The sequence below is a fragment of the Emydura macquarii genome, unplaced genomic scaffold (genome assembly GCF_026122565.2).
Source record: "Emydura macquarii macquarii isolate MOO-44397 ecotype Brisbane River unplaced genomic scaffold, CSIRO-AGI_Emac_v2 contig_1781, whole genome shotgun sequence".
In the NCBI taxonomy this organism is placed as follows: domain Eukaryota; kingdom Metazoa; phylum Chordata; order Testudines; family Chelidae; genus Emydura; species Emydura macquarii.
In genome coordinates, this window is record NW_027131918.1 from 199,452 (window position 1) to 307,169 (window position 107,718).

General features: G+C 57.8%; 5 protein-coding genes, 1 non-coding gene and 1 pseudogene across 12 annotated transcripts; all 7 read right to left on the bottom strand.

Moving 5' to 3' along the window:
* Window positions 1-80: 80 nt before the first annotated feature.
* Window positions 81-3,916, bottom strand: LOC137158657 (transcription factor HES-1-like). The gene is made up of 4 exons (XM_067556467.1): window positions 3,878-3,916; window positions 3,594-3,689; window positions 3,347-3,425; window positions 81-541 (listed from the first exon to the last, which is right to left on the bottom strand). The coding sequence occupies exons 1-4, from the start codon at window positions 3,914-3,916 to the stop codon at window positions 81-83; spliced, it is 675 nt and encodes a 224-aa protein (XP_067412568.1).
* Window positions 3,917-16,797: 12,881 nt separating this feature from the next.
* Window positions 16,798-26,089, bottom strand: PER1 (period circadian regulator 1). Of its 3 annotated transcripts, XM_067556452.1 has the most exons (22): window positions 25,832-26,088; window positions 25,337-25,435; window positions 24,784-24,938; window positions 24,561-24,682; window positions 24,197-24,398; window positions 23,801-23,852; window positions 23,345-23,487; window positions 23,139-23,217; window positions 22,755-22,861; window positions 22,215-22,368; window positions 21,996-22,098; window positions 21,794-21,892; window positions 21,492-21,600; window positions 21,159-21,315; window positions 20,830-20,957; window positions 20,170-20,355; window positions 19,138-19,317; window positions 18,602-19,053; window positions 18,141-18,303; window positions 17,801-17,984; window positions 17,328-17,478; window positions 16,798-17,227 (listed from the first exon to the last, which is right to left on the bottom strand). In XM_067556452.1, the coding sequence occupies exons 1-22, from the start codon at window positions 26,017-26,019 to the stop codon at window positions 17,033-17,035; spliced, it is 3,408 nt and encodes a 1,135-aa protein (XP_067412553.1). In that variant the 5' UTR covers window positions 26,020-26,088; the 3' UTR covers window positions 16,798-17,032. The 3 variants fall into 3 exon arrangements, with proteins under 3 accessions (XP_067412553.1, XP_067412552.1, XP_067412554.1); XM_067556451.1 differs by having other exon boundaries at window positions 18,602-19,317; window positions 25,832-26,089; XM_067556453.1 differs by lacking the exon at window positions 20,170-20,355 and having other exon boundaries at window positions 25,832-26,087.
* A 13,832-nt stretch (window positions 26,090-39,921) lies between these two features.
* Window positions 39,922-45,959, bottom strand: VAMP2 (vesicle associated membrane protein 2). Its single transcript, XM_067556454.1, has 5 exons — window positions 45,787-45,959; window positions 42,396-42,513; window positions 42,098-42,256; window positions 41,709-41,760; window positions 39,922-40,323 (listed from the first exon to the last, which is right to left on the bottom strand). Coding segments are annotated over exons 1-5 (348 nt in total). The 5' UTR covers window positions 45,789-45,959; the 3' UTR covers window positions 39,922-40,306.
* A 663-nt stretch (window positions 45,960-46,622) lies between these two features.
* Window positions 46,623-57,266, bottom strand: LOC137158653 (aurora kinase C-like). 3 transcript variants are annotated; one of them, XM_067556462.1, is made up of 9 exons: window positions 56,941-57,266; window positions 52,866-52,917; window positions 51,543-51,693; window positions 49,914-49,977; window positions 49,328-49,519; window positions 48,760-48,898; window positions 47,806-47,954; window positions 47,547-47,721; window positions 46,623-47,049 (listed from the first exon to the last, which is right to left on the bottom strand). In XM_067556462.1, exons 1-9 carry the CDS (start codon window positions 57,249-57,251, stop codon window positions 46,873-46,875), a joined length of 1,410 nt encoding a protein of 469 aa, XP_067412563.1. In that variant the 5' UTR covers window positions 57,252-57,266; the 3' UTR covers window positions 46,623-46,872. The 3 variants fall into 3 exon arrangements, with proteins under 3 accessions (XP_067412563.1, XP_067412562.1, XP_067412564.1); XM_067556461.1 differs by having other exon boundaries at window positions 51,534-51,693; XM_067556463.1 differs by lacking the exon at window positions 56,941-57,266 and adding an exon at window positions 54,241-54,281 and having other exon boundaries at window positions 51,534-51,693.
* Window positions 57,267-59,697: 2,431 nt separating this feature from the next.
* LOC137158658 (U8 small nucleolar RNA) lies at window positions 59,698-59,829 on the bottom strand. Its single transcript, XR_010921466.1, has one exon. It is a non-coding gene; the product is annotated as a U8 small nucleolar RNA (small nucleolar RNA).
* Window positions 59,830-62,130: 2,301 nt separating this feature from the next.
* Window positions 62,131-65,617, bottom strand: TMEM107 (transmembrane protein 107). Of its 3 annotated transcripts, none has more exons than XM_067556466.1 (6): window positions 65,487-65,617; window positions 64,901-65,036; window positions 63,912-63,979; window positions 63,481-63,581; window positions 62,721-62,817; window positions 62,349-62,635 (listed from the first exon to the last, which is right to left on the bottom strand). In XM_067556466.1, exons 2-6 carry the CDS (start codon window positions 64,985-64,987, stop codon window positions 62,566-62,568), a joined length of 423 nt encoding a protein of 140 aa, XP_067412567.1. In that variant the 5' UTR covers window positions 64,988-65,036; window positions 65,487-65,617; the 3' UTR covers window positions 62,349-62,565. The 3 variants fall into 3 exon arrangements, with proteins under 3 accessions (XP_067412565.1, XP_067412567.1, XP_067412566.1); XM_067556465.1 differs by lacking the exon at window positions 62,721-62,817 and adding an exon at window positions 63,082-63,178; XM_067556464.1 differs by lacking the exons at window positions 62,721-62,817; window positions 63,481-63,581 and adding an exon at window positions 63,082-63,178 and having other exon boundaries at window positions 62,131-62,635.
* Window positions 65,618-71,575: 5,958 nt separating this feature from the next.
* On the bottom strand, window positions 71,576-85,991 carry LOC137158656 (hydroperoxide isomerase ALOXE3-like; annotated as a pseudogene).
* Window positions 85,992-107,718: the final 21,727 nt, after the last annotated feature.

The window sequence follows — 107,718 nt, forward strand, 5'->3', positions numbered from 1 at the left end:
ACCCCTATAAACCTCGTAATATACAATATATAAAGAATATAATATACATTATATGGATTTACAAGGGAGTCCCTGAATCTTCAAGGCCAAGGTCTCCAGACGTTGATTTCCTGGGACTGCACGGCAGAGTTCTGTGATCCGTTCAGCTTGCTCTGTACCCCTTTGTTGCAGTTCTCCGGCTGAGGCTGGCCAGCGGCCGCGAGGGGTTGCAGTCTGTGGCTGGTGGGAAAGGTCGGAGCAGGGTGCAGGACGCACGCGGCGTCCCTGTGCGGTGGGCCGCAACCAGCGAAGGCATCACGGGCGTACTGCAGCGCCACCGTCCTTTCATAGGCTGGGTTGGAGAAGGAGCCCCCGCTCAACACCTCGCCCTGGGGCTGGGCTGTGATTTTTTCCATGCAGTGACAGATGCGTTCCATCAAGTAGGCCTTCTTGGCCACGCAGATGCCCGGGCTGGAGCGGAGGAAATGCGTGGCCTGGCTTAGACATTCCCGATAGCCGCTGTGGTACCTCTGGAGAAAGGTCTCCTCTGGCCTCTGCGTCTCTGTGGTGTATTGCAAAAACCGCCAACGACAAAGGAGTCTAATTAGCAAATCACCAAGCAGCCGGGGGGGCAAAAAAGGCAGCAACCGGGCAAGCGCTTCCCAAACAATTTGGGACTTGACACCCAATGCCTCCCTCCCACCCCGTCCCCAGGAAGCCAGCAGATTGGGACGCCCCTAAAAACCCCAGCCTCTGGGGGCTAGGCAGGACCCAAGTGGCCCTTGACATCCTGGGCAGAAGCCACTTTTAAATGGGGAACGTACACCAGGCCAGATCCTCAGCTGGTGTAAATGGGTTCTGTGGAATCCTTAGACACACCCCCCCAGATGTTAAAGTCACTGGGAATTTTGGGGTCCCCGCTGAGCTGTCCTCAAGGAAAGACCCCCACAGACCTCGTTGTGATCTTCCTTACGATGGTTTCCTACTCAGGTAAATCCGCGACCCAAGTGAAATGACTCCCGATTTATGCCAGGGGGCGTGAGAGAGGAATCGGCCCCATTGACTCCAGAGGAGTGACTCCTGATTTACACCGGCGGGGGAGCAAGAGGAGAATCAGCCCCTGTGACTGAAGCGGAGTGACTCCTGATTTACACTGGGGTAAGTAAGAAGGGAATCAGCCCCTGTGACTCAAGCAGAGACTCCTGGTTTACACTGGGGTAAGTGAGAGGGGAATCAGCCCCATGAGTCAAGTGGAGTGACGCCTAGTGTACACTGGGGTAAGTCGGGGGGGAATCAGCTGACCCCCCCCCCATGACTCTTGAAGAGTGACTCCTGATTTACAGAAGGGTAAGTGAGAGGGGAATTAGCCCCCGTGACTCAAGTGGACTGACTCCTGATTTACACCAGGGTAAGCAAGAGGGGAATCAACCCCCATGAGTCAAGAGGAGTGACTCCTGATTTACACCAGGGTGTGACTGAAATCAGAAAACAGGCCCTCCCCGGCCCCGGTTGGCTGTGCCCTGGTCGCTCTCAACAGCAAAGCTCCCCCCAGATGCCAAATCAGGTCTCATGGCCCAAGCAATCTATTTCCACGTGCCGCAGGACCAGCTGGCCCTCCCCGTGCCTGGCGCTGACCCCCCATCAGAAAGTGAAACCCCTGAGGTGGGATTTAAAAGCCAGAAGACACCTAACGTGGATCTGGTTCGTTAGGGCTGGGGTGGGGGGCTAGAGAGGAAGAACGCCCAGGGTTGCTTCTGCTGGAGAATGTGACCTGGACAACCGGGGCAGAGTCCGCGTTCAGTTTACATCCAAAGCAGGGGACTTAAATTTCCTGCCGAGGGGTTGCCCGGGTCCACAGCAGAGAAGCGGAAGGCAGGTCTACTCTGACAAGGCTGCAGTGAAGACGCTACCCACGCCGCAAGAGGCGGCAGCTGGGTCGAGGGAGAAATCTGCAGCACCCGTCTAAACCCGGGGTGAGGCCATATAATTGAGTCGCTCACGGGTGCATGGTGGAGGTTTTCACACCAGCTGAGCGGTGTAGTTACACACCCGCCTGATTTCCTAGTGAGACTGGGCCTGAGATCAGGATCCGGCCCTGCAGCCGGGCAAACTAAAGACAGGAGGGTGAGAGTTTAAAAGCCTGAGCGGGGTGTGTGGTAAATGCTGTGGGGGTTGAGTTGTGTCTACATGCACACGCGCACGCACACACACACCAGGGCTTATTCTCACCAGTAGGGGGCAGCAGACACACACACACTTGTCGGGGAGAATTATTGGCCATGCAATCAAATTCACACCCATCCTACTCTCTATGGCGTCCTTGGCAAAAAGCCTCGGGCCAAACCCTCAGTCCCTTCCCCAAGCAAGCTGGTCCTACTGCAGTCAACGGAGCCAACCCCTGATTTACACCAGAGTGAGAGTAGCAACACCACTAATATAAATCCAGACTAAAGGCAAGGCAGAATGGGCCCAGGGACTCCAATGGAGTTTTCTCCGCTCACTCTGGTGTGAATCAGGAGTCACGCCACCAGCGTCGACGGGGCTGACTCCCCTCTCACTCACCCTGGTGTAAATCACCTCCATTGACGCCAACGGATTGACTCCTGATTTACATCAAGGTGAGCGAGAGGGGCCTCAACCTCACTGATGCCAGCAGAGTGACTCCTGATTTACACCCAGGTGAGCAAGGGGGGACTCAACCCACATTGGCACAATGGAGTGACTCCTGATTTACACCCAGGTGAGCAGGAGGGGACTCAACCCCCGTTGGAGCCACTGGAGTGACTCCTGATTTACACCCAAGTGAGCAAGGGGGGACTCAAAACCCACATTGGCGCAATGGAGTGACTCTTGATTTACACCCAGGTGAGCAAGAGGGGACTCAACCCCCGTTGGAGCCACTGGAATGACTCCTGATTTACACCCAGGTGAGCAAGGGGGGACTCAACCCCCGTTGGAGCCACTGGAGTGACTCCTGATTTACACCCAGGTGAGCAAGGGGGACTCAACCCCATTGACGCCAACAGAGTGACTCCAGATTTACACCCAGGATTTTACCCCTATGCCCATTTGCCCCAGCTGAGCATCTGCCATGGGGGGAACTCCAACCCACGGATGAAACAGGGCATCTGCAGCAGGGGAAACCCATCCCGTTGGATCAGGACAGACAGGGAAACAGTTCCCACGGGGGGGATCATTTCTAGGGTGACCAGATGTCCCAATCTCAGGGACTCGGCCTTCCACACGCCCTTTCACACCTGCTCTCCGGTCACCCCAGTCACCGTCCGGCGCCGGCCCGGCCTTGGGTTGGCCAACGGGGGCGCCCCATGGGGGAAGGAGGAGTAGCCGGCCGCGACAAAGGTGATACCTGCTGGAGGCTGGGTCCTCAGAAAGTGAACTGTTTTTTGTAAAATTTCCGCCTTTTCCACTTTGGGGTTTTTAAGTCTCTGCAAAAAAAAACAACACAAAAAAAAGGAAAGAGAAGAAAAAATGGAAGGAGAGAAAGAGAGAAAGAAAGAGAGAGAGAGGTAGAGAGAAAGAAAGAGAGATGCTTTGTATCATTCGGTTTGGGGTAGCGGCTGGACAATGCAAGGAGAGAATCCGATGTGGCTTACCTCGTCCTGGGTGGCTTCCAGTAAGAGAATTCGGAGTCGCTCCAGGCTCCGGTTCATACGGTCCCGGCGCCGTTTCTCCATCAAGGGTTTCAGGAGCTGGAGGGAAAGCGGAGGGGAAAGCAGGGGGGAAGGGGCGGCTTTTGAAAGAGACACCCCGAAACAGCGGCCCCCCCCCGCCCCGAAGGAGATTCGGGGAGCGCCCCCCCTCCCCCGGCTCCGGAGTCAGACCCGAAGCGCCCCCGCCGCCCGCCGCAGCCCCGGCGCGCGTGTCACTCCGGAGTTACCTTCCTGTCTTCTTTGCGGTCCCACTTGGCGCTGCTCATCGTGGCGGCGGCGGGCCGGGCTGGGGGGCCGGCTGGCCCCGGGCGGCCCCTTTATAGCCGGCCCCCGGCCCACCGGCCTCCGCCCCCGGCCCGCCCGGCACCGCCCCCGGCCTTTCATCCGCCGCCGGAGCGTGGCTGCCCCCCGCCGCGGGGGGGAGAGCGAACCCCCCCGCTACCCCCAGCCTGACCCTCCTCCCACTTCCCCACAGCCCTGCCCCCCAACTTCCCTACAAACCTGCCCCACACTTCGAACCCCCACCCTTCGGCTCCCCCTCTTCCCTACAACCCTGACCCCCAACTTCAATCCTGACCCCCAAGTTCCATATCCCCCAGCCTGCCCCTCAGTTTCTGTACCCCCCTCCCACCCCCTACCCCCACTTCCCTACAGCCCTGCCCCCCATCTTCCTTTCCCCCCACCCATCCCTACAACCCAGTGGTCCCCAGCCCCAAGGTCCCCTCTCCCCCCACCCCACTTTCCAACCACCACGGCCACCCCACAGGCCAGCCCCTCCTCCCCATCTGGGCAGCCTTCCTACCTGGGCATCCTGCCCCTCGAAATCCATGGGGTGACTCTCAGGGGCAGGCCCCCAAAACACTGACAAGAGAAGAGAGTCACTTCTCATTTACACTCGTTTTACATCAGCGTTATTCCTGATTTACATCTGAGAGGGGAATCAGCCCCATAGATGCCAATGGAGTGACACCTGATTTACACCAGGATGAGTGAGGAGTGAACCGGCCCCATTGACTCCAATGGAGTGACACCTGGTTTACACCAGGGTGAGTGAGGAGTGAACCGGCCCCATTGACTCCAATGGAGTGACACCTGGTTTACACCAGGGTGAGTGAGGAGTGAACCGGCCCCATTGACTCCAATGGAGTGATACCTGGTTTACACTGGGCATGCAGGGGCCGAACTCAGACTCTATAAAAACGTTGCAGCTGATTTCAGCGTAGCCGGACCTGCTCTGGGAAATTTCCCAGGTCGGCGCATTTTGATTTCACCCAGCCCGCTCTCACCACGCTGGGGGTTGCTGCACATGAAATCAGCCCTGCTCGGTCGGCTTCTCCCAAGCCTGGCCACTGCATGCCGGCCGGGGCGCTGGCTGCCCGCTGAGGGCATTAGTGGAGGGGCCGGGGGGCCTCCCCCGCATGACAGAAGGCAGCGGTATTGAATATGCAGGAGTGTGGTGCCGGGAGGGGGGGCCCATTGTCAAGCAAACGGGCCAGGAAGCCCCCCTGGGGGGGGGCACGATGCCGGAGTCAGGCCTGGAATGGTGGGGGGGCGAATCCGCGGCCGCTCCAGATCTGGCCTCCGTGGAGCTATGGTTCATTGACACCGGCTGGGATCCAGCCCCATTGACTCCAGTGGAGAGACGCCCATTGACACCACCTGGGATGTGGCCCCATTCACTACAGTGGAGAGACGCTCATTGACACCAGCCTGGATCTGGCCCCATTCACTACAGTGGAGAGACGCTCATTGACACCAGCCTGGATCTGGCCCCATTCACTACAGTGAGAGATGCTCATTGACACCAGCCTGGATCTGGCCCCATCGACTCCAGTGGAGAAACGCCCATTGCCACCAGCGTATGGCTGATTTTTTATCCCATCAGATTATTGGGTCAGGCTGGTCCAGTGGAGTCACGGGGACCAATTCTCCTCTCTCACCTGGGTGTAAATCAGGAGTAATCCCATTGGGGGAGTCAACGGGGCCAATTCCCCTCGCTCATCTGGGTGTAAACCAGGAGTAACCCTATTGGGGGGTGAAGGGGCCGCTGCGGTGTGGGTCAGGATGAATCACATCCCCCCACACACACTCGAGTTGAGGGGTGGGGGGGGGTTATTGGCAAGTCTGAGCCATTTACAGCCTTTTGTTGTGTCTTGTGGGAACCTGCGGCCGGCTGGGCTTCCCAGTGCCATAAAGCCGACGTGTGACTCCTGAGGGGGGAGGAAGGGTGCCCCCCCCCCCCCCAGTCCCAGCCCCAGCCCCAGCCTGAAAAAATCCTGAAAAGCAAGACGAGAATTTTCTCACGGGGCCCATCGGGGAAGAAATACCAGCTGAGCGGCGCCCACACCACATGGGCACCCACCCACACACACACCCACACACACACACACACACACACACACACACACCCGTTCACAGCCACATGCACACATCTCTTGGGCCGCTCTTAAAAATTGGGTTGACATAGCCACAGCGCGCCGGGGGAGGGGGTGTAAAATCCCTAGCTAGGCCCCCAAAACCTCGGCGTAGACATGGCTCGGTCACCGGATGTCTTCTCTGAGCCAGCGTCTCTCCGAGGTGTCGATTCATCACAGCGATGGAAAAACCCTGCCGGTCGCGTCTCCGCCAGGCACCGGGGCCATGTCCCTCCTTCCCCCCCCGTTCACGTAGACGGGGCCGCGGGTAAAAACCCGGGCTTGCCGTCCCATCCCAATGGACGTATGCTGCCTCTGGGCAGAGACGACGCGGCAGCGGTTCATTTCTCACGTCCGGAGCTGCGAAGGGACCTCCCGAAACGGGCCGAGGGGCCGGCCAGGAACATTCAGTGCTGATCAATGCGCGCGGGAAAACGCAATCCCCACTAGGCTTAGAAAACGCTGCGGGGCCGCTTTCCCGTTACAGCTCAAGAAAGGTCTTGGCGGCCCCGTCGAGCGCTCTCTGAAAAACGCCCGCTCGACGCACTGCGGCCGTCTGCACGCGGTAGGAACCATTCGGAAAAGAGAGCGAGAATGAAACAGAAAAATCTCATAATCCCCTATAAAATCCTTGGCACGCCCACGCCTTGATTCCCGCAGGCTGATCTGCTTGCCCCGTCTAAAAAAAAAAAAAGAGCGATTCGAATTGGAAAAGGTCCGGAGAAGGGCAAGAAAAAGCAGATGGTTCAAAAGCCCGGAACTGTTTCCGCTCGGAAAAGGGACGCCTGAGACGGGTTACGACAGGGATCTATAAAATCTTGACTGGTGTGGGGAAAATGACTAAGGACGTGTTATTTGCTCCTTCACGTAACATAAGAACTGGGGCGGGGGTCCCCAAAATCGTTGCCAGGGCTTGTTGTAAGGTCAAAAATTATGGCAGGGTGGAAAAAAAAGAACTTGAAAACGGGGTTTCTGACCCCTCGGGGGGGGACGTGAGGTTATTATGGGGTGTGTCACGAGCTGTCAGCTGTAAGGGTGGCATGGCGGGGGAGGGGGGACATCACTTTTTGGAAGGATAATCACAGCCTGAAATAGTAGCAAGGGGTCCCAACCCCCCCAAAAAAAGTTTGAACTAGATCAATTCACAGAGGAGAGTGAGGATGCGACCCCGAGGATGAAGGCAGCGCCGGTTGCCTGTTTCCCGTGAGCAAGCCAGCCCCGTGCTTTGAAAATCCCCCCAAAGCATGAGATTTTTGCCCTTTTCTTTGCCTTCTGGGGTCTGATCATCGACACCGCACACTGAACGGCCCAGTCCAGAATAGCTGTTCCGGATTAAAACCATAGGGCTGCCAGGAAGGGGAATAAACTCATCTCCCAGCCTGCATTTTGCCAGACTACCCCCCATGCCCAGAATTTGCTGCGTGCTCTGGGCCGATGATCTCTCCCTTCCCCTGAAGCCTCTGAGCGGCCCATCTCTGCACCTGGGCTGGTTTGAATCTTTTTAACTTCAGTTAAACACGGTCCCGGCCAGCTGCCGGGCGTTGGCATTTGAACTGAGGGCTTCTATCCTGTCATGAAGCTGGGTAGCCCGGTTGGCTAGCCGGGACCCTGGTTTAGATGTCTGGCATCGGCATTCATACCATTCATGGTAAGGAGCCAGGACTCATGGAGAAATTGGGTTATGACATGGGACTGGGGGGTTGTCCCATGTTCTAGCCCCGGCTCTGGCAGGGGAGCGGGGACTAGTGGTTAGAGCAGGGGGGTGCTGGGTGGCAGGACTCCTGGTTTCTATGGTACACTCAGGGAGGAGAGCGTGGTTAGTGCTGGGAACCAGGATCCTGAGCCGATAAATACCCCCGTGGGGGAACAGAAATGTGACTGAGGGCTCTTCAGTCCGGCCGACCAAGGTCTAACGAGCGCCAACTGCTGGACATTAGAGCCAGACACGTTCAGACCCGGAAACGTTTTTAACCATGCAGGGAAAAGCCCTTGGGGCAACTTCTCCATCCCTTTCCAGGCAAGATCCGCTGGGGTTTTTTTTCCTGAGAGATCTGCTCTAGTTCAACCAGGAGTTCACTCAGAGCTGTTCTCTGGCCTGTGTTTTACCGGGGGGCAGGCTAGATGATGCTCGGTTAAATCTGTGGGATCTTGCTAGGTGCTGGGTGACCTTGGGGAAGTCACTTCCTTCCCCAGAGCTCAGGGACATTCAGCGAAAGGGCCCCCGCTGCGAGCCGCTTGGCTGAAGCGCTTCACCGGGAAGCTGCGGAACTCCCTGCCGCTGGAAAAAGCTATGACAGCCCAGGTCCCCCACCAGCTACCACAAGGGGGGTCCTGGCGCCTTCCTCTGAGCCCCTGGGGCTGGCCCGTCGGACAACCTGGGTTGGCTTGGCTGGCTCCTACGTTCCATTGTCTGGTTCGATGGTGAACTCTGGGCAGTACTGAAATGGATTTGCAGGCAACAGGCATCTATATCTATCCATCCCTGTATATTCCATATATAGATCCCGCCCACACACCCTTTTCTATCTATATTTCTAACCCCACACACACATCCATCTATCTATCCCATACACCCCTCTCTATCTATCTATCTATCTATCTATCTATCTATCACTACCTGCCCAGAAGTTGCTGCTCTGGGCTCACCCCCCGGCCGGTGGCTGGTTGGTTGGCAGGCCCTGTTGGTGCAGTCCTGGGCCGTGGGAAGGTGTGCGCCTGGGAACGGGGCTGGCTGTGGGAAAGTCCAGGCCCTTCCCTGCCCCGGGGTGTCGCCTTCCTCACCTCCCCTCTTGGGAGGGAGCTGTGATCCCCTTTCATCCCCGCCGGGCCCCTTGCTTAATGGGTCCTGTTGCTGCAGGGCTGGGTGGAGGGGAGGGGCCGGGGACAAACGGTTCTTACAGCCAAGGGGGAGCTTTGGCACTGCTGCCCCTCCCCCCGTAGCAGGGTCTGGCTGCCCCCTGGTTCAGGGGCTCCAAAGCCATGCTTGCCACTTGCCTTGCCTCAGTTTCCCTTACCACCCTTTGTCTGGCGACTCTGTGGGGGATGGGCTGGTTGGCCCTGCGGGTCTGTGCGGGGCTCGGCATGACGGGGACCCCGATCTCAATCAGGGGGATGGTCAGAACAGCGCCCGGCACACGGGGACCCCAATCTCAGTCGGGGGGGTCAGGACAGGGAGAGAACCCAGGCGTCCTGGCTCCCAGCCACTCCTGCTCTAACCATTAGACACAACAGCCTCCCTCGCAGTGCTGAGTGGCTGGGCTGGTGGGGCCCTGAGCCGTGGGGTGGGGGGGGTTTCCTGTGGGGGGGGGCAGGAGGGTGATTTCACACACACACATTTCCAGGTGATGCACCTTTCTCCTGGGGTTCCCCCAGGTTCATTTCGGCACCTTTCCCCCCGCCCCAAGTCACCCCCCCAGCCAATCTCCCCCCACCCTGCCCCAGTCGTAGCCAGGATACAGAGGCCAGCGGGCTGGAGCGTGTCATTCAGCGCTAAGCGGCTAATCCCCCTGGCCGGCTTTTCACCCCACATCCGCGGGAGGCCCTAAAGGAACAATGGGGCTAAAGCGATTCACTCTCCCAAATCCCCTAAACTCCCAGTCCATGGGGCCCCGGCCATTCACCAGGGGCGTCACGCTGCCCTGCCCCCACCCCTGCCCTCGCCTCTGCTCCCAGCACCCCCACCCCGGGGGAAAGCAGCCTCCACCCTAGAGATGCCCCCCCACCCCCACCTCTGCTGCTCAGAGCTATCAGAGGAAGGGGAGCCAGCCTGGGGGGGAGTACAGCCAATAATTAGGAGCCAGGACGCCTGGGTTCTCTCCCCGAGCTCTGGGAGGGGAGTGGGGGCTAATGGTTAGAGTGGGGGGGCTGGGAGCCAGGACGCCTGGGTTCTCTCCCTGGCTCTGGGAGGGGAGTGGGGTCTACTGAATCAGAGACACATTCCAGGACAGTTGCTGAGTTGGGGGGCAGGTGTGCCCTTCCCCTCTAGACACCCGGCCACCCTGTGCGGTGGCGAAGGCCTGTGGGGTCCAGGGGAGCAGGGCAGGTGACCCCAAGGGAAGAGGCGGGAAAAGCCCTGGAAGGGGATGCCCTACAGGGCCAGTCCCGGCTATCAGGGACAGCGGGAAATGCAGAGCAACCCCCAAACGACGCAGCGGCATCACTCCAGGAAGACAATGGCCCTGGCAAACCGCCCTCACTGCAGGCCAGGACAGGGCCAGGTCTGTGTAGACGGATCCCCCCCCACCCCTCCCCAGCCACTTGACCAGAAGTCTGCATAAACCTACCCCTGGGATAATCCCCCTGTCTCTATTGCTGACCGTTACCCCGGCACCGGGGAGGGGCCATCCAGGGATCTGGGGTGCAATGCGGGGATGCAGGGGGGTTATTGGTGCACAGATCGGGGATGCAATGGGGGGATCCAGGGGGGTTATTGGTGCACAGATCGGGGGTGCAATGGGGGGACCGAGGGGGGTTATTGGTGCACAGATCGGGGGTGCAATGGGGGGACCCAGGGGGGTTATTGGTGCACAGATCGGGGGTGCAAGGGGGGGACCCAGGGGGGGTTATTGGTGCACAGATCAGGGGTGCAATGGGGTGACCCGGGGGGTTATTGGTGCACAGATCGGGGGTGCAAGGGGGACCCAGGGGGGTTATTGGTGCACAGATCGGGAGTGCAGCAGGCAGCTCAGCAGTTTGCCAGTCCCCCTGCTGACCCCCGCTGTTCCCTCTGTGAAGCTGTGACGCCCCCCGCCCCCCAGCCCAGCTGCTCCCCGCCCCCCTGCGGTTCTTTGTTGCCCTGGGAAAGCGGCCGCCCGGTGGGGGGCGGCGGCCGCCTTTGATCCCGGCTCGGCGCCTCGCCACGTGGTGGCAATTGGCCCCCCCCCACCACCACCTTTCCCCGCTTCCCACGCGCCCTGGCACCTCAGCGCTCGCGCCCGGCCGCACATCAAAGGGCCACGCGCCGCCCTTAGCACTTCAAACGCGTGCGATAGCGGAGGGGAGCTGGGGGGGCAGGCGTGGGGGGCAGGGCCGCCGTGGGGCTGAGCTCAGCCACAGCTACAGGCAGAGCTGGGTGCAATGCACAGGGAGCGGTGGGTGCAATGCACAAGCAGAGGTGGGTGCAATGCACAGGGAGCGGTGGGTGCAATGCACAAGCAGCGGGGGTGCAATGCACAAGCAGAGGGGGGCGCAATGCACAGGGAGCGGTGGGCGCAATGAGCAGCTCGATCTGGGTGCAATGGACAGATAGCAGATACTGATGCCCAGAGGTATATGGGGGCCATATCCCAAATGCACCGCCTTGATTATGCGATTGAGGAGGTGCACAGAACACAGCCCCATGTACAGACCCAAACACACTCCAGCTGCCAGGCGCCCCTTCCTGTGTCTGAGCAGCCTGCCAGCTGGCCCCCCTTGGGCTACCATTCCTGACTTTTAGGGTCAGGCTTTTAGGGTCAGGTTCATTTTAATAGCCCTCGAGGCTGGGGTTTTTTGGTTTGGTTTTTTTTCCACTTTAAACTTTCGCAGCCCCGGAGGAAACCGTGGCCAGCCTTCGAACTCCAGCCGCCTGCCTGTGTAAGCAGCGGCCTTGCCTTCCCCAGTTTCCCACCCAGTCGTTCCAGGCCGTTCGGTTAAAGCGCTTGCAGAGGTGGGCCCGGGCCCACTTTGCTCTGCTTCCACCTAGTTTATCGCTCAGCCCCGCCTGCGGTTCCTTCAGCGAAGGGGCCAGCTGAACCGACGCAAAAGCTAAAGCGATCTTGGAGGAGCCGCACACAAAACTGGGCCCGTTTTAACTTCACGCACACAGAAACTGTCCTGTTTGCACTATAGTTACAGCAATCCAACCTGCTCCAATGTAGACACAGTTATACTGGTTCAAAGGTGCTTTGCAGGTCCATCCGCCTCCGCACTAGGAGTTTTCCTGATTGAACTATTACAAAAATTGCATCCCCTCACCAGGGTCTACGCATGGATTTTGCAACTTTGCACTTCTAAGGGGGCACCTGTGATCATCTAGTCCTGTGGTTCCCAGCCCATGGTGAACAGCTGGGGCCCAGCTGACAGCCCCAGGGCCATGCAGGCCGTACCTGCAGCGTGTGGACGCAGCCAGAGCGAGTGGCCAAGTGAAATCGGCTTGAGAACCGCTGCTCTAGTCTGGCCTCTGGCTTCCCCGGAACTCGTCCCGTGGCGAGTTACAGCCCCTCTTCTTTGGGCACAAAGAAGCCTGTCTTGATGGAGAAATCACCGCGCTGGAGAGAATCCGACCCAGGGAAGCGGCTCTGATCGTTTGCTGTTAAAACGACACCCCTTGTCCCCCGCTGCCTGAACTTGTTCAGCTCACAGCCGCTGCGTCTCGCTGACCTTTGCCTGCTCGACTGAAGAGGCCATGATCAATTTGCCCCCGACGCAGGGACTTCCAGACTCGGGTTCAAATCACCCCTTATCCTTCGCTTTGCTAAATCTGGAGCCGGTCGCTCTAAGGGCTGGTCTACGCTGCGAACTCACAGCGTCGGTGCCGCCGGAAGAGCGATTGGTTCCGGCGCCGGCAGACGATGCTCCCGCTGAGGTCATAAAACCACCGAAACGAGCCGCGGTAGCGCCGCTGTCTCGCTGGCCACACAAGCGTTTTATGCTGGCAAAATTGTGTTTTTGTCACAGCCTTGAGCTCTGAAATTTTGCCGGTGTCAGGGCTGTCTCACCCCAGGCCTCAGCCACGTTTTCGAAGCGTTTCGCCCAACATGCTCTGATTTTTCAAGCAGGGTGTCTGCTTTTAGCACTCTGTCTGGTCCAGTACACCCTCTCGTGTGTGCACAAAGGTGCCTCAAACCTGTTTGCTTCCTCACATTTCCCCTACTCACCCCCAGCTAAGCACTCGCCTTCCCTGGCGTAACAGCCCCCAGCGTCGGCACGCCGGCCCACGTTTTACGCGTCCACAAGCAAAGGGGCACCAGCGAACCGGAAAGCCTTTTTCAAACCAGTTTAGTTAAACCGGTGCAACGTCTTGTCTACATGGGAGAGACCTCCCAAAACAGCTGCGGAGGGAGAGACACCCCCAGACACAGACATGGGTTTGGGGGGAGAAGGGGGAGCCCCCCCCATGACACAGCTGTGGGGGAGGGGGAGACCCTCAAAACACAGATATGGGGAAAGAGACCCCCTGATTCACAGAGACGGGGGGACACCCCCAAAAAACACAGGTATCGGAGGTCCCCCCACAGAGGGCCCCAGAATCATGGTCCCTGCTCTCTTTTGGGGGCTATTTCCATCCAGGCAGGGGCGGGGCCTAGGTTTGGGAAGGGCAGGGCTTGTTCCTCTCCCCCTCCCTCCCCAGTGGCTGCTCCCCCCCACTCCTCCCCCGCTGGGCCCTGATGGCAGGATGTCCCCGTGCAGGGCACGAGCTGCCCAGCCTGTTTCCCACCCCCACCCCCCAGGGAGGTGTGAACAGCCGGTGGAGGTGGGGGGTGGGGGGCTGCCAGGTGTCGGGGTGGGGGATGGGTGGTGGCAATCACAGAAACGTGTGGACAGCACGGGCCCATGGAGGCCCCCCCCCCACCGCCCCAGCCAGCTGCTCCGCCCCCCCCCACTGGGAAACAGCTGGGAACATCTGTCCGCTCCCCTTGCCCCCCCCACACGGAGGGGCCCAGCAGGGGGTAAAAGGCCCCAGGATAGAGAGAGGGGGAGTGCAGGGGGGGGGGGTAGATAGATGGGGTGCAGGGGGTGTATAGATGCAGGGGGTAAATAATAGCGGGGGTGCAGGGGCTGGGTAGATGATAGAAGGGGGGCGTATGGATGGCTGGGAAGCAGGCCCTGTGCCATGCCCGTCTCTCGGGGGGCAAAGGGTCCCCATCTGTCATCCCCACTGTCTGCTTTGTGGAGGGGCGGGGGGGGGGGGGTCGCTCTGTCTCACACGCCCCGTGGCTGGGCTCTGTTTGTCTCAGCTCCTCCGCCCCCGCACATCCCCAGGACAGGAGCCAGCCAGGCAGGAGGGTGCCCAGGATCGGGGCCCATCAGCTGGGCAAAGCAGAAGGGGGAAGCCCTTGGGTCATTGCTGTGGGGAATGCAGGGGGGGGGGCCAGAGAGGGCAGGATCAGGCCCCTTTCTGCCAAGCCCCGACTGCCCCCCAACCAGCAGCGGTGCTGGGAGGGGGCCTCACCCACTGCCCATGGCAGCCAGGGGGCACCATGCCGCGGGGGGGGGGCAGCCTCACCCACCCTTCCTCTGTGTGTATGTGTGGGCAGAGAGCTCCCCTGCTAATCTGTGTGTCACACACGCTGCACCCTGCGAGTGTGTGTGTGTGATGTTCATCTGACTTGTGTATGTGCAGGGGCAGGGCAGCGCTGGGTGTGTCTCAATTGTGCGTGTGTGTATGTGCAGGGGCAAGCCGCGGGGGGCCTCGTGTGTGTGTGTGTGTTTGGGGTGGTTGTGTGGGGTGTGTATTTGCAGGGGGAGGCCCCAGGTGTGTGTGTGTGTGTGTGATGACTGTGTGATGTGTGTATTTTCAGAGGGGGGCAGGCGAGTACGTGTGTGTATGTGGGGGCCACCACCCCCTCTAGCTGTCCATCCCCACACAACCCCTACACCTCCTCTGTCTATCCGTCTATCCATCCCCACACACCCCGCTAGCTATCTCTCGTTTTCACTGGGAGGGCAATTAACTAGAACTAACTGCCCGCCGGGAACTAACTGTCCATCTCTCAGCAGCTTCCGATCCCACCTGGAGGCCCTTAAATGAGGTCAGCATCTCTGGCCCGCACCAGCCTGACGGCTCTTCTGGGCTCAAACTTCATGGATCTGCTCCCTGGCTGTCACAACTGTTGTTGGTTATCACTTCTCAGCTAATTCTTATCCTACGGTTCTTCAGGTGTCATTAGTCACTTAACATTCGCGTAACCAGTCAGAAACCAGAACCGTTCTACGGTGATTATTTGGGAGAAGTTCTATAGCCGGGATCATAAAGGCACCAGGCACCTCTGGCCTTAGAATCTATGAATCTCTAATATTATATTAATTAATTAAATTACATTGACGTTGACATTCACGTTGATGTTGACGTTCATCTTCATGTTGTTGATGGTTGACGTTGACGACATCGATGTTGTTGACGTGGTTGACATTGATGGTTGATGACATTGACGTTGCCAACGTGGTTGACGATGACGTCATGGTTGATGTTGACGTGGTTGACATGGATGTCAAACAACTTGTTACTGGCCCCCCGTTGGCCACCAATTACCGAGCGCTGCCCATTTATTTCTGGGAGGAGCCGTCTCCCCCAGGGACGAAGGCTGAGAGCGTGTCTGCGACGTGCTCGTTCTGAAATCGATCAGGCTCCTGCACCCCCAATTTCCAGGGACTCGTCCTCTTCCCCCCCCCGGCTCCCTCAGCCCGGCCCCCTTGGTGTCTCCGGCCTGTCCCACCACCACGCCTCACTGGCTAGTTTAATTAAATGGTTGGAGGCCAAACCTATTAACGTTTCCTCTTCTCCACACGCTCCGGGGCGTGGGCGGGGAGATTAGCCGGGGAGCGGGAGGATTAGTGAACCAGGAGGCAGCACTAATCCCCGTCACCCCCAACCGGCCACCCTTGGCTGCTCCCTGCAGCTAAACCCCTTTGTGGCGGGGCGGAAGCAAAATCCATCAGGGCTTTTCATTAGCCTGTCACGGGGCGATGGGGGGAAGTGAGAGGAGGGAGGCGGAGCAGGTCAGAACCGGCACCATGGCCGAGGGGGAGAAATCAGAGCCCAGCAAGGTTTTGTGCCTGGCCTCCACTGATCTCCCCACAACCCCATGCTTCAGGATCTACCGAATCTATCCCCATACACCCCCTCTATCTATGTGTGTCTCTGTCTGTCTGTCTGTCTCCATGCACCCCCTCATCATCTATTGCCATATACGCTTTCTCTCTCGCTCTCTCCTTTCAGCAGAGTGCCCCCTAGTGGCACACTGGAAGGGGAAGACCCCCCCCCCCCAACCCCCGCCCACCCCCTGCAGAGTCACCCCTTCCTCCCCCCCCAACCGCCTCCCACCCCCTGCAGAGTCGCCCCTTCCTCCCCCCCCCCCGTCCGACTTAGGCCCAACCCTGCTTCCACAAAAACTTCTGCACAGGGCCAGTCGTCCCAGGGGGTGGGGCAGGGGGGCTGCCATCTAGCCGGGACCCCCCAGATATCCACCAGAAGCTCACGCTCCAGCCTCCTCGTCCACGTCTGGGCTGCGCCCCAAACCACTCCCGGCCTGCACAGTCAAACCGAGGGGGGAGGGAGCAGAGCCGCAGGGCACGGCCCAGCACCCGCCAGGGCCCCCCCGCCGATGGTTGACGTCTAATAGGAAGATGCTCAGCGACCAGGTGCCGTGATTCAGTGCGTGATGGCAGGATGGGCCATGACCCACAACTGCAATAACCGGGAGGCAGAGGGGACCGAGTAATTCACCCGTCGGGTTTTTGTCTCATCCAAAAAACACCCACCATGCCTTGAGATCAAAGCTTTCCGCGGGATTGGGTCAAACCCCGAGGCCCTTTCGTGTAAACCCAAAGACCCGAAGCAGCTGCCAGCCTCCACTTCCTCTGCCATGGCAGCAGGGCTGAGGACAGAAACGTTGCGAAGTTTCACGGCGAACTGGCCGACGGCTTGCCTTTTACATGAGCCAAAGGGTGGTGGGTGCGGGGATGAAAGGGTTTACCCATTTTACCCCCAGCCCAACCAAAGAAATCGGTGGTGCCAAAAAGGAAACATTCGGTTTTTACCGGCATGAACCAGTCGATCGATTTTTCGGTTTATTATCCTGCCTCCCTGTACAAAAAAGAAAAAAGCTTTCCAAAAATAAATACCCCGCCCCGCACAGGGCCGGCCCCGAGCGCCCGCAGGGAAAGGGGTGGGTCCATGGCGAGGCCCGGCTCTCTGCGGAGTCCAGTCGGGGCCGGCCCGTCCAGTCCATGCCGGGAGTCTGGGGTGCGTCCAGTGGGGACGGAGGCTCAGGCAATGTTCTCGGCCCCCATCTCGGGGCGGGCCAGTTGCCCGGCCTCCTCGTGGTCCATGGCCGCCTCCGGGCCAGCAGCGGGGCCCTCGTCCATTGGCTCCAGCGTGGCGCTCAGGTCCCCCTCAGGCACCTCCCCGGCGTACGGCGAGGGTGGGCTGGGGGCTGGGGGGCAGCCACACCCCAGGCAGGCCTGGAAGAGAGAGAGAGAGGCCAGGCCAGGCGGGTCAGGACTCCGAGGGGGGACATCCACCTGGATCCAGGCCCCCCATCCCGGCGGATTCGGGCCTCACCGTGACGTCAATGGCCTTGGGGAGCCGCCCGTCCATCGCCCAGGGATGCACGGCCGCCAGCTCCTTCCGCTGCCCTTCCGTGAAGCGGGGCTGCTGCTTCTGCATCTGCCTCAGTTTCTCCCGGTCCTCACGCAGCACGGCGGCCGCGGAGCTGCATGGGGGGGGGGGGAGGGGTGGCATCAGTATGGGGGGGCGTAGTGCCCAGAGTACCCGCTCCAATCACCTTCCCTGCCCCCCATGGCGGCTCCCCGAGCCCGGGCCCCCAGCCAGCCTACTGGGAAAGCCCCGCAACCGGGGTCCGATCCCCCCCTATTGGCTTGCCCAGCCCTGCCCCCAATCTCCCCTCCAAATGGGGAGCCCCCCAACCAGTGTCCGATCTCTCCGGCCCAGGCCAGGGGTCCCCAGCCCGTGCCCCCCAGAGGGAGCTGGGAAAGGGGGGCTGGGCCCACGGCCGGGCCGGGCCGGGCTCTCACCGGGCAGGCAGCTGGTAGGTCATCATGAGGTTCTCGTCGCTCTTGGCCATCAGCAGCCAGACGGGATCCTGCAGCACGTACTTGACGAGCTGCCCCCCCGCGCCAGGCTCCGGCCCTGCCCGCTCCGGCTCCGACCACTCCACGCTCCCGAAGTACTTGCTGGTGCGGCTGCTTTTGCTACTGGCTGCGCGGGGTGGGAGAAAGAGGACCCGGATCGGCACCAGAGCCGGGGAGAGAACCCAGCTCCCAGCCGCACCCCTGCTCTAACCACTAGCCCCCACCCCCCTCCCAGAGCTGGGGAGAGAACCCAGGCATCCGGGCGCCCCGCCCCGTCACTCACGGGTGCCGCTGGCTGACGTGCTGCCCGGGTGGGAGCTGGAGCCCAGGGAGCCGCTGCCCGAGGCGGCAGAGCCGGTCCCCGAGTGCGAATCCTCCTGCAGCAGCAGCTCGAGCAGGTCGCTGGAGCTCGACAGGGCGTCGTTGTTGGAGTCCTGCCCTTCCACCTGCCGGGCCGGAGAGCGGGGAGAGATCAGGGCCGAGCTGGGGGGCTGCACCCCACAGGGCCTCCCCCAACTCACACCCTCCCCCCCGAGGCAGCTGGGGAGTGCCAGAGCTGAGAGAGAACCCTGGAGTCCTGGCTCCTGGCCCCCCAGCTCTAACCACTAGCCCCCACTCCCCTCCCAGAGCCGGGGAGAGAACCCAGGAGTCCTGGCTCCTGGCCATTGATCCCCTGGGGGAGTTGGGCAGGCCTGGCACCATTCTTCCCCCCCCACCCCCAGGGGGCCGCGGACGGTTCCTTACCAAGCCGGTTTCCTCCTGGGGGCCACGCTCGCCAGTCCCAGCCTGGGCCCCTGGGGCCTCCTGGCGCTCGGCCGGCCCCGGGGGAGCCTCGTCCATCTGCAGCAGGTTGAGCTGGAGCGGGGAGCTGCAGCGGGAGTCGAAGAGGGGCGAGCCAGGGGGCTGGGGCGAGCCGGGGGGCTGGGGCGAGCCGGGGGGCTCCCCAAAGGAAGCTGGGGCAGGGAAGCAGGGCGGGGGAAAGATGTAGTTAGGGAGCATCAGGGCCACCACGGGGGCCACCAGTGGGGCGGGGGCCCGGCCGGGGAGGAAGCCGGGCAGCGGGTAGGCGGGGAAGGCCGGGCCGGCCTGGCAGGGGCCAGCGGGGGGCCAGGGGGCCGGGGGGGCAGGGCTCTCCGACGTCCGGTGCTGTTTGACGCGCTTGGCTTTGCATTTGCTGCGCCGGGGGAGTCGATGGCCTGCCGGGAGAAGGCGATGGTTAGCCAGGGCGGCCGGGGGCCGACCCCCTCCCCGAGCCCCCGGTCCCCCCGGAGGTAGCCCACCTGGCTCGGCAGGTCGGCGGCCCTCGGCGGCCACACCGAAGACGTGCAGCTGGCTCAGGTCCTTGAAGCGGCTGAGGAAGAGCTGCTCCGCCCGCTGGGTGTGGGCCGACAGCACCTCCGAGGTGAGCCCCAGGCGGCGGTACTGCTCCGGGCCGGGGGGCTCCTCCGTCAGCGCCACGTCTGCCGAGAGAGGGGGGGTGGCCGGGGTCAGCTGGGGGTAAAGGCAGCAGCCCCCACGATGGGAGGAACTTGGCCCGAGGTTACGCGGCGAGCGAGAGCCTCCCCCCCTCGCTGTAACCACTAGCCCTCACTGCCCTCCCAGAGCCGGAGAGAGACCCAGGAGTCCGGGCTCCCAGCCCCTCTGCTCTAACCACTAGCCCCCACTCCCTGCCCAGAGCCGGGGGAGAACGCAGCTGTCCGGGCTCCCAGCCCCCCCCCCCACTCTCTAATGGCAGCTGTTCATGCCCGAGGGGTTTTGCCGAAGCCCCCTTCGCAGCCAGCTTCATTGGGGATGAAGCGCCGGAAATCCCAGCGCGAGCAGGCGGGGGGGGCCCTTCCCCCCCACACACCTCCCCGACCAGCGGCTATGTAAGAACTTGGGGCAACATCCAGGCAGGAAACAAGGGGGGGAAAATTAACATCAGGTGGAGACAGAAAAAAAAAAGGAAAATCCGTTCAGGGAGGTCCCGAATCCAGTCCTCCGGGGCGGGGGGGGATCTGTCCTTCCGGCAGGCCGGGGGGGGGACAGGGGAGAAATCAAATTAAATACACATGGGGGGGTCCTGGAAGAAAGCGGGGTTACGGGGAGCCGGGCGGGGGGAGGGAGGAAAAAAGCGGAGGCTGCCTTGGAGCCGAGCGCCCTGAATATTACGCTGCTACTGAGACGCGGTGGGGGGCAGAGAAGGGGGCCGGGGAGCCCCCTTTTCCTCCTGCCGCGGCTCCGCCGGCCCGTTTCCCGCGGCCGGCGCGGCCCTCCCAGCTTTCCCCGGATCCGGCCACCCCCCTCCCCAGTCCCCCCCGCCCTCCAAGTACCCGAATCCAGGGGTTTCTTATCTCCCACGTGCACGATGGTGCTGGTGAAGCTACACTGACTGGTGCCGGAGACCACGCTCTCAGCCTGGCCGGACACAGCCAGCGGGGCCAGGGGGGGGCCGGCCACCGGGCCGCTCGGGGGCCCGGGCCGCTCTTCGCTCTCGGGACACATTTCCTCCGCCGCATCTGTTCAAAGAGACAACGAGGGGTTAACGGAGCTTGGGGGGGGGGGGGGCCCGGAAAAACCTCCCGGGGCAGTTTTCCCGGGGGGGAAAACGCCCCTCCCTCAACGCCAAGAACGGTCCATTCACCGGAGAAATTTGGATGGGGCTTTTTCCGGCCCCCCTTTTCATGGGCGGTTTCAAGCCCAGACGGGGGTGGAGGGGGTCCAATGGCCCCGAACCGCACCCGATTTTCAGCTCGGCAGGAAAAAAAACACACCCACCCGGCTGCTGGAAATCTCCGTCCTTTGCCATGGGCTGGAAAGCAGCTGCTGCCCCCAGGCCAGCCTCATGGCTCTCCCCCCGCCCCACCCCCCCTCCCCGTCACCAGCAACAGGGTAATATCCAGAGGCAGAGAGCGGGCAGCAGACGGGGAGGGGGAGAGGGACGGGGGGGGGGAAACAGGGGGGCGGGTGTCCCACGGCAGACGGGACGGTACCTTTGGCGGAGCCGGCCGCCTCCTCGCCGGCTTTCTGCCTGCCGTCGTCGGAGTTGGAGGAGCTGGTATAGGAGGAAGAGCCACATTTCCGCTTCACCCGGCTGGGGATGTTATAGCTTTCCAGGTACCTAGGAAAGCAGGGACACGGGGGTTAGCGGGGATCCTTCTATAACTGGCTGCTCCACCCCAAAGGTGGCTGCATCTTAGCGCCGGGCGAAGAATCCTTATATAACCAGCCGCCTCGCCCCAGAGCTGGCCGCATCTCGGTGCTGGGGGAACCCCCCAAGGTGGGGAAACATGCCGAGACGGGGTCCCCGGCCCCTCCTCACCTGATGATGCCGTCCAGGCAGTTGATCTGCTGGTAGGAGTAATTGGATGACTCTTTCCTGAGGGATTCCTCCGAGGCGGCCCCTCGGTCGGGCCCCGGCTCTGGTTCACACGGGGCCCCCCTGCCCGACCCGCAGATGTCCTTGGGCACCTCCCAGCCTGCAATGACAGGGATGCCTGTCTCAGCGGGAGCCACCCTCTGACAACCCCCCGCAGGGCCTCGGGCACGTCTCCCCAGGGATCAGGATCTGGGGGCGACAGGAGAGGGGCCGGGACCCAGGAGTCCTGTACTGGGATCCCTCACGGAGGGGTGAGGGTGGAGGGGGGCGTCTCACCTGCGGGGGGCACCTGGGCGGCCGGCGGCTTGGTGCGGGATTCTATGAACGCCTGCTGCCCCCGGTTCTTCACCATGTGAACGTCCTGGCAGAACTGCTGGAAGGTCATCTGGGGCAAAGGAGGCGGGGTCAGGGCAGCGGAAAGGGGGCCCCTTTGCTGGTCCCCCCCCCCAAATCCACCCAGCTCTAACCATGAGACCCCACTCCCCCTCCCAGAGCTGGAGACAGAACCCAGGAGTCCTGGCTCCCAGCCCCCCCTGCTCTAACCACTAGAACCCCTTGCCCCGGTGCACAGTCCTTACCGGCCGCTGGGCCGGGCCCTCCTCGGTAGGGAGGCCGTTGCTGCTGCTGGAGGAGGCCGCGCTCAGGAACTGCTCGTGGGAGGCACTGCTGTGCACGGGCTGTGGGAGGGAAGATGTGGGGGGAGCAGGGTTAGAGCCCGGAGGGAGACGTCTCGGGGGGGGGAGAAGACGGGGGGGGCTGAGCGAGGAAGCGGGGTCCCACCTGGAGGAGCAGCCGGTGGACCTGCTCCGAGATCTCCTGGACATCGGGCTCCAGCGTCCGCAGTGTTTTGGGAGCCGTGAAGACGTCCTCATTGAGGGGACCCCTGCGCGGGGGAGGGAGGGGGAGAGAAGAGTCAGGGAGACCCCCCCGGTTACCCTTCACGATCCGGAGATCCACGAGGGGTCCCCGGGGCTCCCCCCATCCGGGCCTCGTACTCACGTCCGCACTTTGTGGCGCCCCATGACGAAGGAGACCTTGCGGCTCCAAGGGTTGACGAAGCTGGACCAGCTGGTGTCAATGGTGACGTACTCGCCATTGCGGGCGCAGAAGCGGAGGGGGGAGTGGTCGAAGGGCTGCCCCCCATACTGGAGAACTGGGGAAGGGGGGGGCGGGTCAGGGTCTGAGATAACATACCCTGCCGCGCCCCTCCCAGAGCTGTGGAGAGAACCCAGGCGTCCTGGCTCCCAACCCACCCCCGGCTCTAAATCCACCACATCCCACTCTCTTCCCAGAGCCAGGGAGAGAACCCAGGAGTTCTGACGTTTCAAGGGAAGGTGTGGGGGGGGGGAATTAAAAATCCTCCTTCCTGACCCCTGCTGGCGCCTAGCCAAAGCCCTGAAGCCTGGGAGTGGATCAGAGTCAACATCTGACAAGGAGCTGCAAATGATGCTGACCCTTTGGTCCTTCCCCCACAGGCCCCCTTGGGATCACCTCCTTCCCCACTGGGATACCCCTGGGGCTCCCCCTCCTTGCACTCACTTTTCTTGTGGATGGCCAGCATGAGTGGCCGGTCCTCCGGGTGCAGGTAGAAAAGGACAGGTTTGCCGATCAGGTCCTGGGGGAGGTACCCCAGCAGCGGGGCCGCCCTGGGAAAACACACCCGGGCATGGTGAGGTGGCGTCCCTGGGCAGGCCCCCCAGGACCCGGCTACAGATGAAGTTGACCCAGGGCGACGGGAGGCGAGTGGGCGGTGTCGGCCCGCTGGGGAACCCTCCAGGCCGGGCTGCTGGATCGGATGCCGGCTACCCTGAGGTGGGGGGGGGAGGGTCCCAGCACCCAGCCGGGCCTCTCTCGGGGGGTGTTGCGGGGGCAGCCCGGGTGGATGGAGGGCGACCCCCACCCCCCATTGGCCGACCAGCTCACCTCTCGTCCACGTCCTGGAACAAGCAACTGGGGGTATGCCGGGTGATGAAGATCCGTTTATCGGGCGGGATCCGGGGAGCTGGGGGGTGAGAAACGTGTGCCGGGAGGGGGTTAGCACCCTGCTCTCATCCACGCGGCCTCCCCTTTCGCCCAGCCGCCCCCTCCCAGGCCCTGTCCCCCCCCCCCCACCGCCCCAGGGGGCTCACCTTCATATCCCGAGTGGATGCGCTCGGCGATGAGCAGGCAGCAGGGGTGGCCCTCAGCCGTGTCCGTGGGGCGCACCTGGGCCAGGTAGGGCGTGAGCCGGAAGGGGGAGTAACACAGCTCCCGCCCCCGGGTGCGGCCCCCGCTGAGAAACAAACGCCTGCAATAAGACCAGAGGCCAAAGAAGACCAGGACGGCCAGCAACCCCCGCCGCAGGCCCCCCCAGGGGTGAGGGGATCCCCCTCTCGGCTCCAGATGCCCCAGCCCCCCTGGGCACTGCTGTGAACACGGGGCATGGGGGACAAGGTGGACAGCCATGGGGGGACAGGGGTAGCTTAGCCAGGGTTTGCCAGGGTGGGGGGGATCTGAATGCCGGGGCACGGCTGGCCCCCCAGGGGTACCCCGGCACCACACTACCCTCCCCACACGCCGGCCGACCAGCCGCAGCTAGGACGCACCTGATCCGGCAGAAGAGCGATTTCTCTGGGGTGTAGTCGACGGTGGCTGCAGCTGGGGATAGAAACCAAGGAGCAGGGAGTGAGAGGGGGTGCTGGGAAAGCCCCAGGTCCCTCCCAGCACCAGGACAGAACCCAGGAGTCCTAGCTCCCGGCCCCACCTGCTCTAACCATTAGCCCCCACTCCCCTCCCAGAGCCAGGGAGGGAACCCAGGAGTCCTGACCCCCCAGCGTCCCCTGCTCTAACCACTAGCCCCCACTGCCCTCCCCGATGGGCGTCTGAGAATACCCCGGCCCCAGACACAAGCAGGGCCCCTGCTCCCGAAGGCCAGTTGGGGTGGAGGGGATTCTCGCCCTGCCCCGGCTCGCTCCCTCTCCCGGGGCGCGGGGGGCACTCACCGGGCGAGGTGCACGCACCCCAGGACGGCAGGTGGTCGGGGGCGGTGGAGCCGTAGAAGACGCTGACGTCCTGGGGGGCCAGGAAGTCGGCGAAGGCGGCGCCCTTGAAGTCGTCCCGCTTGCAGCGCAGGAGGGGGGCCGCCTGCTCGGAGACGTAGAGGATCTTGCCCGTCACGTAGGAGACGGCCACGGCGAACGTGTCCTGGGGGGGAGGAGACAGAAAGGGGGGGCGTTGGGAGACGGCACAGGCTGCAGGGATGGATGGGCTTCCGGGGGGGGGGCGGAGGCTGGCCGGCACGCGGGGGATCATACAACCGGGGCGGGCCCGGTGTGGACAGGCCAGGAGGCCGGCGGTGGCACTCACGGGGTTCTTGCGGGTGTACTCGGAGGTGATGCTCTCCAACTCGCCGACGGTGTAGCTGGCAGCGTCCGGGTGCCGGGGCCGGCTGCCGTCCACGGTCCACTGCTGGTAATAGTCGTGGCTGGCTGTGGGCGGGAGCGGGGAGGGTCCATCAGCACCGGGAACACCGGGGGAGCCCAGCCGGTTCCCTTCTGGCTCTCACCCCCCTCCCCCCGGCGCCGCCTACCTTGGACCTGTTTGACGCAGGACAGGGCGTACTGGAGCGTGGCCAGCGTCCCCGACTGCCCCTTGCCGCGCTTCTCCGAGGGCAGCCGGATCTTCATCTCCTTCAGCGCCTTCATCAGCTCCTTCTGCGTCTTCACGCGCGCCGACTGCTCGCTGCTGCGGGGCGGGGGAGGGGGGGTGAGCCGGCGGGCCAGAGGCACAGAGAGTGCCCCCTCCACTGCCCAGCAACACCCCTCCGCTGGGGGCCAGCCCCACGCCACCGGGGAGGGGGTAGGACTCGCCCCAGGTCCCGTTGGGAATCGCTGGCAGACTACAGGGAGAGAACCCAGGAGTCCTGGCTCCCAGCCCTCCCTGCTCTAACCACTAGCCCCCACTCCTCTCCCAGGGTCCAGAGAATTGAGGTGTCCTGGCTCCCAGCCCGCCCTGCCGCCCCCGCCCCCCCCGGCTCTAACCACTAGCCCTCACTCCCCTCTTTGCTGTGACTGCTGCCTGGCCAAGCCGTGGCGCAGAAGGTGGGGGCGGTGGTGGGGCCGGTGCCATGGGCCCCCGCCTACCTGCAGCCGCTGGTGGAGGGGTTGTCCTGCTCGGAGCCGGTGCTCAGCAAGCTGTAGGCGACGGAGCTGCTGGGGGGCGACGGGCTGTGGGAGTTGGTGCTGGGGGGGGGGGGGACAGACAGGGCCCATTCAGAACCATGGTGCCAGGCCCGACGTCCCCCTGGGGTGCCCCCAGGCAAAGCCCGAGCCTGGCGTATCAGGGCCCCCGCGCCCCCCTTGCTGAGCTCACAGCAGGAGGTGCCAGCGTCCCCCACCCCCCCTTCCAAAAGCAGCCACGCGCCAACGGGCACGGAGCGAGGGGCTTCGGAGAGAAACTCTGTGCCCGTCACCGCGGCATCCCGGCGCCCGGGTCGCTCTAAACACCCCCCCCCTTCCTCCTCCCGGCCGGGACGAGCAGCGCCACCCCCCTCCCAGCAACGGAGGGAGAACCCAGGAGTCCTGCCTCCCAGCCCCCCCGCTCTACCCACTAGCCCCCGCTCCCCCCGGCTGCCCCACCTCTTGTTGCTCTCGCTGCTCTCCAGCAGGGCCGAGTCCTGCCCGTTGCTGCTGTGCAGGGAGTGGCCGCCCCGAGACTCGCTGCCGCTCGAGCCCTGCCCCTGCCCGTCCATGTCCTCGGTGGCTCCGGCGCCCGTCTCGCTGCCCCCCTCCAAGGGCGTCCGGCCCGGCTCGCGGCTGGCACTCATGATCGGGGGCGAGCCAGGGGCATCGTCTGGCGGGGCCGTGCGGAGAGGATCGAGGGGCGGGGGTCACCGGAGGGGGCAGCAGATGCGGCTGGGGGGGGGGATCAGAGACTGCACCTGCGAGAGGAAAGACAAGCGGGTGGTAAGATGGGGGCGGGGGGGGGCCGCAGAGGGAACAGCACCGGCTCCCCCAAGCTGCAGCTGCCCCCCCAACCCCAGGTCCTGTCACCTCGCCGGGGGCCAGGGCCCCACCACGCAGCGAGCGGGAAAAGGCGGAGGGGGCCCAGGAGACGGAGGCATCACAACAGGCTGCCACATCCTGGACAGGGGCAAGGGGTTCCCTGCCTCCCCCCTCACCGGGCCACAGGTGTGTCCTCCCCCCCAGGGAGAGAACCCAGGAGTCCTGGATCCCAGCCCCCCTGCTCTAATCACTAGCCCCCACTGCCCTCCCAGAGAAACCAGCCCCTGGACGTCATTCCCAGACGACCCCCAGAGACAGCAGTGGGGTCCAAGCACCCCGCCATGAAAGCCCCCCCTCCAGACCTGGTCACATGGGGCCCACGGGAAATCTCAGCCCACCTATCCGCTGGCTAATTGCACCTAAATCTCCGCAGCGCCTCGACAACCCCAAAGCCGACCGATTCTTAGCCCGGTTGTTTGCTCCCGGGGTTTTCTTCAGCTCCCGCAGCACCAGGGGACCGAGTTGTTGGGTTCTCAGCCAGGCCGCTACATTTAGCTAAGCCAGGCTGGATGGGCGCCAAAAGTTTGGGAAACTGAGTCAGCATAGACGCCACCATCTCCTGCTGCCCCTTCCCCAGCATCACCCAGGATCCCCCCATTTCAAGGCCGGGGGACATGCCCCCCACCGGTGTGGGAATTCCCACCAATAATCGCTGGGTGGTTTTATCACATTGCCTCCCCCTGCTTATCTACCAGCTAGGACCCGAGCACCACACACCTCGTTCCCCTGGCAACAAGAGGCCATGATGGGGGAAGCCAACAGGCAGCTAGGGAGAAACAGGGTATTTGACTCGGGTCCTGGCAGATAGATAAACTGACAATTGACTTTTTTTTTTTTTAAATGCTTTTTGAGACAGAAATTATGGAGGGATGGACGGCTGCAGACAGACGGACGGAGGGCTGTGGGGAGGGACGGCTGCAGACAGACGGACGGAGGGCTGTGGGGAGGGACGGCTGCAGACAGACGGACGGAGGGCTGTGGGGAGGGACGGAGAAATGCAGATGGACGGATGGACAGAGGGCTGCGGGGACGGACGGACGGACGGACGGAGAGCTGCGGGGACGGACGGACGGATGCAGACAGACGGAAGGCTACTTCCACTGCTGCAGACCCAGATCTCCGGGATGCGGGAAGCCGGGGATTCGATTTCGCAGGGAACGGAACGGAAGGAAAATGGAACGTCTTCCCACAGCTGCCAAGCACTTCAACTCCGGCCCGTGCGCGGGACGAGCGGGTGGGTGCTCAGCAGGTTCGGGAAGTTAGGCTTGTTTTAATTTAACCTGTTTCCTTCCACGTGGATTTCAGAAGCCTCACTTTCCGCACCCCATTTTGGACCATTTAGGCCCCTCGGGGATGTTTCGGTTTACCAGCCGCCTGCCTCGGTGTAAATCAGTGCAGAAGTAGCGCAGTCGGTTTAGACACCCACTTTGAATTCGTCGGGGGCCCATCTGTACGCGGCTACTTATTCTGGAGTAAGAACACCCTGTTCAGATTGAATTTAAACTAGTAACTGAACTCACATCAGAGCAAGGCACTCTCACTCCAGATTAAGAACTCGACTCCACAGGAAAAGCTGTCATTTTAACTACCCCGGCGCGATTTCAAGCGCCTTCCCGCCAACTGAAACCAGACCAGTGCGTCCACACAGCCTTGGGGGTGAGAGTTAAATGAAGTTGTTTAAAAATAACGACCTTAACACGATGCAAAGTCACTTTAACGTGAGACCTGAATCAGTAAAAGAGAAAATAAAGGCGTGGATCTGGCCCCGAAAAAAATGACACTAAACCCACAACCTGCCAGGATTTATTTTTATTTACACACGTACGCATGCACAGGAGAGACAGGCGACAGTGGCAAACGCCCACGTGGAGAAACAGCTGCAAACACACCCAAGAGGAAGAGAAACAACAGCTACACCCGCACACACCGAGCAGGTGTTCCTAAACAAGCGAGCCCTGACCTGGTTGCAATCCTGTCACAGAGCCGTGTCCGCCCGCACTGGAACCTCGCATCGATTTAATTCACGGGGAGAGATTTTAAACCGATTGAAACTGGTGCCAAATGCCGCGGGGATGCTTTTACAGCCTTCGCCGGGCTTTACCGCAGTCGGCTGCTTCAAACCAAAACCGAGACGCTCTCAAAAAGCCGCCCCGTCAGGTTTCGCGCCGGTTGATGTCAACTGGTTTAAATCTGGATTGAAGCGAAACCCATGGCAAAGTGTAAATGCAAACTGAAAAGGGTAGCGGGGGAGAAATGAGCAGCCTCTCTCAGCAGAGGGAAAACAGATTTAAACTCTTGCCTGTCTGGTAAGCAAAGCGGGGGAAGGGGGGGGGGAAGTAATATAAACACCACCCCTCTTAGATGGCTGACTCGATTTTAACGTCATCGAACTGTTCCCCAGAGGAACCAGTCTCCGAAATAATTCAAGTCAGCCAAGATACCTTTCCTCCCATATTGTATCCGTCCTTCCAGCTTGCTGGTTCCCAACAAATTGCTCCCAGGCGGAAAGCCCATGTGCCATGAGCGCCCCGGTCTCCCTTCAGCGCACGGGAGTCTCACGGTGGCCTTTTCCCCCCTGCCCGCCCTGGCTGCGGGGCAAAACCTCGCCTGGGAAAATTTTAAAAAAGTTTCTCACGGGCGGGCGGTGACAAAGGCCAGGCAGAGGGAAATAATCCGGCCCGCCCTGGCCAGGCAAAGCCAGACTGGCCCATTTGCAGAGAACATTTTGTAACAGGAGAACAAAACCCGGTGCGATCTGAAAGGCTGCGGGCGGGGAGGAAAGGGCAGAGCCCAGGCACAGGGTGGGGGGGGGGGGTAATGCACCGAAATCTGGGGTCTCAAATCAGCCGCAGGTTGGGGGGGATTTCACACTCACAGTCCCCGAGGCGCGTCTATGGGGTTCTGCCTCCTCCTCCAGGGAGATCTGGATGCTGCAAAGCCCACTGCCGCCGGCTGGCTCCTCTGCCCCCCAGGTGCTGACACCTCAGTTGTGTAACCCTGGCATTGGCCGGCCGCCAGCTGATGTCAGCGCCCAGCGTTACACACACCTCCCCGCACGTGGACTGCAGCGCTGGCACCCCGGGATCCGAGCCAGCTCTCATTGGCTGAGCCGGCCAGCCAATGGGAGGCAGCCTACTCGCATAATAAATGAGCAAGACATCAACAAACCAAGCACGGCTATTTTTTTTGGGGGGGGGGGAGGGAGGCTGTTTGCAGGGTATCAAAAGATGCTGGGGGGGCAGATTCTTTTGTTGCCACCAGCCCCTTGGGGCATAAGGCAGAAGAGAGGGTTTCCCGGCCTAGGGGAACTGGGAGATTTCCAACATTTCTTCCCCATGTGGGATGGGGGGCAAAGTGGAAAGCTGGAAAATTTTCACCCCCCTCCACCCCAAAAAAATCCAACCCCCAAACAAACTGCAACTCAATGCAAAGTTTCTGCCTGATCGTTTCGCCCCGGTTTCAAGCTGTTCTTTAAAAAAAAACACACTCTGGATCCACGACCGATACCATACAAAAATCCCACCCCCCAAGAGTTTCTCGCTTGAGGGGCCACATGTTTGCCGGCTACCCCAGATCCCCCCTGCCCCCGGCTGCGCCCGGCTTCCCCACCCGTCGGTCGCTTTCTGCCCCCACCGCTGCGCAAAAAGGGGGGGGGGGCCCTTTTAAGGGCTGGGTTATCGGGGCTGCGTTATCAAGACTCCCCATTCAGGCACCCAAATTAAGGGCGGGTTTGCGCCCCGGCCGAGGGCTTGAAAAGCCAGCAGCCCGCTCAGGTGCGCACACGGGAAAAGACCCTGGACCCAAAACGCAGAGCTCAAGGGATGAAGACGCAAGGTGGAGCTGGTGAACCAACTGTTCGGTTCTGCGTTCGTACAGCTGCAAGCGCGCCGCAGGCCAGGGAGAACCCCCCACCCAATGGAGGGGGAAAAATGTCCCAAGTTTGGCACCAGAACAGGGAGAAAGAAATCGAGTGGCAGGCAGCAGCAGGCGTGCTGAGCGCCGACATGGGTAAATATTTTGACAGATAAGAGATCCCCAAGCACGAGGCCCAGGGGAAAACACAGCCGGAGCGCGCGGAGGGGTGAAAATATTGACTCTGTGCCTCCGGCTGATAAGGCAGCCCCGACGACAACCTGAGAAGGGACAGCGTTCACAGTGCCCATGACAAACCCTTCACTCCCAGCCCCTCCCCCACAGATCCGCAGCCAAGAGCCCAGGCGGCAGGGGGGCGGCCAAGAAAGAGATCCCTCCCCCACGAGGCAAATCCGGGCACAACCGTTCTACTGCTCCTCCCTTGGGTCGTATCCGAGCAACCCTTGGCCTTGGAATGCGTTTCTCCCTGCAGAGCCCCACGCCCAGGAGGCGGGGCAGCGTGCTCATCCCCATTTTTTTAGTTGGGGAAACTGAGGCACAGAAAGGAGTGGTCTGCTGGTCTCCAGTGCTCTAGACTAGGTACCACCCTCCTTGACCATGTACACAATGGACTCGTTCCCCCCCCCCCCCCCCCCGGCTTCTCCCTGCCCTGTTCTCTAACTGCCCGATCTGCCACCTCCTGCCTCAGTTTCCCCACGGATAAGGACAGCAACTAGCCTGACCTCCCTTTCCAGACAGCTTTGAGGCTTGCGTCCCCCCCACTTGGCTGCAGGCGCTTCCGGGAGCCGGACAGAACCCCCACCGTGTCCCCCTCAGGAGGATTAACGCAGGCACCCGCCCCCATCTTCTCAGGGGGGTACACTCCAAGGCCCTGTTTTGCCATGGATGTCAGAAGGAGCCGACTCGCCATGAATGGGGGAGTCCCCCCGCCCCTGAAAATCAGAGCAAGGCCATTCAGCTGCTCTGAGACGCGCTCGCCCCTCCCACGCCCACAGCTCAGGAGAGGCCCCGGCTGGCACAATAGCGGGCGCCCCCCGGCTTCTTCCCACAAGGCCCTTCACCAGGCCGCCGGGCATTGTCTCCCGCCCGCCCCACTCACCTCAGGTGCTGCTCTCCGCCGCCCCCGTGGCCCCTCGACGCAGAGCCCGGGAGGGTGGCAGACCCCGGCCTGAGCCCATTCAGAGGAAAGGCAGCGTTTCCTGCCCCCCCCCCCCCGGCCCGGGGTTAATTAGACGGGGCCTGCGGGGGCGGGGAAGCGATGGAGCCGGAAAGGGACAAGTGCTTTGAAGAGATCGCCAGCGCAGCCCCCGCGCCCCTCACAGACAGAACCCAGGCGTCCTGGCTTCCAGCCCCCCCCCCCCCCCCACTCTAACCACTAGGCCCCACTGCCCTCCCAGAGCCAGGGAGAAAACCCAGGCATCCTGGCTCCCAGCCCCCCTGCCCCGCTCTAACCACTAGGCCCACCCCCCAGGGCGGTAACAAAGGCTTCCCCCGCAAGACAGATTCCTGACATAACCAGGTCAAGCGAGCGGGGCCGCAGGCAGCTCCATTCACGGTGGCCCTTATGTAACATATCCCAGCCAGGCCCTCCCGTCGCAGCCCCTTACACAATCCGCCCCCCCCCCCCCCCCCCCCCCCCCCCCGTCTTGCCAGCCGCCGCGGTGTCACCGGAGCAGCACGCTGCCATTGGCCGGACCCGGGGGAGGGCGGGGCCTGTGGAGCAGGCCTAACAAGCTCCAGAGAGGCTCTGCCCCAGACCAAGGTTCATTTCCCCGCAGCGAAGGAGGGCGGAGAGCCGGGAACGGCGCGTTCCCTGTCCAGGGCGACACCCTGCCCTGCGCCTGCCCCAACGCGCTAATGGCCTAGGCGGCCCCCAGGGCCAGGAAGAGAACCCAGAAATCCTGGGATCTCAGCCCCTCCCCCGCCCTGATCTAACCACTAGCCCCCACTCATCTCCCAGAGCTGGGGAGAGAACCCAGGAGTCCTGGGATCTCAGCCCCTCCCCCGCCCTGCTCTCACCACTAGCCCCTACTCCCCTCCCAGCATCAGGGAAGGAACCCAGGAGTCCTGGCTCCCGATTTCCGCTCCTGATCTAACCACTAGCCCCCACTCCTCTCCCAGAGCTGGGGAGAGAACCCAGGAGTCCTGGCAACCAACCCCCCCCCCCACACACACACACTTTAACCAGTAGTCCCTACTCCCCTCCCAGAGTGAGGGAGAGAACCCAGGAGTCCTGCCTCCCAGCCCCCCCGCTCTAACCACTAGCCCCCACTGCTCTTCCCAGATCCAGCACCCCGGGTAGACTTGTGGAAAACAGCAGAGTAGCCGGGGCGGGATGCACGGGAGATGGGGTACATCCACGGGGGGGCGGGTCTGGATGGGTTTCTTCCCCGCTGCTTTTAGCACGTTCCCAGCTGCAGTGTGGATGTGTCCCATGGGCTTCCTCCCCCCCCAAAAAAAACCAGACTCCAACAGTAACCAGCGCGGCAGCAGCCAGCTAAAGCGAATCTCCAGGGGGACCAGCCGGTGTCGGAGCGGGAAAGGGCCCGAGGAGCTGTGCATGTGTGTAAACACAGCACCACACCCCCCCCCCCAAACACACAACTCTGGCGCCAACCAATGCCCGCGGCTCGGCCGCCCAGCCTCACAACCTCCATCCCGCCGGAGTGCCAATTCCCACTAGCTTGCCGGCCGTGACCGTCAGCATCCGGCGACGCCAAGGCTGGCCATTCCTCCGGCGTCTCCCCGAATCTGGCTCGGCCGGATTTCGTTGGCTTTGGGCAAAGCCCCCCGGGCTCAGGCTAGCCGATCGGGGCCCCGCCAGCCTCCCGGGGAGGGAGAAAGGCAGCTAGCCGCATCCGGCGTGAGAAAAGCGCCGCGCCAGCTTTAGCGACAGAGCCACCGGCCCTGTCGAATCCAGGCCCGGCCGGCGTTACGGCCCCTTGATCCTTCGCCGGCACGGATGTTCCCGGCTGTAATCCGTATCCCACCAGCCCAGCGGCAGCTAAGCTGGGTTTTTTTTTTAAAACCGTGCCGCCATCTGTCTCTGTCCAGGGCGGACAATTCCCGACCCCTGGCATCCCTTAGCTAGGCAGAGGTCGCAGCCCCTCAGCCAGCAGCATCTGCATTTCGGTGCCCGCATTCGCACCGGGAAGGAGCCAGAGAATATCGGCGCGACTCTTTTTCGGTCCCGGAGCCAGGCAAAAAAGGAGAGCATCTTTTCCTGCGGGCCAAGGCTCCTGGCCAGCGCCCAGGCGTCACCGGGTGACCCCGGGAGCTGACGCTTTCACGAGACGCGGGGGCTGCCAGAGAGGAAGCGGAGGCGACTCAGGTCCCACCCGCCTGGGCCGGGGCAGATCAGAGCCTCGGACAGGGGAGCCAGAGACTCGTGTTTACCAGGCCCGGTAACCGGAGAGAAGCGGAGACTCCGGGGACCCCAGTCACGCCACAAGGTCACACTGCTGGAGTGCGACAGCCAGGCGGGGAGCTCTGGGAGTGGGGGCTAGTGGTTAGAGCAGGGGGGCTGGGCGCCAGGACCCCCGCTCTGCTCTGCCATGTCCATGCTCCTGTGTCCCTCGCCCTGACACACACACTGCAAGGCAACAGCCCCCACAACAAGCGAAGGGAAAGCGCTCCGAGACCTCGCGCCCCAAACGCGCCAGGACCCCACCCTAGCCACGCCCCCCGCCCCTGGACTCCCTCACCCTATGGACCCCGCCCCCCAGCCTCTCTGCACCATGAACCCCCCGTCCTCTCTGCTGCCCCGTGATCCCTCCCCCACCGGACCCGCCCCCAACCTCTCTGCCCCATGGACACCCCCAGCCCCCATGGATCCCCGCAGCCCCATAGATCCCCTTGTCCCACAGATCCCCCTCCCCAGTCCCTCTGCAGCCCCATGATCCCTCTCCTACGGGACCCCCCAGCCCGATGGATCCCCAATGGCCAGCCCCCTGCCCACAGGACTCCACCCCCCGACTCTCTGCCCCATGGATCCCCCCACATCTCCCTGTCTTCCCCCCCGACTCTCTGCCCCATGGATTCTCCAGTCCCGATTCTCCAGCCCCATGGATCCACCCGCCCCACGGACCCCCCGCCCCATAGATTCACCCGCCCCACGGACCCTCCCTCGCCGGCCCCACTCACCGCGGAGTCACTCTCCGTCTGCCCCACTCTGGCTCCGCGCAGCCCCGCCCCGCCCCGGTCGCCCATTGGCCGCCGCCGGCCCCGCCCCTCCGGCCGCCCATTGGCCCCCGGCCCGCTCGGCGGCGCCCATTGGCCGGCCGGGCTCCGGGCATGCAGGCGGCCGCGTGAGGCCGCCGGGCCCCGCCCCACCCGGGGCGGGGCCCGGCCAGGCATGCAGGGCCGCGCGTGACCCGGCCCCGCCTCCCGCCGCGGCCCATTGGCCGGGGCCGCGCCCGGCTCCGCCCCATCGGCCGCCCATTGGCCGGGGCCGCGCCGCAGCGGCAGCTGGTGGGACACGTGCGGGCCGGGCGCACGGGGCTGGTGACGGGGAGCTCGGACGCCTGGGTTCAGTCCTCAGCTCCAGGGCGGGGCTGGGAGCCAGGAGAGCGGTGACGACTGCCCCGCCCCAGGCAGCCCGACTCTCCTCCCCCCACCCGGAACAGGTGGGGAAACTGAGGCCGGGACACAGGCAGAGGACCCGCCCCACACACACACACATTGACAATGTGTCACGGAAGCCCCCGCTAACCACTAGGCCCCACTCCCCTCCCACCGCCGGGGAGAGAACCCAGGAGTCCTGGCTCCCAGACCCCCGCTCTAACCACTAGCCCCCACTGCCCTACCAGAACCAGGGACAGAACCCAGGAGTCCTGGCTCCCAGCCCCCCCCCCCACTCTAACCCCCTAGAATCCAGGCTCCGAGCAGCCACTCCTCTGGGGCACGAGGCAGGCCGGGTGGCCGGGCCGCCTGTGTTCCCAGCTGGGACAGGAGGAACAGGCCCCACTCCTGCTGAGGAGGCCCAGCCCCGCTCAGTGGGTGGAGGGAGCCGGGGAGCTAGGTCAGGAGGTGAGGACGCCTTGTTCCCGCTGCTCTGGGACATCTATTAATAGCCGGAGCAGAGAAAGCCCCAGGCTTCCACTCCCCAATGCCAGCCGGGCAAGTCGGGATCTGGCTCAGGCAACCAGATGGGGCCTCTGCCAGGGCTTTCTCCAGTCTCCTGACCCTGGTTCCCTGGTGTAGATTCAACCTGGTGTCCTGTCCTGGCCCCCCCAACCTCTAGACCGCCCTTCCCTCCCTCTGCTGGAAATCCAGACCTTGAAACTTGGGGGAGGGGGGTGTTTGGGTGCAGAATCCAGCGTGCATGATGCCAAAATCGGGGGGTGGCGGAGAATTTGGGGCAGAAATCGGGGGTTGGGGCAGAATTCAGCGTGCTTGAGCGTGAAATCAGGGGGATTTGGTATAGAATCTAGTGCGTGTGATGCTGAAATCGGGGGGGGGAATTTGGGACAGAAATCGGGGATTTGGGGCAGCATTCAGTGCACGTAATGCTGAAATCGGGGGGATTTGGTGTAGAATGTAGTGTGTCTGGTACCAAAATCAGGGAGAATTTGGTGCAGAAATCTGGGGGATCTGGGGCAGAATTCAGTATGCATGAAGCTGAAATCAGGGTGATTCAGTGCAGAATCCACTGCATATGATGCTGAAATCAGGGGGCGGGGTGGGCTTTCCAGTTTCTGTCTGTTCTGAAGATCTCAGGTTTCAGGGTTTCAGCCGGTCACCTGTCGGGGTCAGGAAGGAATTTTCTCCTGATTAGATTGGCAGGGACCTTGGGGCAGGAGGCTTTGCACCTTCCTCTGCAGCATGGGGTGTAGGTCGCTGGCCAGGCTCACCTGGGTCTCGCTGAGCGGTTTCCCTGCCGTTGCAAGGCCTCCAGGGTCCCTCCACGTCTCTCCCTGTCGCACGTACTAGTTTAGTCACCCACAGGCTGTGATATCTGGGTCTGAGGTCAGTCGTTGCATTGGTGCGGGTGTCGATGGCCTGTGAGATGCGGGAAGTCAGCCTCGTCCCTTCTGGCCAGGAACTCTGACTTCATATAATCAGGGGTCTTTGGTGAGGAATCAAGCGCGACCCCTGCAAATCCGGGGGATTTAGTGGAGAAATGTCTGGGTGCCACAGAGATCAGGGTGATTGGGTACAGAATTCAGCAGAAGTCACAGAAATCAGGGGGATGGGGTGCAGAAATCAACATAAGTCACACACAAATCCAGGGGATGGGGTGCAAAAATCAGCATAGGTCACAAAGAAATCCAGGGGGACTTGGTGGAGAAGCTTGTGTGTAACAGAGATCAGGATGATTTGGTGCAGAATTCAGCATAGGTCACAGAGATCAGGATGATTTGGTGCAGAATTCAGCATAAGTCACAGAAATCAGGATGATTGGGTGCAGAATTCAGCATAAGTCACAGAGATCAGGATGATTGGGTGCAGAAGTCAGCATAAGTCACAGAAATCAGGATGATTGGGTGCAGAAGTCAGTGTGAGACATATATTGGGGAATTTGTTGCTGATATGAGCATGGGTGCTGGAAGTCGGGGGGGAGAGGGGGTTGGCGCAGAATTCAGCATGTGCAACACAGAAGCCAGGAGGAATCGATGCAGAAATCGAGGTGCGTGCTGCAGAATTCAGGGTGGGTGATGTGGAAATCAGGGCACTGCGGTGGGGGGGGCAGAGCCCAGCGGGCGAGACAGAAGGCAGGGCGACTCAGCACAGGCGGGGACGGCCGGCGGGCCTGCTAAGGGGGAAAGGTGCTGCCGAGGGCAGTGTGGGGGAGGGGACGTTGTGGAAACCAGGGTGTGAGGCAGCATTCGGGTGAGTGAGAGAGAAATCGGTGGAGCCCGCCCCGGCGCGTCCTTGCGCCCCTCTGCCCAAAGGGCAGAGCAGATCCAGCCGCCCCTCGGTCCCTTTCCGGGGCCTGGCGCATCGCCCCTTCTGGGGAGTGGCTTTTCCTGTTGGTTCTCGTTAGTGTCATTAGGGCAATTAACTGCACTGGGACAGCGAGAAGCTGCTGGGTCCAGCACGTCTTGCCTTTGCAGGGGTGTCCGGGACCCCTTGGTTTGGGCCACTTTAGTTTCCTGAGCAGGGGGCAACCATCGGGCGCTGGGGGGAACTGAGCGAAACGGAGGGTCTGCGAGGGTCGGGCTGACTGAGCAAACGGGCCCTTGAACGGGTCACTCACACCCGGGGCCCGGCCGAGGCCTCCTTGGGGCCGAGCTGTGCTTGGAAATTTACCAAAATAGTGACTCCCTCCTGCTCTACCCACTAGCCCCCACTCCCCTCCCAGAGCTGGGAGAGAACCCATGAGTCCTGGCTCCCAGCTCCCACCACTAGCCCCCACTGCCTTCCCAGAGCCCTTGGCTGCAGCTGCTGGCCTGCGTCCCCCCGGGTTTCCAGGGCCCAGCTCAGCTCTGGGGTCAGTCCCGGCTCCCTCGCCGCCCTCTTCCTCCAGTTGTGTGGGGAAGGCCGCCCCCTGCTGGCCGGCCCTGGTGCTCACACAGCTCCAGCAAGGCATTTTGGGGGGGGTGGGGTGGGTGGATGTTTAACAGGGTCAGCTGGGGGAAGGAGCCAGGACTCCTGGGTTCTCTCCCTGGCTCTGGGAGGGAGCGGGGTCTAGTGGTTAGAGTGGGGGAGCTGGGAGCCAGGACTCCTGGGCTCTCTCCCTGGCTCTGAGAGGGAAGTGGGGGCTAGTGGTTAGAGCAGGGGAGGGTGAGAACTGGGTATCAGGACTCCTGGGTTCTCCCCCACCCCTCCCCAGCTCTGAGAGGAGAGGGGTTGGGTGTGAATCTCTCACCCGCTCATTACCAGATGGTTAAGTGGACAGAACAGATGTGGCCACCTCTGGGGCAGAGCCACAGTTTGTACAGGGATCCATGGTCCGCGGCTGAGATGTGGGGCCGGGTGTCAAGATGCAGCCACCTCTGAGGCAGGTCTGCGGCTTATCCCGGGATCCCTCCCCCCCTTGGCGCTGAAATGCAGCCATCTCTGGGGTGGGGCAGTTGTGTATACCGGGATGGCTCCTCGGCGCCCCCTCCCCGCCCCACAGACGGATGGACTGACGGCGGCTTGGGCGTTCTCCACAGGACATTTATTTATTGTACATTTTCACAGCATAAAGTCACTCCCCATCCCCACTGGCTGGGCAGCACGTGGGGGGGGGGGCCCCCGCAAGCCTGGCCCCCCCACTCCCCACCTCCCCCACTTGGCTCTAATCCAGCCAGCCCTGCCCTCCCCACCCCCAGCCCAGGGGGTCTTTAGGATGGGGGGGCGGGGCCTTGTCCAGGGCCCTGCGCCTCCAGAGCCAGGCGGGCAGCAGTGACACCTGCCCCCCCAGCCTGGGATCTGCCCCCCCACACACACACATTCGCTCCTTCCCAGCCGTTCACACTCCACCAATCCAGGGCTGCCCCACTGCCAAGCCAGCCTTGTAATAGGGGGCATGGGGGGGGGGGAGAAGGATGTGGGGAGGGGGCAGAGCCATCCAGGCTGCACCCCCCCCCAAAGCAGGGATCGTCGGGGAGCCCCTGCCAATGTCCCTCCGAGCTGGCAGGGGCTCCCCCCGGTGCCCTGTTCCCCTCCCCTCCACCGTGGAACCGTCTTTTTTTGTGGGGGGGGGGCAGAGATTGCACTATAGGGGCCGGTGGGGGGTAGGGGTGCGTGCTATAGGGGCCCGGAGGGGGAAAGATTTAATGCTAGAACTGCTGGGCTATGGGAACTGCCGGGGGCGTCAGGGGGGCGAGGGAAAAGGGGGGGGGGGGTCATTCATCACATGCCACAGGGATACAAAGCTGGGCAGGGCCCCAGGGGGGAGGGGGTGGATCCGGCCGGCCAGGACCCCCCCCCATTCGCACCCCGCCCCAGGTGCATGCAGACTGCAACCCACGGCTTCCCCATGAGGCAGAGCGAGGGGGGGGGGGGGCGGAGGCTGGTGGGGGCCTGCAATTTTCACCCCCCCAGCTTCTCCACTGCAGAGCAGCTAGTGTGCAGGGAAACCCCCTCCCCCATGAACACCTACCCCGTGTCTGGGGGTGACCGGGGGCTCTGGGCTGCACCTGCTTCTCCCCACCCCCCAAGCCAAGACCTCCCCCGCCCCGGGGATTTCCGACCCCCCCACATCCTGGAAACGGAGGAGAGGGGCCAGAATCACTGGGCCTCGGGGGGGAGGGGAGGCTGGATTTAGGGGATTCCCCCAGCAACTCCCAGACCCCCAACTCTTAAAGGGCATGGGGCTGGTGGTCTGCCACAGCGCTTCCCCCCCCCCCCCCAAAAAGGAAGGGGCAGGAAGAACCAACTCCCCCCAAAAGAGATTGCACAGTACAGCTCCAGGAATGATACAGAAGCTCACGGGGGTCGGGGGGGGAAAGGCAAGGAAACATACAACCCCCCCCCTTGCGTGGTGCTGAGATGTGGCCGTCTCTGGGGTGGCTGGTTATACAGGGACCCCTCACCAGGCCTTGAAATACAGCCACCTCTTGGGTGGGAAGGGGCGGCTGTTTACACAGGGGTCCCCCTTCCTGGCGCTGAGATGCAGCCACCTCTGGGGCAGGGGGGCTGTTTATTCAGGGATCCCCTCACCAGGCCCTGAAATGCGGCCAAGTCTGGGGCAGGGTGGCTGTTTTACACAGGTGCTGAAACGCAGCCCAGACAGGTGACGCTCAGAGAGGACAGGGGATGCAATTTAACCTCCCCGGGCCCCAGCGTGCGATGAAACGGAAGCAGCCGAGGCTGGGGTGAGTTTCTTTGGGGTCCCCCCCCGTGGTTTTTTTTGGGGGGGGGGGGGGGAGGGGGAAATTGGTCCTTAAATATTTAAATTAAAACGCTAGACACTTAAAACACCATCAGGGGAGGGCGGGGTTGGGGGGGGGTCAATGAGAGCTGGAAATCTAGTAATAAATCTACAAACAGACAAAATATAGAATATATATATATGTATAAATAAATCAGGCTTATATACAGGACAGCCACACACCGCACCACACGCACACACGCCACGGGGAGGGCTGGGGGGTGGGCGCCCGGAGTGGGAGGGGAAGGGGGGGGGGCTGGAAGATATGGCTGAGATCATGGGGTGGGGGGGGGATAGCCCCTCGCGCCTCTCCCGGCCGCTGATCCTGGGAGGGAGGTGTCGGGGCGGGGGGGCTTTGGCTTCGGCGGGTCCCGTTAAGTGCTGAAGTAAACTGGAAAGCAAAGAGAGATAGGAGCAAAGAGGAGTTAGTGCCGTGATTCGGCCAGCTCTGGGGTGGGGCAGCTGGTTATAGAGGGATTCCTCATCCAACAGGGAGATGCGGCCACCTTTGGGGCGGCTGCTTATCCAGGGAACCTTCGCCCAACACTGAAATGCAGCCACATCTGGGACGGGGTGGCTGCTTATCCAGGGAGCCCCTCGCCCGGTGCTGAGATGCAGCTGCCTCTGGGGAGCCAAGGCAGCTTAAGAGCCCCACAGGAGGCACTGCAGTTTAGGACAGGAAGTGGGCTTCCTTCACAGCAAAGGGGAAGTCTCCCCGTTTATCCCACTTGGCTGTTAACTCTGGAACCTAATGATGGGGGAGGATGATGTCATCTTTAGAGGTGAACTGGTGGGGGATGGGACATTGTTGTTGCTTCATTCTGATGGGTGCCATCACCCCCTGCAATACAGATGGGTTTGGGACGGGGGAGAGGGGGGAAACGCAGGGGAACAAAGGGAGGTCTAAACTGGCTCCTCTGGACCACACCCCTTCCCCACAGGGTCTAGGTGGGCTTGGGGGGGGGAGGGGGGGGGGAAGTGGAGCCATACAAAGCCATGCCCCTTCCCTGGAACCTTCCCCTTGCTTCACTGGCTCATGTAGTTGTGGGCGGGGCTAGTGGGAGCTCCGCCCCCAGCAGCCTGGCCAATCAGAGGTGAAGGGGGAGGCCACAAGGGGCCTCTCCCAGAGAGTGGGATGGGGGTGGGGGCCCCAGGCCATGCTCACCATGGGGAATACTGGCCTTTGCGGGGGGGCTCAGTGACAGCAGGCAAGCCCCCCCTGCCTTGCTGGAGGCTGGGCGGGGCCAGGGCAAGCCTCACACCTTCCAATGACCCATCACTCCTTTCACTACAGTATTGGGGTGGCTGTGGGTGGGGCCAAGGAAAGCCCTGCCCCCTGTAATACCTTGTTTCTCTGCTATTGGCTGGAGAGCAGAGGTGGGCAGGGCCCATGGGTGGGGTGCAGGAAAGCCCCCCCCCTTTTATTTTGGCATGACCAACTGGAGGATGGGGGGGAAGGAGGGGTTCTGTGTGGTCGGGGCTAAGGGAAGCCACACCCTCTTCTCATCCCTGTCACACCCAGTATTGAGGTGAGGTGGTGGGCGGGGCAAAAGATAGCCATGCCCCTTCCCATAATCCCTTGCAATCCATTGCTGTATTTAGGGGCAGCTGTGGGTGGGGCCTATGCATGGGCAGGGCCAAGAATAGCCACACCCCCACCAGAGGTGCCCAGCTAGGCTCCCCTCCACCCCCACAAGAGTAGGTGGAAGCGCCCCAGGAGTTGGGGGGAGAGTCACATCACCCCAGGGTGCCCCCCCCATGCCCAGCCCCACTCACCGATGATAATGATGAGGATGATGGCGCATATCACGCCCAGGATAATCATCATCTGTGGGGAGAGAGGCCGTGAGTGTGGGAGCCACGCAGGGAGGGGGTCGAGGGGCAGCTGGGGGATGTGGGGGGAGATCAGGGGGCACAGGGGGCAATCGGGGGGGGCCCAGGAGCAGGTGGGGGGGGAGATCAGGGGGCAATCGGGGGGTCCAGGGGCAGGTGGGGGGGGGGGAAATCAAGGGTGCGGGGGGGGGTCAGGAGGCTGCAGAGGGGTGTGGGGGGAGATCAGGGGGCACAGGGGGTCCAGGAGGAGTTGGGGGCTGTGATCAGGGGGCACAGTGGGATGTGGGGGGATATTGGGGATCCAGGGGCAGCCGGGGGCCGCGGAGCCGCACCTTGAGGTTCTTCCACCAGTACTTGCGCTTTAGCTTGGCGGCGCTGGTCTCGAACTGGGAGGCGCCGGCCTGCAGGGCATCGGCTCGGTCGTCCAACTCCGACAGCTTCTGGTCCCGCTCCAGCACCTTGTCCACGTTCACCCGCATGATGTCAACCACCTGGGGGGGCAGACCGGGGCGGGGGGGGGGGGTCAGACAAGGGTGGGGGGGAGCCAGATCCACCTCTGGGCCAGAGAAGGGACCCAGGGAGTCTGGGAGGCCCCCCCCATCCCCATGCCCCCTGATCCCCCTCGCTCACCTCGTCCACTTGGGCTTGAGTCTGCTGCAGCCTCCGGTTGCTGGTGAGGTTGGGGGGCGGCGGTGGGGGGCCACCCCCTTCTCCTCCGGCGGCAGGGGGCGCAGTGGCGGGGGCCGACCTGGGATGGGGGGGAGGGGGCCCAGAGACCAACATTCACAGCAACCCCAAGGGGGAAAAACAGCCCCGACCCCAAAACCCGGCCTTCAGCAGCAGGGGCACCCCATAATCCAGACCCACGGCCTTCCCCCACGCTGCTGGCACCCCTCAATCCTGCCCCACAGCCCCCCTCAATCCCACCCCCCAGCTCTGCCAGTGCCCCTCAATCCCACCCCACAGCCCCCCAGCTCCACTGGCTCCCCTCAATCCTGGCTTTGTGGGGAGGGGGTGACGGGGCTGTCCAGTCCGGGGACGAGGGGGGCCGTGGGGCACAGGTGGGGACCACTGTCGAAGCAGAAAGGGTTAAGCCCCCTGCCCCTGTGAACAAGAGCTTCTAGATTTAACAACGCCCCCCCCCCCGGCAGAGACGCCTGAGGTGGCCTGGGAAATGACCCAAACCCGGAGCCAGGGGGACACTGGGAGGGGAAGTGGGGCTAGTGGTTAGAGCGGGGGGGAGGGGTCTGGGAGCCAGGACTGGGGGAGGAGTGGGGGCTAGTGGTCAGAGCAGGATCCTGGCTAGTGCTGGCCAACGAATCTCACCCCCCAGCTGTGTTTCTGCGGTCCATGGTGCGGGCAAGCCCGATACCGGCCCCCCTCTCCAGCGCTGGGGGCGAGCGCAGTTTAGAAAGCATGCCGGACAGCGGGGCAGAGACCGGCCGCAGAGCGGGCTGAGGGGCCGGAGAACGGGCCCGGCCCGGCCCGGGGCAGGGCGGGGGTGGGGCTCTGATCCAGCCAGGAGGCCTGTCTGGGGAGGCTTTCGACCAAGCCAAGTTACTGGCCTCCACGGGGGAGGGGTGGGATTCACTGGCCCAGGCGAGCCAGGAGCTCGCCCTGGCTGATCTAAGGGGCCCTTCTGGGCTCACACCGCACAGACCAGTACCGCCCGCGCCCCTTCCCGGCCAGCAGCCATCTGTGTAATGGGGCCAGTGGGGCCCCAGCTCCCAGCCCCCTGCTCTAACCCCTAGTCCCCCCTCCCTTCCCAGAGCCGGGCAGAGAACCCAGGAGTCCTGGCTCCCAGCCCCCCCGTCTAACCACTAGCCCCCACTTCCCCTCCCAGACCCAAGGAAAGAACCCAGGAGTCTTGGCTCTCAGCCCACCCCCCGCTCTAGCCCCCCTCCCCTCCCAGAGCCGGGCAGAGAACCCAGGCATCCGGGGAGCATGTGAGGAAGGGAAATTCTTGGTTTTAATTCGCACTGACATTTTCATTGCAATACCCCGGCTTGAAAACACCCTCCGGAGGGACGTACAGCCCCCACCGGGGCCCTATAGCATCTGAGGGGTGACTGGGCACATGCAGACCCACTGGGGCCCTATAGCGTCTGGGGGGGGAGTGACGGGGACGTGCAGCCCCCACCGGGGCCGTATAGCATCCGGGGGGATCATCGACTCAGATGATCCCTGCCTGTTGAGGTTTATAGGGGGAGGAGGCAGTGTCCATCCCTGCTAGAGAAGGGGGGCAATAAAATGAGCCACCCTCAACCACCCAGCTCCTGGGGGCCCCAAAACAGGAGTGGGGTCTGGTGGGTTAGAGCCAAGGGGCTGGGACCACCCAGGCTTTCCTCTGCCCGGCCCCCATTTTTCCCTTGCCTGGCCCTCTTCTCATTCAACCTGTCCTGGCAGCGCCCCCCAGCTGCTCCTGCCTCCACTCATCCCCCCTCCAGCCCCCCAACCTGCCCCCCACCCATCCTAGGATTCCTCCCTTCTCCATCTCTTGCAGCGTGACCTTCCTGTCTCCTCTAAAAAAATAACGGGGAAAAAAAAAACCCAAAAGAACCCAGCGGGCAGGGGCTGGACAAGAACTGGCCCCCCATAGCGCGGGGCTGGAGGAACAAAGCGAGGGGCTGCAGATCTGGGGGGGGGGGGGCTGCCCTGCAGCTCTGGGGAGGCAGCCAGCGCGCGGCCATGTTCATCCTCATCTGCCGCTAGGGCTAAAAATACCCGGCAAGAGAAACAGGGGGACACAGCCCCCCCCATGGATTCCCCCTACGGCAGGAGGAGGCTTCAGATGCTACGTGTCTATGGGGAAGAAGGTGCGAGGGGGGAGCCACACACAGAAAATCGGCGGGGCTACGGCTATTTTTGAACTTGGTGTCCCTGGGCGGGTCGGGCCCCCCCGTTTCATGGGGGGGGGGGGGGGAGGGGGATTTTGGTTGCCTGCCTCTGCTGCCAAGATGCTAGTTTTCAAGTCACTTCCCCCAGCTGGTTTCTGTTCCCCACCCCAACACCTGCCCCCCATCTCACAGGCCCCTCCCTCTGCCCTCGGCTCCATCCCAGGCTCCTGTCCTCTACACCATCTGCCCACACCCCACACCCTTCTCCCTCTGCCCCTCCCCCATACCAGGCTCCTACCCCCCATCTGCCCTCTCCAACACCCCAAGTTTCTCTCTCCCCTCCCCCATCCTAGCCTCTTGCCCCCCAACCCCCATCAGCCCTCTCTCCCTGCCCCCTTTGCAGCCCCTACAATCTCTGGAGTGCACTGCTGAGCCCCCTAGAATGGGGCGCCCCCCCCCCAATCAGCTTTAACCTGCCCAGACTTCATCCCCTCCCCCTGCCCCAGGGGCAATGCAACCCCCCCCCCCACATCCAGTTCACCCCTTGCACGGCAGGGAAGGTGGCCAGGGGCACTCTGCGGTAGGCCGGTCCTTGCTTTGCACCCAGGTGCGCGGGGTGCGGTTGGCACCCCTCCCGGGGGGGCAGGGAGAATGCGGATAGCTGACGTGGGGTGGGAGGAGGGGGGCATGCAAGCGATCGATCCCCCCCGTCCTATCACCGCCCTCGCCTCCTCCGTGCACCGCGCCCCGGGGGCGCTTAGGAAGAAATCCCCCCCCCCCCCCAATTGGGGGAGCGCGGAAGGAAATCCCCCATGCACGGGGGGGAGATGCAGCCCGGGGAACATTGCACCCTATTTCTCCCCTTGCATTAAACACAGAGACCACCCATGGGATTGGGGGGGGGGGGGGGATAAGCCCCTTCCGCTGCGGGGAGCCGGGATCTCACGTGTGTCTCCCCCCCCCCCTCCCGGGTTTATGCAGCCCTGGGAGCATTGCACGCGCTCTACCGCCTTGCACGGAGCACCCCCCTTCCTCGGCAGCACCGGGGAGGGGGTGGGGGGGCTGAGCCCCCCCCTTCCCGTGTGGGGGCGGGGGGAGCCCGGCTCGGGCACGCACCCGGGGCAATGCAGCCCGGGGACTATTGCACGCTGCTCCCCGCCTTGCATGGGGGCCGGGTTACTCACATGTCGGGGGCGGCGGCGCGGGCCGGGGTCTGCGGCTGCGGCGGCGGGGCGGGCGCGAGTCGGCGAGTGGCGCGGGTCCCTGAGCCGAGCGGGGAAGATGGCGGCCGGGCTCGCGCATCCGGGCACCCGGGGAGGGGGGAGAGCAACGGCTCCCCTCTGCAATCTGCGCAGCGCGGGGGCGGGGCAGCTGGGGGGGGGGTGGGGGGAAGGACAGCAAAGGGAGCCGCTGGAGGGGGGAGGGGCAACCAAGGGGCGGGACGTCGAGGGGTAGCCCAGGGGGGCAAGGGCAGAAAAATGGCCTGGGCAGAGGAAGGGACAGCTGATCAAGGAGCGGGGGGGGGGGGGGGGGGGGTGCGCGTGCGCAGAGAAGAGGCCTTGGGGGTGAAGGGGGGCAGCAGGCAGGAAGGTGAAGGGGGGCACCCAGGGGCAGATAAAGGCTCTCAGCCCTCGTGGCCCCAGCCCCCAGGCAGGTTGAGGGTGGGAGGGGGCCCCTGTGGCCCTATGGCTGGGTCAGGGCCATAGGTTGGGACCCCCACTGCCCCCTCTCCCCTCCCCCCATCCTCTGCAGCAGGCAGATGGGGCAATAGAACCTCCCCCCACCTGCCCCTTAAGCCCATGGCAGGGGAGACAGTGCAGGTGACGAGCCCCCCCACCCTAGGCCTGGGGGCTGGGTTCAATTCGTGGGCCCAGTCAGCCAAGGGCCCCGCTGTTCCCCAGCAACGCCAGGGGAGCAAGAAAGCATGACCCACATCTATGGGGCCCAGCCCCCCACCGGGGATCCTGGCTCTACAGGCCCAGGTGGTTCCCCCCCCCCAAACAGGCAACAGGAGCCCATGGCAAACAAACTAACTTTTATTAAAGGCAGGCAGAGGGGCAGGGAGTGCCAGCACCCCCGTGCCTATAGTTAAGACTGGTCCCCCCACGCCCAGGAAAGGAGAGGCAGGCACAGACCCGCCCTCCTCCCCCCCAGGCACGAGGGGGGCTGGCTGGCTAAAGTGCCAGCTGGGAAACCGTGCGGTATTTACAAGCCCAAGCGGGCACAACAGCCTTGTGCCTGCTTCTGAGGGGCAAAAAACCACCATGGGGCTAGTGGCTCGGGGCTGGGGTGAAGACGGGGGGCAGCACTCGACGGGAGTTGGCTTTCACCCAGGGGTGCTCCAGCACGGCCGGCAGCGGCAGCCGCTCAGCAGGATTATGGCGTAGCAGCCTGGCAATGAGGTCCCGGGCGCCTTCTGACATGAACGGCGGGAACTGCAGATCCACCTGCCGGGGGGGGGGGGGAAGGGGGAGTCAGAGCCTGGCAAAGGGGGACGGGGGGGGGGGGGGGCACAGAGCCAGGACACCTGGGTTCTCTTCCCTGCTGTGGGATCTAGGGGAGGATGAGTCTTCCCACTTGAAGCAGGGGCAACGCCCTCAGCCTGTAGGGTGAGAACGCAGATCAGCCCAGACTTGGACCCTTCACAGGGGACGCCCAGGAGCTGGTCACCCACTGGCAGCCGGAGCCCAAAGCAGGACCCCCCCAGTGTTCCTGGAGTTCTTCTACCACATCCCTCTGGGGCAGGGCGGCTGTTTACAGGGATCCCTCCCCTGGCACAGAGATGCAGCCCCCTCTGGGGTGGGGCAGTTGCTTATACAGGGGCCCCTCACCTAGTATGCAGATGCTGCCATCTTTGGGGTGGGGCAGCTATTTATACAGGGATCCCTGTCCTGGTGCCAAGATGCAACCACCTCTGGGACAGGGCGGCCCTGCCCCGACTCACCTTGGTGATGCGGCGGTACGTCTCTGTATGGGTGGCGCTCTCAAAGGGCGGGTGTCCCACCAGCAGCTCGTAACACAGCACCCCGATGCACCACAGATCCACCTTCTCATCATGCGTCTTGCCCTCGATCATCTCGGGGGGCAGGTAATCCAGCGTGCCGCACATGGTCTTCCGCCTGTGGTGGGGTGAGGTGGGGGGGTGAGTGCCGGGACCCTCTCCGCCATCTTCCCCCCCGCCCCAAGCTCCAGCCAGCTCTCACCTGAGCGAGGGGGCGTGCACAGACCAGCCAAAGTCTGCAATTTTCAACTCGCCCTTGAGGCCCATGAGCAGGTTCTCTGGCTTGATGTCACGGTGGATCACTTTTTTGCTGTGGCAGTAAATCAGTGCATCCGCCAACTCCTCCATGAACTGTGGGAGCAGAGCGTGGGCTGTCAGCACAGGCCCCCAGCCCACAGGAATCCCCCCTCTGATTCCCCACCACTCCCTGAAATCCAGCCGTTGGAGGAGAGGAAAATTCCCACCTGCCCCCTACAGCCCCGTCGTATTGCCTCGAAAAACACCGGTGAACCGGTTAAAAAAGAAATGTTTTGGGTTTTTTTTCCTGCCCTAACATTTACACCCCCCGGCCCAATGTTACTCTGCTTTCTGCAGCACAGCACCCCATAGTGCCATCCTGGGGCATCGGGGCTAGCCCTGACAGCTGGGGAGAGCGCCCCCTGCTGAGCCCCCCCCCCGGGTCTCTGCAGCCCAGTGGCCCTAGGGGTAACAGGGCCCCGGGACTGAGCATTTTGACCCCCTGCTGGCAGGTGGAAAAATAGAGAAGGATCCTTAGCTCTCGCCTAAGGTTTTTCATCAGTAAATCGGTATTGTTATCTCCCCACCAACCAGTCCGTAGATGGGGAAACTGAGGCAACGGAGAGAGGAAAAGCACAAGGGCACCCAGCAGGCCAGGGACAGAGCCAGGGATACAGCCCAGGAGTCCTGGCTCCCGGCCCCCCTGCTTTAACTCCTAGCTCCCACAGCCTTCCCAGAGCCAGGAAGAGAACCCAGGAGTCCGGACCCGCAGCCAGTGCTCCACGGACCAGAGCTTGCTGCCCTCCCTGCCAAGGTGGGGACGCTGCGTGCGAGGCCTGTATCTAGCAGGGGGAGAGGAGGGTGTCTGTGGCCCACGTGCTCCCAGCTGGGAACGGGTGTCCCCCTCCACCGGACTCACTGTGGCGGTTTTCTGCTCGTCGAAATGTCCGCACTTCTGCAGCTCCTTGTAGAGCTCGCCACGAGGCGCGTACTCCAGGATCAGGTAGACCCGCTTCTTGTCGTGGAAGTAGTTGTAGAAGCGCAGGATGTTGGGGTGCCTGCGGGCCAAAGGCGGGGGGAGTCAGAGTGGGGTGGAGCATGTGGACAGCACCCCTCCCAGTGCCACCCCAGGACACGGGCCAGCGGCAACCAGTGCTCCCCACCTTGTTAGAAGCTGGGGACCCTCAGATCTTGCCACGTCCCAGCCACACCGAGGGGCAGGGCAGTGGGAAGGTCTCCCCCCAATGGGGGGGGCCTGCACCTTGCCCTGGCATGGGGCAGAGACCGCAGCCTCCCTGCCCCAGATCTCTCTGCCCGAGGCACGGCTTGGGACATTGGTCACTGAGGGTGTCTCGGCTTGGGATCATGTCCCCTCTGCTTCCCAATCTCCTTTACAGGCTGGGCTATGGGCCTCGCCCGCTGCCCCCGTCAATCCCTCCCCAGGGGTATTCAGAGAGAGCCCCCCACCCGCGCCCATCCCCACTCACTGGAGGTGGGACTGGATCTCGATCTCCCGCCGCAGCTGGTGCTCCACGCCTTCCTTTTCGATCTGTGACTTGAATAGCACCTTGAGCGCCACGATGTAATGGGTCTCACGCTCCCGGGCCAGGTACACGTTGCCAAACTTGCCCTTGCCCAGTGGCCGCCCGATCTCGAAGTCGTTGATGGTGAAAACTCTCCTGGGGGCAGGGAGAGAGCAGGGCAGGTTAGAGTCGGGGAGGGGGAATGCAGTCATGGGGGGCAGAACAAGGGATGCCAAAGGAACCCTGGGGCAGTAGGAGTTTGCTGCCCCAGATACTGCCCCCCTCCCCCACCCCGGACCTGGCCGCCCCAGATCCCCTCTCCCTGAAGCAGAGCCCCCTCCCCCCCAGCTCCAAATGCCCCAGAGGGCCCCCCCACCCAAATTCCTGCCTAGATCTCCAGGGAACCACCTGGAGCAGGGTGAGGCAGCATCAGCCCCTCCCCATCCAATTAATTCACTGCCAGGGAACCCTCTCCAAACACCCCCCTCCCCAGAGCCAGAGCTCTGTGCCCCCATCCCAGCCAACCCCCACTCCCCACAGAGGAACTCACTGGGGAGTGGGCTGCACCACCGGGGCACTGGAGTTAGGATTGGCGGGCACCCTGCCTGGAACAGCTGCAGAGAGGGAGGGAGAGAGTCACCATTCAGTGTACCCTGCTGCTCCCCGCCCCCCCCCCCACATGGGTCCCAGCTGGCCAGCCAGACATGACAGGTGCCCCCGGCTGAGCCAGACACCGCGAGCGATGCCCCATCCACCAGCTCCCTCGTTCACCTGGAGCCGGTTCCCCAGCAGATCTGAGTCCCGGCTGCAGCTGCCCGCCACGCCTGCCAAGTTAGACATCTGGGAACAAGGGATGCAGGCCAGCCCTAGAGAACGGGGGCCTGAGTCCCGGAGAGCAGGGACTCCGCTAAAGGGTCACCCAACACAAGCATCTGGCGATGCTGGGGCATGTGCATGGTTTAAAGAGGTTACGCTGAAGAACGGGGCAGAGACGAGCCGCGGAAGGGAGCTGAAGCGAACGCCAGATCTGGGGAGCGGGAGGGGACGGAGGCGCGGCGGATGAGGAAATCCCAGGTCTAACCCATGCTGGAAACGTCCGCCCTGCAAAGCAGGCCCCCGTGTTTATCCGGGAGGGTGAGGAACCATCGGAACAATCCGCCCAGGACAGGGGGGCTCGTCCGGCATTGGGGCGAGCGGATGCAGCCAAGAGGCCCATCCAGAAGATGCTTTAGTGAAAGCCAAGTTACGAGCCTCACTCCAAGGTGGCCGGGTGAGATCCTCTGGCCCGGTGAGCCAGGAGGCTGGCCTGGCTGATCCCACGGGGCTGAGCTGTCTCCATGGATGACCTCGTCCAGCATCAAGTCCAGTCTTAACGCTACGGGCAGAGCTCCCTGCGTTTCTCCCCCGTTTTGCCAACACCACGCCAGCCTTGTGGCTGTTTTCTGTGGCCCCGCTGATTTGGCCATGGCCTTTGGGAAGCCTGGGCCCCAGCCCCAGATGCCCAATCTGGTGAGGGTCTGTCCACTGCCGGTCGCTTCTCCGTGCTGCCCTGCGTGTGTGCATGTGCGTCACAGCTCAGGTTCAACCAGCGCCCACCGCGATCTCGGGCATGCTGCTTTCCAGGAACCAGTGCACCATTCTTAGCTCCTGGACCCATAGATCCCAAGGGAAGCCCCGGGATCATCTGCTCTGCCCTCCTGTCTAACGCAGGCCATGGGACGGCCCCGAATGAACGCCCGGCAGAGCTACGGCTGATCTGTTCCAAACGCAGACCTGGGGCAATTTCTCAGTCCAATGGAGAATCCGCACCAGCCGGGGGCACATTGTGCCAATGGTTAATTCCCCGCCCGTTCAAAAGTCGCCCCTCATCTCCCCCCACCACTCTGAATTGGCCCGGCTTCAACTCCAGCCCCCGGCTCTACAGAGCTCAGCCTCGTGGCTGCTCTTACCAGTTGCACTGGGCTGCGGCATTCCCACAAGGTGTTCGAGTCAGCCTCTGAGCAGAGCTGACCCCCCCGTGGAAAAGCCCAAAAGCCCCCCAGCTCCCACGTCACGGCAAGGCTTGGTTGTGGGGAAGCACAGATTCCCCCCTGGGCACAAGGCAGTTGTTGTGAGCGAGTGGGAAACGCTCATCCCGCCCTCATAGGCGGGCACCCGGCCCCCAACCTACCCCTCTGACCTGGCATCTGGACGCTGCAGGGCTTCAGGATCGGCTTATTGGTGCAAGCCATGGTTCTCTGCGCCAGCAGCGACTCGGAGGGGGTGCCGGTGGACACACAGGGATCCTTCTGGGGGACTCGCTGGGGGCCTGGCCCATTCAGCAACCCATACTGTGGCGTGGGGAGGGAGAGAGAGAGAGAGAGAGAGAGAGAGAGAGATAGAAGCCGAGGGTTATAGGCAGGCGGCGGCGGACAGACAGGGTCTCTCTGGGACATGAGAGCTACCCCCGAACGCCAGCCGCAATGGGTGGCGTGGAGCACAAGGGGGGTTTCAGCAGCCAGCAGCTCCCAGGCCCGAGATCACGGGCGGCTGGCCCTCACCGCCTCAGATCCCAAAGCCAGAGGGACCGGGTGTGATTCCCTTGCCTGGCCTCCTGTCAAGCACAGGCCGGAGAACAGCCCCAAAATACCACCTAGCACAGATCTATTCAAAGCCAGCCAATCTCGAGGGGAAAACATCAGCGTCGGAGAATCCACCAGGCCCCTTGGCCAGCTGCCCCAATGGTCTATTCCTCTCACTGCTAAAAATTTAGGCCGCGTTTCCAGTCTGTTTGGCTAGCTCCAACTTCTGGCTGCTGAATCACGTTAGATCTTTGCCTGCTAGACTGAACAGTGTCAAATATTCGTGCCCTGTGTAGACATCTACAGGCTGGAACCTTCTTTGAGTTAAGCTAAATAGCTCGAGCGCCTGGCATCTCACTCCAAGTTCAGTTTTCTAAGCCTTGAATCATTCTTGCGGCTCTTTGCTGACCCCTCTCCAATTTATCCACATCCTGCTTGAATTGGGAGCACCAGAACTGGACACACTGTCAAAGCACAGCCAAATCCAGAAGGGAAGTGGGGTGGAATCACCTCTCAGATCCTACTCCAGATCCCCCCCGTTTACACACCCCAGGGCCATTTTAGCCACAGCATTGCACTGGGAGCTCTGCGTTCAGCTGATTAACCGCCATGACCTCCCAGATTCCTTCCCTCCCTCCCCCCGAGTCCCTGCTTCCCAGGAGATAGTCCCTGGCCTGCAAGCATGGCCGACGCCCGTGGTAGCTGGACATCTACACTGAGCACCCTCAAACGCACGTTTTTCACTTGTGCCCAATTTCCTAGATCACTCTGAATCAGTGATCCGTCTTCCACCCTCTCTGCAGGGGCTTTCACTTTGGCTCAGCGCTTGATCTTGGTCAAGGAGTCTACGCGACCTCAGCCGGGGGTAGAGGGTCCCGGACAGCACCTGGCGTGACAGAAGCTCTCCCACCCCCATCTGCGAGCCCACCAGCTTGGCTCACCTTGGCCAGGCTGCTGCCAGTGCCGGGGGTCACGTTCTCCTTGTAGGCCATTCTGTGGGGAGAAACAGGCATAGCATCAGCCTGGGAAGACCCAGTTCACCAAGGGACTCTGGATTGCGAGAATCCCTGCTTTACAGAAGCGATCAGAGTCCACAAGAGGAGCTGGCATGTCCCCCCTGAAACCCAGGGCACCCAAGTGCCAGCCTGGGGCTCCAACCACTAGGCCATCCTTCCCCTTCCCGCCCCCCATGCCATGCAGACGACATTTCACAGACAGGGCCAGGGCACATTGCCAAAACTGCCTGATTCCCCCCATGCCCACTGCTGTTCCTAGCCACCCCAGAAGTGGCTGCAATCCTGCTTCCTCTGTGTGCCATTCCCCACTGCAGGGTCCAGGCCTCCCCACAGTTTTCCCTACCAGCAAGCAGTGCCCTCCTCTGGTGGGGAAGGGGGCTTACCCTCCGCCAGCACCGGCATTGGATTGGATTTACCAGGGCAGAGGGGGAGTGTGCAACGCCCCAGATCAAAGCACCCTTCAACTTCTCTGTGTCACACTAAACAGATGGCACTCCTTGAGTCCCAGCACCCCAAGCCTCGAATCCTTCTCATGGTTCATCTCTGACCCATCTCCAACTGATCCCCTTCCTTCTGGAACTGGGGTCACCAGGACTGGAGGCAGAGGTGGTCATACCAGGGCCAAATCCAGATGTAAAAACGACCTTTCACTCCCTATTTACGCATCCCAGGATCCCAGCAGCTCTTTCAGCCTCAGCATCACACTGGAAGCTCTCCTTCAGCTGATTGTCTGCCACCCCCAAATCTTCCCCCCCCCCCCCCCATACCTGCTTCCCAGGTTAGCCTCCTGCATCCCATAAGGCCAGCCTGCATTCTTGGTTCCCAGACGCCTCCATTTATATTCAGCCATATTAAAGCACACTGAAGTTCACCAAGTGATCCGGAGCGCTTTGTATCAGTGACCCGGCCTCTTCACTAGTTACCACACCCCTGATTTTTGGGTCAGCCACAGGCTTTGTTGGGGATGATTTGATGTTTCCTTCCAGGCCATTGGGAAAAGCATGAAATAGCACCAGGCCAAGAACCGATCCCTGCTGGAAGCAGATCTGCTGTTTGAATCAGCTGCTCTGCCATGCCAGCACACCCAAGGGGACCTGACGCACAGGGACAACGGCCCCCGGGGGAGCATTCTTTGTGATGCAGGCTGGAAAGTCAATTTGCTCCCCAAAATAAGCTTATTCAGCTCTCCCCCTCCCCAGCCCAGCCTGCGCCAGAGGTCTCTGTGGAGGACTCAGAGATGCAGACTGGAGGTCATGCAACTCTGAAGGGAACTTTTAACACTAAGGTTTTTCTCTCCCACCTGTTCGGCAGGTGTTTGAGTGACATAGCTCTTCACAGACTGAAGTCCCTGGGAGCTGGGCTTCCCTTCAGGCAGGTTTCCCAATCCCACCGGCTCCAGTCAGCCGGAGAGTCTCCCTGGGAGAACAGGCGATAGACAGATCTGGATTTAAAGCCCACCCCCACGCCAATACCCCTGCCCCCCCGACCAGTTTTAAAAATGAAGCAGGCAAAACTGTCAGCAATTCTAACTGCAGCTGTATCAGGGATTCCGAGTCTCCCAGCCAAGCCTGGCAAATGCTGCTCCGACCGCCCTGGCGTTACAGAGCAGGTTATGTCTAGGATTACATGACTACGAGCTATGTTGCTCTGTGTCAATCAGCACCCGGTGCTCACTCAATACATGGCTTTCTCCTACTCCTTTAACACACGGCTTATTTCCTACCCGTGCTTCTAACCCCGAGCTGGAAACGACGCTCCATCTCCTCCCAGGATTTCCGAGCCTTGATTTCACTCAGCCAGCCCTACCAACCGAGGACACGTTCTGCCCATTTTACAGAGGGAGAACAGAGGTGCCGAGGTCCCAAGTGTGCCCCGATTTTGAATACCTAATTTGAGCCCAGATTTTTTCAGGGCACATTGCGTCAGCACTGCTCCCCGTGACTCCGGCTGCAGCTGGGAGCACGAGGTCAGCTGCAAGCCAGACCCCTGGGGCTCAGCTTGGGCACCCAGAAAGTGAGGAAGATGCATTTAGTGGCCAATCAGGAAGAATTTGTAAGTGACTTAGCCAGCCTTTCCTGGGAACTGTATGCCAAAAGCCAGCTCTCCAGAGCAGCATTAATCAGGAGATCGCCCTCTTTTCTTTGAAGCCCCTGCCTCATTCACCACACCCCTTCCAAGCTCTGTAACAAACGAGGCAAAGGTCACCCCCCACCCCCCCTTCACTGCACCACTCCATTCATCCACAGAGCAGACCCAGCCTGTGCACTGACTAAGCCAGGACTCCCGTGGAAAAAACTAGCAGATAATCACACAATTAAAAACTCGGTTTTCACAGGAACAGCAAAAGGCACGTCCGATGCAGTGACCCAATTCCACGTCTCCGCTCCCTGGGGCGCTAGAGCCACTCAGAGAAAAATCCTAAGAATTCAACATGGGGAAAATGCCATTTTTCCCCCCAGCTCCCTGCAGTCTCAGAAACGGCTCAACCATTTTGGCTAAAATTTTCCCAACAAAATCAGATGGGGGCAGAGACCCTCGCTAATTTCAACACAAATGCTTAGTTTGCTAAAGTAGGCTTGACAGAAGTTGATTTTGATGGGGGGAGGGGCAGGGGGAAGCATTTCCCAACCCCCCCCCCCCAATGTTTATACCTTTAAATCCCAGCTGTGCAATATAAACAGCCATACTAGGTCAGACCAACAATCCTGTCTGCCGACAGTGGCCAATGCCAGTTACTTCAGAGGGAATGAACAGAATAGGTAATCAAGTGACCCATCCCGGCGCCCATTCCCAGCTTCTAGCGAACAGGCTAGGGACAGATAGTTTTGTATCCCTGCCATCCTGGCTAGTAGCCATTGACAGACCTATCCTCCATGAGCTCATCTATGAGGATTTTAAGCATTTTCTGCCCAATTTTTCATTTTAAAACGTTCACAGTTGTGGGAAATTGGGGGTATCAGCCAATTATTTAATGACTAGACAGATTAAAAAAGTTAAGGCATTGTGATTGTGAAATCATGTCTACATCAGGTGTCAAAATACACAAAGTAAATATCCTTCATTCAAATTAATATGTTCTCAAGCAGCATTTTTCTTACTTTGCCTGTCTGTCACTTTCAATTAATGCTATTTTCCTGTGTGTGGTGAAATCAACATTCACCATCAAAATCTCAGCTTTCCAAACTTAGTTATAAGCAAATGGAAACTAGAGCAGAGCAGAGCAGCCCCATGTGCACATCCCTCTGGCAAGGAGTTCCACAGGTGAACAGCTTCCCAGCATTGTTCCCAACCATCCGGTCGCTTGACCCTGGTGCCGGAAAACTTTTAATGGGGAAGTGATGGGAACTTTTCTAACATGCGGTGCCGCTAACCAGCATTCAGGTTCGAGTCACTGCTCCGCATCTCAGCTGCAGCACCAGGGCTGACAGGCCCCGTGGCAGCTTTCCTCACACAGCGGCCGAGGTTTCCCTTTCGCAGTTTGGCTAACAAGCCAAGCCCAGGCAGGTGAGTTTGCGCCCCTTAAAAGCTCTGCGGGTCCCTCTGCCCAGAGGACGGGCGGGGGGAGGGGGACCTGAACTCGGCCACGTTGAGCTGGGCCGCGGGGACGAGGTTTGGTTTGTTTTAAACCCGTCAGACCGCCCAGAAACACGACGCTGCCAGGGAGCGCCCGCCGGAACCGGGCCGTGCCGCTGAAACAGCCGAACCCACGGGAGCGGCCCGCGGCTTTCCGCTCGGCGCGGCGGGGCAGCGCCGGAGCCCGCACAGAACCCGGCTGACTGCGGGACAATCCCGCCGGGGGGGGGGGGGGGGGGCACAGGCGGCGAGCACCGCTGGGCCCGGTACTCCCGGCAGCAGAACAACCCCCTCGGCCTCCCCCTCACCGCCGCGAGCCCGGGCCCGGCACGGCACGGCCAGCCCCGGCCCCCTCCCACGCCATAGCTCCATAACCGCCGGCCCCGCGCCGCGCCGCGCCGCCGCGCATCCCCCCGGCCCCACTCACCTCACCGCGCAGCCGCCGACCCGTACCCTGCTCTGTTGCCCCTCTCGGTATTTAACCCACGGCTCGCCCGCGCGCGCTGAGGGCGCCGGCCAATCACTGTGAGCGGCGGCGCCCCGCCCCGTGCGGCCTGGCCAATCAGGGACCGCCGCTCGCCGTTCAAAAAACACTTCCGCCAGCCCACTGGGCCGGCCGGTTTCAGCGGCACGCGACGCGGTGGGCGGGGCTAGAATCCGCCGAGACCGCCCCCCCACACACACACACCCTCCTCCGACATTGGTCACCGCGCTCGGTCGGCCCCGCCCTCCTGCCATTGGACGAGCCGTCTGCCTTCCCATTGGCGATCGAGCCCGCCCCTTCATCCATCCTATTGGCCACCGCGCTCCCCCTCCCATATTGAATTTAGCTTTCTCATTGGTTGCCACAGAACTTCCGCTCGCTCGGTATTGGCAGCTCCGAACTGGCCATCCCCTCATTGGCCTTGCCAGGCCTCGTGACCCGTCCCCGGCGAGGTCGGGAGCCGGGCGCCGATTGGCTGCTGCGCTCGCGTCTCTTTGACGTTTCCGGAGAATGGGCGGAGCGCCGTTGACATTTAAAAGAAATTCAAACTGACGAGGCTCCTGTCAATAACTACGGGCCGCGACCAATCAGCGAAGCCGGCGTCGATCGCTCGCCGCCATTTTGTGAGGCGTCCGGCTTCAGGCCGGGAACAGAGAGCGGCGCCCAGCCAGTCACGCGAGAAGTAGCGGAGCCACTCATGGGGGGAGGGTTGTCAGCTAGCGGGGGCAGGGGAGGCGCCCAGCCAATCAGGGGTAATGGGGAGGTAGCTCCCCGCTCCCAGCTAATGACAGGAGGGAGGTGCGGTGTCCAGCCAATCATAGGGGAGACAAGGAAGGAGCCAGCCAATCACAGGGAAGGGCTGTTGCACCGCCCAGCCAATCACAGAGAAGACAGAAGCCAGGAGCCAGCCAATCCCAGGGGAGAGTTGGTGTAGTGCCCAGCCAATCAGAGCAGCCCCATGTGCACAACATTCCCCCTGGCAAGGAGTTCCACAGGTGAACAGCTTTCCCGGCATCGTTACCAACCATCTGGCTGCCTGACCCTGGCGCCCAGCAATGCCTCCTGTTGTGCGGAGTGAACGCCCCCCATGTGCCTGTATTGCTGTCCCACCGCAGTTCTTCCCTAGGCCCAACAGCCCCCCCACCCTGGTCTTCTCCCTCCCTCGACCCAGACCAACCCCCACCCCCGCAGCAGCCACTCTGAGTGCAGCAGATATGGGACGGTCCCTTCCTGGTGGCGCGGAGCCCTGCGGGCGTAGTGGGGAGGGGAGGGGCGGGCCGAGCAGGCCCCACTCTCCCGCCCTGGGCCTCTTTGCCCCCTCCCCAAAGGCAGGCATCACACGGCACCCATGATGTATCCCTGTCCTATCAGACGGTAAAGTTGCACGCCGGGATCTGTAAAACGTTGTACTTCAAGTATTCCACTTTCCCTTTTGTTGCTAACAACAAAAACAGCAGCCCAAGGCCAGAAGTCCCCAAATCCAGCTATCGCCTGAATTGCTGGCCCCTAAATTTGGCCCTGACTGTAACGGTTACCCGCTGCTATAGCAACGGACAGCAGCTACCGTTATTCACCACTGTTGCGAAACAGCATGACTGTAATCTCATCCACTGGCAGGAGGGACAAACGTCCATGCTCGAGGGAGCGGAAGTAGAGCTAAAAAATCTCCCACCAACAACAGTCGGTCCAATACACTATATTTCCTCATCTGTCTCTCTCATACAGCAGGACCAATGCGTCTACACCACCGCTACAAACACACCTGTCTGGTTCTGGGCCTCTATGGCGCTGCAAACGCGCCTGTAATGTCAGTCACCTCTATGGCAAGTGACAGACAGCAACTGTAATGTTACTATTGCACTAGGACACACTGTGACTGTAACGTTATTGCAACAGGGTAGGTTATGACTGTGATGTTATAATGTTGTCCCCCACTATCACACTACGGTAGATTGTGACGGTGACATTATTGCAAGGGAATAGATTGCGACTGTATGGTTACACCGTGATCCCCTGCTCTAACAAGGGGATTGTCTGTGTCTGTAACGTTACACCGTTATCTTCTGCTATTGCAAGGGGATCGATTGTGAGGGTAACGTTACAGTGTTATCCCTCCTCCCCCCTTGTACTACAATAGATTGTGACTGTAGCGTTACAAACCAGGACTTAAATTCAGCTGGCCAGAGTGTAGTTCTGGTCAATATTTCTGAGTCTCAGCCCTGATGGCGCCCCTCTCCCCACAGGCGAAACAGAGCCCTGCAGAAACCTCTAGCCCCTCCCCGCAAAGCAGAAGCCTTGATCTCCCGCCTCTCCCCCACCCAGTTAGTTCAGAGACCCCCCGAGTTTTTATAGATGGGGTGGGGGGGCGGCAGGGGGCTACAGAAAATAGTCTATGAGAATTGAGGCTCTGCTCAGAGCATTGTCCGCCTTACGGCAATCAAATGTGTTCCCTTGCCAGTGTAACGTTACAACTAAACAGAGGGTGCACGCTATTATGAATGCCACCCCATATAACTACAGTACACGACTGACTACAAGCGCACACTACCACCACTGTGCCTGCAGCCGCGACCACAGTATCACCCCTCATCTTCTCCTCTCCTATAACCCCCTTTCTAGTCCCACCCCCGGCTGCTCTAAGGACCCCCGACTGCGGGGGGTCCCCATCACAGCAGCCCTGCCCGGCCCGCACGTCCGAGAGTCAGACAGGAGCGCGCCGCGGGGTTGCACACCGCGGCGGCGGAGACTCTAATCACGTCTCATGCGCTCTCCAATCATCACGCGCTGCCCCGCGCGCGGGCGGGCACAGGTAAGGATGTACCTCACTGACGATACCTAGTTCCCGCCGCCGCCCGGGTCCCACGGCCGCCCACCGCCCCAAAGCTCAGGGTGAGCGGCGACACCCCCGCCCACTCCCGGCCCCGCGCTGAGTGACCCCCCCGCTCACGTTCCTCCTAGCCCCCCCGCCCCGCGGGGCGCCGGCCACAGCCCTCAGGGGGCCGCAGGAGGCGCCTTACCCCCCCGCCTTGCCTCCCAGAATGCGCCGCGGCAGCTATTTGCATACGGCCGCCAGCGAGCACGGGACCAGCCGTATGTCTCAAGACAGTGGGGCGGGGAGATATTTTCTTAGCTGCGCTTTCACGGCTGTGGCCGTAGTTACCAGGACAGACAGGCAAGCCCATTTCGTGTGTGTGTGTGTGAAGTGGATATGCGTGTGTGCATGGTGGTTGTGTGTGTGAGAAACAGGTGAGTGTGTGTGTGTGAGAGAGAGAAAAACAGGTGTGTATGTGTGAAGTGGGTATATGTGTGTCAGAAGCAGAGGTGTGTGTGTGACAACCACGTGTGTGTGTGCATCACAAGCAGATGTGTATGTCTTTGCACGCAGCAGCTGTTTGTGTATATGAGAGAAGCAGATATGTGTGTGTGTGAAGTGGATATGCATGTGTGCGCAGTGGTTGTGTGTGTGTGAGAGAAAAGTGAATGTGTGTGGGTGTGTGTGTGTGCATAGCGGGGGGGTGAGAAGCGGGTGTGTGTGTGTGTGAAGTGGATGTGTGCGTGTGCATCACAAGCAGATGTGTGTGTGACAAGAGGGTGTGTGTGTGTGTCCCCCCACATATACACAACCCTCCCCACACACATCCCCCCCACTGCGGGCCATTCAGTCTCTGCCTCTCTGTGGGCAGGGGTGGGTTTCTGCCCCATCAGACATCACACGGGGGCACCAACTAGGCAGGAGCTACCGCCCCAGAGAGCAATTCTTGGGACCCCTGATTTTGTGTGTGTGTGTGTGTGTGTGTGTGTGTGTGTGTAGCCCCCGTATGAGAACTGGCCCTTTAACTGCAAGGGCCAGGGGCTTCACACGGGCTCCGTTTCTCCTTTCTCTGTGAGTTACCATTAGCCCGGAGCAGCCATTCTACCGGGCACAGTCCAGACCCCCCTGCCAGAGATCAGGGCCCTGTCACGCCAGGCGCTGTACAGACCCTGCTGACAGAGATCAGGACGGGTTGTGCCAGGCACTGTACAGACCCTGCTGACAGAGATCAGGGCCCGTCATGCCAGGCACTGTACAGACCCTGCCGACAGAGATCGGGGCCCGCCGACCAGGCGCTGTACAGACCCTGCTGACAGAGATCGGGGCTGTTTCTGTGTGTGGGGTGGAGGGGGGAGGTCAGAGCCGGTTGCTCAGAGGGGGTCGGTGCCCGGATCTGGCTAAACACTGCAGTGAAGACAATGTCGGGCTCCAGCGACCCAGGGCCCACGTGCCAGCTGAGCGGTGGAAATTCGCCTCTCTCCTTTACGGGGCTTTAACCCAAATGCTCCCAGCTCCTGGGGACTCCCCCGCCCCGCTGCCCCCAGACACTCCAGCCCCGCCCGGCTCTGTGAGAGCAGGAGAGACAGATCAGGTGGGGAGGGGGGCAGGGCTGAGACACCAAGGTAAGGGGGGAGGCTGGCTGGACAAAAGGGGAGTGGGGGGATGGATGGGTTGGGCTGGGGGGTGGGATGGAAGGAGGGGCAGACACGTGTGGGGGAATGGATGGGGAGTGGATGATGAGTGGGGGAGGGACGGGGTGGATGGGGGCAGACGGGCGTGGGGAATGGATGGAGGTTTGTAGGATGGGTGTGTGATTTACCTGTTGGGGGGACACACTGGGGATCCTCCCCAGAGTCCCTTCCCTGGGCTCTGTAGGCCCCCCCCCCCACAGGAACAGCCCCTCTACTCCCCCAGGGACACTCACCCCTAATGCCCTGCCCAGGTGGGATAACGGGGCGTACGTACCCCACAGCACCCATGCGCCCCATACATGCACTCAGACCCTCCAGCTCTGTGGTGCCCCTCACTCCCGCCCTGCCGCCCCCTTCTGTGGGGCTGGCAGTGGAGGAGAGCACCCCCTGCTGAGTCACCCCTGTCTCATCCCCGGAGCCCCTCAACATGTGAGTTCTGCCCCCCAGCCCACAGGAGGAGGAAGCCGGTTGCCACAGACCCCTGCTCTGGTTAGGCAAGACAGCTTTATTGAGGGGCCCCAGCAGGCCTGGGGGCACACGCCCAGAGGGGGAACAGCCACTTCCTAGGGGCTCCACCCCACCAGTCCGATCACTGCGCTGCAGTGGAGCTAACACTGCATGGTGCAGTACCACCTGCTGCCACTGGGGGGCACACGCCCAGAGGGGGAACAGCCACTTCCTAGGGACTCCACCCCACCAGTCCGATCACTGCACTGCAGTGGAGCTAACACTGCATGGTGCAGTACCACCTGCTTCCACTGGGGGCGCAACGCAGCCTGCTATGGGGCTGACACAGGGTGCAGTACCGTCTGCTGCCACCGGGAAGTTTCCTGGGGCAGGTAGGCTGCAGGCTCCTATGGGGCTAATTCAGCTCCGCCCCCTAAATGCAGAGCACCAGGCCCTGACTGCCCCATCCAGCCACCCCCGACCGCGAGCTGCCCCATCCAGCGCCAGGTCTGAAGAGCAGCGGTGGGCACTGGTGAGCTTCCTGTCGGGTGTACCCGCCCCCCGGCTCCAAGCCTGTGGGGCCAGCAGCACAGACCTCCCGGGGGGCACGGCTCCGGCTCACAGGGGCTTCTTCTTGAACCCGAAGACGGAGACGAAAAGCAGGATCTCCAGGACAGCGGGCAGGGCGCTGGGGGCACAAGGGAAGGCGGGGTCAGCCCCAGTAGGACGTTCCCGAGGGGCCCGGCCCCCCACACCCTCTTGGGGGCATCTACCTGCAGAAGCCCAGGATGTACCAGTAGGTGGCGCTCTCCCAGCGCGCCGAGACGAAGAAGGACAGGCAGATGGAGGCGCTGCAGTGGGCGGCCAGCGCTGGGGCAGAGTCGTCAGGGAAATAACCCAGAATGGAGAGAACAGGCAATGGGAGACGGGCCCTTTCCCTGTTGGGGGGTGCCGGCTCCTATCCGGCCCCAGGGCGGGGGGCTGGCTGGCTCGGGGGGCAGGGAATGGGGCACGGGGCTGTTCCCCTCTAGGGGGCGCCAGTTCCCTGGAGCGCTGTGCTGTGCTCCCGCCAGCCCCTGATGCTGCCCCACAGCCGAAAGGGGCTGTGGCTCCTGCATGTGGGGGGCCACTGACCTGCAGAAGGCAAAGATCCACCAGTAGAGGCTGCCGTCCCACTGCTCGAAGAGGAAGAAGAGGAGTGACACGGCGGCGGCGGCGTGGGCCCCGATGGCTGGGGTGGGAGGAGAGTCAGGGACCAAAAACAGGGACTGAGGGGGAAGAGGGGGACAGCTGCCTCTGGGGCAGGGCAGGGGGCTGCCCCGGTCCCCTCTCTCCCACCTCCGAGAGGGGAAAGGACCCGCATCCCATTCCCTGCCCCCGGGAGCCAGCGAGTGTCCATCAAAGGCAGCGCCCCCTGGGATGACCTGGGGGGGAGCAGGAGGGGACGCTACAGACAGCAGTAGGGGGGCACTTTTCCTCCACATGGGGTGTCCCCCATCCCTCCCATACACACACAGTGGGGCGGAAGGATACATAGCAGGCTCTGCGTGTTGTTGAACATGGACACCCCGGAGAGGAAGCCGGCCAGCTCCACAGCGAAGCAGCCCAGTGTCACCGACAGGGCCACCACCAGCCTGGGGTGGGGGGTCAGCACCCCCGATGGGAGACACTGGGTTACACCGGCCCAGGACGGGGCGGGGGGCACAACCCCCCTAGCCCAGCACCCCTGGGTCCCACCAATCCCTGCTCCCAGGCCAGTTCTGCCTGCCCCAGGCTCCCCCCCAGGCCCTACACACATGCCCCTACCACCCCCCCCCCAGCCCTCCATGCCTCTCCCCCCCATCCCCAACCCCATTTCTGGGCCCATCCTCCTCCCACCTGTCCCCCTGCTATCCCAGCCCTATACCCCCCAGGCCTGTTCCCCTCCCACACCCCCTGGTCTCCCGCTCCCCCGACTGACTCACTCCACATCCCTGCGTTCGTACTCCTGCTGGGTGTACTGCAAGGGCAGAGAGGCGCGGACATTGTTGTCCTGGAAGAGAAGGGGCAGCAAGATCAGCCCTGGAGTGGGCAGCAGCTCCCCGGGCACCCCCCCCCCTCAGTGGAGGCCTGGCTGGGGCAGAGCAGAAGCAGGGGGGAGCCCAGGAGTCCTGGCTTCCAGTCCCATTGCTGCCCACCTCCCTGCCACCACAACCCCTCCCTGATTCCTGCAGCCTGCCCCACATCCCTCCTTTCGCCTCCGAAAAGGGCCTGTGCATGGGGTGTGCAGTGTGCATACGTTGGGGGATGGGAGGGGTGTGCAGCATGTGTGAGGTGGAAGCCCGGGTGTGTGTCGGAGGGTTGTGTACATTGGGTTCTGCGGCGAGTATGCTAGTACATCCATGTGCGTGTCGCAGGGCGTGCGCCGTAGCGGCGGTCAGGTGGTGCTGAGGCAGACTGTCGCCGGAAGGTGTGTGTTTCATATGGATAGGTGCCATACGGGTGTGCGTTGCTGGGGCAGGCGGGCATCGTTGGGACAGGCATGCTGTATGGGGTTGAGTGGCAGCTGCAGGTATTGTAAGGGTGTTGCATCGACGTGTAGGGAAGACAGGGTTATCACACAGGTGTGTGTCATGGGGTGGGTGTATGTTTTCAGTATCATATGGTTGTGCATCATCAGGGTCAGTGTGTTATATGGGTGCGAGTCACAGGCGCGGGTATCGTAGGGGTGCACGTTACCAGGGCGTGCATGTTGTAGGGGTGTGCGTCACAGGCGCGGGTATCGTAGGGGTGTGCGTCGCCGGGGTGGGCGTGTCATAGGGGTGTGCATGGCCAGGGCGGGCGTGTCGTAGGGGCGTACGTCACAGGCGCGGGTATCGTAGGGGTGTGCGTGGCCAGGGCGGGCCTGTTGTCCCGGTGGACATCTCACGGGTGTGGGCGGGCAGCGTGGGCGCACGTCGTGGGCGTCTCTTACCCGGGACCAGAAGATGGTGATGACGATGACCAGATGGGCCGTGAGGGTCAGGAAGCGGGCGGGCACCAGCCCATGGACCAGCGCCATCACCGGCTGCCCCACGCCGCGCAGGCAGGCTGGGTCCCGTGGGCAGGGTCTGGCCGGGAGGGGGAACAAAGGCATCAGGTTGGGGTGACCGAAGGCAGCACCAGGCCCCCCCAGTGGAGCCCCCAGCCCCTAATTACTCCCCTGTGGAGCCCCCCCATCTCCCATCGTCCTCATCACAGCCCCCCCGTTACCCCCCTCATCTCCGCCTTCCCGTGGACCCCCCATCTCACCCTGGCCCCGCCGTGCTCCCCCCCACTCATCGCACAGCCCCACGGAGATCCCCTCCCCCATCGCCCCACATCCTCATCAACCCCCCTCTCCAGTGGAGACCCCCTTCCCCCGCCCCCTCCTCATAAAAAGCCCTCCCCCACCTCAGACACCCCTCCCCTGCCCTCCCCCACCTCACAGGAACCTCCTCCCCCACCCCTCCCCTCATAGTAACCCCCCGGGACCCCTCCTGAAAACTGCCCTCCCCCATCCAGCCCCCCCGCTATCCCACCCCGGCCGGGCTCGCGCTCTCGCTCGCTCGCTCGCAGGCTCCGCGCGCCCCGCACTCGGCTCCCTCTCCAGGCTCGGGCCCGCGCACGCGCCAGCTGTTGCCCCTGGTAACCGGCGCGGGCTGCACCCAACCCCGCGCGCGCTAGACAAAAAAAATAACAAAGCGCCCGCGCGTGCGCTTAGAGGAGATCTCGCGAGAACGGCGCGCGGCCGGCGATGATGAGCCCGACACCGCCATCTTAACTGAGGGCAGGAAGGGACGGAGCGGCGGCTCCTGCCCCCTCCGCCCTGAGGGGGGACCCCCCCCGCCGGGCCATATGGGACGTATAGGGACTCCCCTTCCCCAGGCTCCTATGGAGATTCCCCCCTCCCCATACGGACCCTCTCTCCCAGGGCCATATGGGACAAAGAGGGACTCCCCCTCCCTGGGCCATATGGGGACCCCCTCTCCTCTTAGGGCCATAGGGTATCCATGAGCCTTAAAGGCTTCCAGTCTGCTAAGGGCAAATCTGCTCCCCGCATAGCTTCCCCTACCCCCGCCATATTCCCCTCCCCATATTTAGGCCCAGGCTGCCCCTCTTAACTGCAGGCCCGTGCCCACCCCAGATCACGCCTGGCCTGGAGGCAGAGAGGGGTGTGGGAACAGCCCTTGGCTCAATCTTCCTGGGGTGGGAAATAGATCTGGGGAGCTGGGCTGAGAACCAGGCACGGAGAGGAGCTTGTGGTGGCGATGGGGAGGGGGGTAGGACAGTGTAGGGTGGGTGTAACTCAGTAGTAGAACTCCTGCTTTGCAGGGATGATGCCCTGGGTTTGATCCCCAGCATCTTTTGCAAGGGTTTTGTTATTGCTGGGTTGTTGAAACAAAAAGCGAAGCTTTCCCACCCAGGGAGGCAGGCAGCTGGAGATGTTTCCATGCAAGGCTGTAGCTCCACCCAGGAAGGTTTCCATAAAGGCAAGATCCACCAGCAATGGGCAAAATGATTTATACCCAGGTATCCTCCAATCAACAAGGAGCAAAATGATTTATGCCCAGGTATCCTCTAATCTGAATTGGGCAAAGTGATATACACCAAACTACGCTTAAATCAGCAAGGGACAAAATTATTTATACCCAGGAACCCTTTAATCAACAACAGACAAAATGATTTATACCCATGAATCCTCCAATCATCAAGTGGCAAAACGATTTATACCCAGGTATCCTCCAGTCAATGTTTCTCAGCAATGCACCTGCTAGAAAGCCAGAGACCTGACAGCTCCCCCATCACACCAACACAGACCAGACTCTCTGCAACAAGAGGCACAAATATTGTCAGCTCTCAGTTACGGTTGCCAAGTGTAAGGCGTTGGACTTGAAAGCTAATGAGGTTTTCCCGTGCAGGTTCAAATCCTAGTTGCAGAGGTTGTTGCTTTCGCTCTGAGAGGTGATGCCCAGAGATTTTGCTGGCTCCAGGCATTTTCTGAATTGAAATCCTGGGCAGGGACCAGTGGATGGCACTGGTGGATTCATGAAAAGCAAATTATGGGGCCATGGGGCATGACCCCCAAATACCTTAGCGGAGCCGGCATGGGGATCCCTCCGACACTCTGAGACGCAGGCCCTGGGTCCCCGGCATTCAGGAGTCGCTTTCCAACCCAGGGCTCCTTTCATGTAATAAACCCATCACCAACTCTCCAGTCAAATCCACCACCGGGGGTGGACATGGCTCCGGTGGGAGCCTGCCCCAGGGACCGATCTGGAGGTGTGAGCCCTGGTCCCAGCAGAGGGGCCTCCCAGCCAGACGCTAGCAAAGAGATGGGCCGGGGCGGAGGCCAGCAGAGGCGGGGCTGATCAGACTCGTTCTGCAGCCACAGGCTGGAACTGGCCCCTGTGGGACCAAGCTGCCGGCATCGTCCAACTCAGAGGGAGACTCCCCCCACATGGCACAGAGAGACAGAGGGGTTCTGATCCCCTGCTGCCTGTCCCATGCCAGGACCTGGGGGGGGGGCTGATCCCCCATGTCAATCGGGAGTCACTCCAGCAGAGTCATTGGGCCGATTCCCCTCTCGCTCACCCAGGTGTGAATCAGGAGTCACTCTGTTGGAGCTGATTTCCCCTCTCGCTGACCCCAGTCTTTGGGGCCCAAAAGCTACCTTCACTGGCAGGCCTGATGAGCCTCTTCCAAGCTCCTCCCACCATGTAAGCTCCACCCACTTGAGACACCCATGTTGTCTACGCACGGAAATTGACCAGCATGGTGCCAGGAATGAGGGCTTGCCTTGGAACCTGGGATCAGTTAGCTCCGGCCCCTTATTGAGCAACAAGGGACTCACAGCTGAATCGCAGTTGGCTTGCAGCAGAAGCCCCTTGTTAGCCAGATGGCCTGACTGGCTGGAGGAACCCCCGGACCTATGCTAAAAGTCCAGCAATGGCAGTAGATAACCACGCTGAGTCCCCTTCATGTGGGGAGAATAGGATTGTCTGCATTACCCTTGATATGATTGCCACACTTGCCATGCGGCATTCAGACCATGACTGTAATCCAGTCTTATGCTTCAGGGATGCAGCCAGTCGCCTGCAGGGGTCAGGAAGGATGGCCTTCCCTCTCCATGCACAATTGGCCACATATCTTGGTCCCTCCAGTTTAGTCTCCTGAGGGCTAAGACACTTTGGTCTAACTAAAGTCTTTGGGCTCACGGCCAGGAGGGCAGAGTAGATGCTCTGATGGGGCCTATCCTATACGATGAAACTATACTACTAATCTTAACAAGGTGCAGTATTCCCGTTACATCTCTAGGTGTCACCCTTTCCTCTCCATGGCACTGCCTGTCCTACTGCTACAACCCACATTGCTAGTTAACATTAGGCTATTGGCGTTGTGAGATTCATATCCCAGCAAGCCTCCTCTGTAAATTAACTAGGTCGTGGCCTTAATTACCATTGCAAAACAACATGAACATATGTAGGATTATGCTTGAGAAATGGATTAATCGCCCACACTGGGTTAGGTGTGCTGAAATACTTTGTTTCTCAGTGAAACATGCAGAAAAAGGAGCATACCAGTGGGATTCTGTGATGAAGAGGAAGAAAGGAAAAAGGAGAAGGAAGAGAAAAAGGAGAAGCAAGAGGGGGAAGAAATGTTCATAACTCTGAACAAAATATTGTGGTTGTTCTTTCAAACGTTTACAACTGAACATTGACTTAACACAGCATTGAAACTTTACTATGCAGAAGAAAAATGCTGCTTTTAACCATGGTAGCCCTGGTCTACACCTACCTGGAGATTTGGCGACAGTCGATGGGAGTTACGCAAGCTACGCAGAGTGGCTTGCATAACTCCTGTTGACTGCTGAACTTCTGTTCTGCATGGTGTCTTCACTGCACTGCACCACTTGAAGAGGTGGTTTTAGTATGTCGGCTTCCTGATCGAGTGAGCGGATCTACGCTGACCGCTCAATCGATCCAGAAAGATCAAAGTCACCGCCGTCAGTATAGACATACCCCTAATTTAAATGAAACAAGCACAGAAAGAGTTTCCTTACCTTGTCAAATCTTTCTTTTTAAACTTTCCCTTTATTTTTTAGTAGAAAATTACGTTTAACACAGGACTATACCATATTTGCGTCTTTCTTTTTCTTTCTTTCTTTCTTTCTTTCTTTCTTTGTCTCTGCCACTGCCTGATTGCATACTTTCATTTCCAGATGAGGTGTGTGGGTGACTAGTCAGTTCATAACTCTGGTGTTCGTAACTCTGAAGTTTTATTGTAGTTCACTGATTATCCATATCACATTTCTTTGGGTACTGTTAATTTCTTTTGCTTGACTAAAGAAAAGGACTCGAGAGAGTTGAATTTAGTTTTACAGAGTTTTATTAAAGGTCCTTAACAGCAATTAATAGTGTCCCTATAGAAGACAAAAAATAATATGATCTGGCCAATATCAACTAGAAAATAGGTCGATGTGAACATTCAGGTTTTCAGAATCAAATGACCCAAACAGAACAGCAAAAAACATTTATACTCAAGTGCTATCTCAGGAAGGTGACTTTTAGATTTTTGACTACGAGTCCCTTGTGCCAATTGGTTATCAGTGCTGATGCTGCTAATGCAACAGAGGGAAAACAATCCAAAGCAAGATCACGAGACAATTTGGTCAATTACTCACATGCCAGTTCACCACGGTCTCCTTCCCAAGGGATCTGTTGTAGCCAACTCGTGCCACCGATATCCAAATGAGTTATATTAACCCCCGGCTCTAACATACCTAACTATCTAACAGAAACACCTACATTTGTGATAGATGGAGTGCAGCTTAAGAAACTCACAGACTTGGTCTCATTTTATGTCTACACACACCTAGAACGTGAATGGCAGTGTGAAACCATTCACTATGGTAGACACACGTACAGTGTCCAGCAATCTTCATCAGCAACAGTACCTGGTTCAGTTCTGAAGCTACTTGACAGCAATCTTGATTGGAACCTGTGGCAGAACACAGACACTCCGTAATTCTGCGATGTTCTTTCAAGTGCACACAGAAGCAGCACCTGGGTACCCGTTTCGGGAAGTGGTCAACTGATTGAAGGACAGAACGACCAACGTCCTTTCCTGGAGTGCTAGTGGGCAGCCTGAATAGCTGGAAAATAGAAAGAGCTAAAGATGCCTATCTGAGATAGATAGTTTGGGTCATCACTAGGGCATGAGGCGACCCAAGACCTCAGTCTACATCCTTCCAGGTGAATTCAGCTTTCGGGAAGCAATGTGCTGAAAGAGATAGGGTGTTATGTATTGAATGGCCCAACTTGGTTCCTCTTCTACAAGGTGCTGGCATGGACCAATCAGATGTTGACCCACACATCTTCCGAAGATGCGAAATGTCCATCCAACATGAGAGTCGTCCTCTTTCCCCGTCCAATTAGGGAACGAGACGTCCACTTCTGAGTTCTTGCCATGGGAGCTGGCGTTTCCCAGCTCTTTGCGCAATGCATCTGGTCACGCCAGCTTGCGTAAGCCAAGTTAGGACACAGCTGTTGGTACGAACAACTTGGGACACAACTTGCACACCGGCTGGGTTTGCTCCGCAAGCCACTTTCCACGGGCCCCTGGCAGTGTGTCCCTTGGCCAACTTCACAGCTGTGCTTGCTCAAGGGGCAGTTTTCCCATCAACACGCCGCTAGCTGCCGAAATGTCCATCAACGTCCCCATAATTTATACAAAGTCCCTCCGTGTTCTTGGATGCACTTTAAACTTGGTTTAGCACTGTCACGCAATGCAAAGTCACTTTAAGACCTGTTGATCTCCAGCTATATATACTCTTCCATTTCTGTTCTCCCCTTTTTTTAACACCAGTCGTAAGACCTTGGTATGTATGACTGAGTTGCGCCTGTATTTTACATTCCTGATTATTCCTCTCTGTGGTCAAGTGTCCTGATAAACACGCTCTTTGGTTTGGGTGCCTTTCATTTATTGCCTCTTTCGATGCAGGTGGATTTCACTAACTTGATAGCACAACATGCCTGATCGCAAACATTCACCCAACTTCTTCACTTTATGCCTAAGCTAAAAGAAACCAGTATGAATGCAACCCCTGCATTTCCTAACAGGATTGCACCAGAGCTAAATTCTGGCATTATAGTTTATAATATTTTGCCCCAAGCTGTGTCGTTTATAGGCAACTCCCCTTCTACAAACCTTTAAATTATAATATTAGATTCCATCCACTTCCCTCTGACTATGGTATCTGGAACATGACATAACATCAGTGTTTGAGATTAATTTAATGTGCTTTTTAATTCATGTAAATATTCACAGACTGGGGAAAAAGCAGAAATCTCTTTGGCTGCCCTAGTGATACCATCTTCTGAAAGTCTGCAGCAACTCTGAGTCCTGGCTCCCAGGCCCCCAGCTCTAACCCACCAGACCTCACTTCCCTCCCAGAGACAGGGAGAGAACCCTGGAATCCTGGCCCCCAGCATCCCTGCTCTAACCCACTCGACATAATCAGCCATTCAGCCAACCAGTCTGTGTTTTATTGCTCCTGGGACAGGATTACAGGACCGACGCAATGAGGCCGGTGTTCCCAGCGGCCGCCCCAGGGGCTCACCCGCCGGGCTCAGATGGACATGCTGTACTCAACTTGCTGGGGATCCAGGTAGCGGTAGGGGATGGGCAGGGATTTGTTCCTCTCCTGGACCTCCTGGGAGATCTGGGCCAGGCGCCCCTGGAAGGCTGTGATCAGCTGCTTGGGCTCCTCCTCTGTGAAGTGCTCGTCGGGGTACATGCCCAGAGGTCTCTGCAAGGGAATGGGAGAGTGGTGAGGGAGAGCACGGAAGGACTCCCTCGCCTGGCGCTGAGATGCGTCCACCTCTGGTGCGGGGCAACTGATTTTACGGGGATCCCATATCTGCCCTTCAGTGTGGGGAAGGTGTTTCATGGCTGTGTAGCCAGACTGAGAAGAGTTTAGGCCAAGGAAGGACGGCGCCCCACAGCACCCCCTGCTGATCTCCACCTTGCTCGCTGCCCCACAGCGCCCCCTTCTGATCCCCGCCCTCCTCGCTGCCCCACAGCGCCCCCTGCTGATCTCTACCCTGCTCCCTACCCCACACACCCCCTACTGATCCCGACCCCACTCCCTGCCCCACAGCACCCCCTGCTGATCTCTGCCCTGCTCCCCACCCAACAGCGCCCCCTGCTGATCCCCACTCCGCTCCCCGCCCCACAGCGCCCCTTTGCGCCCATGTCCTTACCAAGTCACGCGGCTCACAGCAGAGGACCCAGAGCGTGAAGAGGATGAGGCTGGTGGTGTTGACCTCCGGGATGGTGTCCAGGTAGCCGGTGCCATTGGCCATGGGTGGGGGGTTCCTCATGGATGGCGGGAAGTTGGGCATCCAGGCGCACAGGTCATACTGCGGCGCAGAGAGACCCTGTGGTCAGTGCAGCCGGGTACCCCACACCCAGCATAGCCGGGGACTCCTACCCCGCCCCTCCCGGGGGATACCAGCATGGGCAGGACCCGGCTCAGCCAGGGGACCTGGGCTTTGCCAGCATCTCACCTATGGGCACTGGGTGGGGAGGTGAAGGGGGGTGGGTGGGTTGGGTGGGGCTGAGCATGGCTATGGGGGCTGGGTCCTGAGATGTCTGGGGTCTCCCTGAGGGCTGGGAGCCAGGGCAGCTAGGAGTTTGGGGGGTCGGTGGCTGGACCTCAGGGCACAATGGGGTGCAGGGACGGTGGGTCGGTGGCTGGACCCCAGGCCCTGGTGTGGGGCAGGGAATGGGGCCCTGGGTGGCCCAGCTGGCCTCGTCTTACCTGCCCGTTATTGAGGGCAGCATGCCGGGCCGAGCAGCAGTAGATCCACATGGTCAGGTACTTGACCAGCTCGGGGATGCTCTGCAGAGAGGAGGGGAGGCCTGCAGGATGAAGAAAAGTCGTCACTGGCCCGGCCTGGCTCTGATCCGTGGCTCCGTGGCTGGGAACCAGCTGAGCCGGTTTCGCTGCCTCCCTCTGCCGGAGCCTCCCTTGGGGAGTCGCTCCCCTGCGCCAGGACTCAGCTCTGCCCCGGGCCAGCTTCCCGCTGCTCACGTTCCCACAGGGGGGTTGTTCCCACAGCCCCCTCCCACTGTTGTGACCCACAACCCAATAGGCCACCCTGTCCCTGGGGGGTTGGGGACTTTGCTCCCCTCCCAGGGTCATGACCCCAGCCTCTGGGGCTGTTTGCCCTCGGGGTCCTTGTCCCTCGGTCTCCATGTCAGGGTAACTGAGTGAGTAATTCCTCTGTCACCTCCTGAAGTAGGTGGAAATCAGCGTCGATCCCACTGAAGAGACGCCCATTCACACCAGCTGGGATCTGGCCCCATTGACTCCAGTGGAGAGACGCCCATTGACGCCAGCCGGGATCTGGCCCCATTGAGTCCAACGGAGAGACGCCCATTGACACCAGCTGGGATCTGAACCACCGTCATTTAGCATCCTGTGTCACCCAGTCCGGAGACGTCCCCTGCATAGAGCCCGGTGACTCTGCATTCCCATGGCCCATACCAGACTCCTGGTTCCCCAGGAAGCTTTCATGGAAGATCTCGTCTGCCCAGGCCTGCAGTTCACCATCTACCTGGATGTGGGCATCGCTGCGGTAATAGTGCTAGATGATACCAGAGACGAAGCTAGGAAGAGGAGAGAAGTGTCAGCCCATGTGGGTTGATGCCCAGTGCTGGGCGCGTTGTCTGTAATCAGCCCTCTCTCTGTGCCCCACCCAGAAGCTATGCCCCAAGCAGAGATCTCCCCCGGCGCTCAGAGAGTGCCTGCCACCTGCGGGAATTTCTCTACAAAGCCCTTTTCCACCCACAAATATCACGACTCACCCACATGGCGGGGGAAGGTCGGGTTCGGTGGATTTCCCAACTCGGAAAATTTGGTGAGGAGAAGAAGAAACGATTGCAAATGTTGCATCATTTTGGAAACCAAAGGTTCTGGTTTTCCCACTTCGTGTTTGAAATCACTGCTAATTAGTTAAAAACTAAATGAAAATTTCTTTTTTAAAATAAGGGTTGAAATCTAAATGAAACCTTTGGAAAGCATTGAAAGAAAACATTCCGATTGATGCATAAGGATTTGTTTGTTAGTTTGTATGTGTTTGTTTTTGTGAGTCTCTGTGTGTGTTTTTATGGATGTCTGTTTTTGTTTTGGTAAGTTTGTGGCTATGTGTTTGTGGGTGTGTGTTCGGTTTTGCGTGTTTGTCTCTGTGTTTGTTTGTGGATGGGTGTTTGTGGTTGTTTTTGTGAGTTTGTTTGTGTGTGTGTGTGCACGCATGTGGTGGGTGCCTGTGTTTGTTTTTGTGAGTTTGTGGGTGTGTGTTTGTGTTTTTTTGTAGGTGTTTGTGTGCTTTGGGATGTTTGTGGGTATGTGTTTGTGTTGGTATGTGTATGTTTTTTTGTGTCTTATGTGTTTTTGTGGCCGTTTGCTTTTGTGTGTTTGTTTGGATTTTTGGAGCTGTGAACATTTCTGCAAATTTAACTTTTCCTCCTGATTCGGGCCGGAAATATCTTTGAAATCTCAAGAGTTTTCACAGGAGGGGAAACCCAGTTTGTCCACCAGTGCCAGAGATGGAAGTCAGGATGCGGGGAAACAGTGGCGCCAGGATATATGCTGCAGTCCCATCCAGGGCCATTAACCAAAGCGGCTCAGCTCTGCCACGCACCCGCCCCGGGACCAAGAGTCCCTGTCATCAACCTCCTTTCTGGGCTGGTTAAGGCAGCAGACTAACATTACGTTCACACTGACACTAATTTGAATTAATAAATTCGAATTAGGTGCTACACCACTTGCAAAGGTGGTCTTATTAATTCGATTTTACAGGCACCTTAATTCGAATTAACAATGGCGCCAGTGTAAACGCGGGGGTAATTAATTCGAATTAAGGGACTTTAAATCGAACTAAGTCCCCAGTGTGAACCAGGCCTAAGAAACAAAAGTTCTGGGTTCGGTTCCCGGCATTGCCATAGAGTCTCCGGATGCTCTTGAGCTGGGCAATTCCCGCCCCGGACCTTGGTCTTTTCCTCCTTTAGTTGTCTTCGTCGAGGTCTATACAGCACCTGGCTCAGTCCCATAGCACCTCAAGACCCTGATAGATCAGTGCCCCTGTTGCGACAGGCGCTGAAAAGATCCTGACTGAGATCGGGGCCCGAGAAACGGCCGTGGGGACATTCCCGCTCAGGCTATGGTGAACGTGACTCGGCCCAGGATTAGCGTGGAGCCAGAACTAGATGATGTCGCCCTTCCCATTTTTGCTGTGCCCCAGAGGGAAGGTTTCGGTTTCTCGTGCCATGGTTTTTCTTTTTGAAATGCCTTTGATTTTGATAGGAGCTAACCACAGCTTGCACCGGGTTCCAGACTGAACCGAAAACATCGTGACTGTGTCAAAACCAACCCTTCCCAGATGACCCAGAGAGAAATTTTGGGGGAGTTTTGTTTGATGTCAGATGTGGGTTTTTCCCTCTGTGAAAGCGTGGGATTTTCCCATGGGACGGGGAATCCATTTTTCCGACCAGCTCGAGGCCTCGTGAGGACTCCCAAGGTTGGATTTTCTCTTTTCTTTCCCACACCCTCCCCCCCTGCCGCTGCAGCCCTTACCTCTCAATGGCAGATCACACCTTCAACCCATCATCCCGGTAGAAGTAGTTGGCGATGGAGCCGACTCCCCGGGCTTCGATGTCGTCAGGGACGCACAGGGAGTCATACATCAGCTGTTGCATGGCCTTGGCGATCAGCACGTTCAACCCCTTTCGGGTCACACTCACGCCGTGGGAAGGGACCACAGACACAGCTTTCAGTGTCTGAGCCCCCTCTGTTACAACACTCATTAATGATCTGGAGGATGGGGTAGTTCGCACCCTCAGCACGTTTGCAGGTGCCACTAAGCTAGGGGGAGTGGTAGATACGCTGGAGGGCAGGGATAGGATACAGTGTGACCTGGACAAATTGGAGGATTGGGCCAAAAGAAACCTGATGAGGTTCAACAAGGATAAGTGCAGGGTCCTGCACTTAGGAGGGAAGAATCCCAGGCACAGCTACAGACTGGGAACTGACGAGCTATGCAGCAGTTCTGCAGAAAAGGACCTGGGGGTTACAGTGGATAAGAAACTGAATATGTCAGCAGTGTGCCCTGGTTGCCAAGGAGGCTAACAGCATATTGGGCTGCATTAGTAGGAGCATTGCCAGCAGATCGAGGGCAGTGATTATTCCCCTCTATTCGGCACTGGTGTGGCCGCACTTGGAGTGTTGTGTCCAGTTTTGGGCCCCCCACTACAGGAATGATGTGGACATGTTGGAGAGAGTCCAGTGGAGAGCAAGGAAAATGATGAGGGGGCTGGAGCACAGGACTTATGAGGAGAGGCTGCGGGAACTGGGCTTGTTTAGTCGGCAGAAGAGAAGAGTGAGGGGGGATTTGATAGCAGCCTTTAACTACCTGAAGGGGGGTTCCAGGGAGGATGGAGCTAGGCTGTTCTCAGTGGTGGCAGATGACAGAACAAGGAGCAATGGTCTCAAGTTGCAGGGGGGGAGGTCTAGGCTGGATATTAGGAAAAGCTTTTTCCCTAGAAGGGAGGTCAAGCACTGGAATGGGTTACCTAGGGAGGTGGGGGAATCTCCAATCTTAGAGGTTTTTAAGGCCTGGCTTGACAAAGCCCTGGCTGGGATGATTTAGTCGGGATTTGAGCAGGGGGTGGGACTAGATGCCTCCTGAGGTCCCTTCCAACCCTCATCTTCTAGGATTCGCCGAATCTAAGACAACACAGGTGTCTCGTGTTGCAAAGAGTCAGTCCGCCACAGCGTGGGGTGGTTACATGGGCCAAGGAACCTCACAGGCTTCTCCTGGAAGGGGAGCCGGGGTTCGATAACACTTAATTAAGGATGAAGCTCAGCTGAGGAGGAAAAAGCGGGGTGCGTCTGTGACACTGAGAATGGAAGGGGGCTGCAGGGGGAAACTGTCTGCAGTGACTCCCGGACCAAGAGGGGGGTTTGCTAGAGATCACAGGGAAGAAGCCAAAGGGGGAAGTAACCCTGGGGAGTGGAGGACAGCTCGGACAGGTGGTAAACCCAGAGGCGCCAGAATAGAGCAGAGCAGCCTGGTCTGGGAGTGTCTAGACCGGAGACGCGGAGCGTAGGGTCCCAGGGCTGGAACTGGGGAAACGGCAGAGCCTTGGAGAGAAGACGGCCTTGGAGGACTGAGGGTTGGCTTGTCCCGAGAGACACGACGGACACCCTGGAAGGGGAGAACTCAAGCCGAGCCCCAGAGAGGAAGGCGACCCTGCGGGTAAGATTGAGGCAGCGGCTGAGCAACCAGGGGCAATCCGGGGCATCCGGCTAGTGGCGAGCAAATTGCCCGATCAGCCCCCAAGAGGCGCATCCGCGGTGAGTAGTTTGAACCCCATCGCACAACACTAAGTGCAACACGGTACATGTGGGGGGCTGGGGGTCAGGACTCCTGGGTTCTCGCCCCAGCTGTGGGAGGGGAGTGGGGGCTGGTGGGTTAGAGCAGGGGGGGCTGGGAGCCAGGACTCCTGGGTGCTATATGGGCTCTGGGAAGGGGTGGGGGGGGCTGGGAGCCAGGTCTTATGCCCCTCTTACCTTATCAAAAATCCCTCCGTGTCGGAGCAGCAGGGTCCTGGCCAGGACGTTGATGTGCAGGGTGTAGCGCGTGTGGGGCACCAGGAGCTGGGGAAGGGAAGAGACACGGGGTGTGTGGGGGGGTGAGGGTTAGCAGGCAGCCGTGCCCGCCTGCCCCAGCCTGGCATGCTGGGCACATCTGGCCCGCGCCCAGGCCATGGCACACATCTGGAGGGCAGGCAGGGGGGCCCGTCTGGCACGCTGTCACTGTCAGGGTCTTCCCGCACGAACAGTGGGGCAGCGCACGGTGCAGGACACCTCTGGGACACTTCCGCAACAGCTGGACACTTCTCTCTCTCTCACACACACACACACACACACACACACACACAAAACTGGTGCACCGACACAGAGCGGGCCTTTGTTACACACCTATGTGGCAAGCCTCTCCTGGCATATGGCCCCTCCCGTCCCATCTGGGCACAGCTGGCGGCACACACAGATCACAGCCCCCACCCACCCAGCCGAGCCCTTCCGGGATATCTGATATACTCACACTGACCCATTGGGACCCAACTGCACGTCAGCGGCACAGCTGGGCACCTCTGGCATACCCACACACACATCTGGCATGCACACACATTTGCTACACACAGCTGGGCACAGCTGGCGGCACACCGGGAGCCTCTGGCGGCCCGGCCCCTCCCTCACCTTGAAGAGCGGGTGGCAGAGGGGCAGCTGGCGCAGGTGGCCAGGACGAAGGCCTCGTCGATCAGGTGGGTGAGAAGCAAGTGGCTGACCAGCGCGTGCACGAGGAAATCGGCGTTGCGCACCCAGGTCTTGGCCAGGGTCCAGTCCCACTCGGAGTCGCTGGGCAGGAAGATGGGGCTGTCCGGACCTGGGCTCTGGCTGAGCTGTGGGGGAGAGAGACATGGGGGAGCTAGGGGCGGGTGGGCACAGGCCGGGCGGGTGAATCCTGCTGACCCCCCGGGGGAGCCCTGCGGCTGGGACCTGACTGCCGAGATCAGGGGACACAACGGAGCAGCAAATCCGCCGTTACAAAGAGGAGAGGCAGAGAGCAGGGGTGTGCAAACACACACAACTGGGCACACACGGAGCGCTGGGGTGCACCTGCACACACAACTGGGCACACACAGAGCTGGGGTGTGCATATACACACCGCTCTCACACGCACACACACACACATTGGGCATCGGCACTCCCCCCACAGACACAGACACACACAGCTGGGCACTTCTGGGGGGGGGTATACGCACATCTGGAGGCACGCAAAGGCATCTGGGGTGCCAATGCCTACAGCCAGTTGGACACAACCGGGGTGTGCATCTATCTAGCCTGGTTTCCGCCCGCTCTCTGCCGCCCTGGACCTGTCCCTTGGGCCCATCGAGCCTGCGTCGGGATTTGGCTCTTACCCCTACTCTACACCCTAACCCTAACCTCTAACCCTAACCTCTAATTCTGACCCTAACCCCATTCTATACGCTACCCTTAATCCCTGGCCCCACGCTACATTCTAACCCTACTTTATACCCCTACCTTAGCTGTACTCTATACCCTCATCCTAAACTTTAACCCTAATCCCATTCTGTACCCTCATTTTACCCCAACCCCGGACGCTGTGGAAGGGACAGACAGGGCGTGTGCCTGAACGGGCATTCAGACCCAGGGGAGAAGAGCTGGTGTTCAGAGACAGCAGGGGAATCAGCAGAAAGGCCAGCGAAGATCAGTGTGACCCAGAGGTGTGGTGAGGGGGATTAGGGAGCCAGGACTTCTGGGTTCTGTTCCAGCTCTGGGAGGTGAGTGGGTTTGAGTGGTTAGAGCAGGGGGCTGGGGACCAGGACTCCTGGGTTCTCTCTCTGAGCCAGTCCTTTAGACCACAGTCTCCAGCCCTGGGAACATGCAGGGGCCGGGAGTTGCGGGGGTGCTCCCGCTGGTCAACGTGTGGGGGCACAGGGGGCTGCTCACCTGGATGGCCACAGGGACGATCTCCCCGGAGGGCTGTAGGTGCAGCAGGCAGAGGGGCGCGGCGATGCACTGCCGGTAGCCGTTGATCTTGGTGGCCGGGATGTCCTCTAGGATTTTGTAGTCAGCGATGAAGATGTTCCCCTTCTGCAGGGCACAAGGAGAGCAGAGCAGAGTGCGGGGCTGCTGGGAAAGGCCAGCGCATCTGGGGCCGCAGAGCTGAGACGCCGGTGCTGTGCGCTTCCCACGGCAGTGCCCCCTCCCAGCGCTGTGCGCTTCCTGCAGCAGTGCCCTGGGATTAAACCCCGGAGCCAAATGCCCGCCGCTAGCGTGGCTAGGGCCTCTGGCGCAGGACCCACCGGACTCCCCTGGCCCGTGGCTGCTTCCGCCTTGCGCGACGGCGGAGTGATGCCGGCGCGAGAGCTCCAGCCTGTGTCCGGGTCCCACGGGGGAACCCCGGCGCCCCACTCACCTCCAGCTCCTCCGGCAGGGTGGTGCCCTCGCCCAGGCAGCCGGCCACCACGTCCGGCGTGACGGGGAAGTTGCTGGGCAGCTGTGTGCATCGCCGGATCAGCACCGGGTGGACCCCGTTCAGGAACTGGTACCCGAAGAAGGCATCTTCGCGCCAGTGCGCCTGCACGTACTCTGGGGGACACAGCACCAGGGCGGCCGTGGGGTCAAAGCGCTGGGCCGGGGGTGCTCAGGGGAGTCGGGTCCTATTCCCACCCCGGGCTCCTCGGGGGACTTTCTGCATCTCTCAGGGGTGGGGGGGGGCCTTGGCCTCCTCTCACTGGGGAATGGGGCTCACGGTCCCACCTATGGGTAGAGAGCGGGTGAGCGCTGCCGGCCGGGGGCCGCCTCTCGCTGTGTGTCTGGGCACGACGGGGACCCCCTCTCGGTGGGGATCTGGGCCGGAACTGGCACATGGGGGGACTGGAGATCTCCCACCGCTTGCATCTCACACACATCACAAGCATCTTGCGCTGTACATAATGCTCACGGGGGTCAGGTGAGTGGGAAGCGGGGGGGGGGGTCGCCCACCTGTGATCGGGGTCTTGTTGAAGCAGAAAACCTTGCTGATGTCGTCCAGCTTCGCCCAGGAGTTGGTGCAGCTCAGGAAACCTTTCAGCCGCAGCTCCAGCTGCCTAGAGGGGCGGGGGGGATGGGACGAGAGAGCGAGCGGGTGTGAGCCCCGAGGGGGGGCTTGGGGCAGGGATGTGGGAGGAGCTGGCGGCTAAGTCTCCCAGCCCATGACCCCCCCACTGCACTAAGGGCTGGGACAAGCTCTAGACACACCCTGACTCGGGGCCCCCTGTGCCCTGACTGATAATTTGGCCCTTCATCCCCTCGAGAGCAAGGATTAACAGTGAGGTCCCCCATCGGTCCCCCGGAGACACACGGGTGGCAAAGTGGAGGCCACGCTCAGGGCAGATGCCCCCGTCAGCGCGACGGACCCCGGCTCTTGGCAGACTCAGGCAGCGTTGCTGTGTGGGTTCCACCTGGGTCACGTTTTCAAGCTGCTCTCCTTTACTACAAGGGGTGTATGGGATATATAGATAGATAGAGAGATAGAGAGATGGGGAGAGATCAGATTAGGATATAGAATATGGAAAGGGATAAGCGTCAGGGCACAGATTATGGTTGGGATATAGAGGGAGGTTCGGAGTTAGGATTAGGGTTATGGTTAGTGAATGGGTTTGTGTATAGAGGTTATAGGGTTAGGGTTTGTGTACAGGGTAAGGGTTAGTGAATACGGTGAGTGTATCGGGTTAGGTTTAATGTATAGGGCTAGGGTCATGGTTAGTGAATAGGCTTGTGTATAGTGTTAGGGTTAGTTTATAGGGGTATGGTTATGGTTATTGTATACGGTTAGTGTCTAGGCGGAGTGTATTGGGTTAGGGTTAGTGTATAGGGTTAGGGTTAGTGTATGTGTTTGTGTATAGAGGTGGGGTTAGTTCATAAGGGAAGGGTCAGTGTATGGGGTAGAGGGTTAGTTAATAGGGTTAGTGTATAGGAGAAGAGTTAGTTTATAGGGTTAGGGTTAGTGAATGTGGTTGTGTTTAGAGATAGGGTTGGTTTATAGGGGAAGGGTCAGTGTACGGGGTAAGGTTGTGTAGAGGGTTAATGAATAGGGTTAGTGGATAGGGATAGGGATAGTTTATAGGGTTAAGTTAGGGGTTAGGCCCTGGGAAGGGTCTGGGCCGCGGGGAAGCCGCACTCACGCATTGCCCCCGCGAAGCAGGAAGTTGGTGCTCTTGGAGAAGGAGTACATGGTGTTGCAGTCCAGCTCGATGATGTTCTCCACGTCCAGGCACCGGGGCAGCCCGGGGGCGTACTCCTTCCACCTGGCGGGGGAGAGACCACGGGGGACGTTAACCCTGGCCGTCCACTGCCCCTCCAAATGCAGCCACCCTCCGCCGCCATCCCGGGCCCACCTGGCCTGCAATTCCCACCGCACCCTCCATCCCCGGGACCCCGCGCAGGCCTGACCCCTGGGGAGCTCCCCTCCCGCCACGGGGGGCTCACTCACCCATAGCTCTCCTGACGCTGCTTCAGCTCAGCCAGCCGCTGCTGCTGCAGCAATGGGCAATCGGCGTCATCGCTAACCATCTGGGCTGGAGGGGAGAGGAGAGAATGTGATAGATAGACAGACAGACAGATAGACAGACAGATAGATAAGGCCCCAAGCACCTTCCGTCAGCTCCCAGGCTCCTACCTTTGCCCTCCCGCAGCTCCAGGGTGTGGTAGCCCTTGACCCACTGGTAGCAGGGGAAGCGGTACAGCTGCCCGTGGGGGGAGACGACCTCCACGTAGCTGCAGTACCAGTTGTCGCTGGGGTAGAAGAAGTAGGGCTCCTTGTGGAGCCGCACCAGGACGATGTCGCCCAGCCAGCGCCGGCAGGACAGCTTGAATTCCTCCACCTGCAGCTGGGGGTGGGGGGAGAAACTGGAGCGTGAGGCGCAGGATTCAATCCAGCCACAAAGGGGTTTCCCGTCACCCTCTGCCTCCCCTCCCCCCCCAGATATTAGAACACTTGTTGGCCTGCTGCGCCCCCCCCCGCTTGCTCGGAAGTCTCCAAGGCAACGCAGATCAGCTGGGTCACTGTTGCAACTACTGTTCTAATAGGCACCTCTCTGGTATTAGCCTGGAGGCAGAAGCCAAGGTTTACTGGTTTGGCCACAACCTGTGGTACCTCAGCATAGCCTTGCAGGAGTAGAACTCAATCCCTCTATAGCAATAGCATAGCATAGCAATCCCTCTATGCTTGACCCACGGCAGAGGGGTCGTGGCTAGGTCTGCATACATGTGGCCAGAGAAGGCCCATTCACCCTCTCGTGACATCCGCAATGATCACACCCCTGGGCCCCGTCACCGAAACACATGAGTAACATGGGGGGGGGGGGGAACTGAGGCACACACACACCCAGCACTTGGAGAAAACCTCAAGAATATCTCCACCTCGTCACATCGGGTCAGAGCAATGGGCCCAGCTTAGCCCAGTATCCCGTCTCCCATAACAGCCATTGAGATAAGCAACTCGGGGTGAGCAAGAGAAGAAATATTTTTGCAACCACCCTCGGTGCCACCCTGGCTTAAGGCACTTGGGAACTGCCTGGGGACCAGCAAGCGCAAGGCAGCCAGTGTAACCCTTGCAGAGGTTCACTGCAGTAGGTGGGACTCTGGATGACACTGCGATTGCTCATAGAAAGTTTTAATCCCGCTGCAAAAACCTCACTCAGCTCTTCCATTTGGCAGCAGGGAAAGCTGCGTTAAGCCCTTTCATCCGATTACGTTTTTTCTGCTTTCGTTGAATGCCCCATTATTTATTAATTATCTTTATTACTAGACACAGAGGTCACCTTTTCCAGCTTTTTATTTTTTCCCCCCACCCCTGCAAGCAGGAGAAATGGAGCGTGTGGGTTTGTGTTGACAAAACCTAGATTCTCACCCATTCACCTGCCTCCGGGTGGTGGGGCTTTAAGAGACAACCCCAATGCCACGAGACGGGCAATACAGACATGAGAGTTAACAACACAGTAGAAATGCCAACGCCGTTAACTATTTCCTGGCTTTCTTAGCCTCCCTCCAAATCTAACGTAAATGTGGTTTAAAAAATCATGAGATTAAAAGAAAAGAAAAAAAAAGAGGAATCAATTCCTTTATATTTCTGCAGCATCTCTGCATCTAATCTGCTTTAGGTACTTATCTGGCACTCATCTTTGTATCAAGGCACCTGACAATCTTTAATGCTTTCACCCTCCCAATACAAGGTACTACAGGGCTATTATCCCCATTATTCAGAGGGGGGGGGGAACAGAGTCACAGAAAGGCTTTCACTCAGTCACAAAGGGAGATTGAGGTAGAGCACGGAATGGAACCAGCATCTAACACAGCCTGGGTAACTACCCTAATCACAGGACCATCCTTCATGTCTGGCATCAGCAGGAATATAATGGATTTTTCAGTTCAGCAATTCCAACAAAATTGGAGAAAGAATTCATTTCTGGTCAAACCAAAAAAAAAAAAAAAGAAGAAAGAAAGAAAGAAACATTTGGTGAAATCATTTCTGGTTGAACAAACTGTCATGCGGGCTGACTTGAGAGGGGGGGCAGTTAGTATATTGTGTGACATCAGCATGGCAGAATCATAATAATCCATGTGGGATATGCCATGCCAGGTGTGGTTAGGAAGGTTATGATATGCTAAGTAAGAGAATATTACTTATTTCCATGTGTAATATGTGAAAGGGAAGTTATAGATGTATTTGAGATGTCTGTGTTTCAATTGTGCTGCCTGGGCAACACCCCAGATAGGAAGGCTGCAGAACAATGGCCAGTGTAATGGCCCATTAAGGCCTTCCCAGGTGCGAGGGGCCCAGAGAGAGAAGCCAGCATCACCACTGAGTCACCAGAACCTGCTTACGTGACTGGACCCCAGGCACACCTGAAGAGTCACCAGGATTGGCCCATGTGACTCTGGACTCCATTTTAGCTCCAGCAAAGTTCACAGGCCACATGGCCAAAAGACAGAGGGTATATAAGATCAAGCAAGAGAAACCATTTTGTCTTTGTTCCTGTCCAGTCTGCAGACATACACCTATCTCTGGATCAATTCATCTTGCAGCTGAACCGAAGGACTTAGACCCATCCAGGTACTGGATGTGAACCAGAGGAAACTATACAAGCTGCAACTCCACAATTCTTCCAGAAACCTGAAGTATATGGACTTTTAATCATTTCTATATCTGTGATTTACTTTAACCCTTTAACATTTCTCTCACGGTTTATTTCTTTCTTTTTACAATAAACCTTTAGTTTAGACACTGAAGGATTGGCTGACAGCGTGGTATTTTAGGTAAGATCCAAACTTATATTGAACTGGTGCTGTGGCTGACCCCTTGGGGTGAGAGGGAACCTTTTTAGTAAAGAGCACCGAGTTCTAGTAACTGGTCTCTTTGCTGGACCAGGTGCTGATTTGGGAGCCTGGAGCTGAAATGCAGTAAAGGGGGCTGTGGGCATTCGTGGACTGGCTTCTTGATATCCAGTGAGGGGTAATCAGAAGCAGTTCGTGGCTGGTTGGGAAGCCGGGCTTCAGTGTCACCCAGCAGCGTGAGGAGAATCCGCTCTCCTTTTGCAGCCTGCCCTGACCTTGGCATTATCAGTTGGCTACCCTGGGCACGGGTCGTATCACACAAACTATTTCATTGGGCCCAGAAACAAAATGTTTTGCCTTGATCTCCAGCGTTTTTCAAGGTGGTAAACAAGATTAAAACTAAAAGGAAAAAGGAAACAGAGAAATGGAAGCCTTTCACTTTGAAAACGATCCAGTCAAAACATTCTGATTCTTCAGAGGTTTTTTTGGAACCGAAACAGTGCAGTGGATCCCGTGCCAATTTGGGAAATGTGACAAATATCCATTTTTCAACTTTCCCTCCCTCCCTCCTCCCCGCAAAAAAAAAAACACAGTTGAAAAATTTCACCTCTTTCTCTTCTCTATCACTAGCAGTAACATTCTCACAATAAAAGCTTTCATCCGCCTCTCATAATCACAGGAATCCAGGAACTGGAGATTTAAGAAAAAATCACCCACTAGTTGGAGACGTTTTAAGCTGCACGTGGTTCCTGTTTTCGATGCAACCATGAGGACTTGAGAAAAATCCGTATTTTTTCAAATGAGCAGCATAACCCCATGACTCCAGAAGCTGAGGATTGATCATCAAACACCCCCAAGTCAGGGGCATCAGTGACCCCATACTTTCTGTTCTGTCCACAGCACCCGGCCCCATTCCAATTGTACTCACCGCCCCGGGATTGAAATCTTTGCCGCAGTTATCGAGGGGCTTCTTGTCACTTTCCTTGTGAGTCGCTACCAAGGTGATGGAGATAGAACCGAGCATCCCGGCCAGCAGGAAGTTCCCGTTGGCAACCCGGACTTTGTAGACGCCCATCTTGTGTGGTGAGGCCGGGAGAAGCGTCTCTGGCGGGATCCCTTGTCCGCTCGTCTGTCTGAGCCGGAGACACGGCGTTGTCTCCGAATCCTGTCCCACCGCCGGTTCTTACACTGCCTTCGTTAAGCAGCAGGGGATGTGGCTGTCAGTTCATCAGAAGCTCAGCCAATTGGCACCTCCAACACATGCTGAAGGTGTTGGCCAAAATCTTGTTTTTGAAATATATGTAAGAACTGAGCCACAAACCCCCCCGCTTCCTACCAAAAGGCACATCAGTCTGCATCAAAAGCTAACACCTCAAACTGACTCTTACTGGTCTACCCTTTTCAATGTTAATTCAAGTCTGTCTGCACTTCGTACAATTTTAAGATTGTTTGTAAAGGTCTGTACTATGTCCACTGGCCAGTTTATCTGTTAATTTCACCTGCTTCCAATATATTTGTAAAAATCCTATTCTAAGTACAAAAGCCACACCGTGCAATGTAATGTATCTATCTAATTGTGAAAGACACTGTCAAAAATGAAATAAGGTTTGCTCAAAAAATAATATGTAAGTTCTTCAGCTAGCAGTTGGCCCTGAGTGATTCAAGTGTGAATGGCCGAGCAATTGAGTTGGGTGTAGACAGGAAGTGTGATTGAACAACTGGTCTGAGTAAGAAATATCGAAACAGACATGAAGAAAACAGCAGCCTCACCTAAACCGCTTGAGGGAAGAAGAAAGAACCCAAGAGAGCTGGCTGTATTTTAAAGAGACCTTATTGAGGGCACAGGAGCAAACCATCCCGATGAGCAGAAAGAATAGCAAATATGGTAGGCGTCCAGCTTGGCTTAACAAAGATGTCCTTGGCGAACTTAAACGCAAAAAAGAAGCTTACAAGAAGTGGAAGCTTGGTCAGATGACTAGGGAGGATTATAAAAACACTGCTCGAACGTGCAGGAATGAAATCAGGAAAGCCAAAGCACAATTGGAGTTGCAGCTAGCAAGGGACGTGAAGGAGAACAAGAAGGATTTCTACAGGCATGTTGCCAACAAGAGGAAGATTCGGGAAAGTGTGGGCCCCTTAGAGAATGAGGGAGGCGACCTAGTGACGGAGGATGTGGAGAAAGCTGAGGTACTCAATGCCTTTTTTGCCTCTGTCTTCACAGACAAGGTCAGCTCCCAGACTGCTGTACTGGGTGGCACAGAATGGGAAGGAGGTGAACATCCCGCAGTGCTGAAGGAACGGGTGCAAGACTATTTAGAAGGATTAGACATGCACAAGTCCATGGGGCCGGATGCAATGCACCCGAGGGTGCTGAGGGAGTTGGCTGAGGTGATTTCAGAGCCATTGGCTATTATCTTTGAAAGCTCGTGGCAATTGGGAGAGGTCCCTGAGGACTGGAAAAAAGCAAATATAGTGCCCATCTTCAAAAAAGGGAGGAAAGAGGATCCAGGGAACTACAGACCGGTCAGCCTCACCTCAATCCCTGGAAAAATCATGGAGCAGGTCCTTAAAGAATCCATTTTAAGGCACTTGGAAGAGAGGAAGGTGATCAGGAACAGTCAACACAGATTCACCAAGGGAAAGTCATGCCTGACCAACCTAATTGCTTTCTATGATGAGGTGACTGGCTCTGTGGATGTAGGGAAGGCGGTGGATGTGATATACCTTGACTTTAGCAAAGCTTTTGATACTGTCTCACACAGTATTCTTATCAGCAAGTTAAAGAAGTATGGGTTGGATGAATGGACTATAAAATGGATAGAGAACTGGCTAGAGCATAGGGCTCAACGAGTAGTGATCAATGGCTCCATGTCTAGCTGGCAACCGGTCACAAGCGGAGTTCCCCAGGGGTCGGTCCTGGGTCCGGTTTTGTTCAACATCTTTATTAATGATCTGGAGGATGGGGTAGATTGCACCCTCAGCAAGTTTGCGGACGACACTAAGCTGGGGGGAGTGGTAGATACCCTGCAAGGTAGGGATAGGATACAGAGTGACCTAAACAAACTGGAGGATTGGGCCAAAATAAATCTAAGGAGGTTCAACAAAGAAAAGTGCAGAGTCCTCCACTTAGGATGGAAGAATCCCATGCACAGCTATAGACTGGGGACCGACGAGCTAGGCAGCAGCTCTGCAGAAAAGGACCTGGGGGTAACAGTGGATAAAAAGCTGGAGATGAGTCAGCAGTGTGCCCTGGTTGTCAAGAAGGCTAATAGCATATTGGGCTGCATTAGGAGGGGCATTGCCAGCAGGTCACGGGAAGTGATTATTCCCCTCTATTCGGCATTGGTGAGGCCGCATTTAGAATATTGTGTCCAGTTTTGGGCCCCCCACTACAAAAAGGATGTGGACAAGTTGGAGAGAGTCCAGCGGAGGGCAACAAAAATGATTAGGGGGCTGGAGCACAGGACTTATGAGGAGAGGCTGAGGGAACTGGGCTTGTTTAGTCTGCAGAAGAGAAGAATGAGGAGGGATTTGATAGCAGCCTTTAACTACCTGAAAGGGGGTTCCAGGGAGGATGGGGCTAGGCTGTTCTCGGTGGGGGCAGATGACAGAACAAGGAGCAATGGTCTCAAGTTGCAGGGGGGGAGGTCTACTTTGGATATTAGGCAAAACTTTTTCCCTAGGAGGGTGGTGAAGCACTGGAATGGGTTACCTAGGGAGGTGGGGGAATCTCCATCCTTCGAGGTTTTCAAGGCCCAGCTTGACAAAGCCCTGGCTGGGATGATTTAGCTGAAGTTGGTCCTGCTTTGAGCAGGGGGTGGGACTAGACATCTCCTGAGGTCCCTTTAAACCCCCATCTTCTAGGATTCTATGTGGAATCCCACCACTGCAGGGTTTTAAGGACAGCTTGGCCAAACACCGGTCAGGGACAGCCTACATCTACTTGGTCCTGCCTCAGCGCAGGAGGACGATTCCCCTGCCCACATTTCTCTGATAAAAGGCATTCCCAGAGCTACTCGAAACGGGTTGGATTCCCCCCCCCACCAATGCACCCTCTGTGGAGAGCTGAGAGCTGAGAACGTTGGCTCCTGCTCGGCCACCCTCCAGAGGAGAACAAGGAGGAACTTGCAACCGAAATGAAGACATTGGGGCGTGCTGGGACAGGCCAAGACACCCTCTCTCATCGACAGCCCTGCTTCTTCTCCTGCGAGCTGCGCTGCTCCTTTTTGGATGTGCTGCCTAAAACCATGAAGTTGTTCCAAGCTGGCGTGGGCGGTTTTTAACGAGAGGCCGAGGTGCATTCCAAGAGTGGGCGGGCGCGTTTCTGCCCTGCGTAAGACGTCGGCGTGGGTGACGAGGATGTCCCTGCTGGCCTTAAAATCTGCGAGTCTGTGGGTTTCGTTTGGCGTTCATTTTACTGCAGAATCCGGAAACACGGACAGCTAAAATACACGTGCACTGAAAGGAGAGCGGTGCGCGTGACACTTCAAGAGACACGGCGGGAACGTACTTTGGGAGCCGCTGGTTTCGATGGAGAGAACAGATGGGTGCGTTTAAAACACAGCCTCCGTGCAGCAAGCCTCCCTCCCCATCCCCTCGGCCGGGAGGTGTTGGGGTGGCCCAGTGGCTAAGGCTGCCGTTCAGAGAAGCTGGCTTCTTTTTCCTACCTCTCTCAGGTGCTGCTAGTGGCTCATGGCTTTGGCTGGCCAAGCAATGACTAGATGTTCTGGGTTCACATCCCCCAGTAGAAGGGGGAGTGAAAATTTCTTTCAGTGAAATCCTCTGCCCTAGATTAGGAGAGCAGGCTAGATGATCACAGGGATTCTATGAATGCCCCACCACAGCCCCCCTTTTTTTTTTTTTTCTTATGATTGGGGATACTAAACCTCTGTCCCGTAGCATTATTGGGCTGACACTCAGATGGCCTGGCTTCTGTTCCCAGCACCTCAACCCTAACCTTAACTCCAAGTATTAAAAGTACCCCCTAACCATAACTGTACCCCATCCATCACCTTCAATCTAACCCCCAACCTTAACTCTAACCCTATACCCCATCCATAACCCAAATGCTAACCCCAATCATAACTGTAATCCTATACTCCATTGCTACACCCTTAACCTTAAAACTAACCCCAAACCTTTAACCCTAAACCCTACCTCTGAATCCAATCCCTAGCTATGAATTTAACCCTATACCTTAATGCTAAATCTATGTCCTAACTATACCCTAAACAGTGCATTCTAACCCTCACCCTAAATCTAACTTTAACCCTGCACCCTAAACCTCAATCCAAGCCCTGTCCCGTTGACGCTGCATTCTAACCCGCCCGTGTACGGTCTCACACCACTCACTATTTCATATACCTCATCCTTAAAAGCATTATTAATTTTGAGAGGAGGTTGCACATCCCGCCACCCATGCAGTTTAAAAAGTCCGTAAGTTTTTCCAACTTCCCAACACGCAGCAGTTCTCAAAGGCTAGCCCCCGTCCGGCCTGTTTCCAGCTTTAGCAACCAAGGTACAGGCCTTAATTCTCATGCTGTATGACCGCTGTCGGAAGACAGGATACTGGGCTAGAGGTGTTGGCCAAAATCTTGTTTTTGAAATATATGTAAGAACAGAGCCACAACACGCCCCCCCTTCCTACCAAAAGGCACATCAGTCTGCATCAAAAGCTAACACCTCAAACTGCCTCTTACTGGTCTACCCTTTTCAATGTTAATTCAAGTCTGTCTGCACTTCGTACAATTTTAAGATTGTTTGTAAAGGTCTGTACTATGTCCACTGGCCAGTTTATCTGTTAATTTTACCTGCTTCCAATATATTTGTAAAAATCCTATTCTAAGTACAAAAGCCACACCGTGCAATGTAATGTATCTATCTAATTGTGAAAGACACTGTCAAAAATGAAATAAGGTTTGCTCTAAAAATAAAATGTAAGTTCTTCAGCTAGGAGTTGGCCCTGAGTGATTCAAGTGTGAATGGCCGAGCAATTGAGTTGGGTGTAGACAGGAAGCGTGATTGAACAACTGGTCTGAGTAAGAAATATCGAAACAGACATGAAGAAAACACCAGCCTCACCTAAAACGCTTGAGGGAAGAAGAAAGAAGCAAAGATGATCAAATGGCCGAAGAGGAGCCCACCCTGATGACTTTGGAGCCAGCCCATTTCAAAGGACAAAATCTGATCAGGCTTGCAAGAATGTGGGTGATTGAGGATCACACCAAGAATGCAGTTGCAGCATGACAATGCAAAACCCATAGACTGACATGGGCCCTTTCCCTATAAAATGGGACAAGAAGATGAAGGCTGGAGGTTCGGGTCTACAACATCACATCAGCCAGGAGCACCGATGCGCATCGGCAGAACCTTCCTCCTCATCCTCATGCTCCAGTCACCTGGCCAGTGACTATCACGAGCACCAAGAGGCTGGTAACTGTGACATCTGGAAGATCCCTGTGTATGTTTGTCTGTCTCCCTGTCTGTGTATGCCTGTCAGTGTGTAAGTGTGAATGAAAGCATCAATTGAAACGTGTCTCTGTAATTGTAGTGTTGATATAATGTTAATACTGTTTTCCTAGTGTTTACATTATTATTAATGCTATTTCACTAAGTAAAGCACAATATTGATGTTGTTACAGTGTTGATACTTTTCTTTTCTTTAATAGTATTTACCAAGTTTCTGTGTTCACAATAACCATGGCTTGTTGCCTTGTCCCCTAATAAGATCTTGTGATATTTGTTATTTGGGTAGCAGAGGGACCATTGGTCTGACCCAGTACAGCAGTTCATATGTTTCCAGGGCTTTTCTGGTTTTCCTCTATATAACAATGCCCTTTCTCAGGTGGTCTGTTAGCAATGAACCTGGGATCTTCGGCGATCAAAGCTTGCGTCATGACGACGTGCGCTAAGAAATCAGCTCTAGACCCATCCGTAGCAGACCCATCACATGCTGGAGATGACCATTACTTACGTCATGTTGGGTGTACTTCCGTTTGGGTTTACTCTAGCGGCATGCGAGATGGTTAGTGAGAGATGGTGGGGTCTCAGTGCCATTGTGCATTTCTACAAGGACTTGAGGAATTCACATGATCTGCGATGGCAAATACTCAGAACATATCAGGCTTTTTCCTTTTTTTTTTTTCATGTAGAAATTCATACAATCAGAGTCAGTAGTGTGGGCCACTGAAGTGCTCATGTCAGATGAGTAAGTCTACCCAATCACAGCTCATGTGACTCGAGCTAGCTTTGATCTAGCTAGATCAAAGCCCAGGCTGAGATGTCTATACACTGTGATCCCTCCTCCCACTTCCAGTGCAGATGTACCCCTAGATTATAAATCCAGAAGAGACCCTTGTGATCCTCCAGTGTGACCTCCGGCGTAGAACCTCACCTGCTCTCATGGATCCCATAGCTTGCCTGTTGTGCTAGAGCTGATCCTGTAGAAAGAGACGCCCAGCCTGGATTTAAAGACTCCAAGGAGCCATCACATTCCTTGAGAAGCTGTTGGATTGAAGTCTTTAAACCCTGATTTGAGGACTTCAATAACTCAGGGGTCTATTACAGCGGTGGGTGGGTGAGGTTCTGTGGCCTGCGGTGTGCAGGAGGTCAGACTAGATGATCATATTGGTTCCTTCTGATCTTAAAGTCTATGAGTCTATGAATGGTTAACTACCCTTCTGAGAAAAAAATTTGCACCATATTTCCAGCCTGAATTCACCTGGCTTTCACGCCCAGCTGATGGATCTTGTTCTGCCTCATCGGCTGGGTTAAGGTGACCTCAGCTACCAGAGACCCCGTCCCTACATATACGCCAGGTTGCAGACAACCCTTTGCTTCGATAAACTCTTGAGCACCTGAAGTCTTTCACCAGGAGGCGGGTTTTCCAGGTTTTGAATGGTACTTGGAGCTCTTCTTTGAAACCCCTGCAGCTTTTAAAAGGCACAGCCACCTGTCTCGGAGAAGGGGCATGAAAGAACCACTGGAGTGATCTGACGGCTGAAGAAATTGGCTGACAGCGAGACACGGTCTAGCCAACGAAAAAGACGATCATCATGGTGTACGACAGCAAGAAAATCCCGGGAACTAAAGGCCTCTTAAGCTTAGTGGATAAAGTCAGAAGAACCAATGGCTGGAATTTCCAAATAGAAATACGGCACTTTAGAGATTAGATACGTTTCTGGAGGATAGGTCCCTCAATGGCTATTGGTCAAGACGGTCAAAGACGCAACCTCATGCTCTGGCTGTCTCTAGCCTCTTGTTGCCAGAAGAGTTTGCTGCTAGTTTGCCAGAAGCTGGGAATGGATTATCTGCATGATAATTGCCCTGTTCTGTTCATTCTCTCTGAAGTACCTGGCGTTGGCCACTGTCAGAAGACAGGAGACTGGGCTGGATGGACCATTGGTCTGACCGAGTATGGCTATTCTTGTGGCACAAATTATTAGCAATGCAGGGGGATTAACCACTGAAACTTTGCTTAGCTCATTAGCTCCTCAGGGAAAGGTACATCTCCTAATTGACATTTGCCACCCATGTTAGCTCCAAGTTGGATTTACCATGGGAAGGAATCAGGAAGAGAAGGTCCAACGGGCCAGAAGCTTGAAACTGGATAAATCTAGGCAAGAAAATGGATGGCAAATTTTGAGCAGCGAGGGGGCAAATGAACCATTCAGGGCTATCGAGCGGTGTGGCGAACGTGGATAAGGAAGTGTTATTTACCCGTTCGCACAACACATGAACCAATGACATTCGTAGGAAGTGAGAGAAGGAAGTACTTCTTCACCCAATGCTCAGCCAGCCTGTGGAACACCTCTCCAGGGGAGGTTGGGTAGGCCAGAAGTAAAACTGGGTTAACAAAGAATTAGATAAGGTCATGGAGGATAGGTCCATCAGTGGTTATTAGGCAAGATGGTCACGGACAGAGCCCCATGCTCTGGATAGCTCTAAATTTTGTGCTACACCCAAGGTTAGACTGGATAATCCTGATGGTCGTCCGTGAGACATCTTGAAAGGTAATTTGTTGCATGTGCAGGTAATGACATAAGAGGATGCCGGGCTTATAAAATGACCCCACCTCTTTAAGAGAGCTATTTATAGAGATGCTGCAATAGTTACACCTTTCCAGCCACGTATACACAGACTGACTTCCTCCAAACGCTTTTCTCTTGCAACCTGTGTGCTTCCCTCCAAGTTCCCCGCAGGCAGCTGCAGAGTTTGTGCCCCTTTAAGAGGCCTGGAAAGAAAAATTTTCAAGAGCGATTTATAGATGGAGCGTTGGGACTCGGGGGTCGATCCCTGACTTGGCCACTGCCTTTGCAGATCGCCTCTAAAAAAAAAATTCAAAACCTCTCAGTCCCAGTCCACTTTCTTAGCTCCTCACAGGACAGCACCACAAAAATCAGGAGAGTAAAAACCATTTCATGTTCTTATGTAGTGCTGGCTGACCATGGGCAGTCACTACCCCCTTTCCATGGCTCAGTTTCCCCATCTATAAAATGGCGATCACGATACGGACCACTGTTGCAAAGTGCTTTGAGATCTACTAGATAAACCAGCCATCAGGAAGTTTTAGACATGAAATTAGACACAGGTTTCTAACCATCAGAGGAGTGAAGTTCTGGAACAGCGTCCCAAGGGGAGCAGTGGGGGCAAAAAACCTAGCTGGCTTCAAAACTGAGCTTGATAAGTTTATGGAGTGGACGGTCTGATGGGACAACCTGATTTGGCAATTAGCCGATCTTTGACTACTAGGGGTAAATATGCCCAATGGCCTGTGACGGGACGTGAGCTGGGGTGGGCTCTGAGTTACTACGGAGAGTTCTTTCCCAGGTGTCTGGCTGGTGAGTTTTGCCCACATGCTCAGGGTTTAGTTGATCACTGTGTTTGGGGTTGGGAAGGAATTCTCCCCCCAGGGCAGATTGGCAAAGGCTCTGGGGGTTTTTCGCCTTCCGCTGCAGCATGGGGCACTGCTCACTCACTGGTGGATTCTCTTTACCTTGAAGTCTTTAAACCATAATTTGAGGACGTCAATAACTCAGTCCTAGGTCAGGGTTTATTACAGGAGTGGGCGGGCGAGGTTCTGTGGCCTGCCTTGTGCAGGAGGTCAGACTAGACGATTATATTGGCCTCTTCTGACCTGAGAGTCTGTGGGTCTATAAGAGCTGGAAATGATTATTCCTCTCCGGATGTTCTTGGTGCTCTCCTTGGAGGAGCTAGAAAAAGTGGATTGGGACCAAGAGGTTTTGAATTTTTTTAGTGGCAAAGGATTTTTTTTTTTGGGTGCCCCTTTTGCGTCTTTACAATGGAGAAAGCAGGTTTCTATATATTTTAAAGTTATTTTGGGGGGGAGGTTTTGCAGAATCATCAGTGACATCAAATCTGCTCTTCCGTGGTGCTTAGGTTTTCACGCGACGGGGCGCTCCCTTCTGGGGAAGGGTTCAAAAAGCTTGGCATGGAGTGGTGCCTTCTTGCATCCTTACGACTTGTCCAGGAAGCAGGGCCTCTTCCTGATTTACCACTCCTCCATTATCTGCGTCATCTGCAAACCGTGTCGGGGATGGTCGTATGTTTCCTTCCGGGCCATTGATTAGAAACGTTAAATAGCGTAGGGCCAAGAACAGAATGCTGCGGGACCCCCTGTGAATCCGTTGACTGCGGGCCGCGATATGTACGTAGCCTTCTGCTTCGTCAATCAGGATGTTGTGTGAGACCAAGCTGAAGGCTGTGCAGCTGTCGAATCATGTTACACGTCAAGCCCCGTTGCCTTTAAACACCCCAATTTGTAATCTCATTAAAAACACACCAAAGCTATCAAGGGAGCGTGACAGGATTTGGTTTCCACATACCTACATCAATGGGCGTGAAAAGATATCACACCACGGCCAAGGCTCCATCATCTTGCCCGGGATCAGTGGGCAGACCTGTAATTACCCAGCCCGTGGGTTTTCTAGGGTTGGCTGCACCTTAGCTGATTTAAATCTTGCAGAATTAGGTAAATGACAGACAGAACCGATCAAGGAATCAGACAGAGACGATGCAGAGGTCACGTGGGCTGGAGAATCGCCTGGTGTAGGAATGATTCATCCAGCGCATCCTGCGCTCTGGGATGTTTCGTTTGCATGCCGGCTTCAATGTTTACACTGGGGGTGCACGCTGCCCATGCTTCCGCAAAGGGAGCTCTTTGCAGTCCTTCAACCTCCTCCCCCACAACCTGCCTGGGTGCCCCTTTCCATCCCCCTCTATTTCAGGGACTCCCCACCACTCACCGTGGCAGCGGGACTGTGTGGCCCCATTTGCCCCTCCTCCCATACCAGGGTCTGTGTGCACCCCCTCCCCACCCATACCCAGGCGGGTCTCCCATTCTCTACTGGGTTTCATTTGTTAGCGGTACTAAGATCAAGGTCCCATTTATGCCGGGCGCTGTGCAGAGACCCCAGCTGAGATCGGAGCACCCGTTCTGCCAGGTGCTGCGCAAATGCCAACAGAGATCAGCTGGGGTCCCATTGTGCTGGGTGCTTCATAGACCCTGGCCAAAACTGGGGTCCCCCTGTTGCATCTGTTTCATTTGATCCAGATCCACTTTGATCCAGATCCTTTTGCATTCATTTCCTTTTGAACCTGATTCACTTTGATCCTGATTCACTTTGCATCTGTTCCTTTTTGCATTTGTTTCCATTTGATCCAGATCCGCTATGAGCCAGATTCTTTTGCATCCATTCCCTTTTGGTACCCAGATCCACTTTGCATCCATTTCCCTTCGCATCCGTTTCCTTTTGATCCTGATTCACTTTGATCCTGACCTTTTTTGCATCTGTTCCCTTTTGATCCCCTGATCCTCTTTTGCATCTGTTTCCATATGATCCAGATCCACTTTGATCCTGACCCTTTTGCCTCCATTCCCTTTTGATTCTGATCCATTTTGCATCCATTGCCTTTTGCAGGTGGTCTTGAAAAAAACTCAACAATCCTGGGTCACAAAGCACAAGGAAAATGGAAGAGTAATAATAACAATTCCAAGCTCTTATCTAGTCGCGTGACAGCAGTGGACCTCAAAGCCCCTTCCAACAGAGGTCAGTGTGATGATCTCCATTTTATAGATGGGGAAACTGAGGCACCGAAGGGTGCAGGGATGTGCCCAAGGTCGCCCACAGGGCTAGCGACTCCCAGGTCTTCAGCGTACCATCCGGTAAGCCACTCCTCCTCCTTGACAGGCAGGAAAATTTTCTTTCCCGGCCTCTGAAAGGGGAGCAAAGCCTGCAACAGCCTGCCTGGAACTTGAAAGGAGACGCGCAGGAGGGGAAGCATTTAGAGGAAATCAGGCTGCATGCCCGTGGCTGGAATGGTGCTGCTGTTGCATCATCTTTGTAAATAGCTCTCTGAATAAACAGCCAGTGTAGCTGCCCTCTCCTGTTATTACCCGGCACGTCGCCCATGAAGAAATTTCCTTCAGCAGGTCACCTTTCCAGATGACTCACACTGACTCATGGTCCCGGCTTCAAAGTTAGGCTGACGTAGCTATGTCGTCAGGGGTGTAAACAAAACAAACCCCTGACCTACACTGCTATCCTGACGTAAACCTCCCGCATAGACGCAGGAGAACGTGTCCCTTGACTTAGCTAACTACATTTGGGGAAGTGGTGTTCCCCTCAGCCATGGAAAAACCCCTGTGACCCATCCCTGCCCAGGGCAGCCACCTGAAAATGCCAAGGTCAGGGCAGGCTGCAAAAGGAGAGCAGATTCTCCCAGCACTGGTGGGTGGCACTGAAGTCAGATTTCCCAACCAGCCACAAACAGTGCTTCTGATTCCCCCAAACCAGTTATCAAGTCAGATTTCCCAACCAGCCACAAACAGTGCTTCTGATTCCCCACACTGGTTATCAAGAAGCTAACACAAAAATACACACAGCCCCCTTTACTGTATTTCAGTCTCCGACTCCCAATCAGCCACTAGGTCCAGTAAAAAGGCCAGTTATTTAAACTCTCTGCTCTTTACTAAAAAGGTTCTCCTGACCCCAAAGGGTCAGCCACAGCACCAGATCAATAGATGTTTAGATCTTACCTAAAATCACATGCTGCCAGCCAACCCTTTAATAACTAAAACTAAAGGTTTATTGTAAAAAGAAAGGAACAAACTATAAGAGAAATGTTAAAGGATTAAAGCAATCAGACACATACAATTGATTTGAAAGTCCAGATACATCACGTTTCTAGAAGAACTGTGGCGTTTGCAGGCTTGTACACCCTGCCTGCTCAGATTTTGCACACTATTTCCAACCTGGATTTTTGTGGCTCGTCTCTACAACCTTTCCAGTATTCCGCAGGGTCCCGCTCTGCTCACCACGCTTTTAAAAGTCACAGAGGCGTCAGAGAAAAGTTAAAGAATGACCAGAAACATGGACAACCCGTCTCACCGCGAAAGACCTGAGGCGCTCCATAGCTGATCAAAGAGAAGGTTAAGCGGTGCCTTCATTACGGGAAGATAAAAGGGGTCACTCTAATTCAGCGGACAAAGGCAGAAGAAAATCTACTGGCTGGGCGTGGAAGGTGGATAAATTCAGGATGGAAATACGGTGCAATATTTTCCCCCAGGCATGTAATTAATCACCGAAACAGCTTCCCAAGGAAAATGGTGGTTTCTCCAGCACTTGGAGTCTTTCAATCCAATCCAGGTTGTCTTCCTCTAAAAGATCCACTCCAGCACAGCCACCGCCATCCAACCTTGGTGCACGGGGTGAGGTTCTATGGCCTGGCAATGCCAGAGGTCATGACAGGAGTGTAGGCAGACCCAAGAGAAGCTTCAGGGGTGACTTGATTGCAGTAGGTGGGGACATTTCTGGCTTGATCCCAGTCGACAGGTACCTACGTGGCGGGGGGAACATTTGATAAAGGCTCTTCAGTCTAACAGACAAAGATCTAACAAGCCCCAATGGTTGGAAGCTGAAGCTAGACAAGTTTGGACTGGAAATAAGGCGTGCGATTTGAAGAGCGAGAATAATTATCTACTGCACCAATTTACCAAGGGTCATGGTGGATGCTCAGATGTGGACAATGGTTACATCGAAATGGAGTGTGTTTGTGAAAGATCTGCGCTCGGAATTAATTCAGGACAGTTCTCTGGCCTGTGTTACACAGGAGGTCGGACTAGATGATCGCAAAGGTCCCTTCCTGCCTTGGGATCCATGAAGCTATGAGAAACCGATGAGACTATGAAAAGTTCTGAGCCACGGCTCCATGCAGGAGGCGACTCTATGAATTCCTTCATGAAGAAATGTCTGACACATGCAGGGGGTTTCGTCAGCACGAATTCCCCCAAATCCTAGCAGGAACACATGATGCTGTCTCTCACTGAATCCCAGCTCACACTAACCAGCCTCGAAGCACCGACGTAAATCCGTGCACAACGTCTTCGGCGTCCCATGGTGGGTTTCTGCAGAAGGAGTCCGGTACGGATGAGATCTTAGTTGCAGTCAAAGAGGCTCAAGTTCAGAATCATGTTAGAGACTTTATAGAAGATGAGGGTTGGAAGGGACCTGAGGAGGTATCTAGTCCCACCCCCTGTCCAAAGCAGGGCCAACCCCGACTAAATCATCCCAGCCAGGGCTTTGTCAAGCTGGGCTTAAAAACCTCTGAGCCTGGAGATTTCACCATCTCCCTAGCGAACCCATTCCAGTGCTTCACCACCCTCCTAAGAAAAAGTTTTTCCTAATATCCAACCTAGACCTGCCCCACTGCAACTGCGGAGAGTTACAAAGAGATCTCACAAAACTGGGTGACTGGGCAACAAAATGGCAGATGAAATTCCGTGTTGATAAATGCAAAGTAATGCACATTGGAAAACATAATCCCAACTACACGTATAAAAAGATGAGGTATAAATTAACTGTTACCACTCATGAAAGAGATCTTGGAGACATTGTGGCTAGTTCTCTGGAAACATCCATTCAATGGGCAGGGAAGTCAAAAAAGCTAACCGCATGCTGGGAATCATGAGGAAAGGGACAGATAATAAGACAGAAAATATCAAATTACCTCTTTATAAATCCACGGCACGCCCACGTCTTGAATACTGCGTGCAGATCTGGTCGCCCCATCTCAAAAAAGATATATCGGGATTAGAAAAGGTACAGAAAAGGGCAACAAAAATGATGAGGGGTATGGAAAAGCTTCCATATGAGGAGAGATTAATCAGACAGGGGCTTTTCATGTTGGAAAAAAGATGACTAAAGGGGGGGGGCTATGATAGAGGTCTATAAAATCATAACTGGCATAGGGACAGTAAATAAGGAAGTGTTATTGACTTCTTTTCATAACACAAGAACAAGGGGTCACCAAATGAAGTTTATAAGCAGCAGGTTTAAAATGAACCGTCAACCTGTGGAACTCCTTGCTAGATGATGTTGTGAAGGCCAAGACTATAACGGGGTTCAAAAAAGAACTAGATACGTTCCTGGAGAATAGGTCCATGGATGGCTATTAGCCAGGATGGGCAGGGATGGATCACTATCTGTTCTGTTCATGCTCTCTGAAGCACGTGGCATTGGCCACTATCGGAAGACAGGACACTGGGCTAGATGGACCATTGGCGTAACCCAGTATGGCTGCTCTTATTATGCTCCTATGTTTTGTCTCTCTTGCTGCATCCGTATGGCCTGCAGCTGGTTGAGTTAAGATCTGGTCACTGAATCTTCCATTTTCTTTGCTCCATTCAGTTCCCAGCTGCGCGTCTGGGAACAAGCCTGATGGGTCTGGATGACTCTGGCTGCCCCCTCTCACTCTCCTGTACCCCAGTGGAAGAATTAACTCTGACACATCCCTGTGGGGAGCAAACCCCCAGCGGCATGGGGAAACTGAGTCACACAGGTGGCCCAAAATAACCCCATCCTCCACAAAAGCACCAAGGTGCCAGGAGTTAAAGCCGCACTTTGGCTGTCACCACTAAGGCTGGGAACTTGCAGAGGCGGCCTGACTGCGAGTGGGATGTTGGAACAACTGAACGGCTCATTAGGGCACACAGCTGCGAGCCAGCAACCAACACTCACCTCTCACCATGTCCTCATCTGACCAAGACGGAGAGAGTAAAAAGTTGGGTTTGGCTTAGGGATGAAGCAATAGCTAGGTCTGAGCACGGGGGTTAGCGCTAAGGCCGAAAGTTAAGGTTAAAGTTTAGTTGCAGGGACAGTTTTAAGATTACAGTGGGCGGATAGTTTTAGGGTTAGGGATGGAGTATAGGGTTACAGTTATGGTTGGGGTTAGATTTAGGGTTAGGGATGGGGTATAGGGTTACAGTTACGGTTGGGGTTAGATTTTGGGTTAGGAATGTGTCACAGAAATGGAATATTTTCACGGGGAAAATATGTGACAAGCTAAGCAAAAGCTCAAAGGCCCGTTTTCCCGCAGAAAACTTCGTAAGAAGAATTGTTCATTGGAAACTGAAATTGTGAGAAAAAGGCCCAAAACCAAAACCTTCTGGGTGGAAAATATTCAGTTCCTCTCGAAATGTTGAGCAGAATCGAAAAGTTTCCAATCAAAACTTGCTTTCCCCCTGCTACTGGAAAATTTGCAGGCAAAGATTTTCCATTTTAAATTTGTTATGGGAGAGGAAAATCCCCTTCCCACCAACTCTAAATCTAATACAGACGGCGGAGGAGAGGGCAAATCCCAATGGATAATTAGGAATGGCTGGGAAATCTGGAAAACAAAACATTTTGCCATAGAAAACTGTGGTTTTGTCTGACTCTAAATTTTCCACGGAAAAAGGTCAATTTTAGTGGACTTTTCCATGAGGAAAATTGAAATAAATAGTTCCACAAAGTATTGTCTTGGCTCAGTCGTGTAAAAAGCATCATGGGAGATGTAGTCCAGTCAGAAGACTGGTCTCAGTGTGGACAATAGGGGCCATGAAAAATGAAGGAATATGGCTTGATGTTGACCTGAAAAGAAATGTCCTGATCCAGGAGTGGTTTCGAGTTTCTGAATTGAATTGACATCCCGCCTGCGTCAGGGATGAAAACAAATCTCGAAATAATGGGTCGAAATATTGAGTCGAAAATTCCTGTTTTCCCTTCCATTTTCCTACCCGCGCTCCAGATGGCAAGCCTTCGCAGCAGGCGACGTACTTCCTCTGTGCAAAATAAGCTCTCCCAAGCACCAGGAAATCCACCCAGATGATCCCGAACCCGGGATCAAACTGGAGCCAAAAGCTCCGTAGATATTGCGGTGCAGTAGGAATTTTTCTGTCATATTTGCATGGGGCCTGGAAGAACAGCAGAACGGCCACACCGGGTCAGACCAATGGTCCATCTAGCCAAGTCTTCTGTCAGTAGAGCTCTGCGCGGATGCACTAATGTGGATCTGCCTCCGGTCCGCATCAACTTACCTCCAACCGTCCTCCGCAGTCTAGTCATCTGCACCCGCAGCTCTAGGGCCCCCAATCAGCTCTTTGGAAGCCAGTCTGGCTGCAGACTCCTCCACTGATCAGCTGATGGCTGGCAAGGGAACCCCGTGGAACAGCTGATCGGCGGCCAGCCTCTCACCCCCCATCTCAAAGGCGAGCTGCAGTACCACCGCTTCCCTGCCTTTGAGCGCTGCATCCGATCCACCCCCCAGCCCCAAAAAAAGATCCCCAGAGATCAAGCGGAACACCACGGATTTGCAGGGCTCTCCCGGTCGGCCGAGGCTGCAGAGGCAATGAAGGGAACATGCAACCAACGAGCGCTCCAGCCTCCTGTTGCCCATTGCCTGCCTCTAACAGCTGGAGCCTAGAGTCACCCAGAGGATGGGATTGCGTGGCTTTGCTCCTTGGCACGATATCCCGGTTCCCTGTGTTCTGTTCCCAGTGCCACCCACCGTGACAACATCTCCTGAGAGAGAGAGCGCTGTCGTCAGGGGTGCGGACAAGAGGAAGGGCAGATCATCACAGGTGCCAATTAGCTGAGCCAGCCTCCATTTGCCTCGTTCTTGTCCTACCCCAGGCTGGGGAGGGGCTGAGCCATCAAAGAACCCACAGCTGCATCATTTGCTCCCTCCCCAGGGTGAGCCAGGGATATAAAAACTACAGCCAGGCCAGGAGCGGGGAGACAACGCCGGATCTCCGGAACAGGCAAACAGCCAGACAGGGGATCCTATCAGAGACGCACCTCCAAGCCTCCCCCACCCCGTGACCCAAGATGGGTGTCTACAAAGTCCGCGTCGCCACCGGGAACTTCCTTCTGGCCGGGACGTTCAGCTCCATCTCCATCACCTTGGTGGGGACCCACGAGGAAAGCGACAAGAAGCCCCTCGACAACTGCGGCAAAGATTTCAACCCCGGGGCGGTGAGTATTGGTGGGGCCGGGCCTGGCTTTGCAGACAGATGCCCCCCAACAGAGACAGCAGGGTGTTCAATCATCAATCCCTCGCTTCTGGAGTCATGGGAACATTATGGGAGACTTTCCCGTTTTTTTCATTTAAAAAAAAAAACCATTCAGCCCCTAGGCGTGTAGAAAAGCCTGAAAAACGTGAAATTGAATTTATGTTTTTTTCTTAAAGCATCAGCTCCTGGAGTCAAATGGTTATGCTAGGAGAATTGCAGCTTCAGTTTTACAAAATAAACTTTTAGCCCTCGGTTGGGTGGAGAGAAGCTTCCAAACTTTACTCCTTTAGTGGGGCACAAATTTTGGATGACAACGTTGTTCATTTTTTTTAAATGAATGATGAAGATTCAGTGACACTAAAATGTTTTGGAAAATTTGTGTCAGTTTCAGTAGGGGAGGAGGGACTTTAAAAAAGCCCCTCCCCCCTTAATGCTTTTCTGCCTGTTTGGTTCACTGAAAATTTCCTTTTTGCTTCCACCCAAAACTACATGCTCTTAGTTTTATTTCTCAGAATTGCCCAAATTGAAAACTCCATTATGTACACGGCTCTACAAGGCAGGATGGCCTGGGGTGAGGCAGATCAGAATTCAGTGTCCTCTTCTGCCACAGCCCCTTCCGACGTGACCTTGAGCAGGTTACTGAGACGCTCCCTGCCTCAGTTTCCTCATCTGTACAGCCTGCCTTAAAGGGTGTGGTGAGACTAAACACATTGTAGATTGGGAGGTGTCCAGATGCAGATGCAATGGTGATTACGAGTATTATAGATGCTTCATAAAAAAACTCAGAAGGAAAATATAAAGTGTATTAATTATTATTATTAATTAATTATCATGCCTGACCAACCTGATTTGCCTCGTATGAAGAGGTGACTGGCTCTGTGGATGTAGGGAAGGCGGTGGATGTGATATACCTTGACTTTAGCAAAGCTTTTGATACAGTCTCCCACTGTATTCTTATCAGCAAGTTAAAGAAGTATGGGTTGGATGAATGGACTATAAAATGGATAGAGAGCTGGCTAGAGCATAGGGCTCAACGAGTAGTGATCAATGGCTCCATGTCTAGCTGGCAACCGGTCACAAGCGGAGTTCCCCAGGGGTCGGTCCTGGGGCCGGTTTTGTTCAACATCTTTATTAATGATCTGGAGGATGGGGTAGATTGCACCCTCAGCAAGTTTGCAGATGACACTAAACTGGGGGGAGTGGTAGATACCCTGCAAGGTAGGGATAGGATACAGAGTGACCTAAACAAACTGGAGGATTGGGCCAAAAAAAATTTGAGGAGGTTCAACAAGGACAAGTGCAGAGTCCTGCACTTAGGAAGGAAGAATCCCATGCACAGCTACAGACTGGGGACCGACGAGCTGGGCAGCAGCTCTGCAGAAAAGGACCTGGGGGTAAAAGTGGATAAAAAGCTGGAGATGAGTCAGCAGTGTGCCCTGGTTGTCAAGAAGGCTAATAGCATATTGGGCTGCATTAGGAGGGGCATTGCCAGCAGATCGAGGGAGGTGATTATTCCCCTCTATTTGGCATTGGTGAGGCCGCATTTGGAGTGTTGTGTCCAGGTTTGGGCCCCCCACTACAAAAAGGATGTGGACAAATTGGAGAGAGTCCAGCAGAGGGCAACAAAAATGATGAGGGGGCTGGAGCACAGGACTTATGAGGAGAGATTGAGGGAACTAGGCTTGTTTAGTCGGCAGAAGAAAAGAATGAGGGGGGATTTGATAGCAGCCTTTAACTACCTGAAAGGGGGTTCTAGGGAGGATGGGGCTAGGCTGTTCTCAGTGGGGGCAGATGACAGAACAAGGAGCAACGGTTTCAAGTTGCAGGGCGGGAGGTCTAGGTTGGAAATTAGGCAAAACTTTTCCCTAGGAGGGTGGTGAAGCACTGGAATGGGTTACCCAGGGAGGTGGTGGAATCTCCATCCTTAGAGGTTTTTAAGCTGCGGCATGACAAAGCCCTGGCTGGGATGATTTAGCTGAGGTTGGTCCTGCTTTGAGCAGGGGGTTGGACTATATACCTCCTGAGGTCCCTTCCAACCCTGATATTCTCTGATTCTATGAGTATCTTTTAAAATCTCCCGAATTTTAACCCAAACTCGGGATTATTTTGCTGGGTGCGTGAGTGATGGTGGGTGACCACTTGGCATTGGCAATGAAATAGTTACCACCACTGGCATTCTTACAGAGTTGGCAACTCTCATGACTTTAGTGCACGTCAGGATAGATGGGTTTCTTTCAAATCCCGAGTGCCTGGAGTCATGTGAGAATCTCAGCTTTTGGGTGGGGTGGGGAGGGAAAGCCAGTTTCTAGCCTTCAGAGTGGCAGAGACCAGTTTGAAAATGCAGTCGCCACTCACAAAACCAGGAATCAGATCAAACAACTTGATCTGAGCATGGGCAGAGAAAAGCCACTGAATCGGTCTGAGAGCTTGAACAAAATGACAGGCTTAACCTGATTTGTTTAGCTTCTCAAATGGGAGACAGAGAGGTGTCTTGGTTGTGGGGCGTAAAGACCTACATGGGGAGAAAACCCTGGGGACATAGGAGAGAAAGACACCACAAGACCCAACAGCTGAAAGTTAAAGCCAGCAAAAAGCACGTTAGAAACAAGGCAGACATTTTTAACGGTCTGGGGCAATGAACCGCTGCAAGAAATTCCCAGGGAAAAGGGTGGATTGTCCCTCTCTCGGGGCCTCCAGATCCTGAGGGACTTTTCTAGACAACGTGTTAGTCAAGCACCAATTATTGGCCTTGCTACAGAAGGAAATGGGTGAAACTTACTGGTCTGCCTTCGGCCGGAAGTCAAACTGATGGTCCTTAAACTCTGTGAACCTAGGATCGCGGTTTGTAAATACCTTCATTTCTTTGAGGCCCCACTCGTGCTGTTTGAAATACAGGAGGTGTGCGAAAGAACGAAGCGAGCAGAGAAAAAACAATCCATGGGGGAGCTTACGTTCATTGCCTTGCAAAGAAACCTGATAATCTAACAAATAAAGGGCTCCGGCGATCCTTGGGTGGCTAAACCGTGGACTCACAAACGGGGGATTATTTTACCTCTCTATTTCAGCTGCTGCTGGACGCCTGTGTCTAGTTCTGGGGTCCCCAGTTCAGGAATGTTGCTAAAGTGGAGAGGGGTCAGTGAAAGGCCACGGGAACTGGAAAACCTGCCTTAGAGAGAGCAACTCCAGCAGTCAGGCCCATTTAGCTTCACCAAGAGGCGGTCGAGGGGCTGCTTTGATGCCAGGAAGAGAAATTTGATGAGGGAGAGTTCTTCAATCCAGCGGGAAAAGGTCAAAGGACAGCCACTGGCAGAAAGCGAGACAAATAAGGCACAGTTTGTTAACAGTCAGACTAATTAATCAGCAGAACTTACAGGAAAGAGAAAAAAGCGTCAACCATGATGGAAAAATTACCATGACGGAGAACGCACCACTGCCCTTGCAAAGACACAGCCCCTAGCACGACAGGCTGCCAGTCCACGACGGCACCCACGTAATAACCAGAATAATGGTTAAAAAAATGGGACAGTCAATGGAAGCAGCGAAACATAATCGGATGAAAGGACTTTACGTCCCCCCGCCAGGATTCCTGGCTACTGAATGGAGGAGCTTAGCAGGGTTTTGCCGGGGAATTAAATACTTCTCTGAACTATCGTAAGAGCAGTCGGCTTTCCACCTGGTGCAATAAACACTGGTGAGGTTTATTCACCCTCAAAGCCCTGCTTTCCCGCCAGCCCCTAAGTGCCCCAGGGTGAGGGACAGATGGCATTTGTGAGCAGGCAGACGGCTCCTGGCTGGGATTTCTTGCCTTCAAGCAACTGGGACTGGACATTGTGAGAGGCAGGATGCCAGGGTAGATGGGCCCGTTGGTCCGACCTGGGGCAGCAGTTCCAATATCTCTCTGGGGATTCACAGACTGACTTCTAAAAAATCCCAACCCCCGGCAGGATAAGACAGACTGCTCACCGGGTCTTTGTATTTATTACATCAGCACCGCATTACGCCAGACACCACAGAGATCTCACTGCACCGACATGGAGCGTGAGACGCTCCCTGTCCTTATGCATTCACTGAGCAAAGAAAGAAGAAAATAAGGGTGGGAGAAAACTGAGGATTAATTGCAGGTCACAGGGCTCGTGAGTGGCAGGTACCAATTATGGAGCCTGCTTCAAAGACAGAGAAACTGAGTCACTGGCAGAGGCACGAAATGTGCCTCCTGTCACGCAATGCCCTCAGCATCGCTGCTGTTCCAACAAACCACACTGTGTCCCGCCACCACTCTGCGTGCATCAGCCAGGGTGAGGCCAGCCTCATCCAACCCCAGCCATGGGCACCGGCCGGACTTGATCCCGGGGCCTCCGGTGCTAAAACCACAAGCTTCCACTGTGGGAGAGGGAGAAGGGGGAGAGGGAATTCCCGTTCCGCCGGAAACTCTCCCAATTCTCCATTTCCATGT

Coding starts and splice junctions, on each gene's coding strand:
- LOC137158657 (XM_067556467.1), bottom strand. CDS start 3,916: ATGAGCAGCGCCAAGTGGGACCGCAAAGAAGACAGGAAG. Junction 3,426..3,593: donor TGGAAGCCACCCAGGACGAG/GTAAGCCACATC, acceptor TTTTTTTTGCAG/AGACTTAAAAACCCCAAAGT. Junction 542..3,346: donor GAGGACCCAGCCTCCAGCAG/GTATCACCTTTG, acceptor AATACACCACAG/AGACGCAGAGGCCAGAGGAG.
- PER1 (XM_067556451.1), bottom strand. CDS start 26,019: ATGAGTGCCAGCCGCGAGCCGGGCCGGACGCCCTTGGAGGGGGGCAGC. Junction 17,985..18,140: donor CACGTCAGCCAGCGGCACCC/GTGAGTGACGGG, acceptor CACCCCGCGCAG/CCAGTAGCAAAAGCAGCCGC. Junction 17,479..17,800: donor ACCTACCAGCTGCCTGCCCG/GTGAGAGCCCGG, acceptor CCCCCCATGCAG/CTCCGCGGCCGCCGTGCTGC.
- VAMP2 (XM_067556454.1), bottom strand. Junction 42,257..42,395: donor CTCAAGCCCAAGTGGACGAG/GTGAGCGAGGGG, acceptor CTGCCCCCCCAG/GTGGTTGACATCATGCGGGT. Junction 41,761..42,097: donor ACTGGTGGAAGAACCTCAAG/GTGCGGCTCCGC, acceptor CTCTCCCCACAG/ATGATGATTATCCTGGGCGT.
- LOC137158653 (XM_067556461.1), bottom strand. CDS start 57,251: ATGGCAGGAGGGCGGGGCCGACCGAGCGCGGTGACCAATGTCGGAGGA. Junction 48,899..49,327: donor GAGATCCAGTCCCACCTCCA/GTGAGTGGGGAT, acceptor TTTGGCCCGCAG/GCACCCCAACATCCTGCGCT. Junction 47,955..48,759: donor ACGAGCAGAAAACCGCCACA/GTGAGTCCGGTG, acceptor CTGCTCCCACAG/TTCATGGAGGAGTTGGCGGA.
- TMEM107 (XM_067556464.1), bottom strand. CDS start 64,987: ATGGCGCTGGTCCATGGGCTGGTGCCCGCCCGCTTCCTGACCCTCACG. Junction 63,179..63,911: donor TACGAACGCAGGGATGTGGA/GTGAGTCAGTCG, acceptor CTCCCACCCCAG/CCATCGGGGCCCACGCCGCC. Junction 62,636..63,081: donor TGGATCTTTGCCTTCTGCAG/GTCAGTGGCCCC, acceptor TTGTGCCCCCAG/CGCCCTGCCCGCTGTCCTGG.